Source organism: Cnephaeus nilssonii (assembly GCF_951640355.1).
Source record: "Cnephaeus nilssonii genome assembly, chromosome: 2".
NCBI classification, from domain to species: Eukaryota; Metazoa; Chordata; class Mammalia; order Chiroptera; family Vespertilionidae; genus Cnephaeus; species Cnephaeus nilssonii.
The window spans coordinates 7,537,449-7,648,424 of NC_137073.1; the positions used below are offsets into that span (position 1 = coordinate 7,537,449).

Sequence of the window (110,976 nt, forward strand, 5' to 3'; positions counted from 1 at the left end):
GCCGCAGGCTTTCTCCCGGTGGTACTTGCTCCCGATATGGTCTCGAGCACGCGCCTGGGCTGGTGCTCGAATCGCGCTGGCAAAGAATCGGGGAATCGTGTGCCTCCCCAGGTGCTGCTCTGCCTGTGTTTCTGCTTGATTCCCCACAAGGACGCTTCCTAAACCTCCAGCCAGAAGGATGGACGACTCCACCACGAACCTCTACAGCGAGGGCTTTCGACCTGAGGAGCCCCCCTGCTCGGCGCGGAGCCCCCCTGATTCCTCTGCTCTGGGTCACGAAGGGGCCTGAGGGCACAACCAGGAGGGGCAGTTTGCCCCACGCACAGCCGAGAGCAAGGGCAGCGGGCCCGCCCGCCCTGGGAGCCCAGAGTCTCGAGCTCTCATCCTCCTCCTGGGATAAGGGGCTGGAGCGGTGCATTACTGGCCTGATAGTGACGAGTGGGGTAGACTCTCAAGGGACCCTGGTTTCCAGACTTCAAAGGAACACGGACAGGAAACCCCGGGGCTGCGGAAAAGCCGGTCGCTACCTTGATGCACCCAAGGGCAGTGGGCTTGCTCGGGCCGTGGCCTGTCCACGCCCCGCTTTTCCACGCTAATGCAAGTGGCAGCTGTGGCCTGGGCAAGGGCCCATGTGGGAGCGTGCACGAATGAGGCCACTATCCAGACCCCACCTCCGATCAGCGAGAGCCTGAGCTGGTGTCGGCTCGTGGCGCCATGGAGGCTGAGGGCCCCTCTCCTGGCCGCAGGGTGGGAGCCGGGCGCCGCCCTGGACGGTCGGTCGCACTGAGCTCTGCGGCCGGCCACCGGGTGGGGTCAGACGTGCATTTCAGAGGGAGCTGTCTCCAGGCACGCCCGGGCCACCCCCACCTCCCCTTGGACGCCCCGCCCGGCCTTCCCGCCCCTCGTCTCTCCTGCTCTCCAGCCGCAGGCAGAGGCCGATGCGGTCAAGCCACTCTGCTGAGGCCCCTCACTGCCCTTCCCAGACCCCGGGCGGGCGCTGAGGGCCAGGCCCTCCAGCTTCCACTCGGACTCGCTCCCTTTGCGGGCTCATCAGACTCACACCCCACCTCGGGCAGCACAGTGGCCGCACACAGTGGCCCTAAGCACGATTACAAATATCCTCCCTCCGCCTAAACCACGCCCTCCATCTTCGGGCCAACTCCTAGCCTCTGCGCAAACACACTTCCTCCAGGAAGCCCTGCTCCCCAGCCCACCACGTGCCGTCAAGGCCGATATCACACTTGGCTGATTACTTGTCTTCCCTCCGGGAGCTTAAGTCCCTCAGGGCAGCAGGTCGGCCCTCGTACTGACGCCCAGCACGGCGCGCGGTGCACGGATGGATGACCCTAAAATACGAACGTCTTCCGGCTCCTTCTCTCATGTCCACAGCCCACACCGCTGCCGGCGTGGCTGCCCACCCCTGCCCAGGTACCAGTGCCCGAGGAACACCCACTATTTCTGCAGTTGGTTCCTTGAGGTCTAAGCTTGAGCAGGTGGCCGAAGGGCTGACCAGCCACCCGGCCTCTGGCTTGGGAACCGCGGACTTTGCTGCCCTGCGACCGGCTCTCCCCTTTGGGAAAGGCCACGGTCAGTCACCAGACTACGCCGTGTGCCACCCTAAGCAACATGTTCACCGTAACGCGGCCAGCCTCAGCTCTCCCCTCGGGCTCTCCCGCTTCCAGCCTGGCCCGCCCAGGCCATGCCCTGCACCGCAGCCAGGGGGACAGAGAACACACAGCAGACTGGCACGCCCCTGTCCCTCACAGCCCCTCTGCCCTTGGTAACTTCCAAGCCAGGTAGAAGGCTCCCTCGGCTCCCACTGGCCGCCTCCCTCTGCTTCCTCGCTGCCTCTGGCCCCACAGCGGCTGCACCAGCTCTCCCTTCTCTCGGAGCGGAGGCGCCCCCACCCCTCCGTGTTGTCCCCCTGCTCCACCCTCTGCACACCTGCCTCCTGGTGCTCGTCGGCAAGCTCCCTGGGTGTGGAGGCCACGCGTGTCTGGCAGTGGTTGGTTCTCCGGGTCGGCCCGCGTACGGAAGAGCAAGCCCTCAGTAATCGCCTGGAGGACACCTAGCAATTGCTGGTGAGACCCGGCTTCGACTCCAGGTCCTTGAGCAAAAACAAAGCTGCTGAGCTTCCGCCAGGAAATGGCATGCCAATGCTTTGGTCACTTAAATATAATTTACTGGTGTGCATAAAAGCTGAATTCATATACAAGGAGAGAGCGAAAACAGAACCCTGATGCACTTTTTGTATTTCCAAAAACACATGTGGCTCAAACATACCTTCACATGCCATTTGTGATGATGGTTTTTAAAAATGTACATATTTTTATTGATTTCAGAGAGGAAGGGAGAGGGAGAGATAAGAAACATCAATGATGCGAGTATTGATGGGCTGCCTCCTGCACACCCTCCACTGGGGATGGAGCCTGCAACCCAGGCATGTGCCCTGACCAGGAATCGAACCGTGACCCCCTCATTCATAGGCCAATGCTCAACCACTGAGCCACACCGGCCGGGCTGAACAACATGCTTAAGGTAACGAGGGTAGGGCTTGCATTTCAGAATCAGTGATAACAGAACACGAGTTACATTCTGGGAGGATGTTCACCATGGACCTTCCCAGTCTCCAGGCACCAGGCCCAGCTTCCTGAGCGTGGGCCTGGGCAGCACGGAGGCGGGTCTCCACGGAGCTGCAGGGGCTGGACGGTGGACAGCGGGCTCCTTGGAGGAGCTCAACACGGTGGGCAGTGCGGGCAGACGTCCTCTTCCTCGCAGGGCCTGCCCCACACTAACGGGGCCCAGGGTCAGGCATGGATGGTGTATGAGGGGGAGAGTGAGCCGTCAGCAAATATAAATTCCAGATGCTCTCCATGTAATTACTGTAGGGAGTAGCTGGGCACAGGAACTGTTAGAGGAAACACGGATTGCCCTTTCAAGTTAAACTCGTGGAGTGAATTCATAGTGGAAGGAGGCCAGTGGTGCTGGGACAGGCCACGCAGGACACGCCCAGCAAGCAATCCCATCAACGGGAGGCTCCGGGCACCCTGTGCTGGCAGCGTGCTCATTACTCCAGGAGGAAATGGCCAAACCTGGGCCACGGGAGGGGCTCTCACCGAACAGCGTCCAGTCTGTTGACCTCCCTTTATCCACTACCCCACCAGCTCTTCCCCAGCATTTCATCCTGGGAAAGTGCCTTCCAGTCCCTGGGAACAGAAACCAGAGAGCAGCGGCTCTGACTTCGGCACGAGGCCGCGGGGCAGTGGGTCGGCCACCAGGCCCACGTGTCTCTACATGGATAGAAAGGGTGTCAGGACTGGTAAGAGCAAAGAAAGGGCCTCACCCATGGGACATTCACTGAGGGAACAGCCAGGCAGGAAGTCTCTGGGGCACCTGGTGGCCGGTGTCACTGCTGTGACCTGGTTCTCTATCCCTTCAAACATCTCAAGCCAGTGAGACCCAGGTGGCCAGCCACAGTGAGACCCAGGTGGCCCAGCCACAGTGAGACCCAGGTGGCCCAGCCACAGTGAGACCCAGGTGGCCAGCCAGGGAGACCCAGGTGGCCCAGCCACAGGGAGACCCAGGTGGCCAGCCAGGGAGACCCAGGTGGCCCAGCCACAGTTCTTTGGTTAAGTGAACACACACACACACACACACACACACACACACACACACCCCAGGTTTCCCTCCAAGAACAATCAAGTTTTCATATAAACCATAGAATATATTTAATTCAAATTAAACATGAAACTAGAATAATGTCGGTCCTTATCAAGTAGCAATTACATTGTTTTTAAAGAACAGTACATTTCTTTCTACATCCTGGCAATCCAACAAGGCACAGTACATCCAGTTGGCCGAGGTGGCGGATCCAGCAGCCACCATCGACGCTCATGGTGTGAGGGTTGGGACCGCACTTCATGCCAACAACTCTGCAGCAAGAAAGAAGGTCCAAGGGGCGGGAGGAGGCCAGTTGCATAGTGAACGTGTTATTAAAGGGACAGTAACGCGCTGCTTCTGATCCACCCTGAGTGGCCGCCGGGGCCACACTGACGCCGTGAGGAGCGCGGCCTCCACTCTAGCTTGCTTGGTCTTGTCTGGCATGATTTCTTTCCCACGTAAAGAAAGCCAAGTTCCTCGAGACACAGGTCATTCAGCTTCCGTGGCAGCATTGCCGCTGGCTGTGACAGCGACGTCTTGCGTGGTCAGGCTCTGCCACGAAAGCTGCTCACTGTTGGGTCTGCGGAGGTCCGTCCGCCTGCCCTGTTCCCTCAGGGTGGAAGGGCTGCGGCGGGCTTTCTTCACAGGGCGGTGCTCTCTGTGTCATTGTCCATGTCCAACAAAAGGCGGCCGGGCAGGTCTGTGCTGTCTGAGTCTGGGTGCAGGTCAGGAAAGACGCTGCGAAACGGTTCTGACACCCTCGAATTGGCGTCTGGACAAAAACACGAGACGTGGTATCAGTGCACGGTCACACCCAAGAGGCCACCCCGGGGGCTCCGAGGAGAAGCTGAGCCAGCCCATGCACACACGTTCCCTTACTAGAGGCACCATGAGCCCAGGAAGTTGAGCCAAGCCTCTGAGACCCGGGGCAGCCGCGTGGCAGAGCCCACTCCCGCCTGCCGGCCCTCTGGGAGCCCGTGGCAGTCCTGCAGTGCCACCGCGCAAATTCGCTTTCTGAGGGAGGAAGGAAACTTCCCTCACCAGCGCGTCTGGCACTACCGGAGGCCTCCTGGGCACAACGGGGCTGCGGGAGGAGAGGCACCCCGGAGGCCGAGTTTCCTACTGGTAACGCTATGCCCTCAACCTCAGCACAGGTGGCACTTGGGCTGTCACTGTGGACTGTGGGCTGTGCTGTGCCCTGCAGGATGGTCAGCAGCAGCCCTGCCTTCTACCCACTGGGTGCAGGTGGCACACGGCCCGCCCCCACTGTGACAGCCAGAGATGGCTCTAGTTACTGCCAAGTGTCGCCTGGGGCACAATCACCCCTGGGTGACGATTACTAAGGTAGATCACAAATCTCCTGCAAGTATTAATTTTCTGTTTCTAAAATTTACATTTCCACTTTTTTCATGTCTTATTATGTTGTCAGGAACTCCTTTATCAACATGGCATATACATGGTCCTCCCCAACCACTGCCCCTCACTCCCATGCTCACAAGACACCTCGACCAATCACAGCCCTCTTCCTAACGAGACGATGCGTCTCCATTCACTCACGCACAAATACTTACTGAGCACCTGCCATGGCCAGGCACCTCCCTACCTGTGAGGACACAGCAGTGAGACACAGCCCTGAGGAAGCCCTGGTCGAGCAGGGGCCCTGACCAAGCAGAATTGTTTTCCCGGGAGATGGGTTCTAGCAAAGGACAGAGCTCCTCAAGAGATTTCAGGGCTGGGGCGAGAGAGGGAGTGCTCAGGTCTGCTGGAGTTTCACTCTGCTGGTGGGAGCTCGTCGTGTGGGGAGCAGGGAGAGAGCGGGAGAGGGAGGTGGTGTGCTGGGAACTCCCCCATGCGCTCAGCTGCTGGCTGTCCTTGCTGTGGTGGCTTCACCCGCTCCGACCCGGCGGGGAGCTGCCCTGGGCGTACTTCTTCCACCTGCTCCTCACCCACAGGCAGGGCTGGCAATGCAGGTGCACTGTGGGAGGCTCCCTGTTTGACTGGTTCCTGCCCCTCCCGCCCCCAACATGTCCCTATCGCCCTGAGCTGTGAGATCAGTTTACCTCCTGGGGTGTCCCTTTCCTCACAGGGAATCCTGGGTTGGCAGACCTGTCCCTCAAGGTTTCCTATGCACCACAACTCAAGAGCAATTTCTAGATTTATGAACGCGGCAAGGTGTCCCAGAGTTCAGGTGCTGAATGCCACTTCAATATGGTCTGATGGCTACTGCAAAGCCAACTGGACTGTCAGAACTGCACCCCCAATCGTACAGCCGAGAATGGTCTAGTGCACAGAAGAGGGGGTGTCCTGGATTGTCCTCAGCGAAGAGAAGTCAGCAGGGCAGGGGCTGTGCCTCCAACAGTGACTGGGTAATAGCAGATGCTCAATAAATTTTGTGGCTGGCCAGCTGGATGGATGAATGAACGGATGGAGAAAGAACAAATGAATGGATGAAGACTCATCTAGCCCAACCATCTTTCCAATCCTCCCTTTCTATAGCCTCAGGTAAAGCAGCAGCCATGCCTCAAAGACAACGCTGGTACAAGAAATCCATTGCAAATTCAATCCTCTTTCCCGAGCCCAACAAGACAGGAACTACGGAAAGAGCATGCCTGGGGATGCACGATGCAAGGGGGTGTACACACTAATTAGATTCCTGCCGGTTAACATCTGTATTTGCATGCGAACTCAACACCTACCAGCCACAGGTGTCTTCAGAGGACAAATGTGCTTTTTTGTCACATTTAAATTCGGGATTTGAACTTTTCTGAAATGTCTCTAGCTATTCATTGATGAACACACATTACTGTGTTCTCAGAAGTTCCTTTCCTCTCCTCCAGCCTGCACTGTCAGCTTACCGAGGTTGGCAGCTATGTCTCTTTCCCCAGCCCATCTCTCTCACATCCATCACTTCTTCAAAGAAAGCAACACATCTATTTACCCAAAAAAGGCCACAACATGTGTGCAGCGCCACCTTCAGGAAGAGGCGGTCTCCGTCACAACGGCTGACAGCGTCAGTGCCATCCCCAGCCACAGCGCTAAGCACACACCACAGCTCCCACTGAGCCCCGGGGAGCTCTGGACCACCGTCCACATAAGGGAGGGACACTCAGAGTCTCAATCCGAGGTGACAAGGCCAGCGCTGGCCAGGGCTTCGGAGCCAGACTGGGTGGACTCTGAAGTCCATTATATCAGCATAATGCAGAACCTTCTCCCCAAAGGAGTTTGTATGCTCTGTGGTGAGGCTCTTGAGAGAGGTTGAGTCTTAAGCAGTCTGGTTCGTTTCAGTAAAAAGGTTATTTTAGAAAATTTTAACATACTTCTAAAACTTTCTGGCTCTGAATTTACATCAGGCACCATTTTTCATTATATGCATTGAGCACAGGTTGCTTGGAGCCAAGTTCATATGGCAGATGTTACATTAACCAAACAAAAACAAGAGGAGAGCCTCCGCTCAGGCAGCACATGAGGCGTGCACCACTGATGTGGCTCAGGCAACACGTGTCACGTGTACCACTGATGTGGCTCAGGCAGCACATGAGGCGTGCACCACTGATGTGGCTCAGGCAACACGTGTCACGTGTACCACTGATGTAGCTCAGGCAGCACATGAGGCGTGCACCACTGATGTGGCTCAGGCAGCACGTGAGGCGTGCACCACTGATGTGGCTCAGGCAGCACGTGAGGTGTGCACCACTGATCATGGCTCAGGCAACACGTGTCACGTGCACCACTGATGTGGCTCAGGCAGCACGTGAGGTGTGCACCACTGATCATGGCTCAGGCAGCACGTGTCACGTGCACCACTGATGTGGCTCAGACAGCACATGAGGCGTGCACCACTGATGTGGCTCAGGCAGCACATGAGGCGTGCACCACTGATCATGGCTCAGGCAACACATGTCACATGCATCACTGATCCGGGGCTCAGGCAACCACAACCAGGTTCCTTCCTTTCCTGACTATGGTAATCAGGAAGTGGCCCTCTAGGGCCAGGACTGACACTCTGCGCTTTAGGGTATGGTCCCAGAAGACTTCTCTGTCACATCAACACTGTTCACTATGTGCTGAGGTTGTAAACCCACCCTTCAAATCTCTAGGTTATTCTGACAGCCACTTCGACAGGTATCAAACCCAAACACAGTCTTGAATTAAACAACTGCAGGTCCATCATCCCTCCCACCGCTCATCCCTCTCCGTAAACTGGAGTCTGAGGGACGACTCCTTCCTACTCCTCTTGAGCTTCAAGGCCGGGGGAGGCTTTTCTGTCTGCAACAGCTCTCAGGCAACCTCTCATCTTTTCAGCCAAAGGAGACTCAGTACCAGTCATGGCTGTTCACTGCGACATGATTCTGATATCTACTTATGAACAATAAACTGCAAACACAAACCACTTAAATGTCCAACTATAAGCAATAATACATCTGCTTAATAAAATATTATGCAGTCACCAAAAAGATGGTTATAAAAACTACATTATAACATAGGAAAGAGCATTTGATGTAAAGTAAAATAAAAATACAAGACCTGTATATGCCAAATAATTATGATCATGTACTTTCTTACCTTTTAGGGGGGAAAAAACGATGTATGGCAGGTCACACATCTAAATTGTTTAATAAATTGTTTAATAACGAGAAGGAAAAACAACAAAATATGAATACTGGACTTCTTCAATTGTAGAAGGGAGCAGATTTCTTATTATTTCTAGGCCCCCATCTGCTTTAATATCTATGCTTATTTTTTAATGCATTATTTTCATGATATAAAAATAGTTTAATTTGAGTAAGAGGTCACCGAGAACCAGCAAAGTGTCGAATTTTTAATGACCACTGTGAGAGCGACCTGTCCCACTGCCACCCAGCAGACGAGGGGCTCACGCGACCCTCAGGCTCATGAGGTTAAGGAGTGTCCTCCACTCCCGGGCCTGTCTTTTTAACCCACTGCACATGGAGCACCCGAGTCCAACTGTGAACACCTGGCTCCAACCCCCTGCATCCGGGTCCTAGCAGGCTGGGCCAGGCAGAGAAGTTTTTAAATGCTGACATGACATAACTCTCTTTTTCCTAGATAACAATGATAAAGCTTCCCTTTTTTTGGACCCACTGTGTATTAAGAACTACAAGTTGTTTTTCTCATGTCATCAAATGCAATCCCTTCGCCAGTCATTCTCACAAATGCCACCGCTTTACAGACAACCCGCTGTGCTTGCCTGCTATTACATCAGAGGGGCGTGCAGACCCGCATGTCCGACTCCGCATGCACTTCCTGCACCCCAGCCTTCCCGGGACAGGGAACAGTGGCGGACCCTGCCAGTCCCCAGGCCGGCCTGTGACCCTGCCACACACTGAACACACTGCACTCAGAGAATTAACAGCAAGCATGAACGAACAAAGCCAGCTTCCTTTGGTGCATGCACTGTTAGTGGGGTCACAAGCAGGCAGGGTTAGAGTGACTGGTTAGTAACAGGCATTAGTGCACAAATATGATCATAAAGTAGCAAAAATGCTTTGGCCAATCAGGTGCCTTTTCCTTACCATTAAATATTCCAATTTCAGTTCTGACTGATTATGGCAGGTCATACATCTAAATTGTTTAATAAAATGTTTAAGTTAGAACACTCTGCTAAAATCCACTACTTTAACAACAGCAAGATGTGAACTCCTGTACTTGTGAAGCTAACATCCCACTGCTGTTTACAGTAACAATGAAGAGGGACTCAAATGGCGCAGATCGCCCACCCAGGTGCCGCCCCGAGCGGCCGGAGTCTGGCCACACCCCACACTCTCCCCAAGAGTGTATCTGAACCCCAGCCTCCATTCAGCGGTTTAAGATTAGATGCTCTACCAACAGCCTGTCTTCAGAAATGTGTCTGTAGTGCTTCCCAGGTGCAAACCCAACGTCGCGATAAAGGACTGCCTGTCAGAGGAAGCTCCATTTTTCCCTGAAATACCCAACGCTGGCTCACAGCAGCACGACCAACACCTGTGACTCATAATCTAAACACTGGTCTTGTGTGGCTTCTAACCGCAGCCCAGGGATTTTAATACGTTAGAAGTTGGTTCTATAATACAAAGATAACTGTGGTGACCTGGTATTTCTTGAGTTAAGAGAATTCATTGCATAGATTGATTTTTAAACATTTAGCTAATAAAAAGAAAATTACTTTTACTTCAAATTTCCACTTATTGGATTACTGTAAAGTACAGAGCATTACAGTGTTGAAGCAGATCAAAAATAAAAAAACCTTCTGGAATAAACACAACCCAAGTAACAAAAAGGTATTAAAGAACAGACCTAATTCTGGTTCATAGTCTTGCATCTAAATAAAAGGAAATATCTGGGAAATAATAAAAAAATATTTTTTAAAGGACTGGAGGGAACCCGCTGGTCTCGAACCATCTTGCGAGCAAGACTGGTTGGCAAGTGAAGGCTGGGCTCGAAGGAACCGCTGAGCTAAGGAAGGAAAGCCCGCCCCTGGGAAACACATGCTGATGAGTCACAAATGCTGCAGTGTTACAGGCACAGCCTTAAGAGGGCTTAGTCACTCCACTCTGTGACTTCCACACGGGGCAGCCCCAGCCTTCTGGGCTCATCTCCAAGGAGTCGGGAAGGCAGAACCACGCCTGTTCCCTCCTCCGTGTCTTACAGGGTGGGCTCCTGTTTTCCCCATCTGGTTTCTCAGCAAGTCTTCCTCAGACCCAAACTGTGAACAGTCCGGCTAGGCAGCCACTGCAGGCTAAGGCTGGGACCCGCTGAGGAGAGCCACTGCACACTAGAGCCTACGCCATCTATGTGTGGACCCAAAGGCAAGATTCAGACCTCACAGGGCCTTTTAAAAGCTCATGTGGTTTAAGAAAGCAAATGGAAGCATGCTAGAATGCAAAGGGATTTAGTGTGGGATTTTTGGAAGATAATTTTTTTTTTTTGGTCTTGAAAATTTAAAACATTAAATTAAGAAGCTCCATGCAGTTAACTTGCACTTAAAATTAAATTTTATAAAATTAAATATTAAAGCTCAAGACACAAGGGACACATTTCCCATGCTGATTGCACCTGAGCCCTCCTTGACTGGGTGTGACGAGCCAATCACTGACAGGCAAATCATGCCAGGAGGAGCAGATGCTTCTGAAAGGCTTACCCAAAAGATACAGTCTTAGCATCTTATCTGAGCAGCTTGAACTCGGGCTCTCTGCCTACTGACCTCTCCCCCTTGAATCCGAGCTCTGCGGCTCACAGAGCCTCTGATAAAACAAGTCCTGCCCCCTGCTGCAGAGCGAGCGGCGCGGGCCAGGGTGCTCCTGGGCACCAGCTCAAAAGCACACACACACGACACGGCTAGGCAGGGCAGCGGGGCAAGCTGCTTGGGCGCTACAAACCTTAGTCCTGGGAGCCTTCCCCACCTGGGAGGGCGCTAGGGAGGGCATCTATTGGGAAACAACAAACCAGATGTGGCTTTATTTTCCTAAAACAGCAGAGTTGTCATCAGAAAAAAGTTATTAACCATGCAAGTTATACATTCTAGTCTTGAAAAAAAATGTTATCAAAAGATAGACTAGTTGGTTAACCCTCATTATAAGGGGTACCAGTTTGGGGTGCCCCATGGTTCATTTTCAGCTGAGAAGTTCCTCAGTATGGTTGGGGAGCCAGAGATATGTTCAGCTTCCTCTCTAAAAATAGCTCCACTAAAACAACAACAAAAAAATAAAAATAAAAATAAATAAAAATAGCTCCATTGAGAAAAATTTAAAACTCAGTTGTTATAAAAAATGATTCAAAGCTCCTAAATTACCATTCCTAAAAACACATTTAAAGAAAAATCCATTCATCCTACCCTTAAATCAAATAGTAAATCAAAGCACTTTGGGTGGAGTTTTATCTGAAACCGTAATGAAATAAGAAGTCGTGCTGTGGACGGCCTTGGGCAGCCCACTGAATCGGTGCGTCAGCACCACGCCCACCAGGGTCCCAGGGGACCACGAGGACATCTTGCCTCTCCCACTCTCTGGTGACCAAGAACTCCCTTCCCTGAGCATCCAATTCAGCACAAACCATGTTTTAAAGTTATTCCTGAGATGCTTCACCATGAACATGAGGCATTCGCTGAAAAATGAAGCTCACGCTCGTGCAGTCGGGTGCCTGCCACCTGGATTAGGTCACTGTCCTCAGACAAACGAACATGGAGGCAGGTCCTGAACATGCACTGAAACTGCCCATCAGGCCCAGCAGACTTCCGGGCTCTGCACCGTGCGCCTCTCCGACAGCTCGGCTGCTCCAGCACAAGCAGCGGAGACCACAGGGCACACGGGCGTGGCCCCCCCAGGCTGGGCCGGGTTTGCAGTTAACCTGCTGTACACCAGCCTGCGGGAGAGGGTACAGAAGCCTGGTGCAAGTTCATACTCACCCGTCACTATTTTGGAGGCGGTAGGCACTGCGCTGGAGAGGCTGCCATCGGCCGCTGGGTGGGCCCCAGGAGGGTGCGGGGGTGGGGGCACGCTGGGTCGGTTCCTGGGCTTTGGTACTGGTCTCGGTCTCGGTAAGGTCCCGGCATGTGGCTGTGCAGTCTCAGGGTGGCCTGCCACAGGGTGCTGGGTGGCCAGCAGGCCCGGGCTCTGCTTAGCTAAGGGCGGAGTGCTGGGGGGGGTGGGCGTCCTGGGTGGGGTGTGTGTGGGCTGCTCCAGTCCCTGCTCCCCCGGCCTGGCCTGTGACTGCGGCGCCTGCGTGGGGGGCTGCGGTGGAGGGTGACTGGGTGCCTGCATAGGAGCCAGGCTGCCTGAGGCTCTCCGGGGCCCACACAGCTGTGAGGTGGCGCACGGCTGCCCGGGGGCTGGGCCTGCATGTGGGACAGGAGGAGACGGATTTCCAGTGGCTGCCTTCAGTGACAAGCTGGGTGTCTGCTGCGCTGTCCCTGGGGCGCTCTGGCCCCCGGGCTGGCCAGGAGGTGGGTTTCCTGGTTTCGGGGGTGCTGGAGCAGGTTTCTTAACAGCTGCACAAAGAGGGAAACACCTTTCAGTAGGAACAGCACAGTGACAGCCAACACCTGCTGACCCAGGGACCAAGGGTGGTCCCACTGTTTAAGCCACGCTGATGTCACTGCTCCTAGAGCGTATCAGGTGGCACTTTACCTCTGTGGTCTTCTTCCTGAAGCCCAGAGACCCCATCTCACCAAGAGAAAAACATGGGACAAACGCAAATGAAGGGACTTCAAAATGCCTGCCTAGCGCCCTCCCAAACTGCCTCGGCCATGAGACCGAGAAAGAGAGCAGAGGCCACTACGCAGACAGGATAACTGAGTGCCATGTGCCCTGGGTGGGAGCGAGCCTGGAACAGGAAATGGCCATGAGTGAAAAACTGGGGGCATCTGAACAAAACAGGGACTTTAGCTGGTTTCCAACCGTGACCAACGAGGTAAGACTGGAAGGGCAGCTTACCACATCTAACTGTTAGAAGGAACAAATGAGGAAAGAGATATGAAAGCAGGTTGAAAGTTAGAAAGTACTATACATTATTCAAATTATTTATTAGTAGAACTAAAATTAACTGTTTAACTAATGACTAATTTTAACAAATAAAAGCAAAACTTGCTAGAAATGCAACCAAAGTGGAGATAGATAGATGTGATTTTGATATGTTTGACAACAAAATACTTTTTTCTTAAGAAATTGGATTCAGAGGAGAAACCAAAATGGCGGCATAGATAAACCCTAAACTGCCGCCTCGCACAATTTCAAAGCTACAACTAAAAGACAAAACGTCTATCACCCAGAACCACAGGAAAGCTGGCTGAGTGGAAGATTTACAACTAATAAGGAAATAGGAAGGAGCACAAACGCTGAAAAGCTGAGGTGCGCCCAGCAATCATTGTTTACTGCGCTGGAGCGCAGGACACAGGGACTTGGAAATGCGGAAAGGCAGAGACGGCTGAGGGCAGCCATCGCCGTTTGCCACGCCCTAGCCTAGTGATGCCCTGAGACCCCCACCCCACACACTCTACAAACCCGCCCAGGCTCCACACAGCGGCTTTTGCATATAAATGACCTGTTCTGTGGAAGCTTAACCAAATACACTACAACTCCAGTCAGACTGCTCCAAAACCACCAAAGCCCAAGCAAAGAGGAGAAAACTGTAGTTCTTGCTGCAGCTCCTGCTGGGTGGCCTCAGACAGTAGCTGACCTGCACCCCATTGGAGATCCAGAAACTAATGTATCTAGTGGTCGGTGTGAGATGACACCAGATTTCAACCACTCTCATAAGGGACACATTCAAGAGGCAGACTCAGTGAGCACCAAAGCCCTACTGGAACAAGTCCTGCCCCATAAACGTGTCTCCAGCACAGCAATTCACCCGTTATAGACACAGCGGGTCCTCACAACCAATTGGCCTGGAGGTCAATTCCTCCCAGTGACACCAACAACAATCAAGACTTAACTACAACAAGGCTGTACACACAGACCACAAAGGGGTGCACCAAGAGTGTCCATCTCAGGTAACTGGGAGGCTGACCCGTTGAACCAATAGTACACCTAGTACACAAAGCTACCCTACCAACTCAGGGAAGCAGCGAAAATGAGGAGGCAAGGTAACAGATCACAAACGAAAGAAATGGAGGAGAACAAATGAATGGACAGAGTTCAAAACCACGGTTATAAAGTTTTTCAAGAATTTCATGGAAAAGGCCGATAAATTTAATGAGACCCTCGAGGATATGAAAAAGGACCAACTAGAAATTAAACATACACTGACTGAAATAAAAAATATTATACAGAGACCCAACAGCAGACTAGAGGAACACAAGAATCAAGTCAAAGATTCCGAATACAAAGAGGCAAAGGACACTCCTCCAAAGAAACAAGAAGAGAAGAGAATTCAGAAAGTTGAAGATAGTGTAAGAAGCCTCTGGGACAACCTCAAGCGTACCAACATCAGAATTATGGGGGTGCCGGAAGAAGAGAGAGAGCAAGATGCTGAAAACCTATTTGAAGAAATAATGACTGAAAACTTCCCCCACCTGGTGAAAGAAATAGACTTACAAGTCCAGGAAGCGCACAGAACCCCAAACAAAAGGAATCCAAAGAGGACCACACCAAGACACATCATAATTAAAATGCCAAGGGCAAAAGACAAAGAGAGAATCTTACAAGCAGCGAGAGAAAAACAGTTAGTTACCTACAAGGGAGCACCTATACGATTATCAGCTGATTTCTCAACAGAAACTATGCAGGCCAGATGGGAGTGGCAAGAAATATTCAAAGTGATGAATAGCAAGAAACTACAACCAAGACTACTCTACTAAGCAAAGTTATTCAGAATTGAAGGGCAGATAAAGAGCTTCACAAACAAGAAAAAGCTAAAAGAGTTCATCACTGCCAAACCAGTATTATATGAAATGCTGAAAGGTATTCTTTAAAAAGAGGAAAAAGAAGAAAAAAGTAAAGATAACAATTATGAACAACAAATACATATCTATCAACAAGTGAATCTAAAAGTCAAGTGAATTAAAAATCTGAGGAACAAAATAAACTGGTGAACATAATAGAATCAGGGGCATAGAATGGGAGTGGATTGATAATTCTCAGGGGGAAAGGGGTGTCTGTGTGGGGGGTACGGGAAGAGACTGGACAAAAATCATACACCTATGGATAAGAACAGCGGGGGGAGGTAAAGATAGAAGGGGGGAGTGGGAACCGGGTGGAGGGGAGATATGGGGTAAAAGAGGAGAAACAATTGTAATAATCTGAACAATAAAGATTTATTAAATTACAAAAAAAAAAAAAGATTGGAAGGGCACACCTAGCTCTATGTTTGCAACTCTTCTGTAAATCTAAATTAATTCCAGAATTAAAAGGCTGTTTTTAAGAAGTACATGATACATTTATAGGCCTTGCAAGACCTGTCACTTTACAAGTTCAACAAGACTCTGCGGCCGCCCTGCCCACAGGAGGCGCTGCTCTAGCCACTCGGCACCCTGTCGGTGCCTGCACGTGAAGGAGAGCGGGGAGAGGAGAGAAGCGAGCGAGCTAAGGGCGACCCCAAGCTCGACTGTCTGCTGCACACACCACCCACACTTGCTCTAAGTTCTCTTCTCCTAAAGGGCTTGACTTTTCTTTTAATAACAGAAATTCTAGCAATTCCAGAATCATTTGAGCTATACGATCATTCTAGATAAAAGTAAAACCCATCTGGCAGATGGCCTCAGAATTACTTCTCTAGGGAGAGCTGAACCACACCCTCCCTCCTGACACCAGCTGAGGTCAGCGGCACTGAGGGGTGGGAACTTGGTACTGAGGAGGGTGGGATGGAAATCGATGGCTGTGGAGTCCTGGTTTGGGGCTGGGAGGGGTGGTGGAAAGGAGAGCCTTCAGCATTTTTCAAATTCTGCTGATTCCACCAATCCTTCCCCATGGAAGAGGGAAATGACCTTGCATCGTTCACCTAACACATCACCAGCACCAAGACAGGCCCTTTGCATGACCTGTCTCACCAAGTGTCACAAGCTCCCTGCAAGGCAGGCACTGCTGTACCATTTCACGGTGGAGAAAACCGAGGCCAAGTGTTTGCAAGAGGTCACACAGTGGCAGGACAGAGGCCCACCACCATGTCCTTGGACTCTTTTCCTCTTCCTCATTCCTATAGTGCCTGGCTCCCTGCTCACAGGGCCCAATTCAGGAAGGAAAAGGGACGGAGTTTGCACTGCTCTGCTGTCCTAGAACTTTTGACCCAGAGACTCGGAAGACCTTTTCCCACAGAAACAACCAACCAGCTGACAAAGAAAGGAATCTGGAATATCAGCTGTACTTTGCTTGCCACAAGCAACTGAGGAAGGAAAATGTCTAGTTTTCTGTTCTAAGCAATATACCTGCAAGTTCAGACTGAGCAGGATCATTCCTGACATGTAAGGTGCCGAAGGAATCGGAGCAGAAGCATGAGAGTAGCAGACAGGGCAACGGGCCCGTCCCATGTGGAGACCAGACTGGGAGAAAGGCAGGCCTTGTCTGAGACCACCTAGAAGATGCTGGCAGACTGGGGATGGGGGTGGGGGAGGGCAGAAAGGATTAAACTTCCTGCGAGGAAGCCTGCGGTCTGCGACTACAGAGAGTAGGAGAGGTAATACCCCTAATGTGGCTCAGAAGTAGTCTCAATCTGCAAGCAGCGTTACCCCTGGAATCCAGGTAGAAAAGACAATTTTCCTCACACTTCAGTGGGACACAGATGAAGACGATGGGGCTCAGAAGAGAGGTAGACAGCTTTAAGGAGGAGAGAGTGGGGTCTATGACCAAGCCGCGTACCTAAATTTATCTCTCTGTCTGCAACCTATAAAAATTCCACCTAACGTCCGTGTAGTGCTTTAAAAAGACAATGCTTTCATAGGCAGACACATTACATTTACCCCCACAATGTTCCCCTGAAGAAGGCATTTTATTTCTACTTTACAATTTGTAAGAATGGAGTTAGGAAAGGTCAAATTGGCAGACTTCAACCAGCCATGTGAAATCAGGCAAAAGCTAGAACTCAAATTTTGAGTCTAAGGCCTTTTCCCACTGATCACAAGGGCCTCTTATGAGCAGCATCAACCAATCCATGGGAAATTGTCCAACTCTCCTGAATCTATCTGTCCCTTCCTATGCCCACAGCCATCCCTCGAGGTGTGGCCTCATCACTTTGTGGGCATCACTTCAATCATGTGCCTCCACTATGGCCAGGTCAACCTTCTAAAAACGCTGCTGCTGTGCCCACTCCACTCTACTCAGAAGGACCCGCTGCTCGGCGGTCCTTCCCTCGCCCTGGCACTAAGGACCCCCACTGCTGCCTGCCTGGCCTGCCCCCCTCTGCTTTGCACTAGACCCTGGGCAGCAGGAGCAGTGTCTCTGCTGTGCCCCATGGGAGTGCAGTTACCAGTGACATGCATTTACACATGAGCCTCAATAACAGGAGTGCAGCCAGAGAGAGACAGGGGGGCGGGGGGGGGAGGGAAGAGACAGAGGAGACCCAAGTCAACGAGTGCATGGGAGGTGGGCTGTCGCCGCCCACACACCTCAGTGTGGGCATCCCTCATGCTGGCATCGTTTTTGGTTCTTGCTGAACACACTTTTTAAAAATAGCACTCAAGTCAACAACTGAAGCTGAGCTCTATTAGGCAGAAGCCTAGACACACTGGTTTCCCTGAGCCTGCCCCCAGGACCCTCCGGAGATTCGAGGTCCTGCGCATGATTTCTGTCAGGCACTGGTCCAAGACCTGGCTCGAGCCAGAGATACGACCTCCCTGTGTGCAGCTCATCTCAGTTCAGTGAGAGGTGTTTATCCACAACATCTGGATGTTTATCCAAAAGAATTGAAATCAGCACCTCAAAGACATACACTCCCTTGTCCACTGCAGCACTAGTCACAGTGGCCTCAGTGTCCATCAGCGGAGGACTGGACAGAGAAAGTTGTCTATACGTGCAACGGAATATTCAGCTTTAAAAAGAAGGACGTTCTTCCATAAATGACAACGTGGATGGAACTTAAGGACCCTATGCTAAGTGAAATAAGCCAGTCACAAAAGGACAAATAGTACATGATTCTGTTTATGAGAAGTCTAAAATAGTCCAATTCACAGAATTGGAGAGTGGAATGGTGGCTGCCAGGGCCTCTGGGGCCAGAGTACTGGGGAGTGACTAGCAACAGGAATAAAATATTTTATTTTATTGATTTTTACAGAGAAGAAGGGAGAGGGATAGAGAGTTAGAAACATTGATGTGAGTCCTGGAACCAAGATGGCGGCAAAGTTAAACAACTAAACTGCCACCTCGCACAATTTCAAAAATACAACTAAAAAACAAAACGTCTACCACCCAGAACCACGGGAAAGCTGGCTGAGTGGTAGATTTACAACTAAGAAGAGAAGGGAGCGCAAACGCTGGAGAGCTGAGGTATGGAGGCGCGCGTGAAGCGGGCTGGCGGCAGGCGACTGGGCGCACGGCTTTTCTTCAAACCGAAGGGAGACAAACTCCCAATCACTCTGAACTCCAGTTTCTGGGGACACGCGGGGGACCCAGATGCCTACGGGGAGAAGCTGGACTCTTGGCCATCGGTTGGAGAGTGAGTGACTTTTCTGCAGAGGTGCGCCCAGCAATCAGGGTTTGCTGCGCTGGAGCGCGGGACACGGGGACTTGGAAACGCGGAAAGGCAGAGATGGCTGAAGGCAGCCATGGCCGTTGGCCACGCCCCAGCCTAGTGACGCCCTGAGACCCCGCCCCGCCCTGAGACCCCGCCCAGCACATTCTACAAACCTGCCCAGGCTCCTCCACACAGCGGCCTTTACATATAAATGGCCTGTTCTGTGGCAGCTCAACCAAATTAACTGCAGCTCCAGTCAGACTGCTCCAAAATTGGCCAAGCAAAGAGGAGAAAACTGTAGCTCTTGCTGTAGCTCCTGCTGGGAGGCCTCAGACCTGCACCCCATTGGAGATCCAGACACTAGGGTATCTAGTGGTCGGTGTGGACGACACCAGATTTCAACCACTCTCATAAGGGACACATTCAAGAGGCAGACTCAGTGAGCACCAAAGCCCTACTGTGTCTCCAGCACAGCAATTCTTCCGTTATAGACACAGCAGGTACTCACAGCCAATTGGCCTGGAGGTCAATTCCTCCCAGTGTACCAACAGCAATCAAGGCTTTTAACTACACCAAGACTTTCCACTTAGCCCACAAAGGGGTGTACCAAGAGCGACCACCTAGAGTGATTGGGGAAGCTGAGCTACCAGCCCCTATAGGTCACTGACCACACAAAGCCACTCCATCAACGCAGGGAGGCAGCCAAAATGCGGAGACACCGAAGTATGTCACGAGTAGGAGAGATGGAGGAAAGCAAACTAATGGACGACATAGTGTTCAGAACCACATTTATAAGGTTACTCAAGAATCGTCTAAAAACCGCTGAGAAACTTGAAGAGACCTTCAAGGACCTTAATGAGAATACCAAAAAAATGGAAAAGGATCAGTCAGAAATTATGCATACACTGTCTGAAATAAAGAATATACAGACACTCAACTGTAGACCACCATACCCAAAGAGTCAAACCAAAGATCTGGAATATGAGGAAGAAAAAAACACCCAACCAGAGAGGCGGAAAGAAAGAAGAATCCAAAAGTGTGAGGATAGCGTAAGGAGCCTCTGGGATGGCTTTAAGCGTACCAATATCCGAACTTTTGGGGTGCCAGACGAAGAGAGAGAGCAAGATACTGAAAACCTATTTGAAGAAATAATGACTGAAAACTTCCCCCACCTGGTGAAAGAAATAGACTTACAAGTTCAGGAAGCGCACAGAACCCCAAACAAGAGGAATCCAAAGAGGACCACACCAAGACACATCATAATTAAAATGCCAAGGGCAAAAGACTAAGAGAGAATCTTGAAAGCAGCGAGAGAAAAACAGTTAGTTACCTACAAGGGAGCACCCATACGACTGTCAGCTGATTTCTCAACAGAAACTATGCAGGCCAGAAGGGAGTGGCAAGAAATATTCAAAGTGATGAATGGCAAGAACCTACAACCAAGACTACTCTACCCAGCAAAGTTATCATTCAGAATTGAAGGGCAGATAAAGAGCTTCACAGATAAGAAAAAGCTAAAGGAGTTCATCACCACCAAACCAGTATTATATGAAATGCTGAAAGGTATTTTTTAAAAAGAGGAAAAAGAAGAAAAAAGTAAAGATAAAAATTATGAACAACAAATACATATCTATCAACAAGTAAATCTAAAAATCAAGTGAATTAAAAATCTGAGGAACAGAATAAACTGGTGAACATAATAGAATCAGAGGCATAGAATGGGAGTGGATTGATAATTCTCAGGGGGAAAGGGGTGTCTGTGTGGGGGTTATGGGAAGAGACTGGACAAAAATCATACACCTATGGATAAGGACAATGGGGGGAGGTAAGGGCAGAGGGGGGTTGGGAACCGGGTGGTGGGGAGATATGGGGGTAAAAAAGGAGAAACAATTGTAATAATCTGAACAATAAAGATTTATTAAAAAAAAAAAAGAAACATTGATGAGAGAGAAACATCGATCAGCTGCCTCCTGCACACCTCCTATTGGGAATGTGCCCGCAATCAAGGTACATGCCCTTGACCGGAATCGAACCTGGGACCTTTCAGTCTGCAGGCCGACGCTCTACCCACTGAGCCAAACCAGTTAGGGCAACAGGAATAAAATTTCAATTGTGCAGGAAAACAAGTCCTAGAGACTTGCTGTAGCTACTGTCCCATCACACATCCTGCACACTTAAAGCTGTGAGACAGCAGATCTCATGTTAAGTGTTCTTATCACAAAATTAAACTAAAAAAACACGTGAAGGTGTGGGTCAGAAAATTCTGGAAAAGGAGTGCAGAGCTCTGAAGAGGGAATGAGCTCGGTGTCTGACCTGCGTGGCTGGCGGACAGACGTGCGTGAGGGGAGTGGGGAGGGCTGGCTTGGGGAGGGCTGCAGGGAGCCACTGGAGTTCCAGCCCAGAGCTGACACGACTTGCGGCCTGCTCGGTGCTTTACAGCAATCCCTGGCTGCTGGGAGGAGGGCCACCGGGGATGCCGACGGGAACAGTCCGACTTCATGTTAATCAGGGCCCAGAAACCCAGCCCACCCAGAGGCCAGTGGCTCCCAGGCCTGCAGAGGCTGCGGCAGCTCCACACCAGAGCGAGGGCTGAAATGCCAGACTCCTAGAAAACTGGGCGCGCTCGTGGGAGATGACTTTTGTTTGTTAGGCTCCCTTGCTTAAACGTTTTCTTAAATGACTGCTTTTCTGCTCTCCATTTTCATTTCCCTTTAGTGACTTTTGTTAATGACTGACCTTTCTGCCTGCCGTTTCTGGGAACAGGCACAGCCCGGTCTGCTGGGAAGTCTGGCACCCTCCCTGGCTCGCACGCCCGAGGCGCTGTGCGCATCCCCGCAAGGCACAGAGCAAAGGAGGCCACTTACCTCGCCGCAAAGTGTGAGGACTGGAGCCAGTGGAGCTGTGCGCTGGGCTGACAGAGAGCTGATGGGAGCCGGCAGGGGGCTGCCCCTGCCCCTGGCTTTGGCCACTGGCCACCTGACTGCTGTTTCTTCCCGGGGCCAGCGTGGGCAAGGCTGTAGCTGCAGAGTCCTTGGGTTTGGGAGGACTGAGGGGAGTAGAAGTCCGGTTAGATGGCAGGCAGGCAGGCCAAGCCAGAAAAGCTAAGCACACTGAAACACGATGAAGTTTAACTAGTTCACACAGTCCTAGAGAGCTAACATTTATTGGGTGCCACACAGGACTCACCGCATCAGACTGTCTTCAACCGCTGTGCCACTCAAACATCATGACAGAGACCATTTCACAGCAACCAGGACATTTCAAGTACTTAAACTGGGCAATATTTTAAAATGTGGAAGGCTTTCGGACTTCAAAATAATGCGCTTTTGACACACGTTATACAAAACTAAGCAAAAGCTATGGCCAAGCACCAAAGCTCTGAAATATAAGGTGCTCGGCTGCCATCACTAGTGTGGCCTCAGGAAAGAGGAACTCTGAGAAGCGAGGTGACGGGGAGTTCAGAGCTGGTGGCAGTGGGTGGAAATCAGAACTCAGGCTCTCAATGTCCTGGCTCAGAACTTCTCTCTACGCTAAACTTTACAGCTATATTTTGTCAAGATCACCCAAGAGGGCAACGTACACAAAATCTCTAAAATATAGGGGTGAAAGAGCAAACTGATGACTGACGTTCCACCTGCCCTGCTGTAGTGAGGACTCGTTATTGTCTTAAATAACATATTTAGTCTTGATTAGACCAATGGAATGCTATGGTAAGTAAAAATGTGTGAGTTCACTAGTACTATTTCCTCAAAGAAAAATAACTAAACCAAAACAAATACATGTAAGGAGTGGCAATGACTGACAAGCCAACATGGAGCCCTAGGAAGTTGAAGATATCTATTTTTAACCAAAAAGCGAACTTCCCTGAGTTATGCAAGCAGAAAGGATTCAGGACGCTCAGAGCTCTGAGGCCAGCTCTGAGGAGTTAAGAGTTTCTTATCTCTTAAGCAGCCTCAGGCATCCCCAGGCACTGCCTCCAAAGAAGATAACGTGAGAGTTCCTCCACACAAATCCATCTCCATGTGGGGGAAATTCCCCTGTGGATAAACAGGCCGTCCTTGTTTTATGCCATTTATTTTCCTTTTTATATGATCGTTTCGTGCTTTATACGCAGCCAAATTAGAGCAAATGACGAGAGTCAGCACACTGCTCATCTTTTAGAGCTGCTGTCCGGCCTGAACCACCTGGGATGCCACGTGAAGTGGTCCTCTGCCCAGGTCAGTGTGAAGAACGAAATTCATCCAAGTTAAATAAAACCCTCAAGCTCAAAGTATTTTTCCTGGAAGTTGCTATACATTTATAGTCCACTCCAGGTGACTGAGCAGAAGATAAAGCAACAGAAAAGCCTTTTAAGAAAATCTATCATCATATTTTATACCTTATACTCATGTATCAACTCCCTATAAGACAGAAAGCTAGGGAGTCACCTGGTGTGCCTGGTACAGCACTGGCACATAGTCCTCAGTACTCAGGTAGTCAGTAAATCTGACTGGATGGATGGATGGGTGGGTGGATGGGTGGATGGGATGGATGGATGGATGGATGGATGGATGGATGGATGGATGGATGGACGGACGCACAGGTGAATGAATGAACACCAGGAATATTATAACCTTACTTGCTACATTGAAACGTTTACTACTTAGCATATTAGATGACAATAAGCAAATGGTATACAAATACTGAATACTCATCAAACAGGTAAAGGAGATTTATAATATTGCTAGACACCTCCTGGTTTCCAGCTCCCAGCACTGAAGCAGTACAGTAAAGAATGCAAACAAATGTGCATTCTTTTGAAAACAGGAAAGAAAGGAAGCAAGCAATTTACAGTCTTTTTCTCCATCCAGTGCTCACCAGAGGAGTGAAGGCAAATATGTTTTACTGCATGCCAGGTGACTCTCGGGGCGTGGATGCTGTGCCTACAGGACAGCACCTGCAGGAAGGCGAGGGCGCCCAGCACCCACTGCCAGCAAAAGCCAGCCCCCTTACCTGCTGTCGCCTGGGCTCGGCCCCTGCTCCAGTGCGCCCGCAGAGGAGGGAACAGGCCCACCCCCTGCGCTGCTTTCAGCCCTAGAGCTCTGGGAAGGGGGCTCTGGGCCCGCAGGAGCCAAGGTGCTGCCATCTGTGGGCGGGAGTGGCGGCTGGAAAGCAGGGGATACGTGCTTTCTATTTAGGGTGCCACCCCGCCGGTAGGCCTGGAAGTCCATAAGCTTCACACCAAAGCTACACAGAGAGAAGAAACAGTCAACACACCATGCGAGCCAATAACGGACACAGAAGCCCATTGGTCCACGCGTGTTAAAACCCACACGGTACAGCCACCCAAGTTGCCCAGCATGCAGTGCAGCAACAAGGACCAGGTGGATGGCCATCCCTATTACCGAGGCAAGCAACTCAACTTGGCCTCACCCCTGCGAGAACCAATGGGCCTGGTACTGACCAGTGTCCTTCTCAATTGGGCAGGAGCAGCTGATGCACGCAGGCAGACCGCAGCATGAGTGCGTGACATCACGTGAGCCTGTTTAAGTCCACGTTACCACACACAAGCACATGGTCTCAAATCTGTGTGTGGGAGTCCTACCAGGGCCTCTTCAGCCCTGGCAGAGCAGGGGTGTGTGCAAGAGCAACTGGAAGCGCAGGGCTGGGAAGCCGCTGTGGGGCTGGACATGGGGACTAGAGCACAGGGCAGAGGAAGGCTCACTTTCACTTAAGCCCCCTGTGTATAAACGTCAAAAAATAAGATTTATGGCTCCCTGAGCATGTGTTTCTGGTGGGAGCCTCCCCAGGCAGATGCCTGAGAACTGCTTACTGTGTGCTAACTGGAACCCTAACGTTTAAGTAACATTCTGTAACTTAAATATACGAAGGCACATTTGCTATGGCCGTTTGTCATCAGGAAGCATTGCTGGCTGTGTGAAGGGAAAACTTCTGCACAGCAAACGTGGCTTCACAGGGACAGAAGAGAAAAGCATTTCCCTTTGCAATGGGTTAAAAAAAAAATCAAAACAAAAAACCAAACCTCACTATAAGACTGGGCAACTAAAATAAGAGCTTGTGTTTTAACGTAATGACTTTGAGTAACAGTACCACCTGCACGCAAACAGGCACGCCCTGAGCAGCGCCTCTGCCTCCCAGCCCTGCCGTGGGCACAGAGCCTTCCCTCACAGCCCTCCGCGACCTGAGAGCCCTCCACCTGAGCCGGGAGCCTCTATGGAGACCCTTCTCTTCCAGAATCGGCCAAGACTGAGGCTTCTCAGCTGAGCATCAGATTCAGTGGCTGGCTTCCATCGAGGGCCAAGTTATGCCAAAAATATGCCTCTTTTAAACACTAAATCACACAACTCACCATGAGTGGTGGGTTGCTCTCATGCCCACTCTTGGACGTAAGTCCATAATGTTTAACTTTTTTCTTATTCCCTCCACCCCCGTCAAGTACATTTAGGTGACGTGTAAGATGCCAGTGCACTGTGGGGGCGACCAAGCAGCAGGTAAAGCGTGAATGCCCACAGCACATGTGGCCTGAGAAGCTGGGCACCGACTTTCTGGCCAGAGCAAGGTTTGCAATGAACTAGAGCTGAGTGCCGAAACTATCTGGGCTCCAGCAGGCCTGGGCCGCACAGGCCTCCGAGGCAGTACCACTGCTGAGGGTTTAACAACAGCGGTCTGAAGCGATCACTCTCACACACCTCTCCTTCTTCACCAAGTCCCCTTCCATCACCGCCATGCTGGCAGGTCGCTTCCTCTCCAGGGTCCCCGAGTCAGATTCATTTCCAGTGTGGGATGAGTGGTTGGAGTTTGGGGGGGCAACAGGTACGAATGCTTCTGATACATTAAATTCCACCTCTGTAGGAAGAGAAAGGCACAGTGAACATGAGACGCAGAGGCGGGGGGTGGGGGGGTGCTGTAAGACACCACTGGAACAGGAGCGTCCTCTTCATCCGTGAGCCTCACTACTTCCTAAGCAGAAGCCCACACTCTCCTCTGCTACAGGACGCTGATGACACCAGGGAGGCAAGACGGGACCAGACGGGGGCACGGCTCAGAACATGTACACGACTCTGCAGTCTTTTTTATAAACACACAAATACGAAAAAGGAGCATGGATAACTTATTTGAATAATGAAAAGTGCGAATTATTCAGTCTGACAAAACAGAAATAAAAGCCAACATAAACTCCATTCTGCCTATAGCAGCTTTCACATGCCTCTTTTTCTCAAAGGAGATCTTGGGCAGAATGCCAAGCAGAACCTCAGTTCTCGAACTTAATTCATTCCAGGAGGCTGCTCGAACACCGAAGCATTTTTCCCTTAGAAATAATGTAAACTGATTAATCCATTCCAATGATTCCCTGTTTTAACCCTTCTTATATACAGTGCCTGTATAATGTACTGTTTAATCTATAAACACTTTAAAAACAAAAAGGAAATGAAACGTACAGTAAAAAATGAAAATTCAGTAATAATAAACAGTAACAAAAGCAAAAAAAAAACCCAGAAAATATTCACAGCACCAATTTCCTGAGACGTTAACAGTACTGACTCATGCTCGCACATTCTCTCCGTTTGTCGCCTCAGAGATGTGTGACTGATGATACAGGCATCAGCACGAACAGGTTGTCGGTTGAGAAGTGGACTGTTTGAGATGGGAGACATTGAGAACCGAGGTGTGACTGCACTCATTCATTCATTCCCCCATCCTACATTTCCTGAGCAACCTCCTGGAGTGAGGTGTGGGTCCTGAAGAAGGCCGGTGAAGAAGAGATGAGCGTGGCCCTGGCATCACGGAGCTTACACTCCAGGGGACCTGACAGCAGGGCTGCTCCGGGCAAAGTAGGGATGGGAGGTCCAGACTTCCAACACTTGCCCAGCCAGTACCCTCAAAGGGGCCATGGAGTCTAAGATCCCAAGACTGCAATAGGTAGTTTACAAACTGATTGCCTACTAGGGATGGGGAACATCTGGCCCATGATGGTATAAGTCCTAAGAAATCACTTAGTCTGGCCCTGCCAAGGCACTAGGGGTGATTAACTGTTAGACCAAATATAGCAGGCTAATTTTTAAGTTAACCTTGATAACTGTGTATGGCCCACAAATCTATATTCTATATATATAAAAGGCTAATATGCAAAGTGTCCCCACGGGAGTTCGACTGGGAGTGTGATCGCTCTCTATGATGTGTGCTGACCACCAGGGGACAGTGCGGAATGAAGGAAGGTCCTGGCCGGCAGCCAGAAGGCCCCGATTGGCCCTGATCACCAGCCAAGCCTAGGGACCCTACCCATGCACGAATTTCGTGCACCAGGCCTCTAGTGATGTTATAAATATTCAAATGACCCTTGGCAGAGAAAGGTTCCCCACCCCTGGCCTAGAGAATGAAATCCAAATCCTGACAGCCAGCTCAGAATGGGCCCAGCCAACCTTTCCTGCTTGCTCTACCCTCTGCACAAAGCCAGCCATCTGCCTAGAGAAACAAAAAGCCTGCCTCCAAGAGGAAACCCCTGCCTGTTCAGTGCTGCCTCTTCTATCACGCAATCTGACTCCCTTTCCCAACCTCTGACTTTGTCAAATCACTGTTCACCTGCCTGTCCTTCTAATTGGCCATGTATTATAATTTCTCCGTTTACGTGGCCTCTCGCAGTGGTCCGAGTTCTTCCAGGGAAGAGAGCAAGTCTTACCAGCACACACATGGCACCTAGTGGGGTATTCAGTATACGCTGAAAATGAGTGGTTGGTGTTAAGTGGAACACAAAATAATGTGGTCACCATGATGTCAAAATACAAATGCAAAGCAATAGTCTGGAAAGAAACATGAAAAAGAGACACCAATTATGCAATCACAAAGGACTGATGCATTTGCTCCTTGTAAAAGACTTTTCACACTGTTACACTATTATCGCGTTGCTCCGGCAGCCAGTGAAGCTGCAAAGCTAATTACCTCCAGGGAAGAACCAGTCAGCGTGCTGAATGATGGGTTCGATGACCGCGACCACATGCACGGAGGTGGCGGCTGCCATCTCAGCCAGCGTCCTGCAAGGAAGTGCACAGAGTTCACGCGCTTCCCTGGGCAGCCTATAGGTTCCCTGGTCTGGCTCAGAGCCATTCCATGACTTTCAAAGGATGAGATATTTGAGAATAATGCAAACGTTAAATCCACAAGGCCCGGCCTATGTGCATGTGGGTCCCCCCGACTCAGTCTGCCCTGAGATAACCGCACTGCCAGGGAGCCTGTGATGGCTGTACTCAATGCTGGGCTGACACTGGCGGGGACAGGGCTGTGCTTCCCACGGGGATGGTGTTACCCATGGTAGTGACTGGTGAGACCCCACATCACACGCAACAATTTCACCTACTACAGAACCAAGGACATGGATTGTGACAGCGCCCCTCTGTCATGTCAGAAAATGTGAGCCCCCATTTTTGAAGGTTGCCATATATATGAACAGGTCCCAAGATGCATGTTCACAAATTGAAAGTGTCTGGAAAGGGATCAGAAGGAAGAACGTGGGAATAGTTACCCCGCTACCTAGCATGTTCCAGTTTGGGGTCAGATCGCCATGAAAGCAAACAGGGTGCAAAGGCCCAGTGGCCGTCGAGCGTCTACCATGCGGCAGAGCTTCAGCTCGTTTAACTCCATCTTTCAACATGCTGCATTACATCATGTTAGTTTATTTATCAAAGACGCGGTATTACCAAGAAGCTGGGTCCTGGGTCTGGCCGCCCCAAACCGATCTCCTCTCTATTATCACTCTGACCGCCCTTCCCCGTAGGAAGAGTACTTTCACCCCAATTTCCAACCAACCCAAAGTTCTAGCTCCTTTCAAATCCCAGCTTAAAAGGCGAGCTTCCCCTCCTGGTCCCCCGCCCATGTGGATTCGGGTAGCTCGGGCCTCAGGATCCTGTCGCCTAGAGGGGAGCTGCTGTCTGTCTACTGATTTGCAGGACCTTTCAGATATTGTGGCTATTTCTGGAGGAACTCCTTCCTACTTTGTGAATTACCATTCGTTTGGGAGCTTTCTGACATACAGAAGTTTCTAGCTGTTATCGAGCCAAATCTATCAATTTTTAAATTTCTTTCTTGCACTGTTTTTATGTTTGGACAATTCTTCTCTTATCTCAAAAGCTAAAAAATATTTACCTTTATGGCATCACTTTTTATATTTAACTCCTTGGTCTACCTGGATGTATCTGCTATAAGATACGATGTATGCAGTTAACTTTATATATCTACTTGTCTTCCACTTCACTGTATACCAGATCTTTGTAAATAATCTTACAAGTACTTTCTGGAACAAGATTGGGCACACACGAGTAAATAAATGAATGAGAGGTAGAAAGACTTTGACTCAGAAAGCCACGGCACTTTTTAATGCAAACTTGAGCCACTTGTGATTTTACGCAGCTGAGCAGCAGTGACGGGAGGCAAGGAAGGGAGGTGAAGCTTAGGGACACAGATGTAGCCAGCATCCCGGCTCTACCATTTCCCTGCTGTGCAACCTTAAGCAAAGTAGTTGTCTTCTCTAAGCTTCAGACTCATCTGTAAGAACGAGGACAACAGTGCCCACTTCAAAGGTTATTTGTGAGGCTTAAGCGAGACCATCAGAGTAAACGCCATTGTTGGTGGTTTCCCCGGAGCTTTCTAACCAATCTCCCTGACCCCTCCCCTGTTCCATCTATGCTTCTCAATGCCAACAAAGCCACCTTCTAAATGCAATCTGATCGCGTCATTCCTCTGCTTAGAAATGTGGATGGCCACCCTCACCACATGACCCATAAAAGAAGTTTCAAACACCTCAGCAAGATACGCGAGGCCTTTGGGACCTGGCTCTGGCTTCATTAACCTCAGTCACAGCCTCATGTCCCCTGTGCTCATTAATAAGAACATGCAACACCCCCCACATTAGAGACCTAGCACTTTCATCCTGCAGCACCTTTGCTCATTCAGGACCACTGCAGGGAGCCATTTATCAAGGTTCAGCCCCAGGGCCACTTCCTGAGCAGAGCTCTCTCTGAACTCAGGCTGACCCGTGTCCCTCCAACAAACACCAGTGCCATCAGACTTTGCAATGCCTGTGGTATCTGCACACACAGGTGTGCAGGCAGAGCTGATCCCTGTACTGTAACCACTCATCTGCCCAACTGCCTGAGGGCGGAGCCCTTTGAGGACTGGGGCGTCTCCCACACCCTGCATGGCCAGATCTGGGACAGGACCAGCTCATAGGAGGGTTGTGAGAATGTCAGCTCAAGGAAAGGTCAACTTCAGAACGTGCCCAAGTGCTCCTTACACTGGAATGTGTGTCCTGAGTTATATGTCTACTCTTCCGTCAGGTGGAAAGAAGGCATGAACATAATCCAATATGGGGAAAGGTTACTTACCCTTCATTTCTGGCCCATAACAAGTTAGGGCCTAAGACAATGGCAATGTTGCTGGGAGTCATTTTATTAACGTCGCTGGTCTGAGCAAGCTTTGCCAGGAACTTGATTAAATACCTATGGCACAAAAGATAAGGGGAAAGCACCAACTCTGAACAGGTTGCAGAAATAGCATCTTCCTGCCCACGTGCCCAGGCCCAGAGTGCTCAGGCGCAGCTAACTCAGAATCCAGCTCAGGTTAAACATTTTACAGATTTCCTGTGTTCTGCATTTCAGAGAACAGACAAATTTAGGGCTTGGAAGTGGAAAACAGCTCAGAGGTCAACCTCTACTTGCTGTGTATTTCTAATCCATTTCTCCTTTATGCGCTGTCTACTCTACCCCTAAATAAATTTCACTGTGAGGCACAGTGGGCTCAATATACACAAACATAGTAAAAACAAACTCAGTAAAACAAAAACAGGGAGTACATACAAACACAGTAAGACAGAAATGTAGGTATACTGCTTAAAGGAAACTATTTGAAAATGCTTCATGTTGTAATTATAAAAAATATCCAATCATCCTATATAATAAAACCCTAATATGCAAATCGACCAAATGGCAGAACGACTGGTCACTATGATGCGCACGGACCACCAGGGGGCAGATGCTCAACGCAGGAGGTCAATGCGCTCCCACAGGGGGAGTGCCGTTCAGCCAGAGGCGGGGTTCATGGCTGGAGAGTGCAGCGGTGGTGGCCGGAGCTTCTCCCGCCTCTGCAGAAGCAGTAAGGAGCAGCGAGCCAAGTGGTAAGGAGCAGCGAGCAGGCTGGCGGTAAGGAGTGAGGGGTCCCGGACTGCGAGAGGGCACAGGCCAGGCTGAGGGACCCCTCACCCACCCTCCCAGTGCATGGATTTCATGCACCGGGCCTCTAGTACCTAATAAAACGGTAATATGCAAATTACCATCACTCCGCTACGCCCACGATTGGGCCGGCTGGAGGCGCGGGGGCGGGACTCAGGGTGGCTGATTGGCTGGCGGTAGGAGCGGGGGGGCGGAAACTCGCGAGTCCCCGACCCCCGCTCCTCCCGCCGGCTTAAACGGCCGGCGCTGCAGAAGACGCTGGTGGCGGAACTCGGGGTGGCCGATTGCGTGGCTGCTGGCACCAGTTTTCCGCCAGCAGCAGTTTTCCTCTGGCCACCCGCCGATCGGAGCGCCTCCCGATCGGAGTTCCTCTCGGGGTGGCCGATCGTGTTGGCGGGAGGCGCTCTGATCGGCGGGTGTCCAGAGGAAAACTGCTGCTGGCGGATAACTGGTGCCGGCAGCCAGGTGAAGGAAAAGTCTATTGCACGAAACTTCGTGCAACGGGCTCCTAGTTTATCATATAAATGTATTCTCTAGCATTATAAAAAATGAAGAACCCAACTATTTATCAATAGAAGGCTAATTAAATAAATAACCATAGATTCACACAGCAGAATACTGTGCAGCCATGAAAAACTACTATGTGCTGATGTGGAAAAATCCCCAAGATGTATATTAAGCAAAAAGGGCGAGGAAGAAAATGATGTAAGAGTATATGCTACCACTTGGTTTTGAAAAACAGTGGGGCTGTGAGGAAGAAAACGTATGCACGTATGCATGCACGTGTCTGCTTACACAGGCACCAACTCTGACAGGTTCCAAGTGCTCGTGCCTCAGGAGGGGAACGAGGAGGCTGAGGGGCAGGAGCGAGGAGAGACTCTTCACTGTACACTTTCTGAATTCTGAGCCATGGAAAGGTACTCCCTATGCAAGAGACAACTAGTAAACATTATAAAGAGTAAAACAAAATAAAGGCCAGATCCCAAAGTACCAAGAACCAGGACTGACACGGAACAGGGCAAGAGTATCCGCAATGGCACGCTGGATGTGCCCGTGAGCCCGCAAGGGCCGTCACAAGCACTGACCTTCTCCGGAGGCAAGGCTGAGCCTTCGGTACGGAGAGGCGTTTCCTCGGCTTAGCCACGGACCCCAGGGCTGAGTAACATTTAGGTAACGTGCCAGGCATTTCACCAGGGAAGTCTGTGCCATTTTGAACCCAGACCCCTTACAAAATATTCTTTGATTTTTAACAATTTCATTGCCAACGGCCACCCTGTTTCCTTCTCTCTCCCCTTCTTCAAAGCCACATTTTGAGTGAGATGGAAAATAGAGGTTAAACTCCAGAACTTTATCCTATGGTAAATTTTCTTAGAAACATCGTTATTCTATAAAATAACATACAATGTCCATTTACTGAGGTTTTATTTAGTAGGATGATTTATGCCCTATTTAAAACTATGTAGCATATATGAAAGGTATTACGGAAAGTACAACTATTGGTTAACTTTTACCTTTTACCTACTAGGCAATTTAGACCCCAAAACCTACATACAGTCAACCGAACCTTCCACAAGACTTTTGTCCTCAGTGACTTGAGGGGTGAAATGGCAGCTTACCCATGAACGCCGATGTGCTTCAGAATGGCCACAGTACCATCCTGTCAGGTTCCCTTCCGCCCAGCCCCCGAGGGACCCCCAGCACTCTGAGTGTGCAAGCATGCTTGCATTAAACAGCCTCTCCGCTGGGGATTAACAGATTTTCACTGTCGAGTCACTGTAGTTTGGTGGCTTTATTTATAGAATGTCAATCATACATACCTAAAGTTAACAAAATTTTGTGGTGGCAACTTCTGACATATTCGCCATAAATCTTGAAGTTTTTTGTCTTGATCCTGCACACTGAGAAAAAATTTTATCCATAACCACTTATGAAAATTCATACAGTAACCCTGCGTCATATGCTACAAACAGTGATGCCTCCATTGATGGAGAGTAGATTTGGAGTCAAATACCAACAAACGACTGAACTGAGCAGTTCACTGACCTCACCAAGACCCAACCTCCTGATGTGCAAAGCTGAGTAAGGCTGATCATGCTGCGTGATGGAGTTCCAGGGGTACAACCATGTGCATCCCCTAGACCAGTCAATGCCTGGCACGCCGGAGACAGGGCGGCATGGAGCCCCGATCTCGTCCTAAACGGGTGCGGCACAGAGGAGCGGCCACGCCCAGGCTCCAGCCCATCCTGCCCTCCCAATCCTGTGCCCAGGCTCCAGGGAGCCAGCCCGCTTCTGCGCTGCAGGTTCAATGTGCAAACTTTCACAGACACAGAAAGGGCCAGCCCGCAGCCCACAGGGCAGAGTCCACTCCGGCCACTAGTGGGAGACAGTGTCAGAAGTTATCAATACGTCCTCCACCGCCGAGCCAGTCTGGAGAGTTATGGGCAGAGTTAGTGAAGTTATACTCCAGAGGCCAGGTGACGTGTCACTGGGGTGGACCGGTGGCCTGCACTGATCATTCTCAGGCACAGAATCAATACACCAAAAGCACATTTCCTCACAGGGACGCGTGTGAGAGTCTCAGAACAGAGAACAGTCACGGTTTAGGAGGTCGGGCAGGTGACCCCGTAAAAGAAAGCCCGGAGCTCTCCCCCCACCCAGCAGAGTGCCAGGCTCCGTTACCCAGTCCCACAGACATGATGCTCACATCAGACTGAGCCCCATGCGGGCTCCAGGGAGACAACCACGACTAGGAACTTGCTCTGACTTTAAAATCCTCCCCGTCTACAGGACGAAGTCTCACTCCACAGAGACAGAGGGAAAAGCTCCACCGCAAACCCCTGGTGAAAGTGACCAGGGATGGTCTCACATCCCCTGAACTGTCACTGACCAGAGCAAATGGCTTATTTCTAAGGGAGTGGGTGACAGTGTCTGAGGACGGGGAGGGAGATAGAGGGGAAGTCTGTTCTCCTTCCCTCAGGGATGAGGAATTAGGCACCTTTAAGAGGAGGGATGAGCCCTGACCGGTTTGGCTCAGTGGATAGAGGGTCGGCCTGCGGGCTGAAGGGTCCCAGGTTCAATTCCGGCCAAGGGCATGTACCTTGGTTGCCAGCACATCCCCAGTAGGGAGTGTTCAGGAGGCAGCTGTTGATGTTTCTCTCTCATTGATGTCTCTCTCTATCCCTCTCCCTTCCTTTTTGTAAAAAATCAATAAAATATATTAAAAAAAAAAAAAAAAAGAGGAGGGATGAGAGACTAGGAGGCAGGCTGGCCAGAAGTGAGAAGTCTCTAGGACTTTTCAAACAATTCTGCTCTGCTTAAAACCAACTGCTCCTCGACAGGTGATGCTGGGACTGGAGGGATGGGACCAAGATGGGAGCACAGTCTCTGGGTCACACAGGTCTGGGTCTGAATTCCAGCTCTGCCAACTACTTGCTACTGTTTGAGACTTCCCAAGCTTCAGTTTCCTCATCTGTAAAATGATCACAGCAACATCTGCTGTTTAAGTTATTAGCTACAGATTACAGGAGGCAACAGGTATTAGATCAGTACAGTACTCAGAACATAGCACAAGCCCAGTAAGCATGAACTTTTATGACCAATTATGTCAACATGACATTATTGCACAGCTGAGTTCCCACGCAGCTCAACAGGCACTGGCCGGTACAACACGTATCCGCAGTGACAGGACTTTCTTCAATAGGAAAGGGGCTGTGACCAGACAATCCATAATGTGGGAACCACTGTGTGTCTTCACCCACTAAATGACACATTTACGTCAACGCCTAAGTGGTGACCTTCCCACACAAGAATCACAATAGGCAGTATTTTCACCTGAACCTTCAGAACTGAGGCATAGACTATTTAACAAATGTGCTATGGCAATGTTCTTTTCTCATCCAGGAGAGTAAGACAATTTACAATGGGACACAACAGTGCTTCATTTCCTTTCACTTGTAAAACTCAGTGCTCTCTGAACTTACCTGGCAACTTGCGTCCATTCTTCATACAGATGAAAGGTCATCAGCGGCTCGGGCAGCTCCCGTAGGTAGGATTTCAAAGCACCTGAAAGCAGGAACACTCTCTTTGAGGACACAAAGGGGAGCTGGACTCTCAGGACGTATTACTTTGCAAAATGAAATTACCTCAATTATAATTTTCCAACTATATAGAACAAATCATGATTTGGTGGGAACGGTTAAAGAATAAAATGCCCCTAAAACAATTTCTGTCCCTTGCAACACACAGGGTGGGGCAAAGTAGGTATACAGTTGTTCATATGGAAAATACAATAATTAAGAAATATTATACAATAAACTGTGGTGTTTCGCATACTCACACCTGTAAACCTACTTTTGCCCACCCTGTCTACTGAGAGACCAATGAAAATCAACTCAGCTTCAAGTCATCTTCTTAACAGACAGCACTTCCCCAGGCTGAGCACCATGGGAGGGGAGAGAAGGGGAGAAAATACAAGCACGTCTCCAAAGACTTGGATTATAAGCCACCTTTACCTTTACATCATAACCAGGAAAAAACAAACAGAAATACAAAAGGCGGGTGTATCTACTTTTTCCCTTTTGTAGCTTATGCCTAGAAGGACACCATTTCACCTAAAACTAAAATCAACACTGGTACCTGGGTGATCTGTCTGAGACAGGACTCGCCCACCACTGGAGGGCACTCCGTGGAGCTCACCTGCTACAGCATGGGGGTCGGAATAAAACTCATCCAGGTGAGAAGTAGAACAGTCTAAGGCAGCTTTCAGTTTCTTTAATCTGGAGGCCCCAGCCGCAATTCGGAAAAGGCCCTAAAGATAATGCGAAGCCATTAGCATCAAGTTCACGTTGGAAGCCGGCACGGAGCAGAAGTGAGACCCTGATGGAGGACCCCAGCCCCACGGCCAGCACATGTCGCCTGCAGGCGGGGTCACACTGCCAGCCTAGTAGTCCTTGCCCCGCCCCATTGCTAAAATACCGGTGCCCAGTAGAAATCTATTTAAAAACAATGTATTATACTTCCACAAGGGTGATGCTGTAGATTTTTTAAACTTAGGAATATTTTTAAAAATGGAAGCCTCGGGAAAAAATTGTAAGACTGAACTGCTAGCCTCTTTCACTGCCCTACATATACTTGAGAGGAAAACCCACGAAGGGTCAACAAGTGAACTACGAAGACATTGGGCCAGGAACCTGGTCCAGGTTTCTCAACCGCAGCGGTATTGACATTTGGGCCAGAGGATTCTGTGCTGTAGGCCGTCCTGTGCATTGTAGGATGGCTAGACGCCCTGGTCTCTACTCTCTGAAGACAGAGCCAACACCCCTCAGCCCGCCCCGACAATTACAGAGTACCACGCCAAGGTAAGACCTGCTATTCACACAGAAGCTCTTGGAGCTCTGGTCCCTGTGACCATGCCATTCACTCGCACGAAGCACAGCCAGAGTGCCGCGTGGAACAGCAGAGCGAGCAGCAGGGAGGGGCGGCACCGGCTGTGCGGGAAACCGCAGCGCATTCAGGTGCTGTGATGGGGTCACAGGGAGAAAAGGGGGCCCGCCGTGCTACACATCCCGACGGGGCTGTGTGGCAAGCGCGGTGCAGCTCGGAGCCCGGCCGTGCCCTCACCTCCTCCTTCATGCCCGTCTCCAGCAGCAGCATCACACAGGCTTCGATGGGCAGCGCGATCTCTCGGCCACTCCGCTTCAGGTGTTCCTCCAACGGAGTCCCGAAGGCTGGCTTCTCCGCCCACTTATCTAGAGCAGCAAACCGTCAGTAAGACCTGACAACCCTGCGGCATCACCGTGCTGCCCCCCAGGCTCCCGCAGGACTGAAGAGGGCCCGTGTGACCGCGGACGCAGAGCCCAGGCCCACAGCGGCGAGGCTGGAAGCCGTGCTGACAGCACACAGGCAACTGTCTGTTTCCAGGTCAGATTCTGCTTGGACCCCAAGGAGTTGAGGCAGTGCGGCAGAAACACATCCGACAGAGCAGGAGAACAGAAACAAGACTGCAGGAGGGCTGCAGTGAGCCAGGCGGGCAGCAAGGGGCCTGGCCTGGCCTGTGGGACCTAGTGCTGCCTGAGGCGCAGAGGGAACCAGCTGGCAGAAACGCTCCCATGAGGAGCACTTAGCTCTTCCCAGCGACAGGAAGGGCTCCTGTCCTCCTCCCACTGTCAGTGGGCATTCGCCTTTCAGCCACTTTGCGGTTCGCATCTTGGATGGAGCAGTGCGTGTCCCCGGCGCTCACCCACATGTAAGAGCAGGTGCAGGGCCCACTGCCTGAGCCGCCTGTCGGGAAGAAGTGCGAAACCCCACAAGTCCATGGAGAAAGGTGGGCAGAGGCTGAGGAACGAGGTGATGGAGGGGGCAGGGGACAAAATCAGAGAGCAGGCCACGCTCAGCCGTGTCAGGAGCCCCTTGTCTCTGGTCCAGTCCCAGCGAGTGGAATTACTAACAAAGAAAGCAGCCGGGGGCCTGGCCCATCTTAGGCACAGAGCTCTGTGACGGCCCCTCAGAGGCCAGATCTTCCTGTGAATGCTTTGTCCTTTGATCTAAAGCAACGATACTTGATGTGGGCAGAACATGGCCACTGACCCTTCTGGGGGGAAACGGAAGAACCACCGAGGGAGGCTGGGCCAAGGCACCTGTCACCGAGCCCTGCTGGAACTTTCTAGTAAACACTGTGTCCTAACCCCCAGCCTGCTGAAATGTGAGAACCACTGATCTGGAAACAGCTTCTGGGGCAAACTCCACCAAGGTCGCTGGCCTCTCAAACAACACACCAACTATGTGCCCAGCGCTGCACAGGACCCGAGCTCAGAGCCCCCCTCAGTGTGAGAGCTAATTGTGAAGAAAGTACAGGACACACATGTGAACACACACCAGCAACGAACAAGACAAGACACGTTTGCTGCATCCGGGCAGAAAGACGGCATAGACAAGGGGCACAAGCGTGGTCTCTATGGGGCCAGGAGGGCCCCGCCCCGTCGGTGCTCAATCAGGGAGGGAGCACAGGGTATCCCGAAAGGCCGCAGCTGCCCTCGGAGCCACACCATGCTGCACGCAACAAGCAGACTCTGGGTCACCAGACCTTCTGAACTTCCAAGGGAAGCCAGGATTAGGATTGGTACGGGAAAGAGTCTGGTTTTTAAATGATGGAGTAGTTTAAAAATGTTTAATGAGATATGGCAGTTGGCAACTTCTGGTGTAGATCACACATGTGAGAGCAATTCCGAGACAGGCTTGCTGCTGGCTTCTGCTGTGGGAGGAAGAGCCTGGGGCTGAGAAGACAGACTAGAAGTAAACCGACCGGGAAGACGGCCTGAGGAAAGGCCAGGGGCCTGGGAATTTACATGTCACCCCACAGCAGGCGCTGCAGAGGAGAATGGGCAGAACCCACCGCGGGACGAGAAGGGAAGGCGCTGCTCCCACCATTCAAGCAGGACTGCCTGGAGCGAACGACAGACAGCTGGTGTGAGGGCGCCGTTAGGACAGCCAGTGGTCAGGGACAGCCGCGCAGCAGCGGCGAGGACTGAGCCGCAGGCGAGAGCGGAGGTGGTCAGAATGGAGGGCGCAAGGGGAAAGGATGAGGGAGGGCTGGAGGGAGGGAGTGAAGAACTCAGAGCAAGGACCCGGCCCTGGAAAAGGGGTGGGGGCAGAAATGGAGAAAATACAGACCTAAGAGTGAAAGAAAGCAATTGAGTGAAATGAGGGAAAACTTTAACCGGGAAGAAATGGCCCAAGTCACATCAAGCGCCAGGACATGACAATTAAGAGGTCACTGCTCCTTCGGAAATTAGTGTTTTCTGTGTGTTTCCACCTACTGGGGATCGAGCCCACAACCCAGGCATGTGCCCTTGACCAGAATCGAACCCAGGACACTTCAGTCCACAGGCCAACGCTCTGGCCACTGAGCCAAACCAGCTAGGGCTGTTGTTTTTAACTAGCCGAGTGATTGGGAATAGAAACCAGACTGCAGTGTTCGGGAGTGGGAAGGAGGTAAGAAGATGCAGTGGCAGGCGGAGATGAGTCACACACTCCAAGATCCCACCAGTAGATGAAGGAGAAGGTTAAAGGGGACACTAACCAAAGGCCAGCTGACCGTGAGCGTGAGATCGGGGCACGCAGGGGCATGGGGCAGTGGAGTCGAGTTTTTCCCTACCTAAGGATACTCTGAGTCTTTCTGAAAACAGAGAAAAAAAAGGAAGAGGGAGACAGGCTACGATGAGAGGCAGATACGAGGACAGGCAGAGGTGGAAGGGGCTGAATTAGGCTGGGAGGCAGCAGCCTCAGGGAGAGAAAAGATCACATTGCCGTCCCCAGCTGTGCCCCCACCAGCGTTCCTTATTCCACCTCAACCCTGTCCCTGCCCGCTCCTCCTCCCCGTGACTTTCTGACATACTTCTCTAGGGAAAATAGGCTTGGGAGAAAAATAGAATGAAAGTAAAAAAAAAAAAAACCTGCTAAATAAATCTTTTCTTTTTTGTGCTTGTTAATCAACTCTTCCAACAAGATGCTTACTACTTGGTCCTCTGCAGGGCCCTAGAAGCACACAGTAGGTGTCCCATGAACACACGCTCTGCCCGTGCTGTGCGCGGCTGAATGCTCGCCGCAGCTTCTTTGCTCTGTACTGTGGCTCCCACCTGTCAGGCAGGAACTAAGAAATGGGACCCCAGAAGAGCAGGGGCAGCTCGTCTTGTGGAGAATTGGTCGGCCAAGCAGTCAGACACTGAGATGGCTAAAGGTCGGACTCGGCGGTCATCAGGGCACAGAACTGCCCAATTCCAGTCTAGAAACTTGCAGCCACAAAGCCCAACCTGCTGGGCCCTCCTAAGAGTTAGTGAAGTGGCACTCTTGAGGGTGCTGAGTGTGTGCACACCTGCAGCACACGCCCTACCCACACACTTGCTCACTCTTTCACAATCACAGCGACCACGCCCAGCACCTGGCTGCATCCTCCCAGCTCCAGACCACTGGTTTTGCAGGGCGAACCTAAGCTCCAAATGTCAGGTCCAACAGTAGAGTAGGACCAGGCATGACACCTTCTGCCTCAGCCATGTCCACTCATCTCTGCTGGCAAGTGCTGATGGCAAGTCAGAGAGAATTAGAACCAAAAGCTTAATGTTCAGTAAAACCATCAAACTAAACATCCACTCATCCTGGCGGGTAGAATCTGCCATGTGCTTGAAAAGGGTGGCCAGAGTACCAGTGCTGATAAGCACAAGAGCCCGTGTCCAGACACGGAGGAGGTCTGAACAGCGTGGCCGCAGTCTTACCGCTCAATCACCAAAAAAGTGTCTGATGATGGAGCACCACGGACTGGCTTCTAAAATTCCTTTTGCAAATTCCAAACCATTTTCCCTAGGATGTATGCTCATGGAGTCACAGGGTCAGAATCAAGCCCGTGGGACTAGTCACTGAAGTGGGAAAAGATCGTCAGAGGCTAGAATGTGTCAAGCCTACATAGAAGAGAAAAACCACCAGGAACGCCCCCTCCCCAAGAGTCCAGTTCTCTCTTCAACTGAAGATCCCAGAAGACGTTGGAATGTCCCATTAGTGTGTTAATTGGGGTTAGGAGAAATTAGAGAATGCAGCGAGGAAAGACGAAACTGTGCTGGGCGCTGGGAGCTCCGGGCCAGGCTGCACCGCAGGGAAGGCATGCAGAGGGCTGGGGCGGGGCAGAGGAGAGGCGCAGAGGAGAGGCGGCAGCAGCACGCAGGTTACGTTACCTTGATGGGCTTGCATTTCGGGAAGGGCCTTTTCTAAGACTGCTAATGCTTTTCTATGGTAATCTGCTTGGGCTTCTAATAACTGAGAACAGACCCACATTCAAAAACAAAAGTAATGTTAGCAATGGATGGACACACACACAATGGCTGAGCAAAACTAAAAATAAAATCTTTTGCAGAAAAACCTAAAATGACTCAATTTTTACAACACTACCATTCTGTCAGGGCCAAGGGCTTACCGTGACAAAGAACTTGCTGTACTCGCCCTCTTTGGCCATGAAGCTGTACATATCTGCTGCCAGCTGGTCCTGGTGAGAGAAGACACGTCACTGAGAAACAGCCGAAGGAAATGGCACCTAGAATTAACCTCTGGGAGCTCCTCTCACAAAACAGGATGGAAACGGCGCAGAAGGAGCGTCCATCAGCTGATGGACAACCAGGTGTGGGGACAACAAAAACAAACATGGAAGCTTATGAGGGATGCACATGGAAAGACCTCCACGGTATGTAGTTAATACACCGTTAAGAAGTGAAGAATAGCCGAAACCGGTTTGGCTCAGTGGATAGAGCATCGGCCTGCGGACTGTAAGGTCCCAGGTTCGATTCCGGTCAAGGGCATGTACCTTGGTTGCAGGCACATCCCCAGTAGGGGGTGTGCAGGAGGCAGCTGATCGATGTTTCTCTCTCATCGATGTTTCTGACTCTCTATCCCTCTCTCTTCCTCTCTGTAAAAAATCAATAAAATATATTTAAAAAAAAAAAAAAAAGAAGTGAAGAATAGAGCCCTACTTATGGTATGTTATTACTTTGGTAAAAAGAGAAAAAATGTTATATATTTTTTGCCGTAATTATATAAAAACTAGAGGCCTGGTGCACGAATTCGTGCATGGGTGGGGACAGCCGGCCCACCTGATTGGGCCGATCAGGCCAGGCCAGCCGGGGACAGGGGACCAGGGAGGTTGCCAGGTGGCTGGCCCCATCCCCTGGTCGAACTCCCAGTCCAACTCCCAGTCGAGGGGACAATTTGCATATTAGCCTTTTATTATATAGGATATCTCTAGAAGAAAAATAAAAATTAGTAACAGTGGTTACCTGTTGGAGGTGGTGGAAATTAGGCAGAAGGAGGACAAGGTGGAAGAAAAACTTTATTATACATTATTTTATACTTTTGATATTTTTTAATTAATGTAAATGATTTACATAAAAATTAAATGGGCCCGTCTGGTGTGGCTCAGTGGTTGAGCATCAACCTATGAACTAGGAGGTCATGGGTTCGATTCTCAGTCAGGGCACATGCCTGGGTTGCAGGCATGGTCCCCAGTGGGGAGTGTACAGGAGGTTGCTGATCAATGAGTCTCTGTCATTGATATTTCTACCTCTCTCCCTCTCCCTTCCTCTCTGTCTAAAAAAAAAAAAAAAAAGTTAAAAAAATAAATAAAAGTTAAACAGTTTTTAAAAAAGTGATAGATTAGGCAATTGGATTATATATATATATATATATACACATACACATATACTGTATATACATATATATATAATTTTCATATATATATACACATATATATATATGCACATCAGAATTTCATATATATTTAATGTACTGCTTTCTGTTTTTAGCATTAAGGTGCATAAAATTCACATGAAGGCCCCTTATTTAAAAAAAAATCTGAAAATGCTAGTTAGTAGTAATAGACAACTAGGAATGCAACAAAGTAAATTCATGGATTCGCACCAGACCCCCCTCCCCGCAAAAAAAAAGAGAGAAAGAGTAAGGAGAGGGAGGGAGAGAAAGAAAGGAAGGAGGAAGGGAAGATGGGTGGATGGAGGGAGGAAGCCCTGACATGCACGGAAGCTGAGTGGGAATGACTTGGTGAGAGTCTGTGCTAATTTTGGAGCCAAGGTGTTTGAATCCAGCAGTCCTGTGGGACCAGAGGACAGAAAATGAGTCCTTGGGCTGGTGAGGTGAGGTGCGTGCATGTCACCCGTGAAGATAACATTTCTGAAGCGACACTCTCAAGGAAGAGTGGGTTAGGAAAAAGTCGCTAAGCAGGCAGAGACATCATAGAATACACCTGTTTGGGATTGGGCTCTGGGTCTGGGACAGTAAAATATCTCCCTGAGATCTCATAAACACAGACCTGCTTTCATGAGGGTTACAAGTTTGACTCTATCTATATGGGTGGTCCAGGAATCTTCCAACTAAGAAAGCTGAGTTAAAAATGGCCCATACTAGTAATAAATGCTCTCTGGAAATCCCCGGGAGCCCCACAGATAAGTGCCTCTTAAAACGAGCTTATAATACAAAATTGCAAAACACAGGAGGAAACAATCTACCACAGAGCACACGCGCACCACTCTCCCAGAGAACTTCCAAAAACAGAATTGCCAAAGACTGTTAAAATAAGCACACATAAAATAAGTACGAAAGAAGACTGTAGTATAAAAAGGCAGTCTTGAAGAATCAGAACTTTAGAAATGAAAAATATACTCAATGAAATTTAAAATTCATTGTGAATTCATTAAACAGCAGATCAAACACAACTAACAAGTCTGTGACACAGAATAGATCTCAGGGAATTACCCAGAAGTTAGCATAAAGAGAAGAAGAGAATAGTTTCATAGATTGTCACCCCTGAAATGGCAAGCCACGGTGTGGAAGTTTAGAGAAGAGACATCAGCCATAATGTGCCAGTTCAGACTCTCCAAACCTCTAACCAAATTCTGTGCAAGAAGTAGCCAACAGCCGAAACCGGTTTGGCTCAGTGGATAGAGCGTCGGCCTGCGGACTCAAGGGTCCCAGGTTCGATTCCGGTCAAGGGCATGTACCTTGGTTGCGGGCACATCCCCAGTAGGGGGTGTGCAGGAGGCAGCTGATCGATGTTTCTCTCTCATTGATGTTTCTAACTCTCTATCCCTCTCTCTTCCTCTCTGTAAAAAATCAATTAAAAAAAAAAAAAAAGTAGCCAACAGCCAAGACCTCGGTTAGATTAGATCTGATCCAGTGAAACTGCTGGGCAAATGACACTGGCATTCTGAACAGGAGTCAGGCACTGTGAGGCTCTTTATCAAAGGATTGCTCTGAATATCAACTCTTTAAATGCAAGGCATGCCGTGACTTTGGGAGTTTAATTCTTACCCACTATACTATTTTAAACAAGTCATTTTACTACAGTTGACTGATCAAGGTTTGCTATGTTATTGTTGGACCCAAATAAACTGAAATATAACAGACTTAACGTTATCCAGTAGAATAAAGAGGCCATTTTTGGAAAACGTTGAATAATAGGAGGAAAAGTCCAAGTCGATCATCCTACAAGTCATCCTAAAGACCTATTTCTTTACCACCTCAAATAACATGTGGAATAAACATCTATTTTCATGGATAAACGCACAGAGAATGAGATCACTTAACCATCTAATCTGAAATTTAATTTATGAGATACAAAGTTCTGCTTCTCCCTAATTATAAACTAACTGTTATAGCAACACTTAAAAAATGCTTCCCTTCCCTACGGACATAGAAATTCAATCTTTAAATATAATCACATTCATTCCAGAAAATCGGATCTATTGTGCATTGTCTTAATTGCTATAACTTTATGTTTTGCTCTCCTTTTTCTTCACATATTCCTTTTTTTTTAAAAAAAATATTTTTATTGATTTCAGAGAAGAAGGGAGAGGAGATATAGAAACATCAATGATGAGAATCACTAATCGGCTATCTCCTGCACGCCCCTCACTGGGGATTGAGCCTGCAACCCAGGCATGTGCCCTGACCCGGAATCGAACAGTGACCGCCTGATTCATAGGTCGATGCGCACCACCAAACCACACCAGTTGGGCACCTATTCTTTATTTTTAAATAAGCTTAAGCATTTTTGTCAAGTTTTAAAAAACGTATTACTTGACTTTTTTAAAGTAATATTTTATTCTGATTATAAAGGAATGTAGTTTTAGAAAATAAAGAAAAAATTAAAACCACCTTTAATATCATTTAAAGTATTTTGATAGAAATTATGTAAAATACTAAATAATTTGCAACATATGACCTTTCATCCATCATTTGCAAAACCCAAAAGATTGATGCAAACACATGTTCTCAGACCTTGCACTGTTCTACTTTATTCCCAGCTTCGTCCATCTCTTCCTTCAGGGTGTCTATTTTTGACGGAAGCCCCTGAAAGTTGGTTCCTGAAGATTTGTGAGCCTGGTTCCACCTGCAAAGCACGAGGGTAGTCAGTATCTGAGAACCGGCTTACACACTCAACCTTAGGGACCTCAGGGAGACAGACTCCTTCCCTAAAACTGATTCTACCTGGGACAGGCGCCAGTACCTAGGACGCCAGCTTCTCTTAAGCTTACCCTCTAAGAATGGAAGAAGGCAAAAGAGCTTCCCACCACGCAGGGTCTGTAGTGCTGGGAGTAGCGGTCTGCTCCCGGCAGGACTGACCATATCTTGTCTCGCACAAGCCCCACCGCTGAACCTCAGACCACGAAACCCCTTGCTAGTGTCTAGTCATGGAATTCTTGCCACGAAACATCCCTGCCCTTCTGCCTTGATCTGGAATGTTCCCTGTACCACTGGGCGTCAGTGCATTTCTTGCGACCTCTTCCTACTACCATCCTGGGCTGTGATTACTTGCAGCAAGTAAAAGCCAGAACCCCAGGCATGCAGTCCTGTACCTAGCAAGCCATAGCTATGGAAGCGTTTTAAGAATTGAAAACACTTATTAGAAGGAATATTCTAAAGACAAATCTACAGCAAATCTCAAATGTAACGTGGAATATTTATGTTCCTTTTATAGTAAGTAAAAATGACAAACAAAAAACAGCATTTGCTACAGCAATATGGGGTTCGCGGAGTGGAGTAATAACTGAGTAGTACATGTGATGGAGCAGTGCTTCTCCCCGCCTCCCAAGCGAACAGCAATCGGTGGTGCACGTGACCGCCAACGGCAGCTCAGGAGCGAGGAAGGGAGCACCGTTACAGCTTTGCTAAGCTGCGGTGAAAGCATCTGACATGAAGAAACTCAGTAAAAGAACAGCTATGTTGCCATGTCTGCCAGACAGAATAATCGTATCTACTTCACAGGACTGCAATGAGAGTTAAGAGCTAACAAGCAGGTGTAGCAAAGCCACGTGGCTTTGTAAATAAAGTTTTATTGGAACACAGCCATGCTCATTCATGTACGGATTGTCCAGGGCTGTGTCTGTGCTACACCAGCAGAGCTGAGCAGTTGCAACAGGAACCATCTGAGTTGCAGAGACGAAAACATTTACTACCTGGCCCTTTCACAGGTTGTCAACCCGTGTGAGAAAAGGCCTGGCGTGGTGGCTGCCTCCCTGTTCCCCCCTCTCAGGCCCAAGGAGAAGCCCAGGGAGGTCACTGATACCAACTGGCACCGAGGCTGTGGCCAGGCCATGAGCATGAGACTGGTCGTACGACATTAGCCCACAAGCGAGCAGCCCTTGGGGGTTACTTAGTTTTACACCAGTGCCTCCCTTCGGAGCACGGCATTTGACTGTGAAGGTGATCATAACCACACAGGGGCTCTGACACGCTGGGCCCCTCAGGAGCTGCTAAAAATCACAGATCTAGCCGAAACCGGTTTGGCTCAGTGGATAGAGCGTCGGCCTGCGGACTCAAGGGTCCCAGGTTCGATTCCGGTCAAGGGCATGTACCTTGGTTGCGGGCACATCCCCAGTAGGGGGTGTGCAGGAGGCAGCTGATCGATGTTTCTCTCTCATCGATGTTTCTAACTCTCTATCCCTCTCTCTTCCTCTCTGTAAAAAAAAAAAAATCAATAAAATATTTAAAAAGTAGGTTAATATATGCATATGTATAATATGTCAAATAAATATTAAATATTAAAAATCACAGATCTAATTATTCCCACTTTGCCAAGAGCAATGCTCTAGAACTGCCTGCCACTTTAGGACACTCGTTTCTTTTTTCTTTCCTGTCCCTTTTTGTTACTGGTGCACTAAGACCAGGCTGGTCTAACACCATCCCTCCTGCCACACTTGGGAGAATGAGGCCTAAAAGCTGGTATAAGCATGTCAGGTGGATGAACCTGCAACAACTTCCAACTGTCCATACAGCGTTCTCTCACCCCCGCTGGGGATGGTGGCTGGGAGGTGACATGATGCCACCTTATTGGTTACTCTTCTAGCTTTCCTTACCTGGCTCTGACTGAGTCCCAGTCTAACACCAACTTGGCAAGCTGTTTCCTCTGTTTCTGGATGTTGGGAATCTCCACCTAGAAAAAAACATACCTTACACCAATTGGGATGAGCTTTGGGTTTCTGGTTTAACATTTAAAAGTACAGTATTTATTTACAAACTAGAGGTCTGGTGCAGGAAATTCATGCACGGGTAGGGTCCCTAGGCCTGGCCGGCAATCAGGGCCTCCCTTCCCTGGCTGCCAGGTGCCTGCCGGGGCCTTCCTTTGTTCTGTGCCGCCCCCTGGTGGTCAGCGCATGTCATAGCGAGCAATAGAACTCCCGGTCTCCCAGTCGAACTCCCGTGGGGACACTTTGCATATTAGCCTTTTATATATATAAATTTCTTTTCTCTTAGGCAAAGGATTATGAACCATCAATTCACTCCCTGAATTTCCAAAAAGAAGTGTATGTCAAAGGCACTGATTATTGTTAGAGTTGCAGACACAAGAGAACTACTTGCTGCCCAGCCCGCACCAAAGCACCCACCTCTGCTATGCCACACAGGGGGTCCACAATCTCCTTCTCAACAAAGACCTCGTGCTGAGAGAGTTCGAGAGCCAGCTGATTCTCGGCATCTCCACACGTCTCCAGCATCCTCCTAAAAAACAAGATGCCCCAGAACAAACTCGTGTTCACTGAATCAGGCACCTAGTCAGCACAGCCAGTTCTGCCCTCCATATGACGGGAACACACGACGGCTGCCATGGACACCCCTGACCCATCCACTTCTACTGACCCACCGGGCCCTGGCTCTTTCTCAAAGCAGTGCCTCTTACCCCAGGAGAGAGTCCTCTAGCTGTGCCGATGCCTCTTGCATGTTCTGAGCGAGAGCTGTCAGAGGGAGCTTTTTCTGGAAGGCAAAAGTCTTTTCGTTAGCATTGAAACCCATTCTAGGTTACCTGCTTCAGATCATTCCCTTGTTTCTCCTCCAGACAAACTACATAAGTAAGAGACAGCCTGGCTCTAGTCTCAAAGGTAAGAGAGGTGTGACTTAAGCTGTGTCAGTTTCCTGTGCCTGGACTATAGGGATGAGAATGGGGTGAGGTCCCAGGGCTGTGGCTGCCCTAAGGAGGGATTCAATACCAAGTACTCAGCACACGTTCAGTCCTCAGTAAATGGCAGCAGCCACGTTGCTGTTGCTGTACTATGATTATTATTAATTGATCAAGTGCACACTATGTCCCAGGCACTAGACACAGAGTTACTTTGATTATCACAACAAATAAATGCAGTAAGGTGCTCTCTTTAAAAAACTTTTGCTAGAACAGGCATTCTTAAACTGGCTGTTAATTTGGCTGTAATAATAAAGATTTAGCTTTAGTTACATGTCTAAAACTATCTAGCCAAATTTCCAAATAAACTTTTTTAGGGTTTTAAGCACAAAGCTTCCTCCTGTCTCTCCTTTTCCTCAGATTTGTTTCTCAGCTGGAAATGGCCATAAGAATCATCTGATTAATGTTCTAATTGCACAGCCAAGGAGGCTGGAGGCGGGAGGTGAGATGGACTGGCCAGGCACCGGGTGAGGGATGGCAGAGACAGACCCCAGTGCCAGTGGCCTGGGCCCCGGGTGTGGGTTTCCCACCACTGGCTGATAGCTTATCTCAGCATCCGAGTAAAAGAGGAGGGGAAGTAACCAGTGGGGTGGCTACTCCACTGCAATCTGCTCACAGAAGGTACTCCCATGCCGCAGTGCCCACGTAACTCTGCCTCCACACTAGAAAGGCCACTCACAGCAGAACAGGCGCCCCCTCACTAGGGCACTGTGCCTTCACCTCAGCTGTCCCTCTCTCCTGCTTTCACAGGGCTCCACCCGACACGCTCACACGTATCTGCTTGTCTCGTACAGAGTGTCTCTGGGAGAACGGTACCAGGGAAACAGGCTGTGAAGGTCTCACTTTATCTTCTTTGGTATATTGTAGATTTTGACCATGTAAATGGGTAGCTTGCTGAAATGTAAAAGTAACCACAAGTATGTTTACCTCTCTGCCTTCCTCCCAAGTTATTTTCAAACTAGTAGTAGGCTTCACCTGCCCTACTGCCATCTCCACACTTCTAGACTAGGAAGACCCCTGAAAACGGGGAGCCTGCTTGATCTCAACAGAGGAAAAGCTGCATATTTCAGTCTGCTGCCTTCCAAGGGCATTTCACACAGGTAACCGTGACAACCAAGAGAAATACACTTGGTGCAGCCCCGGAGCTCTCGGGCCTTTGGGGGGGGCGGGTCATAAAGAGGAGTCTGTTTATTGAGCATCACCCCAGCTCTCAGTGCCAACAGCCTGTGGCTCCCCTGCCGACCCCAAAGCCACAACAACCCTGTCTCCTGATGTGCCAACATTAGGACATTCTGCTTATTTGACATGTGAGCTCATTGATGAAGATGCGGTCCACCAACATCCAACTCCTCCATGGAGAGGTGAGGACTAGGGCTTCAGTGAAAAAGCCTCAAGTCGTGATCTATAAAAGGCATGCCAACTGCACACAGAGAAGCAATTCCAGATCAATACAACCCACAATATGAGCTCTGCCGTGTCAATGGCTCGGGCTGAGGCCACTGCCCTGTCTCCCCACAATTCTTTCCTCTTCACATGTTGGAGCTACTGGTGGGGCTTGTGGGATTTCCTCCTGTCTCTCCTAGAACCCTAGAGACTGCTGTGACTTTCTCCATATTATATGACCTCTTCTGGTCACCCCTCTTCTATCATTTCCATGCTGACTCCTCTTCCCACATGCGGAGTGCAGACTTCCTCAGAGGCCAGTCTCGGGCACTTTTGTTTGAGATTGGGAAAGGAAGCTTAAGGCATTAGGTTTTAAAAATGAGGGCCAGGCACCCTTGCCCCTGCTCCCTGGAATATGCCCATCACCTGCCATTCATTTCCCTTCTGTAAAGCTAGGACCCCACCTCCTCTAGGAGGAAGCCCACCTGACTACCCCTCTCCTCCTCTGGTGCCCATTCTTGGTCCTCCCATAATACCGTGTGCATATTTTATTTAGCATGCTGCTTTATAGTCATCCATTTGGGTGTATCTCCCCCACTAGGCTGTGGGCACCTTCAGGGTGGAGGCGCCCTGTTACTCATCCAGCATTTGCATGTGGTATGTCTTATTCCTTCTGTGTCTGCTTTGAGGCACAGCCCTGCTGTCACATATACTCATTAGACACAAACAAACATTTATCAAACACCCAACTGTGTGGACAATGCATACAGCATGAAGGAAAGGAAACAGAAACAATGGGACTGATAAGGGGAATTCAATCAGATTAGCAAGGGCGTAAGTCATGCTGAAAGCTTAGACCTTCACCCGCAAAGGCAGCAGCTTGTCCCTGACAGGCGCTGAGGGCACTGGGGCACCTTTAAGTGTAGAACTGTCCCTTCAGACACTGCAGATGTTGGGCGTTTGGTTCCCTACCCTCCAAATGCCAGTAGTGTACCTCAGTCCCTATGGCAACCAAAAATGTTTCTACACATTTCCAAATATCCCAGGAGTGTAGTCTGGTCCCTGTTGAGAACAACTAAATGAAGTTTTTTTGTGGGTTTCTTTGGTCTCTGTGTTTTAAGGCAGGAGGATGACAGGATCAATCTGTACTTCAGGAAACCAACTCTGGTGATCAGATTGAAGACAGTCTGGAAAAGAGGGTGACCAGGGCAGGCAATGCCACCCCGGAGGTGCCTGTGGCCGTCCAGGTCTCGCTTTGGGACCAGGTGGCAGAGTGGGAGGGGAGGGGAGGAAATCAAACAACATTCATAGAGAATCCCAAGATATGCTCACTGAGCTGCTCCAGGACACTGAGGGCAAACTGAAAGGGACGTAAGATAACCCCGCAGTTTCTAGCCTGCAGAACCGGGGGATAGAATTTGAGTCAGCACAGAAGAACTGGTTATGCATGCCAGAACAGACAGCGAGGGGAGGGAGCTTTCCACTTGGTTGAAAATGGTTTAGAAGTCCCTGTATACAGACATCAGTTAGAAGCCAGGAGACTAGAGGAAGTGGCCCAAAGCACAAGACTGTGAGAGTGGGAAGGACAGACCTCAGGAAACAATACTGAAAGGGCAAACAGAGCAGAAGTCCTGGCAAGAGAAGGAGGGGCAGGGGCAGCCCCAGGGCATTGGGCTGACTCTGAAGAACGAGACCTGCGGCAGGCACTCCTGGGATTGTAGGTGTTTGCAAACTTCCACTCCTTGACATACACCCTCAGAATGCTTGGTGCTATGCAAGAGAGGAATGACCCAGTTGTCAAAATGCCCCAGAAATGTCTGTAGGGAATGTAAAAGGAAGTGACACAGGTCATCTGCGCACCAGCTCTTCCTTTTGAGACACCAGGTGACAAACAAAACAACCTAGCAAAAAGAAGGTTTCTCGCCCGAGTAAGACAACCACTGGAAGCCCTGGCCAAGGTGGCTCAGTGGGTTGAACATTGTCTGGTGCACTGAGCGGTTGCCGGTTTGATTCCCAGTCAGGGCACATGCCTGGGTTGTGAGCTCAATTCCCATTAGAGGCTGCGCAGAAGGCAGCCAACTGATGTTTCTCTCTCTCAAATCAATAAAAAAATATATTAAAAAAAAAAAAAGACAACCACTAGAAAGAGATGCTTTCTACTCCAGGTGGACAGACACAGGAGAGAGAGCCCAAGGAAGCTGCGGACAGCCAACCGGCAACTAGGAGGGGTGTCCACTAGGGGTCAAGTGGACACTGAAGGGAGAAATGAGAGAAGGAAAGACACTGGGCTTGTGGCTTCATCACTGAAATGCTAGCTAGGAAGCCAATAAACTCTACTTTCTAAGTGAATTTCAGACAAGCCTTCAGCTTTTGCCATTAAAGGATTCCTAACTGACATGTCCATTCTCTAATCAATGACAAATGGCTCAAGTCAAAAGCACTGGAGTGGGCAGGGCTTTCAGCTCAATGATATCTTAAGCTCAAAAGAATGTTGTGGGCGGGCAGGTGTTGTGAGCATGGACGTGAGATAAGGTACAAATCTGCAGGCAAAGCGGCTGATGTTGCTTGGGGAATCCACCGGTCACAGGAGAAAGCCCCTCAAAGAGACAAGAACCGAGAGCGGAGTCGCATCTGCTACTCACGTGTCTCTTGTCGGCGTCCGTGCCATGCTGGCCCTGGAAACATGCCGTCAGGCGCTTGTGAGAGTGGTGGCACATTGACCGCACCGCATCCAGGCGCCGTTCGATCTGGCAAACAGAGACAAACGAGCCATTGCAGGGCTGAAGAACAAACAGCCTCTTCCTTATGCGGCGCCTGCGTGAGGCAGTGAAGCACCCTGCAGGCAGATTTGCTGGCTCCTGGTAAAAATGCGAATGGCTCCTGTCCACTGACACCAGGTAACTGTGGGGTGTGGGGAACTGTCCTGTGAATGACAGGATGTGTGGCATCTTCTCTGGCCTCTATGCACTCACTGGATGTCAGTAGTTGTGACAACCAAAACTGTCTCCAGAAAATGTCCAATAACCCCTCAGAGAGCAAAGTCACCTCTGGGTGAGACCCACTGACCTTCCTCATTGCACAGATCCCCGAGAGGCTGAATCTAAACCTGCCACAGAAAGAGCAGTGGCAGTGACGTCACACGCCACAGCACCAGGAATGAGCCAGGTCCAACCTCCAGCGCAGACCAGGCCCACCGCGGGAGGGAGAAGCCACAGGGCCCTCGCAGCTCTCCTGCACATGGCAATGTGGCCGGCCGCACACAGACAGCAAGCAGAAGAGACACAGCAAATGTCCACAATTTCACCTCAGGGTCCGTGTTTTCCAAGCTATTCCTTACTGGGCTTGGGGTGGGTTTTTGTCTTCATTTTTGAAATAAGCCTCTAAACAGAATGGCAGCCAGTAGTAAGAAACACTGACTTAGGGGACCCCCGCATCATAATTCGCTTCCCAAAATATTACTGCTGGGATATGGCCATTTATGGCAAAGGAGCTGCTTTTTACAGGAAGGAATGCCAAAAATGTGTATTCTGATGACTCACTAAGAATGAACAGGCCCTTAGGGATGCTTTCTATTTTAAAGAAAAATCAACAAATTCAAAGCAGAATGCACTTTTACCCCAAACATTTTACCCAATGAGGAGGTTCTGTGCCTCTTTCCCTCCGGCCCTCACGCACGGAGCAGCTTTCGTCCCGAGGCAAGCCTGGTGGGTCACCAGGGCCCCGGTCTGGCAGGCACGTTGATATTTAGCAGCAAAAGCCACATCAGCTTCCCCAAAGCTTACAATGGCCATATTTTAAAACATTAGAAAATTAATACACACTCTTCACTTGCCACAAAAGCATGGGAGAAACCCCCCAAAAAACTCCATTTCATTTTGACTCCCATTTGCACTAGAATGCACAGTCAGCAGGGACAAGGCTGTGGTCTGTTCTGCTCACTCCATATCCCAAGTACCTGGAGCGCTGTCTGGCACACAAATGGAAGGTGCTCTTACTATCTGTTGAAAGGACACGTATCTATTGAGTCCCTGTGCAAGGCACTAGAAAAAGAACAGTACATGCATGGTGGTTCCTGCCTCCTGGGAATCACAGTTGCCACAGGAAACAACATGTAAGCTAAATAAAAAGGCAGCCTCTTAAACAGCTCTCACGGAGATCCAAGAAAGGATGCAGGACAGCGATTTTCAACCCGTGTGCCATGGCAAGAATTTTTAAAATATGCAATACCAGGAGCCCTGACCTCTTTTCCCTTAGATCGTCAATGAAAAAAATGACAAGAGCCATCCAGTGTGAATGAATCAAAATTATACCTATTTTTTGTCAGATGGGCAAAAAATGTTTTTGTTTTTGTTTTTTTGGTGTGCCGCACGACTGTAATTAGTTTATGTGTGCCATAACATGAAAAGGCTGAAAATCGCTGACGTAGGAGGACAGAGCAAGTTAAGGGAAATTTCACACCAGAAACAAAATCATCTCTGGCCTGCAACAGTGGGAACAAAACAACACATCGCCCTTCAGCAGGGCCATGTGCCGGGCTCCGCGCTCCACCCCATGCTCTCCAGGGTTAACTATGAGATGGATACAGCTATTACCCGCCTTTCAGAGAACTGGAAACTGAGGCATGGGTGGTTAAGGAAATCCCCGAGGCCACAGAGCTAGGCAGGGGCAAACCTGGAGTTCGAATCCAGGTAGCTGGGCACCAGACTCCACACCTTTAAACACTATTCTCCCTCTTTACACTTAAAAACAACAGAAATCAGGAAAACATCTGCAGCAATTATGGTGGACAAGGTTATCGGTGTCACAAAATAAGGAGTTCCTAGAAACTGGCAACCTCTTCAGGCCGCAGATGTTTGGGCAAGGGGACAAGAACAGATGGCTGCTGCCTGCGTTCCAGGGACTGGGCCGCTGGCCTCATCTCAGGGCTTCCAGGATTAAGTGAGGTGATGTATGCCACTAAGGTGGGGGTGGGCGAGAGGATACTGACATTTATGAACATGAGTGTGGTTGAAGCTTAACTGGACCAAACAATATTTCTGAACGTCTGAAAATGAGTTAGAAATATATGACAAATAAAACAATGGGAAAATATTAAGACTATAATTCTTTAATAAATCTTTGGGGGTAGGGGGCCTTCTAATCCTTAATGAAAACTTCCAGTCCTCCAAAAAAAAAAAAAAAAGAAAAAAGAAAGAAACGAAACTGTGCTCTTAAAATATTCTACTGCAGATGGCTGTCATAATTAGGATGCTGCGGCGTGATGTGGTAGAAGCAGCATTTTTTTAAATTATGCACCTTCCCTGCACAGGGAGTCACCAGGGAGCAGGCCTTTGGTCCTCGGGGACGCCCTGGAGCAGACGGGCAGTTTACAGAAATGAGAAGCAAGGAGGCAGGTGAGGAGGGCTCTGTCCTTCCTGGAGTGTCTGGTGTGGGTGGGGATGGAGTAGGGTAGGGTGAAGTGATATGTATCAAGGGTCCAGGGCCTTCAACCCAGCCCTAAAGTTAGGGAAACCTGTTGAGAGATGGAGGGGAGTGGACCTGGCTCAGGCCCGGGGCAGCAAGCCTCTCCCTACAAAGAGGAAAGAAAGTTTGAGCTAATGACTTGAGGCCACCCTATTGCCTCATGGTGGTTCTGACACATCCAATCGTCACTGAGACCCTAAGTCCCGCAGGGCCCAACTCAACTCAGTCGGGGAACCAGACTGTAAGAGGGTGCAAGGAGTCAAAACTCTAGGCCCTGGCTGGTTTGGCTCAGTGGATAGAGCGCCAACTTGCAGACTGATGGGTCCTAGTTTTGATTCCGGTCAAGGGCACATGCCTGGGTTTCAGGCTCAGTCCCCAGTGGGGGGGGCGTGCAGGAGGCAGCCGATTGATGATTCTCTCTCATCATTGATGCTTCTCTCTCTCTCTCCCTCTCCCTTCCTCTCTGAAATCAATAAAAAATTAAAAAAACTACTCTAGGATGAGCCCTGGCCACATGTGTAGTTCAGTGGTTAGAGTGTCTGCCCACACACCAAAGGTCAACGGCACATGCCTGGGATGCAGATTCGATCCCCATCCCCAGGTGGAGTATGTATGGGAGACAAACAATTGATGTATCTCTCTTACATCGCTGTTTCTCTCTCTCCCCCCCTCCCTCCCTTCCACTCTCTCTAAAAAAAATCAATGGAAAAAATATCCTCGGGTGAGGATTAACCAAAAGCAAACAAAAAACCCCCACACAACTCTAGGTTGAAGCCAGTGGGGCCTCTGCTGCAGCTGGCAGGGCCTCTCCCATCAAAGGCATCATCACAGCAGCAAACTCCAGCCCCTCGACCTGCCCAGGACCTGTGACCAGGCCAACACCTGGCGCTAGAAAGCAGGGCCAGCCCCATGTGAACAACACAGCATGACCAGTTTCACATCCCCTTTATCACCATGCAACAACGGCCGTTCTTTTCTGCTCAAACCATGCTAACCATGTCATTCTGCTTTAGGCTCAAAAAAACCACATAAGCTTCAGCTCTCACCTATGGATTTTTTTTAACATGCCTTTAAACAGAATATTTTAAAAATACTTAATTTAGTTACCTGTAGCAGATCTTCACTGAGGACTTCTGTTTTCTCAGCTCTGCAGGGAAAATTAAAGTTCAGAGTTAGAGATCCAGAAATGAAAAGCAATTCAGGACAATTAATAATTATTACCCCAGAATTTAAAACAAAACAGGCAGAAATGAATGTAACAAGTGAAGAAATTCTACCAATTTTTACATCAGAGGACAACTTAAGCAAAACCTAAGTTATTGTAGTTTTTTTTTACTACAATCTAAGTGCCATTTGGACTCCTGACTCAAATAGTGATTTAAGCCAAGCTATTTAACAAACCTACCAAATTCTCTTGGAAATAAACAAGGACATTTCTAAGAGAAAGGAAAAAGTCTGTTGCGGTCCTCAACACTGGGGAGTGGCAGAGAAAGGGAAGGCAATGAACCAGGAATTCTGAGCCTTTGTATAAGATACATTGCAGAATGGAAGTGCTTATCTTGCCCAGGAACTATTGCAAGAAAAGGAAAAGCCATGAGGCCAGAAAGTGAATGGAACCCACAAAAATGACCTCAAAACATTGCTGGGCCCAGAAGAGCGCCAGTTGCCACCAGTATGGTGGTGCACACCTCCAGCCGACCCGTAAAGCCGAGATTGCCACAGAGGTCTCCAACACCCGCTGCCACAGCAGTGCCCATGGACTTGGATGGCCACAAGAGTGGCTCCCTCACCAGTTTCTGCAGGAAACCGAACTCTGATCTGACTCTAATATCTCCCAGGTCTAGAGGAGCAGGGCCTGCAGCAGGGCAAGGCCCTGGCTCCCGAGGAGGCCAACTCTCAGCTCTCTGAACAGGTCCTGCAAGCAGCAGGCCAAAATATGCCAGCCTAGAACTCACTTGGCATGCAGGGGGCCAGGAGTCACGCCAGTTAGGAAAGTGGAGGCCAGGGCTCCAGCTGGCCTATGAGCTCAAGGAACCAGCCTCAAAAAGAACTCCAGCAGTCAACTAACAAGGACAGGCCTGGCATGAGACCGCTGCAGCTTCCCGCCGTGCGCCTGCGCCTGCGCCTGCGCCCCATAGCCTCTCCCTGTCTCTAGCAAAACTCCACCAGGGACTGTGGGACTTTGACAGTGTCTTCTCTGGCCAACACCCAGGGGCCTGAGCCGGGCCCTGCACACCTTGGCAGAACCTCTGACACCTCTGCCCTCTGTGAGGGTAAGTGTACACACAGGAAACTCCCAACTCCAACAGCACACAAAGGACCCCTGAACAAGAAGGGCTAGGAGCAGCAAATACCCCCACAGCCAAAAAGGCACAGATAACTTCTCACTTTCCCCAAGCTCACTACTAACAGCCTCCTCAACCTTACTGGTAACAGTTAACACATACTTTGTATGTAATATGTATTGTATACTGTATTCTTACAATAAAGACAGAGAAAGAAAATACACTTTTAGTATTTACTACTGTTTAAAAAAAATCTTTAAATAAATGGGCCTGTGCAGTTCAAACCCGTGTTGTTTCAGGGTCAGCTGTATTCGTAAGTTCAAAAGAAGAGATTCAGAGCAAATATGTCCTCTTATGAAATGAACTTATTTTATATATTTATTTTTAATATATTTTTATTGATTTCAGAGTGACGAAGGGAGAGGTAGAGAGAGATGGAAACATCAATGATGAGAGAGAATCACTGATTGGCTGCAGCCTGCAGACACTGGGGATGGAGCTTGCAACCCGGCCATGTGCCCTGACGGGGAATCGAACTGTGACTTCCTGATTCATAGGTCGACGCTCAACCACTGAGCCAGGCCGGCTAGGCTGAAATGAACTTATTTCAAAACTGTAACAAAAGAGGAGGGAAGCGTGTGTTGCAATCCCAGTGTGGGATGTCAGCAGGGTGTGCTGGGATTCGTGCAGGACAACCACTGCATGCAACTTTTCCTAGCTCCTTGTTCAGGGGCCTCACACTGGTAATTTGAAAATAAAAATAAAAAACAATACAAATAAGCGCAAACAATACAAATCAGAGATTTTGTGGGGTAGGAGGGGATTCAGATGTTAGAACATTTATGAGCACAGCACTGCAATAGCCACACACAAAAAAAAGCCAAGTATTAACTTCAGGAAAAAACACACCAAAAAGTCCATCAGAAAGATAATCATAGTACACTACTATGCTCACCTTCAAATATTTGCTATGATAAAGAATAGTAATATATCCAAAAATTGTAATGTAATTGTATTGGCAAGATAAGGGAGCAGAAGCAGAGAGGAAGGTTACACAAAAACCCTAAACCACCATTTATCATAAGAGGTCAATAAATTACACCTAAACTTGATAACTCAAAGGGTAGCAGTTTACACATATTTATAAACATGAATGAGTAAATGCCGGAATAAACAGCTAAAATGTGAAAGGAGTAAACCATCATTTACCATAAGAGGTCAATAAATTAAACCTAAACTTGGTAACTCAAAGGGTAGCAGTTTACACATATTTATAAACATGAATGAGTAAATGCCGGAATAAACAGCTAAAATGTGAAAGGAGTAAACCATCATTTACCATAAGAGGTCAATAAATTATACCTAAACTTGGTAACTCAAAGGGTAGCAGTTTACACATATTTATAAACATGAATGAGTAAATGCCGGAATAAACAGATAAAATGTGAAAGGAGTTGCCTCTTTGGTTGGGGAATCTCAACTAGGAGAGTGAGATGTGTGGGGGAGAACCCACTCTACTTTGTGGTAAGCCTTTTATGGTTATTTGACTTTCTAAACTACACAGATACATAGTTCCATATTTTTAAAAATAATGTTACATTTTCAAGTAACATGCTTGATCTGATGTTAAGTGAAGCATAACTCTGCTTTAAAGCACTGGGCCCAACCACCAACCCACAAAAGTACAACAGAACACACAGCTCAGAGTGTCCAAAATACCAGGCAAATCAGCATTGTTTCCCACTAACAAATTAGCAACTGGACCCTTGGCTTTAATTTAGAGGCCTTTTACCTGAAAAGGTATCTGGAGGCTGAAAAATATATGAAATGTGTACACGCTGTTCAAAAATAAATGTGCACTACGTCTCCTGCTTTTGTGAACACTGTATATTGCATTGATAAAATTAATTTTAGAAAGATTTTCAATGCATCTTCTTAACCAGATTTTAGGGTTTACTGAAATAATCTAAAATTACCTATAATCAGGAGAGATTACTTTTTCTCCCAGCTTTACTGAGGTATAACTGACAAACAAAACTATATCTATTTAAAGTATACAATGTCATGATTTGATTTACACTGTGAAATGATTATCACAAACTCATCTATCACCTCCTACAGTTACCCTTTTGGTTATAGTTGTAAGAATGCTTAGTAAACTTCCAGTATATAATACACTATTATGAGCTGTGGTCACCATGCTGTACATTAGATCCCAGAACTTATTCATCTTACAACTGAAGGTTTGTATCCGTTGACCAACATCTCCCCGTTTCCCCCACTTCCTAGCTCCTGGCAACTATGACTGTACTCTCTGTTTCAATGAATTCATTTTTATTTTTATTCCACATACAAGTGAGATCATACAGTTTGTGTCTGTGTCTGGTTTATTTCACTTGTATAATGTCCTCCTGGTTCACCATGTTGTTGCAAATTACAGGATTCCTTCTTTCTCATGGCTGAGTAATATTCCAGTGTGTGTGCGTGTTGCATCTTTGTCCTTTCACACAATGGTAGGTCATTTTCACACCTTGGCTATTGTGAATAATGCTGCATTGAACATAAAAGTGCAGATATCTGAGATACTGATTTTGTTTCCTTCAGATATATACCCAGAATGAGATTGTTGGACCATAAATAAGGTAGTTCTATTTTTAATTTTTGAGGAGCCTCCATACTGTTTTCCATGGTAGTTGTACCAATTGACACCAACAGTGTAAAAGTGCTCTAATTTCTCCATATTCTAACATTTGTTATTTCTTGTCTTTTTGATAACAGACATCCTAACAGGTATGAGGTGATATCTCACTGTGGTTTTTCAGATACCTGTTAGCCATTTATATATCTTTTTTTGAAAAATGTCTGCAATCATGCCCGCTTTGGAAAAATGTCCAATCATGCCCCGCATAATGGTCAACAACAGACAGCACACACACCAGTAGTCCCATAAGATTATAATGAAGCTGAAAATTCCCATTGCCTGCTGATGCTGTACCATCATGATGCTGTAGCCATTGCAATGTAGTTGCATAAAGGTTGCAAAAATCAACAAGGCTGTGGTTGAGATGGCAATAACTTAAACCTGGGTGTGGAAGAGGGTGACACAGAAGAGCTCAGAGGGGTGGTTCCTGAGGAACTGACTAATGAGTTGTTGGAACTGAACAGGAATACAACTGAAGAGGAGGTAAGAGAAAAGGAAACTGCAGAAGAAAAAGAACCCCAAGAAAATTCATAGGGAAGGGTTCGGTTCAGCAGACGTTTTTGTAGACCTCAACAAGCTCTTCAAAATGTTTTAAAAACATGGACCTCAACACTGAAAGGCTTTCATTAATAGAGAGGGAATGTTGCCCTAACCCTGTGGTAGGCAAACTGCGGCTCGCGAGCCACATGCGGCTCTTTGGCCCCTTGAGTGCGGCTCTTTGGCCCCTTGAGTGTGGCCCTTCCACAAAATACCATGGCCTGGGCGAGTCTATTTTGAAGAAGTGGCGTTAGAAGAAGTTTAAGTTTAAAAAATTTGGCTCTCAAAAGAAATTTCAATCGTTGTACTGTTGATATTTGGCTCTCTTGACTAATGAGTTTGCCAACCACTGCCCTAACCGGTTTGGCTCAGTGGATAGACCGTCGGCCTGTGGACTACTCAAGAGTCTCAGGTTTGATACCGGTCAAGGGCATGTACCTTGGTTGCGGGCACATCCCCAGTAGGGAGTGTGCAGGAGGCAGCTGATCGATGTTTCTCTCTCATCGATGTTTCCAACTCTCTATCCTTCTCCCTTCCTCTCTGTAAAAAATCAATAAAATGTATTTTTTTAAAAAATAGAGAGGGAATGTTCACGATACATTATCTTCTAACAAGCAAATCTATGATGAAAAAAAAGAAACAAACCAAGCAAAGCACCGAGGACCTACTTCTGGCAAGTGACACTGCCTGGCAGAGCCAGAGGCAGGTGCTTTGGGAGGTATTCCAGAAGAAGGCATCGTTATCATAGAAGAGGACAGCTCCATGCATCACCACACTGAAGACTTCAGTGGGCAAGAAGTGGAGGTGGAAGAGGTGAGCCTAGCCCTGTGTAGGCCTAAGCTAATGTGTGCGTTTGTGTCTTCGGGTTTTTTGGTGTTTTTTTTTAAATATATTTTTATTGATTTCAGAGAGGAAGGGAGAGGTAGAGAGAGATAGAAACATCAATGATAATAGAGAATCATTGATTGACTGCCTCCTACACGCCCCCGCACTGGGGATGGAGACTGCAAGCTAGGCATGTGCTCTGACTGGGAATCAAACCGTGATCTCCTGGTTTATAGGTCGATGCTTAGCCACTGAGCCACGCTGGCCTAACAGTGTCACATCCATTACATCATTGCCAAGATCAATTTCAAAAAGGCTTCCCTGTTTTCTTCTAGGAGTTTAGCGTTTCATGTCTTACATTTTACTCTTTAATCCATTTTGAGTTCATTTTTGTGAGTGGTATAAGGTAGGAGTTCAGTTTCATTCTTTTGCATGAAGGTATCTGTTTTTCCAGCACCATTTTATTGAAGAGACCGTCCTTTTCCCTATTGCATATTCGTGGTGCCCTTGTCAATAGCTGACCATATAGGTGTGGTTCTATTCTGTCCCGTTGGTCTGTATGTCTGTCCTTATCCCAGTACTGTACTGATTACTACAGCTTCATAGTATAGTGTGAAGTCAGGAAGTGCGATGCCTTGTCCTTCTTGCTCAGGATTGCTTTGGCTCTTTAGTGTCTTTTGTGCTTCCATATGAATTTTAAGATCATTTTTCTATTTCTGTGAAATATGCCATTGGAATTCAATATAAATGGACTACATATATTGACCCATAAGTCACTTTGAGTAGCACGGACATTTTAACAATATTAATTCTTCCAATTCATGAATATGAGACATCTAGGAGAGATTACTTTTAAGTGAGAAATTATGATTCCAGAATGTAATATACGAATCGGGGTGGTTCCCTCCCTCAAAGATTTCCCCAGTGGCCTGTCCAACTTCACCTTCATTTTAGAGAACCACCACCATCCCCACCTCACCCAATATATGGCCCAATGACCTGATCCTCCTCATTACTGTCCTGGTCCGAGGCTCAACCCTTTCATGCTGAACTGGGTGTCCGTTCACCTTTACCAGAGACATGGAACTCTTACCTAAGTAAAGTCCACAGATTATTCAGAATACTGGCCTACATGCTCAACCAAAAAGCATGTACATTAGCCAAAGGAATTTGGTTTTTACTGAGATGTGTTATCTTTGATTTTTTTTTAATTCATTAGTAAAGCAAGGGAGAACAATATGTTGAATTTGTCAAGGCATCTAAAGACCAAAACAATAAAGAGGTAGTCGAAGTTATCCAACTAAAAAAATAATGCTTTCGCCTGGTTAGCATGGCTCAGAGGTTGAGTAAAGATCTACGAACCAGGAAGTCGCGGTTCGATTCCCGGTCAGGGTATATGCCGGGCTTGTAGGCCTGCGGGCTCGATGCCCAGTGTGGGGTGTGCAGGAGGCAGCCGATCAATGATTTTCTCTCATCATTGATGTTTCTATCTGTCTTTCCCTCTACCTTCCCCTCTGAAATCAATAAAAATATATTTTAAAAATAATAATAATGCTTGCTACATAGGTTTTAAAGCAGACATTTTACTCACAGACCTAAACATTTTATACTGGGTTTTCTGCTTTGTCAGAGCCTTCTTTGTGTCCACTGTTCTGTGCTTGGAAACACTCCACTTGAATGTTTCCTGTCTGAAACTGGAAAAACAATACAAGCAGGAAGGCAGGTCCTGCTCACCATTTTACTCTGGGTTTTGTTTTTTCCTATGCAAGTCACTGGGCAATTTCACTCGTCATTCAATCGAGGCTTAGGTCAGGCAGGATTTTTCATGTATTTATCACTTGTTGGTAGAGCCTAAGATTTCTCCTCATAATTCTCAAAGCCTAAAAGCAGTGCTGTGCTGGCCTTAATATGTTCGCCTTTCCCTGGACTGGCTGTGGTAAAGTCCCCCCTGCAGTCTTCTTTAACAGGATGTGACTCTCGGCCCACTCACCTGACCGGGAGAAAACAGGAACATTCCCAGTCTGAAGCAGTCCATCAGAAAATGCTTCAACTAGAAGACAGGGTCAAAGGAAAATTCCAAACGGGCCTGACAACTTGCATATCAATCTATAGACTAATTTCTAGAGGAGTTTCTGCCACCACTATGCTCAAATGCCAAACGCCACTATTATGAACCATCAATTTTTCTCACCATGCATTCAGAACACACACAATTCCATAAAGCATGGATTCTGGGAGCCCAGGGAATAGATGCTCAAGGCCACACCTTCTCATGCTGTGATCTTCTGAGCAGAGCGTCACTGACCTCCGACCCACTAGCGGAGGAGTGAGGGCTAAGGTGGGCGTGGCCCCCCAGAACCTCAGTTTAGCAACTGCCTGACACACAATACATACTTAATAAACATCAAATGAGTAAATAAAAAAGTAGATGACTGTCACACTGATATAATAAGGTTTGAAAATATTCTAGATTTCAAAACATGAAGCAAGAAGAAAGTTCAATAACACTAGGCAGGAAAGCAGCCTGGTGTTAACCTCGCTGGCAGGCAGGCCTGGTATGTGAGGCCGGTCTGGAAGTGGAGTTTCTCTTCCTAGACATTCTGCCTCATGTTCGAGAAGCAGCTGCCAAAATGAGTGGGGGTGGCTGACTCTGACAATACGAGTCCAAATGTGGAGGCACAGCCCAGTGCTGGTGACAGAGAAATCAGAAATTATGTCTGTCCTCCACCTCCCCATTTTTGTCCCCCCATGAGTCCCCAAAAAGCTGAAATATTGCAATGATTGTTTTCCCTCTGATCCCTACTTATAAACATTTCAGGACAAGATCTGAATAAATACCACTGTCTATGCAAGACCAAACAATAAGCATTTCAGGCTTGCAGCCACACGGTCTTCTGCCACAGTACTCAGCTCCACTGTTGTAGCCTGACAGCCACAGACACAAATAAGTAAATGAACCTGGTGGTGTCCCAATACACTTTATTTAGGGGCATGGACATTTGAATCCACATAATTATCATAAGTCATTAAAAATTATTCTTCTTTTGATTTTCCCAACCATTTAAGAATGCAAACACCACTCTGAACCACTGCAGCCAGATTTGCCAAAGACCACAGTGTGCCAACCTCTGATCTGGGTACAAGTGGAGCGTGGTTCCCACTGGACGCCATTCCTTTCCAACACTTCCCAACTCTCATGCTGAAAGGGGATTTCCGCACTGTCCCAACCTGTTTCAGAAGTTGAGAGGCACTGGCTTTTCTAGACGCCACAAAATTGCTCCTTGTTAATCCTTACAGCCACCCTGGGGCCTTAGGACAGCTCGTCTTCCTACCACCCAGCATGCTCTCCACCCAGGAGGGCAAACATGGCCAACAGAACAAACACCCCGCTCCCCAGATCACCGCACTGTATGCTGTGGGTTACAAATCCACAGGTCAGAGTTCTGTGGTCTTTTTTTACTCACACATTCACTTTGACACACCAATTAATGCTTTAAGAAAGAAATGGGACATGGAGAGAAAGTTTAACAAACTGATTTTAAATTCTGGCTACCTGAAAATATCTAGCTGCATCTTTTAGGAGTAACATAAATTCTAGCCAATCTACTGAGGCACCTCAATATGACATAGGTCAACAGCACATGATCACTCCACGCAGTGAAATTACCGTGGCCAGACCCACAGCCAACCAGTGCATTTCATGCTGCTGGGAACCAGACTATGTAGCATTGTCATCTCCTGTTACAGGTGTTTACAAAACCCACTTGAGCCTTGGCGCCCAGTGGGAAGGCACACATTGCATTTCATAGTGAGCCAGGGTGACTTTTTCCTGTTTTATCTCAGTAGATTAGCTGTCTTAAATTTCTGGGAAGGAACCTGAAATCCACAGAATTGGATTTTAAAAATAAAGGATCCTCTGACAATAAATGAAGCAATTTGTTACATATTCCACAAAGTAGTTTTAAAAGTCTTAAAAGAGTTTGAAGAACTCTAATGAGATAATATGGTAAAAGAAAAAAATTACCCCCATGCATAACACTGAAAAAGAAGGGGGGAGTATTTATCAGAAGGAAAAATGGTCCAATAGAAAATATTTTGGTAACATGGGCAAAATACATCTAATAGTTCTATACTCTGAATTATTTCCTTAAATGATGGAATTGTGCCCACATATTGACAGCTTCTCTAAGGTAACAATTATTTTTTATTTTAAACAACAATAACAAAACTCTTATCAACCTACCTGACTGTCCATAGTATTATCTGAACTCCAACCAATGCCGAGGATGACCTGCTGCGTGTCAGAAGGAATGGAACTGAGTGTTACCGTTTTCCTACAAGTGTAAGCGTATCCCTGTTTGGTCAGTCGGTTTTCCCCCAGCACATGAAACGGAACCTATTTGCTAGCCCTGCTGTAACCACGTGTTGTCTCAAAGCTCCACCAATAAACGATTCCTGCTTATGGCAAGTCAGAAGGAAACTTCGAGGCCACCAGCACACTGTGGGACTCCCCTCAATGGTCTCTCAAGGACCTTCCAAGTCCCTCTCTACTGACCCTTCTCTAGTCATGCTTAGTACCTGCTTGGATCTGGAGGCAGCTGAGTTTGCGATTTCAAAATTTATTTAAGCAAGCAAAAATATGTAAGAAATATTTTGCAGCCGAAGCCGGTTTGGCTCAGTGGATAGAGCGTCGGCCTGCGGACTGAAAGGTCCCAGGTTCGATTCCGGTCGAGGGCATGTACCTTGGTTGCGGGCACATCCCCAGTGGGGAGTGTGCAGGAGGCAGCTGATCGATGTTTCTCTCTCATCGATGTTTCTAACTCTCTCTCTCTCTCTCTCTCTCTCTCTTCCTCTTTGTAAAAAATCAATAAAATATATTTTAAAAAAATATTTTGCAAAGTATCACAATGAGAACAGTAGACACAGAGCTAAGACCTGGGAGCACATGGAGGAGGGCCGTTTGCTGCCATGACTGTGCAAGAGGCCCGGAGGAGCTGAAAAGCCCCACAAGAAAACCCAAAGCGAAAGTGCCAAAGGCAAGGCTACTGGGCACCAGGGGCTCAGTTCTGGCCGCGCAGGGCGGCGCTCTGCATCTTCAGACAGGTTGTGCAGGCTCTCTTCCAACACTTCTTCCTAAGTCACACATGGACTTTATATCTCAAAATAGTTGTTTAGAGAATCAAGATGGCGGCATAGGTGAACACCTGTACTTGCTGCCTTTCACAACCACATCAAAACTACAACTAAAAGACAAAACAGCTATCATCCAGAACCATGGGAAAGCTGGCTGAGTGGAAGTTCTACAACTAAAAGGAAAGAAAAAAGCGCACTAAGATGGGTAGGAGGTGCAGAGGTGCAGAGGCGAGTCACAGAACGAGCTGGCAACGGGTGCACTGTTGTTGTTTTTTCAATCAGGAGGGAGATACAAGCTCCCGATTGCTCTGAACTCCAGTTCCGGGCGAGACTCTGGGGACCCAAACTCATACGAGGAGAAACTGGACTGTCTGGCATAGGGCCGGAACGCGAGGGCGGCTTTCTCTCAGAGGTGCTCACAGCGATCATTGTTCCTGCACGGGGGCACCGGACGCAGAGACGCGGGGACCTTTCCGGTACAGAGCTGACTGGCAGCCATTGCTGTTTGCTCCGCCCTGGTGATTCCCAGAGACCCTGCCCCACCCAAGCTGTGTGCAGAGGCTTTTGCATATGAGTGGCCTGTCCTTTCTCAGCTTAAAACCTGTCAAACTGCAGCTGGGTCAGAGAGCCCCAAAGCTTCCAAAAGAAGGCAAAAGGCCCGGTGGCAGCAGCCTGTCTTGCTTCACAGCTGGGCCTCCTCTGGGCATTTACAAACCCCATACAAAGAGGAGGAATCTGAAGATCTCCCTGTAGCCCCAGATGGGTGGCCTCAGGCAGTGGCTGACTTTGCACCTCCGTGGAGATCCAAGAGCCAGTGTACCCAGTGGTCATTGTGAGACCATACCAGATTACAACGCTTCACATTCATAAGCGACACACTCAAGGGGCAGACTCAGTGAGCACCAAAGCCCCACTGAAGCAAGCCCTGCCACATAAGGGTGTCTCTTGCACAGCAGTCCTTCCATTGTAGACACAGCTGGTCCTCACAGCCAATTGGCCTGGAGGTCAATTCCTCCCAGTGATACCAACAGCAATCAAGGCTTAACTACAACAAGACTGTGCACACAGCCCACAAAGGGGTGCACCAAGAGTGTCCACCTCATGTGACTGGGGAGGCTGAGCTGCTGGGCCCTATAGGACACCTAGCACACAAAGCCACTCTATCAACTCAGGGAAGCAGCCAAAGAAACATGTCATGAATAAAAAAAATGGAGGAAAGCAAACTACTGGATATAGAGTTCAAAACCACAGTTATAAGGTTACTCAAGAATCTTCTAAAAACCCCCGAGGAACTTAGTGAGACCTTCAAGGATCTCAGTGAGAATGCCAAAAAAAAAAAAAAATGGAAAGGACCAGTCAGAAATTAAGCATACACTGACTGAAACAAAGAATAATATACAGAGATTCAACAGTAGACTAGAGGATCCCAAGAACCAAATCAAAGATTTGAAATATGAGGAAGCAAAAAACACCCTACTGGAAGAGCAAAAAGAAAAAAGAATCCAAAAATATGAAGATAGTGTAAGGAGCCTCTGGGACAACTTCAAGCGTACCAACATCCGAATTATGGGGGTGCCAGAAGAAGAGAGAGAGAGCAAGATATTGAAAACCTATTGGAAGAAATAATGACTGAAAACTTCCCCCACCTGGTGAAAGAAATAGACTTACAAGTCCAGGAAGCACAGAGAACCCCAAACAAGAGGAATCCAAAGAGGACCACACCAAGACACATCATAATTAAAATGCCAAGGGCAAAAGACAAAGAGAGAATATTAAAAGCAGCAAGAGAAAAACAGTTACCTATAAGGGAGTACCCATATGACTGTCAGCTGATTTCTCAACAGAAACTATGCAGGCCAGAAGGTAGTGGCAAGAAATATTCAAAGTGATGAATAGCAAGAACCTACAACCAAGACTACTCTACCCAGAAAAGTTATCATTTAGAATTGAAGGTCAGATAAAGAGCTTCACAGACAAGAAAAAGCTAAAGGAGTTCATCACCACCAAACCAGTATTATATGAAATGCTGAAGGTTATTCTTTAAGAAGAGGAAGAAGAAGAAAAAGGTAAAGATAAAAAATTATGAACAACAAAGTGACAACAACTACATATCTATCAACAAGTGAATCTAAAAATCAAATGAATAAAAAATCTGATTAACAGAATAAACTGGTGAATGTAATAGAATCAGGGGCATGGAAAGGGAGCAGACAATTCTCAGGGGGAAGAGGGTGTGGGGGGGTGCAGGAAGAGACTGGACAAAAATCTTACACCTATGGACGAGGACATGGGGGGGTGAGGGCATGGGAGTGGGTGGGAACCGGGTGGAGGGGAGCTATGGGGGCGGGGGAAGAGGAACATCTGTAATCATCTGAACAATAAAGATTAAAAAAAAAAGTTGTTTAACACGTTAAGCGCCCAGCCTGTTTTGTCTTCCAGATGGAAAATATAGTGTGAGCCACTGGTGACTGACTGGGTGCTTAACGTGTTAAAAAAATGACTACTACCTGGACTCCCACCCAGAATGACTGAATAGATACCTCTGGGAGCAGGGCCTGGCTTTTTAAAAGCTCCCCGTTCCACTCCAAAGTGCAGTCCCCACTGAGAACCCGCACACTGGAAGGCCAGAATACTGAGGGCTGCCAGGTGGCAGAGTCACTACCAGGACAGGGTAGAAAGAGGGCCCAGCAGTAAGTGGTGGGCAGCAGCAGACGGTCTGCCGGGTTCCTGTAGAACAGGCCATCAACACCCTTTTCTACTCAAGACCGCCTGGAATGTGTCTCATGTGCATGATTCACGGCTGTCTTGCCTTCGTAGGCAGAGGAAGCTGAGTGATAAGAAGCTGATAGATTCCAGATTCTAAGTTTCATCTTTAGCAAAGACTGAGGAGACTCTGCAGTGGGAGCTGGGGTTAGGCTCTGGAGTTAGACAGACCGGGCTTGAGTCCAGTGTTGTCGCTTGGTGAACTATAAAGGTGAGTCTGACTCCTCCACTGTAAAATGGAATGATCCTACTGTAAACCAGAAGTGATGATCATGCCACCACAAAGTGGCTGTTTAGAACCAACAGTTATCTCATTTACCCCATTTATCTTGTTAAATTGGTCCCTGGTACTCAGTGAGGGTTCATGGACATTAGCTATTCTGAGAATGACAACAAATAATCAGCATCAGATAAATCCCAAGCAGCAAGTCTTATCTCAGAATGACCTTTCAGTAGGTATTCAAGCAGTTCTAGCTTCTTCTGCAAGAAGTTATGGTAGAGCCAAGGTCACAAAGACAAGAGGCGTGTCAAACTTAGAGCAGGAGCAAGGCAGGCAGCTCACTTAAAACAAAGGGCTGGTTGTGATAACGCTGCGTGGGCTGGAGGCCACCAAAGACACAGGCACACAATACACAGAAACTCAGAGAACGAATATGTGGTGAGCTGACAAAACCCTGTGTCAAAGGATCAATGTGTCCCGCGGCTGTGTTCGCACTGCCGGTGAGGAGGCTTAAAAATGCCGGTGCTGGGGGTGCTCAGGTGTGCTCAGAGAGGGAGGGCCTACCATTTCAGGATGGACCTGCTACAATATACTTAAATCTCTGTTGGAAGCCGCCCATTGCCTTCACTGGCAGGGAGGTGTGGACAAGGAACCCGGAAGGCTGGTCAACCTTGAAGCTCTGAAAGGTCAGAGCCAACCACCCACTGTCTAGTTGAGACAATGGTAGCTAAAGCAACTACCACCTTTTAGTTTTATGTAAATTCTTGCTGATTGGCTATTATTGGAATTGCTGGCCTAAGGGCTATGGGTGTATCACAAAACCTGAATAAAAGGGATAGCAAGGCCAGAGCGGGGTGGAGTCCTTCCCCTTGAGTTGGGCTCCCGCCTGGCCCCCAATATTTCCAAATTATTATTTTCTAGTCTCTTTCATTTCTGTGCGGCCTCCTCCAGAGCCCGAACCCTGAACCTGAACCCTGAACCACGCAGGACGTGGGGGAGACACTCACAACTGGTGCCCAACCTGGGGTACTCGCAACTGGCAGCCCAACGTGGGGCACTCGCAGATCTCCACTCACTCAGCCAGTACTCGGGGAGCTCTCACTGAATGTCAAGAACTGGGGAAGAAGAAAAGGAGAGAAATGAGCCACAGTCCCAGCCTTGGGGAGCTGATGGGAAATGCAGGGATGTAAACAACCAACTTCTTCAGAGTGCCGGGAGCAGAGACAAGAGCCATGCACTGTGTGGCCAGGAACAGCTTCACAGGGAAGCAGTCCGAGTAGATCTCAGAGAAGACAGACACACCCAAAGAACACAAGGCAGGGGATTTGGAGGGGGTCCTACACTGGGGAACAGAACAGGGGGTGTGGGACCGACTGAAAGAAAGGCATTGCCTGCTAAGGACTAGGAGGCAATGGCGGGGGGGGGGGGGGGGGGGGGCATTGACGGTTTCTCCACAATGGAGTAGCAAATCTGAAACTCAGACCTGAACTTCAGAATGGCAGTTCTGGAAGCAGTCAGAATGGAGGCAGCGAGAATACGCAGGGGCAGAAGAGTAGGGGGTGCTCTGCAGCTATCCATGGGACAGTAAGAACAGACTCACAACCTGGTCCTGGCCAATAAGGACTTACCACTATTTTAACAGAAATAGTGTGGCAGAAGCACTGGCTATAAACTATCAACTTAAAAAACATTTTTGAAAGTTCAAAAAATTCATAAAATAAGGAGCTCTCTCTGGTCAAAAGATAAATCATAAAAAGAAATTTAAGTAGTACTTTGCATTTGTACATACTTCTTTTATGAAAGTACTTTCACATATTTTATTTTGTACTCTTATGGGGCAACTGTTATTACCCCTATTTCATGGGAGTGGAAATTGAGGCAGGCATCCATTAAATAAAATACATACAGCCCTGGTTGCTGTTGCTCATTGGTTAGAGCATCAGTTCGAGTACTGAAGGCTCACGGGTTTGATTCCCAGTCAAGGGTACATACCTGGGTTGCGGGTTCGCTCCCTACCCCTAGTCAGGGTATGTGCAAGAGACAACCAGTCGATATGTCTCTCTCACATTGAGGTTTCGCTCTTTCTCCCTCTCTCCCTTCTACTCTCTCTGAAAAGCAATGGAAAAAATATCCTCTAGTGAAGATTTAACAAACACAGACACACACAGACACACACACACAGTCTTTGGGACCTCAGAATGAGAACAATTTCAAGATCAATGACCAAGCCTGAGTCTTTCTTAATTAATTTTCATGCTAGATGCTGGTCCTAGCTCAACTACAAACTAATCTTATGATCTAAAAATAAATATAGCTGGGCCTTTCAGCACCTCACTTTTATATTTGAATCAACAATCTCACACAACTTTTAAAAGACCACAATAAGACAGCAAACAAAAGAATATTTTAAAACCTTCCAAACTGTGTTTTGCAAATTAGGATTGTATCTCTGTAAACAACGATAAACATTACCTATTCTGTTTTTTAAATATACTAGAGGCCCGGTGCACGAAATTCATGCACGGGGGGGGGGGGGGGGGGGAGAGGTGTCCATCAGCCCAGCCTGCACCCTCTCCAACCTGGGATCCCTCTCCCAATCAGGACTGCTGGCTCCCAACCGCTTGCCTGCCTGCCTGCCTGATTGCCCCTAACGGTTAGGGCCTAATTGCTTCTGCCTGCCAGCCTGATCACCCCCTAACCAATCCCCTGCCAGCCTGATCGACGCCTAACTGCTCCCCTGCCAGCCCAATTGCCCCTAACTGCCCTCCCCTGCTGGCCTGGTTGTCCCTAACTGTCCTCCCCTGCAGGCCTGGTCCCTCCCAACTGCCCTCACCTGCTGGCCTGATTGCCCACAACTGCCCTCCCCTGCTGGCCATCTTGTGGCAGCCATCTTGTGTCCACATGGGGGGGGCATTTTGTGTGTTGGAGTGATGGTCAATTTGCATATTATCTCTTTATTATATAGGGTTTTTATTTATTTCAGAGAGGCAGGGAGAAGAAGAGATAGAAACACCAATAATGAGAATCATCAATGGGTTGCCTCCTGCATGCCCCCTACTGGGGATCAAGTCCGCAACCCGGGGAATGTGTTCTTGACCAGGAATCAAACCTTGACCTCCTGGTTCATAGGTTGACACTCAACCACTGAGGAGCATTACCTATTCTTAAAAAGCATGTAATGCTGAGGAATTGGGTAAGTGTGGACCCTTGGTTTCTACAAGGAATACACATCACAGACGTAGCCCAGAAAGTTCTATGATTAGGGTGATACACCAAATTAAGGGAAAACTGGGGTGAGGCTGCTTTAAGGGATGCTGGGTGGACTCTGGGCGGAGAACACCATAAATCTTCACTTGCCCTTTTTTAAAGGTCAAAGAAAAGAGTGTTCCAACACCACAGCTTGGTGGCTGAGGACGCTGCAGATGACTCAAAATAGAAAATTAACCTTTTTTAAACGAGGCTTTGACTCAAAAGTACATCGAGAGGAATGAAGTAACAGTGCAGCCGCGCAGCCCATCACCGGGCTCAACCTCAGGCTGCTCTCCGGCGTGCTTCACCGCTAACCTTTCACTCGGTTAGTCAGTCATTAAGAAGCATGTGTGGGTTCCCTTCCATGAGCCATCACAAGTAAGAGACGTGGCCCTGTGCAGACAGAGCTCGAGGGCTGTCGAGGAAAATAAGGGCTCACACTCGCTGCGGTGAGAGCTCGGACAGGATCGCCAGGGCCCTCTGGGAGGAGTGGGGTGGCGTCACCAGCATCCCAGCTAACATTTACCAAGCTCATACTATGTGCTTGACACTGTTCTAGGTGTTTTGCAAGGATAAATTCCTTTAAAGTTCACAATAACTCCATGGGGGGTGTATTATCGTCTCCACATTACAGATGAGAAAATCGAGGCACAGAGAAGTTTAATGACTTGCCCGAGGTTTCACAGCTAGGCTCTGAATCTGAGCAAGTTTGCTCCAGAGATCCTGTTAACGTCTATGTTCAGGTGCTTTATACATATTAACTCATTTAATCCTGAAGATAATCAGGAGACCAACAGTATTATTACACCCACTTTAGAGATGAGAAACCTAGGCATAAAGAAGTTAATTAACTTGCCAAAGGTTACAGAGATGACAGGAGGGCATCAATGCAGATCCAGGATACCAGAAAGGTTCTCTGAAACTGGTGATGGCTTTTGAGACCTAAGAGATAAGTTGAAGTTAGAAGCGTGCAGGTTGGCTAGCAGAAGGGTGCATTAAGGCAGTGAGGGAGGGCAAAGGTGAGTGAGAGCAGCAGAAGAATGGACACAGGTGATCTGCCAGGGAGAGAACTCTCGCCCCTCACCCCACCCCAGCTCAGGTGCATGGGCCTGCTGAAGTCTGCGAGCAAAGTAAGGGAACTGAGGGCAACCCGCAGCACTCTGCCCCTTACCATGGGCATCAGGCAGTGGTCCTCAACCACAGGGAGTGCAGGGGGCTGAGAAAAACTCTCCTGATGCAGTCACAAGCCCTACTGCAAAGTGTGAGGGTAAGGCACAGAGAACTGAGATAAACACACCTGCCAGAGAGAAAGTTTTAATCTTGCCTCAAAGAAACTAAAGCCTGTGGTGAACTGAAGGTACCAAAAGTAACCATGCAACAACATGCTTGGGCTAGATGGATCGGAGTCCACACACAAGGAGCCTGGCAGAGCAAAGGCACGCTGCTCAGTCTCTGCACACGGCTGGTGTTCAATGCAAACTTACCTCAGGGGGATGGGGCAAAACAACAGAAAACATGAGGCCTTTTCAAGACAGAATGCAGTCAACAGAACTAGATCCAAAGAGAGGCAAGATGCTGAAATTATCTTGCATAGATAACAGCCATGATAAAATATGTTAAAGGAGCCAGTGAAAAATATGGACAAAATGCAGGAGTAGAGGGATTTCAGCAGTTTTGGAAAATGAAACAAATTATCCAGACTAAAATACAAAAAGAAAAAAATTGGAACAAAGTATTCAGGATTTGTGGGACACTATCAAAGGGTCTCAGTGGAACCTCTGTTCTGGAACTTAATTCGTTCCAGAAGTCTGTTCGAAACCAAGCACTTTTTCCCGTTAGAAAAAAATGTAAATTTAATTAATCCATTCCAGATCCCCAAATGATTCCCTGTTTTAACCTTTCTTATATACAGTACCTGTCTAATGTACTGTTTAATCTAAAAACAAGTACTTCAAAAACAAAAAGAATATGAAATGGAAATGAAAATTTAAAAGGAAATAAAAGGTTCAGTAAAAAACGAAAATTTAGTAATAGTAATAAGCGGTAGCAAAAGCAAAAACACATGAAAATATTCACAGCACAATTTCCTGAGATGGTAACAGCAGTAAACGGACTCATGTTCGCGCAGTCTCTCCTTTGGTGTCACCTGAGAGAGGCACGAGATCATACAGGCATCAGCATGGAGAGGTTGTAGGGTTGAGAAGTGAACTGATCAAGATGGGAAATGTTCACAAACCGAGCATGACTGCATATTGTATGTGAATTAGAGAGCCAAAGGGAAGAGAGAGAGAACGTAGACAGGAGAAATATTGAAGACTCGATGGCTGAGAAGTTCCCAAAATTAATGAACAATATCAACTCACTGACTCAAGCTCAGAGAACTCTAAGCAGGATAAACACACACACAAAAACACACCTAAGATCATGGTCAAACTGCTAAAAAACAAACATAAAAAAATATATATTGCCCTAGCCGGCTTGGCTCAGTGGATAGAGCATTAGCCTGAAGACTGAAGGGTCCCAGGTTCGATTCTGGCCAAGGGCGCGTGCCTGGGTTGTGGGCTCAATCCCCAGTGGGTGGTGTGTCAGAGGCAGCCAATCAATGGTTCTCTCTCGTCATTGATGTTTCTGTCTCTCTCTCCTTCTCCCTTCCTCTCTGAAATCAATAAAGAGATATATTTTTTAAAGTTTTAAATATATATATATATATTAAAAGTAGATGGGGGGGTATTTCACATACAAGGGGGCAACAGTAGTAATGATGGCTGGCTTGTCCTCAGAGATACAAGACCAGATGACAATGGAATGGCATCTTTAAAGTGCTGAAAGAAAAAAATAGCCAACCTACAATTTTACATCAAATGAAAATATTCCTCAAATATGAAGGCAAGCCAGGCCGGCGTGGCTCAGTGGTTGAGTGTCGACCTATGAACCAGGAGGTCATGGTTCGATTCCCAGTCAGGGCACATGCCTGGGTTGCAGGCTCGATCCCCAGTAGGGGGCGTGCAGGAAGCAGCCAATCAATGATTCTCTCTCATCACTGATGTCTCTATCTCTCTCCCCCTCTCCCTTCCTCTCTAAAATCAATTTAAAAAAGTATTTTTAAAAACGATGAAGGCAAAAGAAAGACATTTTTGGAGAGACAAAGTTGAAAAGAATTTCACCCCCTAAAGATCTCACTACAATATTGTGGTGGGGAGCAGGAGGAAAATGGAAAAACCCGAGGCATAGGACATCTATGCAGAACAAGTTTGGGGTGGGGAGACCTCTTAGGGAAGAGTGGCGAATAGCTTTACTTCCCACGCCAACTCTGATTAGTCATGACTGTTGCAGCGCTGGTCAGAGAAGGCTTGAGACTCCACCCAAGTCCCTGGGAAAGAGAGCCAGACAGACGGACAATGGCAGAGAGCGGCAGAAAGATGTCCCAGTCATTCTAACTGTAGACATTTTTTGCCCCCACTAAATGTCATTCTTAAATTTCACTGTGCAGGCAGATTTGGCACAATAAAGAGTTTGAGATTTTATCTGCTTTCTAGTCAAGTATTAGGATACTCGGGGAGATAAAGGAAAAGTCTGAGCTGCAAGTCTGCTGTACAATTGACAGCTATTTCTCAACCTTGGCACTACGTATTGACATTTTGGTCACCCGAGTGATGACCACCAAAAATGTCTAAAGATATTGCCAAATCAAGTGGGGGGGAGGGGCGCCTTCAAAATTCCCCTAGTTACTAACCATTTGGTTAATGGAAAGAATCTTATGGTTGCCAAAAAGGCACAAAGGTGGCAGTCTTTCTGGGTGAAGATCAACGTTAACACAGTGATTTTTAACTTTTTTTCATCTCATGGCACATAAACTAATTACTAAAATTCTGTGGCACACCAAAAATATGTTTTGCCAATCTGACCAAAACAATAGGTATAATTTTGATTTATTCACACTGGACAGCTATGTTGTATAGGTTGTTGTCATTTTTTTTTTATTTGACAACCTAAGGGAAAAGAGGTCAGTGCCCCTGACTAAATAGTCTGGTATTGCAGGTTCTAAAAATTTGTGTGGCACACCTGTTGAAGATCGCCGACGTAATGTATTCGTGTTAATGGGATGGGAGATTTAGAGCAAGAGAAAGGCTCGTCCTCTGATTCTGTAATGACCTAGTAAACAACTCTTTTTAAAAATATATATTTTATTGATTTTTACAGAGAGGAAGAGAGAGGGACAGAGAGTCAGAAACATTGATGAGAGAGAAACATCAATCAGCCGCCTCCTGCACACCTCCTACTGGGGATGTGCCTGCAACCAAGGTACATGCCCTTGACTGGAATCGAACCTGGGACCTTTCAGTCCACAGGCCGACGCTCTATCCACTGAACCAAACCAGTTAGGGCGTAAACAACTCTTCTTTGTTTTATTAGTGTTACTAGAGGCCCGGTGCACGAAATTCATGCGGGGGGGGGGGGAGGGTGTCCCTCAGCCTGGCCCACGCCCTCAGGGGATGTCCGACTGCCAGTTTAGGTCCGATCCCCACGTCGGACATCCCTCTCGCAATTTGGGACGCTGCATGCACCAGTGACCATACTTTTCAAGCAAGTGAAAGGCATCTTGCTGTTGTATGGGCAGCTACATTTTTTTGCCCTGATTATAAAAAGTAGTATATAACACAATCCTTCTGAGGCAGTAGTACCATTTCCCCCATCTTATGGGTGGAAAAACGAAAGCAGAGAGAAGTAATTGGCTTTGTCACACAGTTGTAAGTGTCAGAATCAGGGATGACCACAAAATGTGCAAGCCAGAGTCCATGCATGTCATCGCTGCATCATCCTGTTTTGTCAGTGTTAAGAGTAACCTTGCCAGGTTTTAATTTTTAAATCTAAGACACTGTTCCCAATATATAGGGTAGGGTCCCTAGGCCTGGCCGGCGATCAGGGCCAATCTGTGGGGCGACGGGCGGGCGGGGCGATCGTGTGGCCTCCACTGGCACCCGCCCTGGCTGGCGGCCTGGCACCGCCTGCTGGCCAGCCCCACCCCCCCCCATCACCACCTCTGGTCGCCCGCGTCATAGTGACTGGTTGTTCCGCCAGTCATTCAGCTGTTCGGTCGATTTACATACTAGGGTTATAGGATTTCTGATTATGTAAATTTGGGGGAGTCCTATCTCCTGGAAAATGAAAGAACACAGAAACTCGCTTTACTCCCTTCCCAGTGCCCCCTGAAACATTTTATTAACCAGTGACAGTATTACATATTTTTTAATTTCCAAGAACTCTGTATCTTTCCTTGGTAGCCTGCTTTTTAATTTTGATGCAAGAGCCTTTCTGAAGATTTTCCTTACATCCTGCTGTCCTGCCTTCAACAATAAATTAACAAGGAAAATGGCACTTGCTTTACTCATTCACAGAGCTACTCCTCAATAAGACTTTTTCTGAACAACCTTCTGCACCACATTTCTTAATTTCCAAGAATTTTTAAGCATACCTTTTCTAGCATTTAAATGGATTGTAATGGGGGAGAAGAAATAAGCACAGGCATCAGACCACCTTCTTAAACTAGACTGCCTCCCATAATGTCCCCAGCTCCTCCCTCATCAGAGAACTGTCCTGCCGTGAACAATCTCAGGGACTGATGGCAGACCACAGTGCAATCCTGTGCTGTAACAGGTTGTTATGCTAGTTGTGCTCCTAAGAATTTATCAAAAATTTCAAACTATGAGATCCATCAATACAGTGGCAGGAGGAGAGTGGTCGGAATGGAGCATTTTAAACAGGCATAGGAATTTCTACTGCATTACTGGGCAACCTAGTACTTCATCCTCTGGATGTGGGTCAAACAGGATGCTGGTCTCTTCTTATCATCACAAATTCTCTTTATTAGCAAGAACATCTCATGCATGCTTATCTCCTTTGCCATCCACAAGCCTGAAAGCAGAACAGGAGAATACCCATAAAACTTTTGAGTTCAGAATTTGTAGGCACATCTGAGGTAGCCCTTGAAAGTGGGTGAACTGGCTAAAAGGGAGAGCCTGGAGCAATGTTGCTAGGGCTCAAAGCCCAGTCCACCTAAAAGCTCTTTAACTATGAGCAGTTACTTAACATCTCTGTGCCTCTATTTTCCCACCTGTAAAAATGGAGATATTAGAAGTTTCTAATTTATAGAGTCGGAAAGACTAAAAGAGAGAATATATGCAATGTGCTAATTGCTAGAAAGCTCAGAACATGGTTTCTGTTGTTGCGACATGGTAGGTAGGAGTACAGACTCTGGAGACAGACTTACTAGCTCTGTGACCTCAGATGTGCCTCTGTTTTCTCACCGGGAAAAAGGGGGCAGGACCGATTTTGCTGGCACCTGGAAGAGTGCCGGCACACAGTAAGCACCCAAATAAATGCAAGCTGTCATTACGACAATTGTTTTGGGGGCAGGGTCTTTCTGGCAACAGTGAGGAAGATGTGTGGAGGTCAGGGACGCTGAGGAGGAGAGCATTAAGAGACCCCTAAGCATGAGACCCAAGTAGGAACGGAGGAGGGCCCACCCACCAAGTGAGAAAGCAGTGAGTAAGTGGAGGGGGGACAGAGAGCTATCACTAAGGTACAATGAACAGGAGCACGTGACATGGTATGGGTGGGAGTGAGATCAAAGAGCCCGGAAGGGTCACCAAGTTTCCAACTTGAGTAACTGACTAGACAACAGGCTCTTCACCTGGAGAGAAAATCAGGAGGATGTGAGGATGAGCCCAAGAGGTCAGCTCCAGAAATGCAGAGCTGAAAGGGCCTGCTGACCACTCACTCAGGCAGAGATGCCCTGGTGGGTGTGGCTGTGTGCCTCTGCAGCATCACAAAGGCACTGGACGGGAAATGCGGAGCGTGCTGTGGGCAGCAGCAGCAGCAGACAGGGCACTGGATGGGAAATGCGGAGCATGCTGTGGGCAGCAGCAGCAGCAGACAGGGCACTGGATGGGAAATGCGGAGCATGCTGTGGGCAGCAGCAGCAGCAGACAGGGCACTGGATGGGAAATGCGGAGCATGCTGTGGGCAGCAGCAGCAGCAGACAGGGCACTGGACGGGAAATGCGGAGCATGCTGTGGGCAGCAGCAGCAGACAGGGCATTGGACAGGGAATGCGGAGCATGCTGTGGGCAGCAGCAGCAGCAGACAGGGCACTGGACGGGAAATGAGCAGCGTGCTGTGGGCAGCAGCAGCAGACACGGAGTCGGGGATTCATCAGAAATCAGGTTCTGCAGAGAAGGTGAAGACTAAATACAGAAGTGCTGGGAACAAAGGAGGAGTCCCAGGGAGGGCAGGGAGGGCAGAAGCGGAGCGTGGTGTCGGTGAAGCAACAAGGACCAGCGACTGACAGGGCAGGAAAATGTGAGGAGAATGGCTGTTGGAATCAAGATGCAGGGCATGGATGGAGAGGGAGGAGCAAGGTCACAGGAAGAGAGAAGAAAGCTAAGGAAAAACCTGCGTGTGCTGCGCACTGAAGCAGAAAGAGCCAGTGGAGGAGGAAGGCTGACAATGAAGGAGAGCCGGGGCGCTGGCATGGGGTGACAAATGGGGCAGCATCCAGTTTTCTCGGGAAATGAGGAGAGCGGGTGTGCCTGGATAGGGTGGAGTAAGTCTGAGAAAAGTAAAAGTCTGGCAAAAGCACTTAGGAAAATGGGAGGGGAAACCAGCCAAGGACTGGAAGGCGTAGTAAAAGCACAGCTGAGCTTGGAGGCTGCAAAATTTTGGCGGTGCTAAGCTTCAAAACTGGATGGTCTCTCTGGGCCACACCCTGCACCCCAGGTATAGGAGTGAAGAAGCCAAAACGATACACAAGTCAGGCCGTTGTGAAAACGGGTGAAAGAAGGCCCGCCGGACAGAGTTCTGGAAGTGATGTCCAGCAGAGCCTGCCTGCCTGAGGCCCCAGGGAAGGGGACTGGCTGGACAAAGGGCAGGAGAAACTGTTTGGGAAAGAGGAATCTGAAAGGGTAAGAGATGCTGGACGAGAATTAGGGTTCAGATTTTAAAAGTGTCTTAAGACACAACAGTGAATTTCTCGCTGGAAAAGATGCCATTTCCCCAGCAGTATATCACAGCGTTTCCCACCTCTCCCAAGGCAGTCACATATCACTGAACTTGGCCAATTTGGTAAGTGAATAACAGTCTCAAGCTTTGTGCTTCTTCAATTGCTTGTAATTTTGAAGACTCTCATATATTTACTAGTTACCGTCCTTTCATCTGTGGTCCTTCTGCTCATGATATTTGAGTGGAGTTCTTTAAACGAAGAGAGCTTTCTACTTTAAGAATACTAATCCTCTGTTGTGGTCATTCTCAACTGTTTCCAGTTAATCATTCATTATAATTTTAATGATCAATTTAATTATTAGGTGGCTAAAACTATAGGCTGTCTTTTTAAAAATATATTTTTATTGATTTCAGAGGGAAAGAGAGATGGAAAGAGAAATAGAAACATCAATGATGAGAGAGAATCATTGACCGGCTGCCTCCTGCATACCCCACAATGGGGATCAAGCCCACAACCCAGGCATGTGCCCTGACTGGGAATCAAACTTGTGACCTCCTGGTTCATAGGTTGATGCTCAACCACTGAGCCACACCGGCCGAGCTATAGGTTATCTTTTATTGCTCATTCTCTGCACTTTTATACCAGAGCATGAAATACTTTCCATATTTTCCTGTATTTATTTTACGGTTGTTGGTTGTTGTTTTTTTGTTTTCAGGAAACTCTTCATCTGTTTGCAATTTCTTTTGGCCTGTAGTGGTGAGGGGATATCTAACCTGACAATTTTCCCTCCTTATCACACACCAGCTTCTCCCACACACCAGGCTTGTTCCGTGCGGTACCAGGAGCTGACTTGCCAGTGTGGAAGCACAGCAGGGAGATTCAGCCAAGTTCAGAGAGTGAGCTAGCCAATAGCACAGAGAGCTCAACTCCTCAGACCCAAGCCAGCATACCCTTTACTGCACTCCACTGCCCTAAAGCAGTTTCAGGTTTTTTAAGCCCACATCTGAAAGTTTTAAAAACACAACTGAACTAACTAATCACCCCCAAGCTGATTGTTAAGGGAAAGTAATTTGATGTGATCACAAAATCTCATCGAAAGCAGCAGATTTCTGCTTTTGGAGGAAGGCTCTCATACAGACGGCGAGTGTGTTTTGGAGACAAGCAGAACACACACAAGCAGATGTGTGAGTGCACATATAGAGAGCAGTGCACAGCCTGGGAGCCATAGCTAAGCTTCTGTCCACTAACCAGTAGGCTTCTGAGTGGAACCAGACTGGGTTTCCTTTCATCCTGTGCTTGTGCACAGGCCTGGGGATGTCTGTGAAATCCATGAGATTATGTGCAAACGTGGGTGTGGATGACTTTTCTAGGGAGAGGGCTGTTAGAACCTCCCTCTAAAGCCACAGCAGCAAGGTTTCCATCCCTGAGGACTGCTCTAAGACTCATGGACTGTATGTAATTAAGTCCACTTCCTGGGACTGCAACCACTTCAGAGCTTGTGTTAGCATACTAGTACTGCCGTTCCTCTCACTTCTCAACGTTCTCTTCCAGTTCCTTCCTCATTCAAGGGCAATGCCATTGTTTTCTCCATACCCGTACAGTTGGACTACTACAAATTCAGCACTCTGCCTTTAAGATCACCTGCCAATTTTATGACTAAGACACAATAAAGGCTCAAATATCAGACATACCAAAAGGTGTGTAGTTCAAAAAAAGTGAGGAAAATATTTGTAGATTTCCACCGGGGAACAATTCAGATTAGGACATTTGCATTTTAGCAGGACAAGCCTTCCTCACCGTGTTTCTGGAATGTCCAATGGGGGTGCAGTTGTATGGCCTTTATACAACGATGCTATAAACAATTCAACAGCCACACCTCATGTCGTGGAGTCTAAGCAAGTAAATAGGGTTGAAAAAGAAATCTCTGAAGAACAGAAAGAAGAAAATGAAGCATAACAAAGGTAATACATACACAGAAAAGCCAAAGAAGTAACAAAATTACCAACTGTAGCTAACAAGGTAAAGATATAAAGTAAACAAATATGTATACAAACATTAATATCGCCCGTGTTTACCAGCTAAACTAATTAGGCCCAATTCTCAACAACAACAAAATACTTTGGACGAACACAAAAGCACATGTAAGGAGACGTGCCGTGCTTTGTTGCAAAAGTATCATCAATTCTCCCCACAGGTTAGTTCACAAATTTACCAGACCATAATTCCTGGGTTTTAGTTATTTTTATATCCTCTGTCCTGATCCATAGCGGCACCCAATAAATATTTGAATAAATGAGCTCCAAACCAAATTTCTATATGAATTTTTCAGGAACTAGAAAAGAAGTGGTACCAAAATTCATTTTTATACAAAATAAGAGAGAATAACTGAAAAAGAAAAGTTGAAGGAGACCAGTTCTACCACATTTAAAACACGTTACAGATCAACAGTGCGGTATTGGTGCACAAACGCACACACACCCGAAGTCATACATCCGCGGAAGAAAAAGCCTGACAAAAAAAGTAGACACAAGAAATTACATGTTTAAAAAAGAGAAGCATTGCCCGGCTGCTGTGGCTCAGGCATTCAGCATCAACCCAGAAACCAAAAGGTCATTGTGTGGATTCCTGGTCAGGGCATATGCTGGGGTTGCGAGCTTGATCCCCAGTAGGGGTCATGTAGGAGGCAGCTGATCGATATTCCTTTCTCATAGATGTTTCTATCTCTCTATCCCTCTTCTTCCCTCTCTCTCTGTAAAAATTAATAAAAACATATTTTTTAAAAATAAAAAAGATAAAGAGAAGCATTACAAAATAATGGAAGAGTGAAGAACTATTGTTACCTATTTCTAACACCAACCATAACCAGAATCTCCTCAGCTCTTTCCTCTCTTCCTCTCCCCAACACTATGGTGTTGGATTCTTCTCACCCTAACCTGCAATGCCACTGTCTTAGCTCGGGCTGTCAGCACCTCTCCGGCCACCCCTGCAACAGCTTCCTAACGAGGCTCCTGTCGCCTTCTCTTCTTTCCCTTCCTCCACAATCCAAACTCCACCTGCCACCAGAGTTGTCTTCCTAAAGCTGCCACCAGAGTTGTCTTCCTAAAGCACCAACTTAATTCTCAACCTTCTGTATATAAGAATCCCCACGCCCTAGCCAGTTTGGCTCAGTGGATAGAGCGTCGGCCTGCGGACTGAAAGGTCTCAGGTTCGATTCTGGCCAAGGGCACATGCCTGGGTTGTGGGCTCGATCCCCAGTGGGGGGCGTGCAGGAGGCAGCCGATCAATGATTCTCTCTCATCATTGATGTTTCTATCTCTCTCCCTCTCTCTTCCTCTCTGAAATCAATAAATACATTTTTTTTAAAAAAAAGAACCCCCCCAAATTCTATTGCAGTGGTCTTCAAACCATTGATCCCCCTTCAAACCATGAACTGGAACCTAAGCTTTTTTAATAATGGTCTTCCACAGATGACAGCAAAAGCCAATCAATACTGCCTGTTTCCAAAAGTTGTTCAGTCATGGGTGGTCATATATTGAGTCCTGCCATCTTGGGGTTGTATGGGGAATATTAATAATCCTAGCACGTCCAAAGAATGCAAAAGCAGTGAGAATCGTGAAAGGCTAAAGAGAAGATGAACAAGTATAAGGAAAATTAAAAGCCACACTGTGAGAAATGCTGACTCAGTAAATTTTCCATGTACAACAAAACTGTGTTTTCAGAAAAGGTGGCCATCAGTTTATTCTGAGCAAAGAAAACTGAGTATTGGTGGCTTTAAAACTTTTTAAAAATAGTTTTATTGATTTTAGAAAGAGAAGAAGGGAAAGGAGGAGAGAGAGAAACATCAATGTGACATCAATTGCCCACAAACCCAGGCTTGTGGCCCAACTGGGAATCAGTCAGGCAACCTTTTGGTGCAGAGGATGGAGCCCAACCAACTGAGCCACACAGGTGAGGGCAAAACTTTTGTGGTTGTTGTTAATCCTCACATGAGGATATTTTTCCATTGATTTTAAGAGAGAGTGGAAAGGAGGGTGAGAGACAGAGAGAAAGAAACATCGATGTGAGAGAGACACATCAATTGGTTGCCTCCTGCATGCGTCCCGACCAGGGCCAGGGATTGAGCCTGCCCTTGACCGGACTCGAACTCAGGACCCTTCAGTCCACGGTCCGATGATCTATCCACTAAGCCAAACCAGCTAGGGCAGGGCAAAACTTTTTAAACCTTTGAAGAACTTACTCCTTCTATTGGATGGAAATGCACCCAGAAAATTGTGTATTTAAATACCACAGTTTCTGACTTGAGGACACAAGGATCTATACACTCACTACCTAATGAATTTGAAAATAAGTGTTGGATATTTTTCTGCTGTTACGAGTCACATACGATTGTCTTTTTCCAATTTTTTGAACAAAAATATTAAGTTAAAAGATGAAATTTTTAGTGTGTTAGGTTTCCCTTAACTATTTTCCTTCCCTCTTGAATTCTCCATCACCCATACGTCCACTTGCCTGTTACCAAGATTGCTCCAGTGGCACATGACAGGAAGCCGTCCCTGCACCCCAAGCACATCTCAGAGATCCCAGTCCTGGGCCCATGCTCCCTGATGTGAGCACTCACCTTGTCTAGGGAAGCGGAAATACTGTGGTGTCTTTCCCCAAGGTACAGCTGGGCATGGGTTCAAGTGGCCACTCTAGTCCATGCCTCTGAAAGGATCCAATGACCAGGTGAAATCCAACCTGGTAGATTTATAGATATTCACACTTGACAGGTGGCAGGTAGCTGGTAGTGGCTTAGAAAAAATTGTGTGCTGTACTAAATATGTATTTACTCAATATGTATCTGTATTCATTTGAGCACCTGCTAGGTCTACCATTTATGATTTAAACTCTCTAGGAGGAATAAATTTGACTAACTCATGTGGAAGAACATTGAGAAACTAGAGAAGAAATGCTAATAAAACATTAAAGGAGAGATCAAGTTGACTACTAGACCCAAAGGTAACTCTGATAAGAAGACACCTAAGAAGAACTGTGGGAAAGGGGAGGAAGGGAGAAACATCTTAGGACTGATTAATCAAAAATAAGTGGCCAATGCAAATAATCAATAAGCTGTAATTAAGTAAAATATCCAGACACAGGAAACAAGTCTTACAACCTAGAGGACTTAGATGAACTGAACAGTGTTTTCATATCACTTGCTGCAAGTAGGCTGTACCTAATCAAGAGGAGTTTCTTTTATAAATCACAGGGTCAGACTGTCAACAGAATCTGCTCTACCTGTGGAAACTGGTATCAAACCTGCACCGGGTCATAAATGTACTCCCTCAAGATTCCATCACTGCACTCATTAAGTGATGTATCTGAGAACAAAAATATTCAAGACATGGATTTAACATTTCATTATTAATACCTAAGGTTTGTATTAATACCTAAGGTTTGCTAAATAGGTATAACTGGCCCTATTCAAATTATCTGTTTGTATGTCTGCCTCCCATTCAAGTTCCCAGAAATTGGTTATATTTTTAACTCAAGCCCATAAAATTAGACAGGTTCCCAAAAGACACTTGTTGAACTGAGTTGGTAATTGATCAATGAAAGTGACAACTGAACATTATCAATAAACAAATGATACATATCAAAATCTCACATGAGGAAATACAAGTAAAGGGGCACGCTCATTTCAACCTTGCTGAAACAGGACATCATGCCACCATGCATGCCGTGCGTGGCAGTGGGCATCACCCGCCTCACTGTACATGGGATGATAGCAACCTCCCCCTCCCCCACAGCAGAGGCAATTTGACAAAACTCTAATACATAAATATCAACTTCCTACAAATGTAGCAATTCTAAACTCCAGAGATTTCACAAGAAGAAGAAAATCATTTAGAGCAGCAATCATCAATGGGTATGCCGCAAGCATTTTTACTAGTCAATACCTATCTAGTCGGCAATACAGTACCTATTTAGTCATGGGCACTGAACTCTTTTCCCTTAGGTTGTCAAATAAAAAAATGACAACAGCCAACACAACAACAGCCATCCAGTATGAATGAATCAAAATTATACCTACCTTTTGTGAGACTGGCAAAATATAGACTACCAGAGGCCTGGCACACGAAAATTCGTGCACTGGGGGGGGGGGGGGGGGGGGGGGGGGTCCCTCAGCCCAGCCTGAGCCCATTCACAGTCCAGGAGTCCTCAGGGAATGTCCCATCACCCTGCCGCTGCAGCTGCCCAGCCTCCCTCTGCAAGAGGCGAGGACAGGGGATCAGGGGATGATACGGCCCCCATCACCCCACCGCTGCCGCCTGGCCTCCCTCTGCAAAAGGTGACAGGAAAGGCCGATCAGGGGATGATGCCAAGGTCCCCCCCTACTCCCCCGCATCACCGTTCCCTCCCTCTGTCCGCTGTCATGCGCCTTGGCTGGCCTGGCACTGCCTGCTCGCCAGCCCTGCCCCCCCCCCAACTGGTTGTTCCGAAGTGCGGTCGATTTGCATATTATGCTTTTATTATATACGATTCTTTGGTGTGCTGCAGAATTTTAATAATTAGTTTAAGTGCCATGAGATTTAAAAAAGGTTGACAATTGCTGATTTAGAGGGGAATGGCTATACTCATTAAAATGGTGACTGGCCATGTCAAAATGGGAGGTCTACTAGATGTCCCTCAAAAAGGGAGACAAACCAGTTCAAGCCACAACGCCACTTAGGAAGACAAGTGTGAGTCCAGGTGGGGAAAAAGAAAGAAAATTCAAACTAAAGTAACAGGAAAACTGGCTACCAAGAGGCAGAGACTGCATCACTCAGGAGGCAGGCTTGCCAGATCCTGGTGAAAACCTGGGGACTGGGCAGAGGTGGTGGCATTCGACACAACAGGGTCAGTGCCAGCAAACTCTTTCTGGAAAGGGCCAGACAGTAATGCATGACTCTGCGAGCCATACAGTCATTGTTACAAATACTCAACTCCGCCACTGCAGTGCATGGCTGTGTGCCCATAACCTTGTCCACAAAACAGGCAGTGGGCGGGATTGGGCCTGAAGGCCATAGACTAGGAAAGAAGGGCCAACTCAAGGATGTAGTTCATGAGCTGAACTTCAGCAGGACATACAAAGTGGACACGTTCAAGATAAAGATCTAGCAATGAAGAGATGCCAGGGCTAGAGGCATAAAGGTGAGAGTCATCCGCTAGGGGTGGCATTGGGGGTTGAGACCACCCTGGGGAATGATCTGAGAAGGGAGGAGACACAGGACACTCCCGGCCTGAATCCAGAGCAGACACACAATGTCACCTGGAATCACTATGGCCCCGAAAGGGTAGGAAAGTTATAATTCAGCGGTCGCCAACCGGTGGTCCACAGACCACTCACTAGTGGTCCATGAAGTTCGAAAGGCTGGCGACCGCTGCTATAATCTAACCTCCCTAACTCAAACTTCTCATTTTTTAAATTTAAAAAAAAAAGTATTTTCAACAATACTTTATTGTTGAAAGTATTACATATGTCTCTTTTTTTCTCCCATTGACCCCTTCTAGCCCAACCTGCCCCACCCTCACCACCCCACCACCCCTGAGGCCTCCGCTGCCCTACTGTCTGTGTCCATGGGTTATTCATATATGCATACAAGTTATTTGCCTGATCTCTTCCCACCCACCTCCCACCTCCGCCTTTGTGCTGAGATTAGACAAACTTTTAAAAAAGAGGTTCCTATTTTAACTGGGAGCTTTCATTCCCTTTTCCAAGATAAATAATTTAAAGTTTCAAATTCATAGGTTGAAAAAAGAAAACTTCCCACTTGTTTGACAAAACTAAAAAAAAAAAAATACTAATAAGCTAGAAAATAAAGCAATTCTGAAGTATCTATTAACTCTTCTATGGTCTATTTTTTAAAATATATTTTATTGATTTCAGAGAGTATGAGAGAGGGAGAGAGAGAGTAGAAACATCAATGATGAGAGAGAATCCTGCACACCCCCTTCTGGGGATCAAGCCCCCAACCTGGGCATGTGCCCTGATGGGGAATCAAACTGTGACCTCCTGGTTCAAAGGTCGACACTCAACCACTGAGCCACACTGGCCGGGCTCTGGTCTATTTTTATTATGAAATATTTTACACTAAAAAATATGTATCAGTCCTAGCCGGTTTGGCACAGTGGATAGTGTCGGCCCTTGGACTGCAGGGTCCCAGGTTGGATTCCAGTCAAGGCACGTATCTTGGTTGTAGGTTCCCAGGCCCTGGTCAGGGTGTGTGCAGGAGGCAACCAACTGATGTGTCTCTCTCACATCGATGTTTCTCTCTCTCTCCCTCTCCCTTCCACTCTCTAAAAATCAATGGAAAAATATCCTTGGGTGAGGATTAACAAAATAAAAATAGCTGAGGAAATCCTTGGGAGCAAAATGAAACAGCGGTGTAGGTGACGAATGAAGAATGTTACTGAAGTCAGGAGATGGCTTGTGGTGTTAGACACCGGAAGGGCTGTCACAGAAGAGAGGAGACTGGTTGACCCTGGCCCCAGAGGAGTGCTCTGGGATGCGCAGGGAGAAATGCATTTGACTCAGCATCTGAGAATTCCTGCTGCCCCTATGGAACAGGCTACCTCAGGAGGAACTGCATCTTCTCCTAGAGAAGGTCATCTGATTTCTGGGATCAGGGAGGGGATGGCAAGGAATGTAATTGGGTTAAAACAAGCCAGGCAAGGACTGGGGCGAGCTGGATGGCTGGTACCCCAGCCAGAAGGGCCAGCTGCTGGTCAGCTATTGGAGAATGCCAGATATTTCTAGATCTTCCAGGACTTTAGAAGCCAAAAATCCAGGTTTTTGTGTGAAAACTCTCAATTTTTAAATATAGGGCAATGACTATAAAAAATACACACATGCATACTGAATAGGTCAAAAAGAACACAGGTATGCCCAGCAAGCAAGCAGTGTGAACCTTTGGTTGAAAATTCGCATATCTGGAACCTGGAAGGACTAGACCAGGGCTTCTCAATCTCAGCACTCTTGGCATTTGGGACCAGGTCATTGTGTGTGTGGAGGGCAGTCCTATGCATTGTAAGATGTTCAGCAGCATCCCTGGCCTCCACCGACTAGACGACAGTAGCAACCCCATGCCCCCACCCCCCCCACCCCAAAAAAGTCATCACAATCAAAACTGTTCCAGACCTTGCCTTGGCGAGGGGTGGGGGGAACCATACCTGATAAGAGCCACTGTAAAAACATCAACTCCTGGCCTCCAGGATTTTATAAAAGTGTCACTCATAACTCAAACAAGTGGTTTCTCATGTAAGAGCTGCCCATGTGAAGTATGGATTTTAGCTGCCTCGGAATCAGAGACCTGGGTTTGAACCCCCCCCCTCCCCCCCGCCCCCAGCTCTGTCATTCTCTAGCCAGAAATAAATAACATCACGCCTTAGGAGTTGCTTTAAGAATACAGGAATGCCCTAGTCAGTTTAGCTCAGTGGATAGAGCGTCATCCCACGGAATGAAGGGTCACGGGTTTGATTCCGGGTAAGAGCACATACCTTGGTTTCAGGCTCAATCCCCGGCCCCAGTTGGGATACGTGCAGAAGGCAACCAATCATGTGTCTCTCTCACATTGAGGTTTCTCTCTCTGTGTCTCTCCCCTTCCCTTCCACTCTCTCTAAAAATCAATGGAAAAATATCCTTGGATAAGGATTAACAACAACAGAGAGATGCCCAGCCAGTGTGGCTCAGTGGTTGAATGTTGACGCATGAACCAGAAGGTCACAGTTTGATTCCAGGTCAGGGCACATGACCAGGTTACAGGCTCGCTCCCCAGTAGGGGGTGTGCAGGAGGGAGCCAATAGATTATTATCTCTCATCACTGATGTTTCTATCTCTCTCTCCCTCTCCCTTTCTCTCTCTGAAATCAACAAAAACATGTGTTTGTTTTTTTTTTAAATTGATGCTCTCCGTCCAGGGAGCAAACCCATGCCATTCTCTTCTCCTTCTTCCCCCACAGGCATATATCCCCTAACTTCTAAGGGACCCCATGAGACCTGCAACCAGGGGAGCAATGGGCAGCAGAGCTCGTACTGGGCTAATCCCTGAACCTGGCTCCAAGACCCCTTTTGACTTCCCAGTGAGCCAAAGCAGCCCAGCCTAGGCTCTCCTGTTGCTTCTATGCCCTTCCTTGTTTCACTGTCCTAAATATATTTTTGCTGTGGTCAACAATTCTTGCTTTCTTTTCTAAATAAAGCTAAAAATTAAAAAATTAAAAGAATACAAGGAGATAATTTATTCAAAGCACCTAGCTCAGCAGTTTAATAAGCACCAAAGACATTTAGTGATTATTAATCCTTCCCTGGGGAAGAGGCAGCCCAGTGTCTGTGGCTGGAAGCACATGGAACCCAGTCAGAAGCTCTGGACGCCCCCCCCCACACACACACACATGTTGTGCTTTGGCCACCTAGGAGCTGTGTGGACTTAACAAGGCATTCTTCCTTTATAAAACAGAAATGATCATCTCTGTAGGCGAGGGCCAAGCCAGGTGGTTTGCACAGCACTTAGTAAAATGGTGATGATTATTCTTATCAGATTTAGTAAAAATGGTGATGATTATTCTTATCAGATTTAGTAAAAATGGTGATGATTATTCTTATCAGATCTTTTAAACATTTCTGAAAAGGAAAGAACAGTTCTTTAACAAATTCAAAGAACTCAGAATGTAGTAATAAGTACAGAACACAAAACAATAATAACAGGGATCATTAAGCTCCAGGTCCTTCTAGACAAGCAACTGCCAACTGGTGACCCACAGGCCAAATCTGGCCTGGATACTCTGCTTAGCCCTATACAGTGTCATATTGGTTGTTTAATGTGCATTAAATGCCATCTGATTTTCATTAAAATCCTAATTTCAGGCTTTTCTCAAAACTCCAAAAATTGGCATGCCCCTTTGGTGAGACAAGTACCATTCAGCCTCCCCCCCCCCCCCCCCCCCCCCGCCCCCTTCCCTGCCAGCCCTCACCCAGCCTAAGTCACTTGTTGATTTTACTGGCCTGGCCCCTCTAGGCATTGGAGCTTGTGACTGGCTTATCTGAAGACAACTCATCTGGGAAAGCATTCCGGATCTCCTGAGACACTCCCTTTCAGAGGCTCACCAGATCATAAACCCTCCTAGTCAGTCTGAGTCCTTTTCTCCTTGATACTCCTAGCCCATCACTAGATGTTCCTCAGGTTCCTTATCCTGGTGTACACCTTCTGGGATTCAGGGCATCACCTTCCCCAATTACCGTCTTGTCCACTGGATCACCTACACAAAGCATTTTCAAAAACAAAATACCTATCTTTTTAGCAGGACTACAAAAGATATGACATGACATTGTTTGCGAGACCAGCACACCTCCTCCCCTTCTGCTGGCAACAGCATCGGTGCTCCCCGACTCAGTCCATGTGATTCGAGTGGGGCTGACTCCATTCCCATTACCAGGAAAAGGCACGTGACCAGTCAGAAACATTGGGAGTCAGTCCTGGGACTTTGGCCACAGTGACTGGGAGGAAAGTATTCTCTGTCCCCCTGGGACTTGAACTGAGGAAGATGGAAGACGAGGGTCTCCTTGGGGACACAGCCTGTCAGGGAAGAGCCCCTGGACCCCGCCCAGTCTGTAGCCATATTACTTTTGCACTCTTTGATCACATAGGAGCCAATTAATTTCCATCTTTACTTTAAGGACATTTAAATTGAGTTTTCTTACAACCAAAAGAGACTTATCAATACAAGATGAAATTGAAAAAAGTGCTTGAAAATGGAGGGGGGCTCTGTTCAAATCCCCCCCCCCATTTTTTGTTACCTCCCCTCCATCCAATAAGAGCTGGGTTCTGCTCTGTGCAGTAGCCATCCCTCTAGCCTAAGTCACTATATACCATGAGATAAGCTTTTATACTGTATATACAGTATATACAGTATAATTATTTTTGGCTTCAATTATTTCACAAATCTATCGAGCTCCTTCAGGGCAGAAACTGTAGTTTTCACTTTTGATTCTTTAATATTTTGCACAATGGTACACAGTTTGGGCTTAACAAATGTCTGTTGAATGGATGGATCCACAAAAGGCAGGTGGCCAACAGGAACCATCGTAATTCTCTTCCTGGGGCGGTCCCTGTCATGAGACCACCTCAGAAGCCTGGCCCCTGTGATGCACAAACCACCTCTGAAACAGACTCACCCACCATTGTAAACAAGTTGCATCATGAGAACACACTCCTTCCAGCCATTACTAATCCTCCCACATGTCCATCCCATGGAATCTCACTGTGGGGTTACACACAAGGTCCTAAGTCTGGGAAGAGAATACTTCACTGCAAGACAACACCTAGAACTCTATGAATTGGTAACCCACACAGTGGGCATGGCAGTCACACATGAACTTCATTCATGGGGGCAAAGGGATCCTCCTTTGCTGTCTAGACTTCATCTTTACCCAAATATACCCAGAATCCTGATTCTGATGGCCACCCACCATTTGCTTCCACAAAGTAACAATTCCAGGCTCTCTCCTGCCTTCATTTTTTCCTCCCTAGTCCTTTCTAATTAAATAAGTGGGGGGAAAAAATATATCCAGGAAATCAACAGCTGTAAAGCAACAGGTTTCCCCGTAAAAAGTTTTGACTTTGGGTGCATAACTGCCACACCCTTTAATTGCTCTGTAATAGCTGCAGCTTCCACTGGCATCTAGCAATTAAGATTTTCAAATAGTCAAAGGTCAGGGCCAGAATGGCAGTCCTAGTATGAATCACCATCGCCTCTATCCAGTTCTCATTTTCCCATACTTGGGCCCACACCACCAGAGCAATCTAGTAAGAACTAGATTGACAATAGATTAACTATTTGCTGAGTATCTACTATTGACAGGAAGCACAGCAAACCCTGGAATCAAAAGAGTAAGTCATACCAAGGCCTCTCAAGGCGTGCAGTCTAACGGAGAACGCGGACAAGTAAAGAGGCAATTACATTACAGAAAAACAGGTGCTACGTGGAGTTATTTATGAAAGCACCCAGGAGGGATAGCCAGTCTGTGCTGGAGCATCAGGGAAGGCCTGTTAGGGGCAGGGAGCTTTACCAGGAGACAAAGAACAAACAGGAGGCGGTGGCTGTAGGGCAGGTGTGTGCTGAAAAGGCTTCCACAGAGAGTTCCAGGCTAATTGGTGAGAAAGCATGGCCTCCTCTGGAAACTGAAAGTAGGCAAGTGTGGCTGGAACCTACAAGTGTAAAGAGAGAAGCTGCCCCAGAGGAAGCGGGGCCAGAGACCTTGAATGGCTCTGCAACTTTAAAAAGCCTCCCAACTTCATTGAAGAAGAGCAAACATCCTTTGCCTGATAGTGTACCAGCAGGTCAAGACGACAACCTGATAAATGTATCTTGACCCTCCCGAAGTATTGATTTTACAATTAGCCCTCACTACTCCTTTGTCTACCTCCCCCTCACGTCTATCATTTTCCTACAAACAACAGAAAAGCAGGCACATCGAGAGGACAGGGAGTCACTTTGGAAATAGGATAAATGCACACCACGGTAACAGGGTGGGGTACCAAAAAAATTGAGCAACGAACCTAAGCAAAAAGTTGGGGGAAATGAAACAGTGAAAAGCAAATTTGGAAAACTCAAGAGGAAGTAAAAGTATTTTCATACACACAAAAGAAAGAAGTGTCCTCACGTGCTTTGGCCAAACTGAATCCCCCACCCCCTTTCACTCAACTGCTGGGAGAAAAAAGCGAAAGCTGTGAAAAATTCACACTTTCATATCTCATCACAGAATGAACAGGAAATCGGGACAGTGCAGCAACCGCCCTGGAAGACCTTGAAATAGCTGCCCCAGAAAAGGCCACGCACGTCAATCACCTGGAGAAGCTCCACAAACCACAAACCATTCCTGTCCCAACACCTGATCACCTGCAAAGGCTGGTGTATTCGGTCACTTCAGAGTAACTGTGATCACTATGGATGGTGTCGGGAGGGGTATCACCTCGTTAGGTTTATAGATGTCTAATCACCGTGCTTTATAACTGGAACTAATAACACTGGATGTCAACTGTAATTGTAAAAGGAAATATAAATGCTTAAGTGTCAGTAACACTGCTTTTACGCCAGAAGTTTAGAGTTTTAAAGGGTCAATGCTTGTCTGGTATTAAAGCAGAACCAAAGACACATTGGTAAGTATCTGCTTCCAAACCCAAAGTGGGAAAGAGGTTTTATAAAAGGTGTTTTGTGTGTTGTTTTTTTTCATTGAGCCACGGAGTTTCCCCCCAGTTCCCAACGTGTGAAAGTCAAGACGGTGGTGCCAGCCTCTGGTGCCCGTTCGCCCGGGTTGAGAGACACAGCACCCTGAGTCCCCGAAGGGCGGGTGAAGCTGGCTCAGCGAGGGGGCGGGCGGCAGTGACCCTGTCCCCGCGGAGTGCCATCGCGCACTGGCAGTGATGGGCTGTCCCGGCGGACCCCCGGAAGGCTGGGAACGCGTCCCAGGCAGGGCGCCCCCTGGCCAGGCCTCCGGGCAGACCCCGGGGCTGGGAGCCCGTAGCGCCCGAGGGGAGGCGCGGCCCTCCACCGGCAGCCGCCCCTCGCCCCGCGCGCTCGCCCCGCCGCCCCGCCCCGCCGCGCACTCGCCTGCCCACGGTCTGGTTGGCCAGCTGCTTCATGCGGTTGAACTGCTTCTTCATGGCGGCGGTGGGGCCCGGGCTCAGCCGGCGGGACGCGGGGCAGACGGGCTGCGGCTCCTACATCGCTTCCCGGCCGGCGGCGGCGACTCCCCAGCCTGGGCCCGCCCCCGCGCGTCACTTCCAGCGGCGCCGCCCGCCGGCCCCGGACTGCGCGGGGAGGCCCGGCAGCCAGGCCTGCGCACGAGCTGCTTCCGCCCGCCCCGCCGGAAGCCCGCCCGCCGGAAGTCCAACCTGCCGGAAGTCCGCCGCGTGCGGGCGCTCCAAGTGTCCCTCACGCCGCCTTCTGTCGCTCGTGCAGCCTCCACTGATGGTTTTTTCCCCCCCAGTTTTTCTTCTATCATTCACACCACAATTATAAGAACTTTTTGGCCCTAACCGGTTTGGCTCAGTGGATAGGGCGTCGGCCTGCGGACTCAAGGGTCCCAGGTTCGATTCCGGTCAAGGGCACATCCCCAGTAGGGGGTGTGCAGGAGGCAGCTGATTGATGTTTCCCTTTCCCTTCCTCTCTGTAAAAAAATTAATAAAACATATTTTTAAAAACTTTTTTTGTTTTACATTTTTATACCAATGTAACAAAAAGGTGGAAGGAAAGGGGAGGCAGTGTATTTTATGCCTATCAGTGAGGTGGGGATAGAGGCTGAGGCAAATAAAACAACTCGCTCTTTAAGGAAAGAGTTTTGATACCAAAACGTGGTGGGAAGTAGGCCTTGGAGTCTAGAAGGTCGTTAGGTTGTTTAGCGGCTTTATTCTCAGGAGGCACGGTGCTGTGCAGACCAGTGATGCAAGTTGTGTAACCTTTCCCAGAAGGAAGAGAGCAGAAAACAGGTTTTCTAAGAAAGTGTATGACATTTCTGGTTTAGCATGAAGCAGACATTTAACATTGCTTCTTTCTCTTCAAAGCCTCCAGGGGGTCATTCTGTGGTAGGCAGACAGACATGAGCAGAGCAAGGACCATGGGCCAGGTACAGAAGGCCACCAGGGTGGAAAGCCCCAGTGCCTAGCAAAGGACAATTGTAGGGTGGGACCTCGCCCCCAAGGTCCTGTGGTTTGGACCCCTTGACCTTTTGATAACATCTAGGCCTCAGTTGTATTTCAGCTCCAGGCCCAGAAAAGCTGCAAAACCAGACAAGTGACCCCACAGCTGACCTCAGGACCAGCTGAATTGGACAATGACCCCCTGCTCTGGCACCAACCAATCAGTGGAGACATAGACCTGAAAGGACACACCTGGAAAGGGCTGAATATTCTATTAATATCTTCCCCTGGAAACTTCCCTAAAATCTCCACCTTTAAAACCCTGAGAATGGAAGTGCTCTCCCTCCCAAGAACAAGCCTGTGCCTTTCCCTTCCTTTCCCCTCCCCCCGCCCCACACATCAGCTTTATCTCCCTCACTTCCAGCTCCAAGGTCCCTTCCTTTGCCTCTATAACGTGTTTCCTAAGCCCATTGCTTCTACAAATTACTTCTACCTCTGTGATTTCCCAAATAACTGTGCTCTTATAATTTGAGTCTCGGCTCTGAATTCTTTCCTAGCTAGAGCTCAAGTACAGAGGTTGCTGAACCCAAGTCTAGTTTGACCCCACGGGGCTAACACCTGGTACCATTCCCGCTGCCTACAACAGTTCTTAAGAGCTTCTTGTTTTGATTTGTCTGCAAAACTGCACATACCTCAGCCCGTTTATGATGTCCTTTGTTTTTCCAAAGTAGATCTCATTCATACTTGTGATTTTGTTTTTCACGTCCTCTATGAGGCACCCAATATTGGCCATGTATGGGGAGCATTCGCTCGCAGTTCTATCTTTTTCCCTCTGTCTGGTGAGGCTGCCTCAGAGGTTCCGGCTCCAGAGCCTGATTTGTTGGTAATGGGCAGTTTCTCCTTTACTTTCACCACGTGGATGGAATCCCAGAAGCCTTTGATCTTTGATCCCACCCCAGCCTTCTTTATGAGGATCAGTCCAGCAAAACCACGATCCAGATCCCAGAGGTAGACAGATGAGATACCGCCTTCAAAATACAGGTCACCATAGTAGTCAAAGGGCTTGTTCGTTTCCACCTCCAGCTTTCTCGGTGGAGATAAAACATGGCCTTGTCCTCCAAAGGAAGGCCATGCTCGTTGCTCCTTGGTAACTTACAAAACTCCCCATCTCTGTTGTAGTCACACAAAAGGTAATTCTTTCCCACCACCTTGTCTCTGGTGATTTTCAGTGGCTGGTCAACAGAAGACAGGAGGACCAGGTACATCAGGTTGCTGAGGTTTTTCTGGATTTGCTGTGGAAGCAAGCACCTCATTAAGCCCAAGGCACAGTCCAGTGCTGATGACTCATAGTGGCAGTGCCAGCGTCTATGGCTTTCTCCCCAACAGCAGGGCCCAGCACATCCACTTCTCCCAGTGCCCAGGAGTGAACATCCCGGTCAGGGCTCACCTTCTTCCTAGCTGTGGCCCATTGGTGGTTTTCATTAAATGTACTGCCAGCGACACTAGTTAATGTCATATAGGTTTCAGGTGGACAGTGTAACTTGGCATCTATGTCACCACCTAAATCCACTTTCCTTCTGTCACCTTACATTGGACGCTCTCGCCCACTTCTGCCCTGCGTGGATACGAAACACATGCTGGCCAAAGGCAACACCAGGGCTGCCGTGGCTCCCCACCCCTTCTCTAAAACTTGGGTGATTCTTGACTGGCTGACCCCCTCCAGGCAGGACTGTGGGTGAGGAGCTGTTGCCCATCCTCCCAGGTTACTGCTGGGCAGGCAGACACTTGTCCAAAGGCACTCACTGTTGCTCTTAAGATGACTGTGTGTAACTCAGGGAATTTTACCGCAAATTTTTGTTGAAAAAATATGGTGACATGGGTATCAAGCTGTGTGACAAAGTCAAAGGCAATGTGTGTTTTGTGAGCCCAGGAACAGTGTTGGAGGTGGTGCCTCCTGGGCAGCTGTCACTGTGGTGGTGTGGAGGTGGCAGGGGCAGGGCAGCATGAGAACAGTCATAGAGGCAGAGGGGCCAGCAGAGGCTCTTGGGCTGCACCACCGGACAAGGGCCCTATGTCAGGCCCAGGCTAGGCCTCAGGGTTCCCAGGCCCCCCCCCCACCTCCCTGCACCCCTGGGCCATTGCCTAGCAAAACATCATTGTGATTTACTTCACTGTGATTTAGTCCCTGGGGCAGAAGTTCCATGGGAGGGGGTGTTGTTCCATGAATGGGCTGGACGCTTTTGGCAAGAGGACCAGGTCAGTCCTATGCCCCACAGTGAAGACCTCCTGGTATGGTGGCTTTGGCTGTGGCTTAGGCCACTGCTCAGGATTGGGTGGCAGTGTGGCTTACTTCCCTGGCCACATCTCTAACTTCACAAATGAGGTCCTAATGAAGGAAAGTGAAAAAGAGGAAGAGTCACCTGACTCTAAGAGAAAGGATGCTGACGCCATAAAAGCAACCTTAAGATCAGAGAATCAGAGACTTGAAATTCTTGTAGTAATTTAGATCAGAAGTATAAAACATCAGAGCTTCAACTAAAGCAACAAATTGCTGCTTACTGACATCAACTATGACAGAAAGACATAGAAACCAAATTCTGAAAGGAAGAGACATCATGCTAAAAGGATTGGTTGCTGAAGCTGCAGTCAGCCACTCAGTAAATGTGGAGCTGGTCTTGTATCACCTTCATTGGCTTATGATATCAACCATCTTCTTCAGCTTGCAGGGGAGATGACATGGCCTTGCTGACCTGATTCATCACCACAAGGGAAAAACAGGTTGTTCAATGAAATTCTAAGACTTGAGGCTGAAATGAGCCGTTGGAGGCATTTTATTCAGAGCATGAGGCACAAACAGCTTTGATCACAATGAAACCTGCAAACTGCAAAATAGCATCAAGGAACTTCAACAGAATCAAAATAAGGAAATTGATGACCACCAACTTGAAATGGTCATACTGCAGAATGTTGATCCACAGAAACTGGCAGAAATAACTCATGGGCACCAAGAAAAAAAATAAGAGACTATAAAGAAATGATTGAAGCCCTAGCCAGTTTGGCTCAGTGGATAGAGCGTCGGCCTGTGTACTGAAGGGTACCAGGTTCGATTCCAGTCAAGGGCATGTACCTAGGTTGCAGGCTCAATCCCCAGCCCTGGTCAGGGTGCATACAGGAAGCAACCAATCAATGTGCCTCTCATCATTGATGTTTCTATCTCCCTCCCTCTTCCTTCCTCTCTTAAAGCAATAAAAATATTTTTTAAAGAAAGGATTGAAGAACTGGAAAAACTAATATAGCAGGGTGGCAAACCACAATAGAACAAATTAAAACTCAGTTGTCTGAAAAACACACACCACACAGCACATTCAAGCAGAACAACCTGATAGTTTTCAAGTAACAAAAGTTTGGAGTCCTAATATAGGAAACAGAAGTAAAAAATATGATTTATGTCAAGCCAAAACTGAGAGATTACTGAAAGAAATAAAAGAACAAGAATTGGAGATTAGACCTCTAACTGAAAAGAATAGCCCTTGGACTGAAGAGATCGATTAGCTGTCCAAAGAGGAGATTGGTAAACTAATTCAGAGTTCCCAGCAAAAGGAATTAGGGCTATAAGGTCTTCACACTAGAATATCTTCAGCGTCCTGTATCCAGCAGCAAATGAGAAGACTGTGGAAAATTGCAATCTAAAAAGAGAGTACTACACTGATGGATGTCATTGATGCCAAAGATGCAGACCCACGAAGCTGCAAGATGAAAAGAAAAACTGTCTCCTGGATTTGAAAGTACTGGTCAGGTTATGTTTAGAGAAACCATCATTTATCACACATAATTTGAGAAAAAACACACACATTAAGATCGACACATTAGGGCAGACTGTCAGACTTGACTGACAATTTTGCAAGCATCCAGCACTGGTAACAAGGTTAGAGGTGTTAATGTGAATCAGTTTGAGGACCTCCTGCAGGAGCGCAATAAATTTAACAAGATTTCGGAAGGGTGGAAACAACAGTAGCCAATACAAAGAGCGAGGCAACCCAACTTCAGAAACAACTGCAGGCCCGGGTTTTCACTGACAGTGATAACAATTCTAAACTACAGATGAACTCTACCAACATGTCTCAAAATTTTAAAGGGAATGAAACCAAGCTCAAAAACTTAGAGAGGGAATCAGCACAGATTCAGCTCAACACAGGGCAGGTTTGCAATGCCAAGGGTGTTCTTTTAGGTGATCTCGACTTTATTTCACCAGAACCTTCACCGGGTCATTTACTTCAGAGTCTGCAGACTCTCTTAAGGCAATTGACTCTGATAAACTGAGTGAGTCTTCAAAATTACCCCAAGAAGAGATAGAAGAGCTCAGAAAATCAACGCAGGAAAAACATGCAGTGATTAAAACCCTCCAGAAAGGTAACAGGAGATTGTCTGATTCCATTGCTACCATCTCTGAACTAGAAAGAAAACAACGTGAACCGACTTATTCAGAAATTAGGCAGGAAAAGAGAAACAAGATGTTTTCCAAAACTTACTTAAGGAAAAGGAGCTCTACTCAAAGCAAAAAGGTGATGAATTACTTTCTTTAAATGTGAATTTCACTAATGAAGTGGGTGAAAATGAAATTTTGAGGCAGCCAGTCACACACCTGAAGGAGAGGCTATTTAATTTTGAAATGGATATGTGTAAGCTAAAACAGGAAAATGAAAAAAATGTAGAAACACCCAGGGAAAGGGAACAGAAAATCAAGCATTATATTTATTTATTTATTTTAATATATTTTATTGATTTTTTACAGAGAGGAAGGGAGAGGGACAGAGAGCCAGAAACATCGATGAGAGAGAAACATCGATCAGCTGTCTCCTGCACACTCCCCACTGGGTATATGCCAGCGAGCAAGGTACATGCCCTTGACCAGAATCGAACCCGGGACCCTTGAGTCCACAGGCCGACGCTCCATCCACTGAGCCAAACTGGTTAGGGCAGAAAATCAAGCATTATAAGAGACAAATATGCAACTTTCTATGATGAGGAAAGAAAAGGATTTGAAATATGTTGCATTGAAGAAAATGGCTCTTGCTTTGGAGCAACTATTGAAAGAAAAAGAAGAGGGCAAGACCAGGGAATTAAATTGGCTTTTAAATGCAGTTACATCAATGCAGCAAAAGACAGGTATGTTTTGACAGCAGAGAGACAAAGTCATGCTGGCACTGAAACAGACACAGATGGAGGATTGTGCCTTACAGAATGAGTCTCAACATTTACTTGACAACGAATTAAACCTGGAGCTAGAGAGATGGCTTACCCATGCTTTAGAATCAGAAAGGTTCGTGTCCACGAAGCTTGGGCTGCAGAAGGTAGAGCAGTTAAGCCAAAAATGAAAGTGGTGGTATTAGAGGAAAAGCTACATTCACTTTCTGGTGCAATGAACATGCAAGCCACCAGGCCCAGGTGCAGGCAGTCACTGCAGAAGCCCGGACCTGCGTTGCAGCTTTCTGCCTCTCAGAAGCAGGGGAAGCAGCATGCTCTCACACTAGCTAAGCCGAAGTTGATACTAGCTGAATGGATAGAGAAGGCAGACGGTCTAGAAGGAAAACTGATTTGTTACAAGGATGTCTGCAGAAGGCAAATAAATGCTGGTTTGGATCTGAAGGAAGAACTAATTGAAGAATTTAAAAAACAAAATGAAGTCCAACAGTACCGTAGGCTGCATGGATCAGTACCATAGGCTCTTTGCTGACCTTGCTGGTTTCACTCTTTTGAATCTATTTCCCACACTGCTGCACGGGTGAACTCGCTTAGAAGATCTGAAAGTACTTTCTTGATTTAAATTATTTTAGGGGTCCCCATTAGAGTTCTCCTGAGAAACCTTTTTAGGGGATACTTTCAAACACCAAAACATGAACACTGTCAAGCGTGTCTCTTCTTAACCTACCCGGACCTAGAACTGCTGGGTTCGGGCATCTTCTTTTAAATGCTATTGCTAATGATTTGCCCACATACACACGTTTGCTACTGTCACCTGACAACAATGCTTGAGTGGGGCTGAAAGACCTTCAAAAGCATTAGGTGGTTCTCAAGACAGCACTTTAAAGCAGCAGCCTTTTGGAAAAAAGTCACATGTTGATTTGCAGTATATATATATATATATATATATATATATATATATATATATATATATAGAGAGAGAGAGAGAGAGAGAGAGAGAGAGAGAGAGAGAGAGAGATGCTAATTAACTGGGACACCGTAAGGGGTCAACGGACAGGAGGAGGTTGTGCGCGCAGTGTTGAGGGCAGGGCGGCAGGGGCCTCCACGCACCTGTGCTGGGGGAGGGCCTGATCAGCAGTGGCTGCAGCTGCTTCAAAGGCTGGAGAGGGAGGCAGGGCCGGACTGGCAGTGGCCGTGGGTGCTGCAGAGCCTGGGAGCAAGGCAGGGCCAGACCGAAGACTGGAGGGTGGGCGGCGCCGTGATTTCGAATCCCGTGCTGGGCTCCTAGTGTTTAATAAAAACATAATTAATACTTAAAAGTGTCATCTTTTTAAAAATGCAAAAGAATTCACCAAATTTAGCTCTAGCTGGTTTTGCTCAGCAGATAGATAGAGTGTCAGCCTTCTGACTGAAGGGTCCTGGGTTCGATTCCAGTCAAGGGCATGTACCTTGTTTGCGGGCACATCCCCGGTAGCGGGTGTGCAGGAGGCAGCTGATTGATGTTTCTCTCTCATCGATGTTTCTAACTCTCTCTCCCTCTCCCTTCCTCTCTGTAAAAATCAATATATATATATATATATATATATATATATATATATATATATATATACATATATATATATATATATATATATATGTATAAAGAATTCACCAAACTTAAAACAGTGGTTACTTTTTGTGAGCGTGGGTATTGGTGGGATTGGAGGCTGCGGTCAACGACTAGTTCACATATTGTTTGTAATGCTCTAGGCGTTTATGTATACTTTGTGTCATTAAAACATCAAACTTTGGGTTCATATATTAATGTTCAAAAATTATATCAAATACAGAGGTGTGCACTCCTTGTACAAGAAAAAACGGTGGACAATGCAAAAGTATAAGATGCATAAAATTTAAGAAGTGAAAGTTATTTTTTCCTGGCTAAGTTGCATGCCTCTTTCCTATTGCTTAGGAAACTCCCTGGTAACCTGAATTCTTTCAGGTCTTTTAGAAATATATGTACATTTGTATAAATGGAAATATTTTATTCTCTGACTTGCTTCTTTTTTTAAAAAAGATAACTACACCTTTAGAGAGCTTTCCAAATGTGAATGATTCCCATATCCAATCAACTACTACATATTTCTTAATTCCTTCCCTTTTTGTCTGTTTTCACTGCTCTGGTCCATCCCTTCCTGTCCCCTGCATGGATCAGTACCCTAGGCTCTTTGCTGACCTTGCTGGTTTCACTCGTTTGAATCTATTTCCCACACTGCTGTGAGGGTGAACTCGCTTAGAAGAAGATCTGAAAGTACTTCCCTGATTTAAATTATTTTAGGGGTCCCCATTACCAGAAGTCCAAAGTTTCACAGAATCCCCAAGTCTTGTTTTCGCAACCTTACTTCCTACTTGTCACGCACACATTGGCACTCTCCAGCCACATGTGACTTCTTGCAAACCCAAATAATTTTAATCTCATGAGTCTAATCATAGCAGGGTAAAGTGTTTAACTTGCCTCCTCTTCATCGTCGGTGGGGAGGAATTTCCACCCTCAAGTTATGGGGATGGCCAAATGCTGAAGAGATGAGCTCGACAGCAGTGTATTAGTCATGTATACTCATGTCCAGCCCAGGGGAGGACAGCACACACCACACAAGGCCACATGGCAGTTGCACTTGGGAACAGAGTGAACAAGCAGGGGTGTAGTAACAAGAGGGTGGGTGAGCCCTGGTTCCTGAAAGAGGTCGCCCCACACAGGTGGACTAATTTATAAGGTGCAGCATAAATGGGCTTAAGGAAAATTTGATGTTGAAATATGCCCTGAACAGAACATATAAGCCAAACCTATCATAGCAAAATAGTTACCATATCTAAATTTAGTGAGCTCCCAGGTGTGTTAAGGGTCCCTGGGATTTGTTTTAAACAGGTACATAAGATACAAAGCTACAGACACAACCTTCATGAGGAGAGAAGCTTATTATACACAGATCCCAAGAAGCAGGAGACACCCCATGGAGGGCCACATGGGCAGGCACCATGGTCGGTCAGGAGGCAGAGGGAGCGAGGGGAAACGTGGGCATGAACCTTGTGTTTTCCATGAAAATGAACAGGCGAGGCAGGGTGAGAAGCCTTAGGATTGGCTAGTTTGAGTTATTTCAGTGGGCACTGGGGAACAGTGGCCTAGAGTGGAGGCCTGGACTGGTAAGCTGACACCTGAAAGCTATACTCACAGGTGAGCCATTGACTATCTCTAGGAATTTAACTAACCCTGGCAGGGGGCAGTCCCTCCAAGGTAGCAAGGCCTCAGATATCAAAGCATTAAATACAAAAACTAGAAAACATGGTGGTTACACTAGATAGAACCAAAAGGTGAACCCTCATATTAAGTCTATGAAAGTCTTTGCCAACTGGTGCATTTTAGCAGATGTTAAAGTTTAATTCAAAACCGATGTAACAGAGGCACAAAAGCCAACCAGGAACTTCATCTTTTTGCCATGTACATTATTTTAGTAAGTTTTGGATTTCCAATTGGGTCAAATTGTGAACCTCTGTTTAATTTTTGTGTGTGTCCTCTGCCTGTATCCAGGTTTCTTTGTCCCATGCCCTTTCTTGGTTTGTTTATCACTGGATAGAGTGGGGGTGGGGGAGTGTCTCTTTTCCCTACTCATATTTGTCACTTTCCCCACAGAGAGTATCAGGTCAGTATCTGCAGTGTTAGGGCCCTCTCCTGGCAATGGTTTGAGGACACTGGGCTTAAATCGGGTTTGAATGATCATCGTCACTGTGCCACGGGGCTGCCATGGCATTCCCATACCCTGGAAGATCAGGGTGTGGTGCCACCGAGGGGCGTGGTGGGAGAGCACAGGCCCACGCCGCAGGAGCTGATGGCTCAAACTGTCTCGTGCTGCAGCCCCACCTTTTCCATGCGTGGACTGCTTCCCTGCCCACCTTTTTTCTGCACAAGGCCCCGCCGGATATTTTTGGTTTCTAGGTGGAAAGTCACAGTTTTTGTTTCTGTCTCCATCCAATCACATTTGGTGAGACCTTCGGGGTGGTTGTGGGGAAAGGGAGCTGGGTGGTGGGCCCCATTGATGACCATCCTCTTCTTCCGGGAAATGTCAGTCATCTCCCAGTGTTGGAGTCCACATCCAGTGGGACTATTTTGTCCAGGGCCGGGGTGGGAAGCCCAAGCCCCTTACTCACAAGGTAAGTCTTCTGCCTGCTGGTAAGCAACAAGACTAAGCAAAGCCCAAGTGTGGTGGTGAGGGGTTTTGCATTCGGAGAGAAGTTAAATATCAAACGCCCCTCCCCCACTTTAATTTTTTTTCACCAGTGCCTGGGCCATGGGCTGCCTTAGGGGTCAAGAGAGCACATGAGAGCAGCAAGGGGAGCAGCAGCACAGGAGACGGGCAAGGTCACTCACTACCTTTTCCTGAACGACAGTGATTCAGGAGGCAACCATGGAGCCATCCTTAAATCTTCCTGGGGTCCTGGCCTCCTTTCTTTCCACAAACAACACAAGGGGTCATCCCCGGGACGGTACTGAAAGTGCACTTTCCCAAACACTGTCTGTATCGCTGTCCCAAATAGCTCATGATGGTCATCAGCTAGACACAGTGACCAAAGTACTAGCCCCACACCCACTGAATGGAACTCAAGCACCCATCAATTAAGATGTTGTGCTGTCACTGCCTTTAGGTGGGAGCCTGGGAGGCCACCTGTCAGACGTTGGTCACACCGATGGCACCTCTGTATGGTAAATGGGACCACAGACCCCTTCCCTTGCACCAACTGTTACCGGGAAGGGGGCCTGGCCCTTGGCAGGTCTGCCTGGAGCTGGCTGGTAGTATGTGGGTTCTTGACTTTGTGCAGGAAAAATTTCACAACACAGGTCCAGGTGACTGTGAGGGAACATATATTAAAGATGGGGGCAGTAAAACAACAAAGAGATTAGCATAGATTCTATGCCACAGAAGAAGCAACAGGAGAGCCTAGGCTGGGAAGTCAGAGAAATAAACTCCAGTGGTATAAAGCCTGAAATTAAGATTCATTATTAAGAGCTGTCTTGACATCTGGAAAAATCAAGGGTGCTTCAAAAGGCCCACAGGGTCTTGGGATCAGGTTCAGGGATTAGTCTAGGACAGTGGTCGGCAAACTCATTAGTCAACAGAGCCAAACATCAACAGTACAACGATTGAAATTTCTTTTGAGAGCCAAATTTTTTAAACTTAAACTTCTTCTAACACCACTTCTTCAAAATAGACTCGCCCAGGCCGTGGTATTTTGTGGAAGAGCCACACACTCAAGGGGCCAAAGAGCCGCATGTGGCTCGCGAGCCGCAGTTTGCTGACCACGGGCCTAGGACGAGCTGCTGCTGCCCATTACTCCCCTGGTTGCAAGTCTAGTGGGGTCCCTTAGAGTTTAAGAGATGCATACCTGTGGGGGGAAGAAGGAGGAGATGGGGATGATGGAAGCTGCTCCCCAGGGGGAGAGCACGAGCTGGGTCCTCTGTTTTGAGGTGTCATCTTTTTCTAAAGGCGGGACTCTTGGAGGTCTCAGGGAGGGTTTCAGCAGAATACTCATCAGTTTTCTAGGTGTGCTTCTCCAGGGCTGTGGTCTCCACCGACTGGTCAGGGTCAGGGCAGGGGGTCCTCAGTCATCACAGCTATTCCTGCGTTGTCCACCCAGTTCTGCCCCTTTTCTGGGTCTGGGGCTGAAATACAAATGAGGCCTACATGTTATCTCTAGGGAGGTGGTCTGCCAATTTGTTCGCTGTCTCCGTTTCCTATTCCACTTGTCCTGGCTTACTGGCCCATCTCACAGCTCCTTCTCCCACCCTGTGGAAAGACACGAAGGCCATCAGTAAGCGGACTGGGAGACCTTGGGAGCCTAGCCAGCTCCTCAATCAAGAAAACAGCAGTTTTATCTCACACAGCTTGAGCAAAAACACCTCTCTCTTCCCTTGCATGCCCCGTTTTTCTGTTTTCTGGACTCTATAAACCTTGTGCTGGGGAAACAATAGCACCTGCCAGCCACTCCTGCTGAGCCCCTTCTGCAGGCCCGATGTGACTTAGCGGTTTAACTTTACCAGTGGCAATAAACGTCACCTATTGGCTGCCACCTGTGTGTGTGTAAGTCCTAATAAACCCACATCTTTCACAGCCAGGCCTCTGGGTTACTTCCTTGGGAATCCAAGAACAATACACCGAGTTTTTCTTTGCATAACAACCTCACTTCGGGATAAACTATAAATTAATGACAGATATCGTCTTGTTGGTAAGAATGAGAACCTGGGGTGGGAACTGATGGCAACATCCATTTGAGATAACAAAACACGAGCTAAAGCCCAAGCTGGCCAGCAATTGGCAGTTACACCCCAGAGAGCAACTGCTGCCTTATGAAACCAGTTCATTTCAAAGGAGCAGTTAGTTAAAGCTGACTAGGGGTCTACAGTTGAGGTTAAGCCATTCTTGTTTGTGATGCCCCCTCCTCGTCTCTCCATTGGTGAGAAAGAGATTCCCACCCTAGACGTATGCAGGTGGCTGAACATGGGACACCCCGACAGATAGGATTGACAGCAGTTTATTAGTCATGTCCAGCTCAGGGGAGAACACCACACACCAAGCAGGGCCACTTGGGGGTTGCACTTGGGAACAGAGTGAACAGCAGGGGTGTAGGGGGCAGACTTTGTAGTAAAAAGTCCACAGGGTGAGCCAATAGGAAACTGAAGCCTGGTACTCAGGAATCAGCAGGCACTGTGTCTGGTCCCTGTAATAAGAAGAGTTGTTTGGTTAGGAGACCTTCCCTCCAAAAGAAGAGGGAGTGGGGAACTTGCTCTTAGGCCCTTTGAGGCACCCTTGATTTTTCCAGATGTCAAGACAGCTCTTACTAGTGATTCTTAATTTCAGGCTTTATACCACAGGAGTTTATTAAAAAGAAACTATTCCTAGAACTAGTAACTGAATTACACAATGTCACAAGCTGTAAAATAAACATTAAAGTCCATTGCATTTCTATATATTAGCAGTGAACATGTGGACACCAAAATTAAAAATACATTTACAACCACTAATAAAAAGAAAATCTTAGTGTAAATATAACAAATACGCCCAGGACTTTTATGCTGAAAACTACCGAACACTGATAAAAGAAATAAACGATGTAAATAAATAGAGAGGTATACTATAGTCATGGATTGGAAGACTCAACATAATAAAGATGTCAATTCTCCCCGAATTGATATTGGGATTTAATACAATTCCCATCAAAATCTAGTAAGATATTCTTTTTTTTAAAATATATTTTATTGATTTTTTACAGAGAGGAAGAGAGAGGGATAGAGAGTTAGAAACATCAATGAGAGAGAAACATCAACCAGCTGCCTCTTGCACACCCCCTATTGGGGATGTGCCCGCAACCAAGGTACATGCCCTTGACCGGAATCAAACCTGGGACCCTGAGTCCGTAGGCCGACGCTCTATCCACTGAGCCAAACCGGTTTCGGCAAATCTAGTAAGATATTCTTGTAGATATACAAAGGTTGTTCTAAAATTTGTATGGAAAGACAAAGAAATTACAACAGCTAAATTTTTTTTTAAACAATAATAGTGGCAGCAATCAGTCTACCCAGTTCCAAGTCTTATAGAACAAGAGAAACCAAGACTGTAGTATTTGCAGAGGGATAGATACATAGATCAATGGAACAGAACAAAGACATGGGAAATAGCCCTAACAAATATGCACACCTGGTTTTTGACAAAGGCAACTCAATGGAGGAAAGATAGCCTTTCCAACAGCCTACAGCTACTTAAAGCTTGTGAGGAAGTCACAGGCTGCAAACTTGGGAAAAGGGACCAGCCAAGAAGGAAGGTAACGATTTGACTGAGGTGCTAGGTGGTGATGGGAGATGGGATTAGTTTGAACTCAGCTCAGGATGAAAATGCGAGCTCCAGATGACAGTTTCTTCCATCTTTCTGAATTCAGCTGTTTCTAATTGTCCAGATCCATAGGCTCTGGCAATTTTTCCATAGGCTTCCACACTCCAAACTCAGGTCACCCCTAAGTGCTGCAGACTCCATTAGCTTTACCATTAGCATCATCTCAAGCTGTATGAGTTAGCAAGATGGTTCCCAATAGCTTCGAAGATACATCTTCCCAGGTTCAAGTCTGGTAGAAAAGAAAGCTCTTCCAGATTTAGCTACTCACATTTAACTCCTGGGATTCATGCCCGCCCCCCCCCCCCCCCCCCCCCCCGCGCGCGCACACACACACCCTAGGGTGATTTTGTGTGTGATTGGCCAGATCTTGGTAAGTTCTACTCCTTAGGCAGGGAGCCTCACCTGATCCACGTGGGCTGAAAGGAGAGTGTAGTTTTCCATAATAAACTCCAGCTGTTATAGAGAAAAAAACACAGGAGAGCCAGAACAACAATGTCCACTCGAACCTCTGGGGGAGGAGTTTCAAAGTTAATGCCCAACATTTTGCTCCTGATATTAATTTTTATATAGGTTTTATTTTATTTTATTTTTTAAATATATTTTATTGATTTTTTTACAGAGAGGAAGGGAGAGAGATAGAGTGTTAGAAACATTGACCAGCTGCCTCCTGCCCGCCCCCTACTGGGGATGTGCCCGCAACCAAGGTACGTGCCCTTGACTGGAATCGAACCTGGGACCTTTCAGTCCGCAGGCCGACACTCTATCCACTGAGCCAAACCGGTTTCGGCAATTTCTATATAGGTTTTAAACTCCAGTTTCTCTTTTCTTGATTTTGTCAAAGGATGCTGATTAGTGGCCTTTCTCCAGCTGGGAAATTTTTCACAACTACTCAGTAGTCTCATATTTGGAGACTAAGGTCACTTATCAGCCTGAGATCGCTAAGCTTGCTATTTCCAGACTCCACTCCTGTGTCATAAAGTTCTGACTCCCTGACCAGGAGCTTAAATGGAATGAGCTGGCTCTGCCTGCGGGAAGCCTTTGGTGGTGGCCCTCAGTGAAACATTGACCAAAGTCTTCTGAATCACCATCTTTTTCTAAATAGAAGGCTCAGCAAAGAACCGAAGTGTATCAGAGTATCTGCCACCTTCTTCTAGCCACCCTAATTCTCACCTTCCACTCCTGTGGTATCCATAGCTTATTCTACTTGCTGTTGACACTTATTACATCCATGGAATGTGTACACTGCCGACCTAGGAGGCTGTGTTTGTTCAGTGGTTTGCATTCCCTCTTGGCAGAGGACCACGAAAAGAAAGTGGTGTAGCCCTAGCCAGTTTGGCTCAGTGAATAGAGCATAAGCGGACCGAAGGGTCCCGGGTTTGATTCCGGTCAAGGGCACAAACCTGGGTTGCAGATTCCCTGGCCCTGCCTGGTGAGCATGCAGGAGGCAACCAATCACTGTATCTCTCTCACCTCGATGTTTCTTTCAGTCTCTACCCCTCCCTTTCACTCTCTCTAAACATCAGTGAGAAAAAAAAAGTCCTTGGGTGATATTTTCTGTTCTTTGCTGAGCCTTCGATTTAGATAAAGATGGTGATTCCGAAGACTTTGGTCAGTATTTCACTGAGGGCCACCACCAAAGGCTTCCCGCAGGCAGAGCCAGCTCATTCCATTTAAGCTCCTGG

At 47.6% G+C, this 110,976-nt stretch overlaps 1 protein-coding gene and 1 pseudogene across 6 annotated transcripts; both read right to left on the reverse strand.

The window, feature by feature from the left end:
• Nucleotides 1-3,709: 3,709 nt before the first annotated feature.
• On the reverse strand, nucleotides 3,710-95,356 carry ARHGAP17 (Rho GTPase activating protein 17). Of its 5 annotated transcripts, XR_013814657.1 has the most exons (22): nucleotides 95,149-95,356; nucleotides 55,921-55,960; nucleotides 51,993-52,097; nucleotides 47,692-47,765; nucleotides 47,402-47,513; nucleotides 46,874-46,950; nucleotides 44,796-44,907; nucleotides 40,930-40,998; nucleotides 40,691-40,772; nucleotides 36,591-36,718; nucleotides 35,667-35,778; nucleotides 34,952-35,033; nucleotides 32,789-32,869; nucleotides 30,129-30,242; nucleotides 27,691-27,782; nucleotides 25,443-25,599; nucleotides 23,746-23,979; nucleotides 21,618-21,799; nucleotides 12,062-12,643; nucleotides 11,037-11,084; nucleotides 9,195-9,243; nucleotides 4,294-4,432 (listed from the first exon to the last, which is right to left on the reverse strand). XR_013814657.1 is itself a non-coding variant. In XM_079792348.1 (21 exons), the coding sequence occupies exons 1-20, from the start codon at nucleotides 95,199-95,201 to the stop codon at nucleotides 9,236-9,238; spliced, it is 2,496 nt and encodes an 831-aa protein (XP_079648474.1). In that variant the 5' UTR covers nucleotides 95,202-95,355; the 3' UTR covers nucleotides 4,294-4,432; nucleotides 9,195-9,235. The 5 variants fall into 5 exon arrangements, 3 of the variants coding, with proteins under 3 accessions (XP_079648473.1, XP_079648475.1, XP_079648474.1); XR_013814656.1 differs by lacking the exon at nucleotides 23,746-23,979; XM_079792348.1 differs by lacking the exon at nucleotides 11,037-11,084 and having other exon boundaries at nucleotides 95,149-95,355.
• A 719-nt stretch (nucleotides 95,357-96,075) lies between these two features.
• LOC307110124 (F-actin-capping protein subunit beta-like) lies at nucleotides 96,076-99,175 on the reverse strand (annotated as a pseudogene). The gene is made up of 3 exons: nucleotides 99,120-99,175; nucleotides 96,825-97,541; nucleotides 96,076-96,117 (listed from the first exon to the last, which is right to left on the reverse strand). The product of its transcript is annotated as an F-actin-capping protein subunit beta-like (transcript).
• Nucleotides 99,176-110,976: the final 11,801 nt, after the last annotated feature.

What these genes read in the sequence shown, in the direction of transcription:
- ARHGAP17 (XM_079792347.1), bottom strand. Translation starts at nt 95,201, where the DNA reads ATGAAGAAGCAGTTCAACCGCATGAAGCAGCTGGCCAACCAGACCGTG. An exon ending in TGGGACTCAGTCAGAGCCAG is followed by an intron (nt 44,908 to 46,873) that starts GTAAGGAAAGCT and finishes CGTGCTTTGCAG; the next exon opens with GTGGAACCAGGCTCACAAAT. An exon ending in TTATGGGCCAGAAATGAAGG is followed by an intron (nt 27,783 to 30,128) that starts GTAAGTAACCTT and finishes ACTTCCTTGCAG; the next exon opens with GACGCTGGCTGAGATGGCAG.